Below are 144,179 nucleotides of genomic sequence, written 5' to 3' on the forward strand. Positions count from 1 at the left end.
ACGCGGAACGGGGGTAGGGCAACCGCTAAGGCGCTTTGAGGACCGTGGTGCTCACTGTCGCGCATCACCAGGGGTTCGGGGCTCTCCCCACCTCGGCCTGGCCACCAGAGACACTTCAGGCTCCGGGTGCGCCGCCTTTCCCTCCCCAGCGACACTGGGCTTCCCAGGACATGGCCTCTGGTGCGAGTCCGAGTTGGAGTTCCGGCACGCACCCCGTAACGCCCTGCGTCGACCCTCCCGGGGAGGCTGCCGCTGCCCTGCTCTGACCGGTGGGCCTGTCCCTCATTCCTATCAAACCAAGCCGAATCCCCCAGCCCTGAAGTCTGGCTCCAGACTTGTCTCTTCAAATCCTTAACTTCATCCCATGCTCCAGTCAAACTAAACTTTATATTCCCCAAACACGTAGGAGACTTCTTACCTCCTTGTTTTTGCTGGTGCTGGCTCATCTCTGCCCATTCAAGTCCTACTCATCCCTCAGGGCCTTTGGGTCCTTGTAACCTCCTTTCTTGACCTTGGGGGCAGTGGTCAGTACACACCTGGCACTGGGGAGACAGGGTCTCAGTCACGGCCCCACCCCTGTGTGAGTAGAGGACTTGCATGAAGACACAGCCTGAGTCACCTGCGTGACTCCCCAGAGTAACTCCTAATTAAAGGAAGCTAAATTTAAGTAGGACCTTTCAATAAATGGGCACTGGAGTGAACTGATTTGCTGATTTGCAATACCAAGGGCTTCAAATGTCCAGTAGGGCAAGGGTCCTCTCTACTCCCTCCCCCTGTGTCAGGCTTTCAAACAGTGGTGGAGGGTTAGAAAGAGTGGCCCACCCTGACTCAAAGGGACTTTTGGTACTAGGCGGAGATCCAACCTTTTATGTCCAATGCCCTGTCCCATGTTGCCTACGTCCCCCTTGAAATGACCAAATGAACCCAGTAGGAAGAATTCCATATCACCTCTAGAATCTGGAGAAAAGCGTCTCCATCTTAACCAAAAGTTCAAGGCCAGGAGTGGAGATAGCTGAGCACAGTGGAGCCACTCACTGCCTGTTGAGGGGGACCACCAAGTTTCACTCCCATTTCCTTGTATGGAGATGAGGGTGGTCTTGGGGTGGGGGTGGGGCAGAGGACAAAATCCCAACTTAGCGGCGTCTTTGGAGTCTGTGTGGGATGGGACGTTGTGGACTGTAGAGCCGGCCTTAGCAGCAGGCACGTGGAAGGGCAAGTGTGCCGAGTGGGGTCAGGGCAGTGCCAAAGTTGCCCCCTTCCAAGGGCTGGAGGGGGAGCCACTGCCCAGCTGGTTCCAGTGGGTACTTAGGCAACAGAGACAGAGCAATGGCAACAAAGGTCAGACACAAGAAATGCTTGACCCAAGCTAGGACTTCTTTTCTGTCTTATGTCCTATTTAAGAACTCCTTACCTATTCCAAGATCATGAAATGTTTCTGTTTTCTTCTAGAAGTTTTAAAGTTTTAGCTCTTAAATTTAGTTTTAGCTCTTACCTTCATTCTAATTAGGGTGTGTAGTATGAAGTCAGGATTATAACTCTCTCCTTATCTGGCATATGAATCCCCACTTGATCCAGCATCATTTCTTAGAAAGATCTTTCTTTCCCAATTGGCCATATATATGTGGGCCCTCTATTCTGTTCCAGTGATCTATACACGTAGTTTTACATTAACACCACACTGTCTAGTTTGCTGCAGCCTTATAATAAATTTTGAAATCAAGTAGTGTAAATCCTCTCTTTCTTTTTCTTTTCAAAGTTGTTTTGTTCATTTTAAGTTTTTTGCATTTCCATACAGATGTTAGAATCAGCTCATCAATTACTGTAAAACAAACAAAAAACTTGCTGGGATTTTGATTGGGATTGCCATGAATACACAGATAAACTGACCCCTTAAGAAAATTGAGTTGCTGGTCCATCACCATGGTGTAACTTTCTGTTTATTTATATCCTCTTTAAGCTCTCTCAGTATGTTTTGTGGGGTGTTGCTCTGTATTTAGTTTTCTCTTCTTGTAATGTCTTTTTCAGATTTGGGGATCAACACTGGCCTTATTAAACACTGGAAAGGGTTCTCTCTACTATTTTTTGGAAGAGTTTGTATAGAATTAGTATATTTCTTTCTTAAGTATTTGCTACACATCATCGGTGAAGCCATCTAGGCATGGAGGTGTTTTTCTTTTGGGGGGGAGGAAAGGTTTTAAATCACAAATTCAGCTTTGTTAATACATATAAAATCATCCAAATTGCCCTTTTCTTCTTGAGTGAGCTTTGGTGACTCGTACCTTTTAAGAATTTGTGTATTTTATTCACCTAAGTAGTGGAATTTATATGCCTAAAGTTGCCAATATTGTTATCCTTTGACTGAATGATGTCTGATAGTGACCCTTTATCATTTCTGATATTTGTAATTGGTGTCTTCTAAAGGCTTATCAATGCAGTTGAAATTCATTATTTGTGGATTCTGTATTTATGAATTCACCTACTTGCTAAGATTTTTTTGTAACCCTCAAATCAATACCTGCAACACTTTCAGATGTTGGAAAACACGCACAGACACTGAAAAGAAATTGAGGTGCCCAACACACAAGTTCCCAGCTAAGGTCGAGAGGAGTCGCCATGAGATGGCTCTCACACTGTAAACAAATGCCCTTTTCGTCGTCTATTTAATGCCAGATCTGGGGCATTTTTGTCGTTTTTGTTGGTGGTTTTGCTGTTTAAAATGGTCCCCACGAGCAGTGCTGAAGCGTTGTTTAAATGCAAGAAGGCTGTGGTGTGCCTTATGGGGAATATGTATGCGTTAGATAAAGTTTGTTTGGGCCTGAGTTAGAGTGCCGTGGGCCATGAGTCCCATGTTCATGAATCAACAATATAGATTAAATTAGGTGTCTTTAAAGAGAGACACACATAAAACCAGGCTATTACTGATCTGCTGACAAAATGTTGTGGCCAGAGGCTGGCGCAACCTAACCCTGTATTCTCCCTAGCAGCAGTGGCTCAGTGTTCTCTAATTCAGTGTCCCCCACAACTTTATAGAACATAACTCCTGCAAATAATGAGAAGCAATTGTACTATTGATCTCAACAATCCAGCTTCTTGTTTCATTGATTTTCTCTATTGTTTTTCCATTTACTATTTCATTGATTTTTATGTTTATTACTTTTTTTTCCTGCTTACACTGGGTTTAATTTGCTCTTCTTTTTCCAGTTTTTAAAGGTAGAAGCTCAGGTCATTCACTGTAAGCCTTTCTTCCTTTCTAGCATAAGCATTTAGTGCTATTAATTTCCCTCAAAGACTGTTTTTAGCTGCTTGTCACTAAATTTGATATGTTGTGTTTTCATTTTTATTCAGCTCAAAATAATTTCTAATTTCCCTTGTGATGTATTCTCTCTTGACTTATAGTTTATTTTAAGTGTTATTTGCTTTCCAAATATCTGGGAAAGTTCCAGATATCTTTCTGTTATTGATTCTCACTTTAGTTCTGTGTGGACAGAGAATATACTTTGTATGACTTCAATCCTTTCATACGTTTACTGAGAATTGTTTTATGGCCCCGAATGTGACTTTATCTTAGTAAACATTCTATGTATATATCTCCTGATATTATAACCAGTTCTGCTTTGTGTACTTTGAACCTTTTTATTTGAAGCATAAACATTGGTAATTCTTATATCATTTTGATAAATTAGCTTACTATTCTGAAAGGACTCTATCTCTGGTAACAATGCTTCCTGTGAAATCTACTGTGTCTGATATTAATATAGTCATTATAGTTTGTTTTTTTGTTTGTTTTGTTTTGTTTTTTAGCTTTCTTTTCATTAGTATTAGTAGGTTTATCTAATTTCAACCCTTTAACTTTTTTCCAGCAGCTTGGGAGACTACTGTTCCCATAGAAGAATGCCATTTGCCTTTATGTTTCTTTATGTAGTTTTAGTGTCATAACTTGATTTTGATGTATTTTGAAGGTTATATGTATTGAGTGGTATAGAAATATAGAAAACAAAAATGTGTACAAATATGCAGAAATGTATACTTTTTTGCTTTACTGCAACATTGTTCACACTAAGCCCCTTGCAACTGAATGCTCTGTAAATATAAAAATGCAGACTTCGTGTGAATGATGTGTGGCCTTGGATAAGTTCCTTGACTCATTTTTCTCCTCTGTAAAATGGGGATAGTAATAGTACCTCCCTTATACAATGGTTGTGAAGATAAATGAGCTAACACATGGGAAGTACGTAGAACAGTTCTTTTAAAAAAATAATTATTGGTGCGCCTGGGTGGCTCAGTCGGCTAAGCGTCCGACTTCGGCTCAGGTCATGATCTCGCAGTCCGTGAGTTCGAGCCCCGCGTCGGGCTCAGTGCTGACAGCTCAGAGCCTGGAGCCTGCTTCTGATTCTGTGTCTCCTCTCTCTGCCCCTCCCCCATTCATGCTCTGTCTCTCTCTGTCTCAAAAGTAAATAAACGTTAAAAAATAAAAAATAAATAAATAATTATTAATTTTGGTCTAGTGCAAGCAGGAAGGAGCACAGAGGATCTGAGGTGGGCTCTGTGCTGGCAGGCTGACAGCAGTGACCCTGATGTGGGACTCGAACTCAAGAACTGTGGGATCGTAACCTGAGCTGAAGTTGGATGCTCAACCAACTGAGCCACCGGGGTGCCCTCTCAGAACAGTTCTTGACATGGAGTAAGTGCTATGCAAGTGTTTACGACCACTCCACGCTTTAACTTCTAACTGATCTGTTTCATTACATTACAAATGAGCAGCTGTAGTTGACAAGATGTAGTTGGGTCCTTCCTTTTATCCAGTCTGGCAATATCTTGTCTTTTAATTTGCGATAAGACCATATAAACTTGATAACTTTATTTTCAAATTTCTAGGGAACCAATACCAATACCCCAGTATTAGTCTTTAAAGCAAACCATGATAAATTCCTGAGAGTCGAACCATTTAGTCACATTTTCTGGGCACAACGTAATGAAACTAAAACTTAGTAACAGAAGGTTGACTGACAAATTCTGAACCATTTATAAATTTTTTAAAATCCCTCCACTGAAAGGCAAAATCAAAGCGGATGTTCAGAGACGAATGACAATTAGAATACGAACTGGAATGTTTAAGCGCGTGGAGCATGGGCCTGAAGCCATGTGTACCTCACCCGAGTTCTGGCTCTGCTGCTGCCCGCTCTCTGTGACTCTCATCCAGGTGTTGATACGAAGATAGCAATACCTATCTTGGAGGATTTTTTTCTGACTAAATAGATGACACTTAGCACTCTTTAAATGTCACTGATGTGTGTGTGTGTGTGTGTGTGTGTGAGAGACATTTCCCAGTCATAGTTTAGATATGTGAAAAGGGAACTCTGTTTCTCTGTCTGGATCCAGCCCCAATTCTACTGATGGTAGAAAACTTAAACTTGAGCACTGAGGGAAACTCAGTCACTTCTTACTTTAGTCTCTTGGGGATTAATACTCAAGCAATCCACACTCTTTCCTGGCTCTCTCCACATCTCTGGGTCAACTTCTCCAGACTCGGATTCCTGGGCAGGAACATCTGTTTGGCGGAGCTGGGACCACATGCTTTGGGAAGGAGAACAAAGGATGAATGTCTACCCTCCTGCAGCTTCAATAGTTAGTTAGGTGCAAGATCTTTTACACGCCAATAGAGATTTCTCCACACGCCGAGCGGCCCAAACCCAGCAAATGTGGATAAGATCTCCCTTTTCAGAAAGAGGAATTTTGTTTCTGTCCTAAATACTGTTTCCCCAGAATGTGCTGCGTCCCATGACTCAGTCCTTCTCAGTCGAAGCTCTTATATTGTTATAAACTCTTCCCCAAACTATAGTTTAAGATTCACACTATGCGTTAAGCCCTTCAGGTTTTGGCTCCATTCTGCAGAGGTTTTTAGAACAAATAATTCACTGTAATAGCTCAATGAGTAGAAAGCCAGGGCAGCTAGAAATTTAATACCTTGGCAGAAAATCTCATTTTATCCTCTTACGCTGTCCTTATTATCGTTGTTAGAAAATATATGGGATGCAGCCAAAGCTGTACTTAGAGAAAAATACACAGTATAATAAATATGAGCACCAACTTTAAGTTAGACCAGGGTTCAAAATATCCCTGCTCTGCTGCTTACCATCCATGTGACCTTGCAGAAATTCTTTAACTATCAAGGCTTAGTTGCATAATGGTGTCAATAATATTACAGTTTATCCCTGAACAACATGGTGGTTAGGGGCACTGACTACCCCCATGCAGCCAAAAATCTGCGTATAACTTTTTACTCTCCAAAAACTTAACTACTGTTGACCAGAAGTCTTACCAATAGCTTAAAACAGTCGATTAACACACAGTTTGTATGTTGTGTATTATATACTGTATTCTTACAATAAAGCAAGCTAGAGAAAATAAAATGTTATTGAGAAAATCGTAAAGAAAAACATTTACAGTACTGTACCCTATTTATTGAAAAAAAAATCCATGTAAAAGCGAACCCACTCAGTTCAAACCTGTGTTGTTCAAGGTAAACTGTATTTGCTTCATAAAGAGGTTGTGAGAATTGCATGAGATAATTCCTTTAAAGTACTTAATACTATGCCTGTGTGATAGGAATTCTTGGATAAACTTGAGAAAGTGGTCCAAGAGACTTTTTGGTCATTCTTGGCCACTTGTCACATGACCATTCTTCCAGTGGAAACTTTCAGTAGAAGAGTGTGATACACAAGGCTCAAGCTGTTTTGGTTCCATGAGGTAATAGATGTAAGATACAGAGGCGCTTGGGTGGTTCAGTTGGTTCAACGTCCGACTTTGGCTCAGGTCATGATCTCACGGTTCGTGAGTTTGAGTCCCACACCAGGCTCTCTGCTGTTGGCACAGAGACCGCTTTGGATTCTCTGTACCCCTCCCTCTCTGCCCCTCCCCCATTGGTTCTCTCTCTCTCTCTCAAAGTAAGTAAGCTTCAAAAATAGAGGTAAGATACAACTGAGTGTGGAGTGTTTTCTTAGATTTTACATTTTGCTGATTTGCAGTGTAGTATTCCTGACAACACATAGGCCAAGTTTATCTCTCAGTGCTCCAAATGAGAACAATAAGCTGTAGTTAGATGATGTCACCATCAATCTTGGATAAGCAACTGGAAGGTAGGAAGGTAGAAGGGAAGGAAGTCGTTGCCACATCAGATCCATAGAGCTAAACTGCAGATGAGCCTCTGATTGTCCTCCCTTCCTAAGAGAGGGAGCTCTTCTGAAAACCGGTAAGGAGAGAAGCTTCACCATCAAAGGGCTGAGGAAAATGTATAGTGACTTACTTAATCCTTTGATTTGAAAATAAAGGGACTATAATGAAAATCCCTTATTGTTGACATTTGTATTGTTACAGACCTGGTGCTTGTGTCCCTCTAAAATTCAAGTGTTGAGGGGCGCCTGGGTGGCTCAGTCGGTTAAGCGTCCGACTTCGGCTCAGGTCACGATCTCGCGGTCCGTGAGTTCGAGTCCCGCGTCGGGCTCTGTGCTGACTGCTCAGAGCCTGGAGCCTGTTTCAGATGCTGTGTCTCCCTCTCTCTCTGACCCTCCCCCGTTCATGCTCTGTCTCTCTCTGTCTCAAAAATAAAGAAACGTTAAAAAAAAATTCAAAAAAATAAAATTCATGTGTTGAAACCTAATCCCCAATGTGATGGTATTTGGAGGTGGGCCTTTGAGTGGTGATTAAATCATGGGGGTGGAGTCCTCACAAATGGGACCAGTGCCTTTATTTATTTATTTATTTATTTATTATAAATAAGAAAAAGAGAATTGAAAATACATCCTAGAGCTGGGAAACATATCAACTGGATAAAACTTTATGAAATCAAATAAAAAAAAGTCTAAAAAAGGAGAGAAAACTCAAATGTACTACATTAGTAATAAAAAAAGGGGATATAATCTTTTTTCAGAAGTGGTCAGAAAAATAATATTGTCAACCCTCCACTAGTAGTTTTTCTGAATTGGGCAATTTTCTAGGAAAATACAAATTACTAAGATATATTTAAAAAAGAAAAAAATCTGGGGCACCTGGGTGGCTCAGTTCATAAAGCATTCTACGTCAGCTCAGGTCATGATCTCACAGTTCGTGAGATCAAGCCCTGCCTCAGGCTCTGTGCTGACAGCACAAGGCCGGCTTCAGATCCTCTGTCCCCCTCTCTCTCTGCCCCTCCCCTGTTCATGCTCTGTCAAAAATGAATAAGCATTTACATAAAAAGAGAGAGAGAGAGAGAAATCTAAATGAGCCAATAGAGCTATTTTTAAAAAGGGAAAATACCACTCCTTACCCAAACAGAGATGGACCCAAAATGGGTTTGCAGCCAAGTTCCATCAAACCTTTGAGAGAGAGATGATTGCAAGGTAGAAAACCTCCCCTGTTCATTCTAATGATTAGAATGATCTTGATTCCAAAACCTACAAAGTATAGCAAAAAAAAAAAAATCACAAAAACATAGTGCAACATCATTTATGACTGTAAGTGCCAGATTCAGCAAATTGAATCTAGTAGTGTATTATGTGAATAGTACATTATGACCAAATAAAATTTATTTCAAGGGTATAGGGATGATTTCATATTAAGAAGTATATTCACAAGTTATACTCACAAGTCAAGGAAAAAATGTAAGCAGATGCCAAATATATCTTTGATATGATTCAATATTCATTACTGAGTTAAAAAAAAAAAACTCTTATTTTTTCCTTAGCAGAATAAAGGGAAGCCCCCTGAAACAAACAGTAAAACATGTCATACCTGGGGGAGCTTCGGTGGCTGAGCTGGCTAAGCTTCCGACTTCGGCTCAGGTCATGATCTTGCAGTTCATGGGTTTGAGCCCCGCATCGGGCTCTGTGCTGACAGCTCAGAGCCTGGAGCCTGCTTTGAATTCTGTCTCCCTCTCTTTCTGCCCCTCCCCCACTCACTGTCTGTCTCTGTCTCTCTCAAAAACAAATACACGTTAAAAAAATGCCATACTTGAACATGTCACGCTTACCAGGAAAACAATGTGACATTCCCATTAAAATCAAGAACATAGCAAGGTTTCCAGCAATCACCACTGTTATTCAACTTTGTTCTGGGGGTTCTAGCCAATACCAGGGCAAGAAAAAGATGTAAGAGGTATAGATATTGGGAAAGGAAGAGAGAAGAGGGCTTCCCCTTGGAAAAACCTAAGAAAATCCATTAAATTAATCTAACATTTAAAAAATGATAGCCACGTCCAAAAAAATGTTTTTAAAGAACCGATGCACACAGCACCAGTAGCCAGTGAGACTTTATCATAGGGGCACGTTGAGAATAGCAGCGACAAAAGTACTGCATTTTAAAGCCCCCGGTATAGACGTACTTCACTAGACAGATGACCACAAGCATCTTGCTTTGAGGATGATATCCTTTCCTCCCGAGAACAGCCTGGGCTGTTTTAGCAAGAAAATGAATACTCTCACTCTTATGAGGGGTGATTACTCTCAGTGGCTGCTAAGTGGCTGGTGGGGAAGGTAAGCCGGTTCCAGAGCTCAGAGCTCAGGCCAGGGCTCACCCAACACTTCAGAGCCAGCAAACGATCCCAAGCGCTCCTGCCTGAAGGCAGCGTTTGTGTGACTAAAGAAGGTGCAGGGGGCCTGGAGGCTTTCTAGATCAGGGAGGGTGGGGAGTCTTGGAACTGGGGAGAGATGCTGGAAAATGATGCTGTGAAGGGCTGAGAGAGGAACAAGGAGGGGAGCGGCGTCAGGAAGGAAGGCATGTGCAGGGAGACACCTCCAGAGGGCTGAGCCGAGAGGCCTTCCCCATCTTGGGTGATGTGCTGGAGTGAGGGGCAGATACTGTCACATCTCCTCATCCTCTTACTTGGCGTTGTCCTGGCCTCCTGGGCTGGCACTTTTTTTTTTTTCCCTCCACTTCCTTCCCTAAATTGACTTGGCTCTGCTCTCGGTCGGGGAGGCTGAACTTACAGTTATGGCGACAGGCTTCCTTATCTTCAGGTTTCTGACTGGGTTCAGCAATGGTAGGAAATGGACGGACGGGCGCAGGAAATGGCGGTCCATGCAGCGCTCTCCTTGTGTTCTGGTAACCACCCCGCTGCTTTGGGCTTCGGGGCCCTAGGGGCCCCATATTCTAGCTCACGCCTGTACTCTCCCTCTGGTTTCTTACACTCTGCTCACACCTTTGTGAATAGTCCCCTTATCAAGCCTTCGTTAAATTATCCTAATGGGGGGTGGGGGGCACCTGTTTTCCTGCTGGGCCGGGATCAGCATGAAATCTTACCTGCTGGCTCAGGAAAGCAACTACTCACATCTCCAGCAGAGCTCAGTGCCAGATTGGTAGGGGGAAGACAGGTGAGGTGGTACTCAGGTAGAGGGTAGCATGTCACCTGATTACCTGGTGGGGTTCTGGCCAAGATGGGGCTTCCATCTGGCAGGAACGTGCCAACCAGCAGAGATAGTAGAAACGCCCCAAGTATGAAACCATGGTCTTGAACTTCTCCTCACAGCCTTGTGGGGTAACCACCTCTGCCCCCATGTGGACAGAAGAAGGATCCTGCCGTAATTAGATACAGAGAGATCTTGGTACAGAGAAAACTCTAGAAGGAATCTGCACTCGCTGGTAAAAGCAGGGAGAGGAAGGTGCATTGTGGGTAACTTTGTTTATATTTCCAGGTACCTTGGGGGAATGCATGTTATTTTTTATAATGAGAAAACAATACTGCGAACTTCACTTTGGAAAAATGAAAGTGTTTGGAGCTGGGGGCAGGGGTGTCATCATGCTTCCCCACGTGAAGGCTTCCTGCCTTACCCTTGCCCCCCACCAGCCTGACTTCCTGAGAACCTAACTAGACCTTAGACTTCGCAAGTGGTGTCTATGTGCACCATTTTGCTGTGGGCCAGTGAGAGAACAAGGTGAAAAGCACTGTATAAACTATCATTCAAAGTGCTGGACAGGGGTGCCCGGGTGGCTCAGTCTGTTGAGTGTCCAACTCTTGATTTCAGCTCAGGTCATGATCTCACGGTCGGGCAGATGGAGCCCCGTGCTCTATGCTGACAGTGGGGAGCCTGCTTGGGATTCTCTCTCTCCCTCTCTCTCTGCCCCTCCCCTCAAACTAAATAAATAAACGTTAAAAAAGAAAGTGCTGGAGAGCTGTATCAGTCACTCTTATGATTCCCGTTGCTCCTTGGACTCGTCTATCAGACACCAGCTAGTGTGCTCGCCTTGTCGGTCTGACCTGACACTGAACTTAGCTCACTCTGCCCATCCCCTGGTGTCCACCCTCATGGCGTTCTCCCACATGGCTGGCTCCATCTCTGAGCAGCACAAATCCTGCCCTGTTGCCTGTGTCAGGGAAGGCCCAGACCTGGCCTCGGGCCTTGGCTTTGCCCTGACTTGCTGTGTGACCCTGGGCTAGTACTTCTGCTCTCTGGGCCTATTTCCCTGTATGTACAAAGTGGAAATCTACCCCCCAGCTTCAAGATTGCTGGACTGGGGAAAGGAATTTCCCTAGGAATGATGCCTCTGCTGTCCCTTCCCCTCAGCTGGCAGAGCTCACAACTCAGGCCTCTTCCACAGCCGGGAGAGAGGGGGAGGAGAGTATCCTGGAGCAGGGCCTCCGGTCCCTTTGGGAAATGGAGTGCCCCCTGTGGGGTGTGTGGGTTTGACTCCCACCAGTCCAGGGCTGAGGGAAAATCATCAATTCACATGAAGGAAAATAAAATGTCTTCTATGGATTTTGTGTCAAGGCCATCAGCATTGCTGGCAGGCTTCACTTTCCCCCCGTGGTGGAACTGAAACAGGACGAGGCCGAACCCTGAGAATGGGGGCCCAGGGGAAGCCTGGCACCCGGCCTGGCTGAGTTAATGTTTCCTCAGTAGAGTCTAGGATGTTCACAGGACAGAGGAAGAGGAAGCACAGCCTGATAGCGAGATCAGTGGATGATCTCAAAGGTCTCTTGCGACACTGAAGCTTGATGGGCTCCACAGTCATCCGGGTCCACCAGCACAGCCAGGGGGGCAAGGGCAGAGGCTCTGGATGCCATTCTGGCCTGGCATTCGAGGCCGGCAGGACTGATCTGCCTGACACTGCCCCTTCCTGACTTGTCAGCTCCACCGTTCTGTCCCGGGGACCAACCCAGACTCTTCTGCCTCTGTACCTTCGCTCAAACTGTACCTCCTACCTAGAATGCATCTCCTGAAGTCACCTGGCAAAGCCCTCCTGTTTCTCTCAGGCCCAGCTCAAATCAAACCCTCTATAAGAAGCCTTCTGTCTTCTTCTTTCTCTCCTCCTTCTAACTCTTCCCGAGTCACTTTATACAGTTAGATTACCTACTCCTGTCTCTCCAGGCAAACCATTACTAATGGCAATGCCACTCAGGAGCGCTTAGTTGACAAACTTTCTTACTAGAAACAAATGTCCCAAGGCTTGTACTGTAGCTGTCCTAATGACTGTGACTGATGCCAATAGTGGCCCCATGCCAAGCTCACCAGCTCACTGAGAAGGGAGCCTAGGCTGGAGGAGGCCTAAGAGGCCTTTGCATTAGATGTGGGATTGGCGTTTTAAAATAACCAGGGAAGAGGCCTGAGAAATGAAATGAGGCTGTTTAAATAACTGGAGGTAAGTACTGAAGATATGGAGTCAGAGAACGTTGATGATGGGGTTCTACTACCTAGTTGCAAACAGGGGTCCACCTAGCACAGCTGGGGCCAGTTACTGGGAAAATAAAACTATTTCCATGTTTACACTCTAACAAGTTGAGACTGCCAAAAAACTGGCTTTACCTGGAGGCAAATGCTGTTGGTGGCCTTTGCCTTCTTACTTGCCTTCCTGCACTTTGACTCCCCTTGGGCAGCGGAATGTTCAGTCCCTGACTGTCTAGCTATAAAAATGCTGTTCCCCTTGGCCAGTTGTCTATGGCAGGAATACGACCTGATCCTGGCCAAGGAGATACAAGGGACAACTGCCGAGGGATTTCTGAGAAATATTTTTCTTAGTCATAAGAGGCACTGGCAGCAAAAGGAAAAGACACTTGTGACTTTTTTTAAGTTTATTTATTTTGAGAGAGAGAGAGATGCGGGAGGGGCAGAGAGAGAGAGAGAGAGAGAGAGAATCTCAAGCAGGCTCTGCACTGTCAGCACACAGCCTGATGCAGGGCTCAGACTCATGAACCATGAGATCATGACCTGAGCTGAAAGCAAGAGTCAGACGCTTAACCGACTGAGCCACCCAGGCGTCTTGAGAAGGCACTTGTGACTCTTGTCTTTCTTCTTGCTCAGAACGCTGTGCTTGAAGCTTAGCTTGGAGCTGAGACAAGCACCAGGAGACCATGACGGGGCTCTCTTCACCATGACGATCTCTTCACCATGGACCTAAAACAAGGATGTGGTGCCATGAGTGACATATTTATCTGCTGTCCATGCTCTGTAGAAAAATGGTAACTTTGGAGAGATCAACCATTTAGAGTCATCCAGTGACTGGCCTTACGCCCGGCTCGTCTGTCCTGGAGCCGTTGGAAGCTCCCTGATAGAGCTGGTTCGGAAGTGAGGCATCCAGGAAGCAAGCAGGATCTTCCCCTGGTTGGCCTGCTTCTATTTGCTTCTGTTGGATTTAAATTTTCTGCACTCGTCACAGGGTCTCCTCTTTGTTCCCATTTTTGCTCTTGGTATAACAACTGTTTTATTGTTAGTCGCTTTGGATAACTCCCTCTTCCAATAGGTCAGCCTCCAAAGCACTCCCCTGTTACTGGGCTCTGCTGGTTGACGGTACAAAACCGGTGGGCGTGTGCCTGGCCGGAGCGCCAGGCCCTGCCGAGTGCTCACGGGTTGAACAGGTGTCGGGGTTAACGGCCTGCTAGAGAGATGCACACTCCCCAGAGGACACATCCAGCAAGAAGGCTTCTTCTAGGAAAAGAGTCATTTCCTGAGAGAAATCCATTCCATCAGGTTTAGGTGGGGCCGAACTCCCCTACCTTCCCTCCTCTGCCACAGCAGTGGGCATGTGACCCAGGCTGGGCCTATGACTCTCTCGGGGTCCATTCCTGCTCAATCACTTTCTGTAGACTGGGCGGGGAGCGATTTCATTTGCTTTTCTAGCATCTCGGTTTCATTACCTATGGCCATAGGAGCTTCTGAATCTTTCTCTGGAAGCTACTTTTCATGTGGGTATCTCACCTTTTAAATTGTCCTCCTCCTGCAGAACTGCTTCCTCCTGAACTTCCAGGTCCTCCCTGCTGATATTATTGGGGCACAAGAACTTCGTCTCTCTCCCCCCACAGCCCAGCTGTCTCCTACAGAATCTCGATTCAAGGCCTCTACCAGCCCGACACACTTGACCTCAGGCAGAACGCTGGAGAGCCAACAGCAGGGCTGCAGCCCGCACTGGTGTTGGAAAGTCACCGACGATCAGTCTGCATGGCCATCTGGGAGTGTCCGGCATAGCAGCTTTTGGGGCAGAAGCGTTATCTCCCCAGAATGACCTGACGTGAGCTCGTTTTGCCCCTGTCTTTGGGGTTCTCATGACTGTGTCCTCAGAGCAGGACCAACCTTTCTCTCCCTTAATACTCCCCTTCCCCCAAACCCAAGCACCTCTCTCATTTCTCTAGTTCCTTCCCTGACCACAAAACATCTACTGATTTTTTAATAAAAATTTTTAGTCAGTCCTGGCTAGCCTGATGAGAAATGACCTGTGTGGTGGACTGTATTGTCATCCAAATGCTTCTGGTTCCTGCTCCAGCTCCTTCCCTGCAGCCCCTCCCCACCCAACACACACACACACACACACACACACACACACCCCAGAAGATTATACCATCCCTACCTTTTGAAGTTAGGAGTGGCCACGTGACTTGCTTGGGCCAGTAAGGTATAAGCAGAAATGACAGTGTCATTTCTAAGCAGAGACCTAAGGGATAGTTGTGGTTCTCTCTACCTCTTCACACACCGCCCCCCCCCACTCTCTTTTGTTGTTGTTGTTGTTGTTGTTGTTGTTTTATTTTTTGACTTAAACAACAGATATTTATTTTCTCAAAGATCTGAAGGCTGGAAGTCCAAGATCAAGATGTCAGCAAGGCTGGTTTCTTCTGAGGCCTCTCGTTAACTTGCAGATGGCTGCCATCTTGCTTTGTCCTCACATGGTCTCTCCTCTGTGCAGGCACATATCTTGGGCACCATGTTCCTGGTGCCACCAAGCCAGGCTCAGGGCATGCCCTTCACCTGATTTTGTATATACAGCTGACCGAAGATGACAATTTCAACTAAATCTCTGGAGTTAACTATGTCCACTGTCAGCAGGACCTGGCTCATCCGCTCCATTTCCAGAATTATGACTTGATCTGGGCTGAAGATCGAGTCAGCCAGCCATGCCTCCAGGTAAAACACCAATGGGTCTTCCAGTTCCTGCAGAAGAGACCACCACAGCCAGGTGTAAATCCATGGTGGCAGAAGTGGTGACCTCAGCAGCCGGTTCAGGGACTGGGCGGGTGTCCATCGTCCCCCTGGCCTCAGCAGCACCTCTGCCGTTGACTATGCTAGGACCAGCAGCCCATGGGCAAGGTCTGAGTAGCTCCCACAGAACTCCAGCCTCTTTCCTCCCCCTTTGTGAGAACGCTGGAAGGGTCCCGGAGCAAAGACGGTGTAGAGCAAAGTGCAGCTGACCCGTGGTGAACACGTGATGGAAGTAAGGGGGTGAGCCTCTGTTGTCAGCCATGGAGGTTTGGGGGCCTTAGCGTCAGTGATTGATGGAAGCTCTCTGGCTCTAATCAAGAATAGGCCCTCTGTCTCCACAGCTCAGAGTTCTCTCTGCCTCACAATGAACCCTAGAGCAGCAACATCGGGCCGAGGCAGTGGGAGGAGGATGGCCTACTCTGTTCCTGGGTCTTGGAGGGCCTAAAGCTGGGGTCTTTGTTTTTGTTTTTTAACGTTTATTTGTTTATTTTGAAAGGGGGGGAGGGGCAGAGAGAGAGAGAGAGAGAAGGAGGGAGAGATAGGATCCCAAGCAGTCTTCATGCTGTCAGCACAGAGACCGACTTGGGGCTCGATCTCACCAACTGTGAGATCATGAGTCAAAATCAAGAGTCAAACGCTTAACCGACTGCACCACCCAGGAGCTCCTAAAGCTGGGGTTTTTGTACTTGACTTCCTGCCACAGTATGCCCTCTGGTCCTGCCTGGGTCTGATCTGACCAGCTCTGTTCCAGCTGCCTCGTTTTCCCAGGGCCCTTGGCTTGGAGTAATAAAACTCCTATAACATCTTCTTTCAGAGCAAAGGGCATAGCTCACCCAGGAGTGATCGGTGGTTTCACTTTAAATGTTCACACTGCTTGGAAGTACACATAATCATATAAAATTATTTTTATTAAAATAGAAAAGCTTTCCAGTATATTGCATTGAAGACATTTATATAGAAAAAGCAATTGCAACAAACACGCTACATCAGCACTGAGATATTCTGAAAGCTTTAAGTGCCCACTTTTAAACAATATTTTGGTATAATGAGCATAGCCCTATATATTTCAAAGGGTACATATAACACTGAAAAAAATACTTCATGTAAAATCTAAGTTTAGGTGCATACAAACAAGAAGTATTACACTGAATAGCTTATTTCAAACTGTGAAACACATTCAAAGTATTCAATTTCTCAGACAACATGCAGACATTTTAATACTTAGATTGACATTTTTAAATATTTAAACCACAATTCTTTATAATTCTATATCAAAAAAAGAAAGTCAGACAGAACACTTATCCACACTGTGCATATCACAAAAAGCAATGTGTCTTCATGAACGGAAAGTACTGGGTTAACACACATGATTGTCACTTTACAAATATGGCTATTCACCTTCTTCATAATAAAATAAAAATATCACGTATTATTTACACGAAATACTAATTATTTCACTTTTTGGCAAGTATATAAGTAGCAGCAATCGGTTTAAAGATTGATGTTTAAAAACTCTAAGTTTAACTCGGATGAATACTGAAGAATATACATCTGGTTAATATAAAAATGCATAATGCAATATGCTTTGATGTGATATAACTTCTCCCTTTCACAAAAGTCACACGCACGTTAGTAACCACTGAGCCTATTGCTTACAACGTGTCACGTGAATGCCATTTCCATAGCTTGCTCTGCTTAACATAATAGATGGGTTCCTGAAGTAAATTTCTGTAAATTAAATTTGCCTGATGATGTATATGATAATTCCAAAGATGCTTTCTCTTTGTTTCATACTCTAATAGTCTCTTCACTGCGACCCCTAGCTTCTAGACAGAGCAGATAATTATCTGTAAACAAGCACACATACCCTAGGGGCACCTTAATACTTAAAGGACCTCTGAAATGAAGTTTCCAGACACGAAGCTTATAGTAAAGTGAGTTACCTTTCTAAAAAGTGATCACGTCACTTATCAGTGATATCAAATTTGTTCGAGAGTGGGGGGGACCCATCTAAGGAGCAAACTGTAAGGCAGGAATCCACCAAAAGAAGACATCCTCTTCTCATTAGTATTTGGAAGGACATATTTTAACATTTGTAAGAACAAAACAAAAACCCTAATATTGGCAGATTAAAAAAAATACCGTGTGGTGAATAGAGGTGACAAGTGCTTTTACTTGGCCACTATTCAACTAGAAACCAGCAGTACTGCATGTCCCTCACAATGTAGAAAAACTCTATGGAGGAACATTTTGCACTTTTCACGGGCAGTCAGTTACGTGTCCAGACCATGTGCAAGGCAGGGCCCAGGCTGAGGAGGAGGAGGAAGGGGGGACAGGGGGCTCTGGCCTCGATGCCAGCTGATGGCACACTGTTTGAGACCTGTACCTGGGAAATGATGAGAGCAGAGAGAGGGACGTGGGATGCCAGAGTGGGGCTGTCGGAGTTGATGAGGGATTCGATCTTCTCTGCTTCTTTATTGCAGGCCTCAATCTGGGAGAGGATAATCAGATTTTTAAAAATCTAAAACCACAGAACCTAGGAAAAGGTCAAGTCAGACAAAATCCAAATATATCCCAACATAGAGAATATGCTTTCTCTGTCTTTCTTTTCTTGGCCAAAGTCACATTTTAATATAGTCTTACTTTATTACACAAATAGTAACAGCGTCAATGGAAATTAGCAGAAATGATCCACAATGCCACTGCCCTTACTTTTCCCACAATCCTATTCACCACTTATCCACATTTAGATACCATCTTTACGTGGTTAAACACCCTCATAGGGAAGGGACGTTCAATGCTTCCTTACCCAGCCCGGAGGAAAGCAATCAGGCTTTACTAAACTTCCTGACTGTGGCAGTTTACAAACTGCTTGTATTCACCCCCTTCACTTGAGCTCCCACTGTTCTGATGCCAACACTTGGCCCCAGTGGGTGAGGCTCACCTCTAGAGTCTGAGGAAGAAAAATGGGGTCCATTAGACTAGTCCTGGTGGGCTCCTCCTCCCCAGTAGGAGCACAGCCTTGAGGAGACAGGTGTCTACTCTGGCTGTGTCACTGCGTGACCCGTGTCAGCCCCTTCCCTCCCTGGGCCTCGGCTGCCTGCTCTGTGTGTAAGCAGACGCCTTCCACGTCTGCACACTCTGGGCCACGGCCTCCCGGCCTCTCCGCTCTCCCACTCCTTCACGTTCAGCTGTCGAATGTGTGCTCGGCCTCAGCCACCGGGAAAACGCTCACCGGTACGGTTCTGTCCTTCAGAGGCTGCCTTGCTTTTCTCCTTCCTGCCCTGCCTAACTTTCCAAATGCCTCCATTCCCTACCCCACAAAGTCCTCCAAATGTGAAAGTGACAAGGAGGCTGCACAAAGCATGCAGAACACACCTGCAAAGCTTTCGGATAATGATCAACAGGAATGATCAGGATCACAATTTCTGATTCGATGCTGAAGTATCCAAATACGTCACACTGTGGGACAGACACGTGCATGCGGATTTTCTGAAGTATTTCCAGAACCGTTATTGGCTTTTTGTTTGTTACCTGCAAAGAGAAAAAATTTCTATTACCTGAATAAAAGAGGAATTCCTTACTGCTGCCTAGGTTACCTTGCTACCTTGCCTACTGAACCCCTAAGTGTGGGGCCTCAATTCAGTAGGGGCCCTGCTGGCTCAATTCTAAATCTCCAGGGTCCATTCCAAAGGGCTTCTGTCTGACTGCTGAGCTTTGTAGCTAAGATAAACACTCTCACCAGAAGCCCCCCCCCCGCCCCCTTTTAAGTGTTCTGAATTAGGGGCCACAGGAAAATGATTAAAGTCTTCCTGTAAAAACACAAGTGTTTGAATCCAAGTGGGGATGAACTTCCAGGGAGTGGCAGGTGGGAGCCTTGTGTCCACAAAAGTGGATCATCAGCAATGGTGCAGGAAAGGGAAAAGGGCAAAACCACCACGGGAAGGTGGCACACTCCGGAAGCACCCTCAGGAGGAATGGGGACTGAGCGGGCAGGTGGCCTTCAAACCACCAGGCCTCTGCCAGTCTCTGGCTGCTTGGTTCTGCCTCCAGCCCTAACTCTGCATACGGCGCAAGCAGGGGAAGGCTTTTCTAAGCAAGGCTCAGGCCAACTGTGACGTGTAGAGCAAGGTCACCAAACAGCCAGGGTGCAGAGGAAAGGAGCACGGGATCGGGTGCCAGACAGCCTAGTTCTACTGGTGATGAGCTGCACAGCCCTGGGCAAGTTGCTTTTCCGTGAATCGCTTTCTTTTTCTATAAATGGGACGACACATTCTCCTCTATGGCATTACTGAGAGGCTTATCAATACGGTTTCAACAGTATCTGGCACAGAAAGCAATTTACCTTAGCAATAGTATCCAGTTTTTCTTTGTCAAATAAAACTCTTAACATTCCAGCACATAATGGGCAACAAGCACCTGTATAACAAAAACCATTTTACGTGTGTTCAGAATTAGAAAATGAGAAATTCAAAGTAGTTGGTGAAATTACCCACCCTCCATTGTGCTAGGAGAGTTGCAGCTGTCCTTCCTGGTGACCGTAAGTTTAGATATGTTCCCTGACCAACCCGGTCTTACTATCTATACGTTTACCCGAATCCTTCCTCCACCCTGCTTTCATCCTTTACCGCTTCTCAGGGTGAGGCAGTTATGGTACAAGACAGCAGAGAGAGCTGGCCCTTCAAGAGATGTGGGGCCTGGACCCTGTTCTGCCTCAAAACTCAGTGTGATCCTGGGAAAGGGCTCTCCTGGGCCTTTGATTTCCTGTCTACAAAACAAGGGAGCAGGTGTTTTAGGGATTCCATGAGTTTTTGATTCAAATTTAATTTTAAAAATTATTTGAAGCAGTTAAAAATTATAACAAGATATCAGAACATGGTTTCCAAGAGGAAAGAGGCTTTGTTTTGCTCACGGCTATGTCCCAGTGCCTAGTCTCTGGCACACAGTGGAAGCTCAAGAAATATTTGATGAATCCAAGGATGGAGGAATGAACTTGTTAGACTCCAGGTTAACCTGTTCCATGCAGACATGGGATAAAGTCTTTCCTGCTACCTCTGGTTAAGTGGAAAGTATGACACTGGAACGTAAGTAGTTTAAGAAAACTGTTACCACTTGTAATGGTCTGTATGAAACAGACTTTCTCGATTATATGCAACTAAAACAATTAAATTAAGATGCCAAGGCCAATCTAAGACCACAATCTTATATTTCTCCCAATTTCAAATGTTTGTGTTCATTGAAACTACTTCAATTATTCATTCATTCATTATTTATTCTATATTCATTAACTACTAATTCTTTATTTAACTTTATGAGTAAATTTATGCATTTGAATACATAATCGTAATTTTAGTAATTAAATATTGCCTTTTCTATTTATATATTGGTGTTTGGTAGGATTTTGCCTGAAAAAGTTTGCCATATTGCTTTATTTATTTATTTATAAAAGTTTATTTATTAAAAAAATTTTTAATGCTTATCTATTTTTAAGAGAGAAAGAGAGACAGAGTGTGAGCGGGAGAGGGACAGAAAGAGAGGGAGACACAGAATCTGTAGCAGGCTCCAGGCTCTGAGCTGTCAGTACAGAGCCCAACATGGGGCTTGAACTCACAGACCATGAGATCATGACCTGAGCCAAAATTGGAGGCTTAAGTGAATGAGCCACCCAGATGCCCCAAGTTTATTTACTTTTTATTTAAGTAATCTCTGAGATCAAGAGTCACATGTTCCGACTGAGCCAGCCAGGCACTCCTACCATGTTGTTTTCAATCCAATGGACAAGACGATATCTAAGGTAATCTACAGCTTTTTATTAAGGTGGACTCAGAATGATGCATCTATTCAGCATCAGGTAGAGCCAAGACTTTTTGAAAAATTTAAATAAACGAGTCAACTCTCTTCTGAGTGACTCACTCTCTACAGGTGCTAAGCAAGCCTTCCCAATCCCACCCCTGCCCCACCCCAAGCACTGCCAGCCTACCGGGTGGGATGATGGGTTTGCACTCAGTTGCAGAGAGTGAAGGACACTTCACAGCAGCACACTCAGCGACAGAACTGTACTCTGAGAGGACCCCGACGGCCTGGCAGGGCCCATAGTAATCAACAGCCACACGGTCCGAGTAGGCAGCACACACGCTACTATAGGTCTCGCCATTGTGCCCGCAGACGGGCTCTGTGGCTCTGCAGAAGGGCTGATGACAAACAAAGCGCATTTAGCCTAGAAACCTGTATGGTGCATTTTTTCTAACCAAGAGCACAGAATAGGAAGGGGAAGAGACACAGGTATAAATTCCTGGACCCTCAATAGGGTTGTCCCAAGGTCAACTGAAATTATTACTTTTCTCAGCCTCTCTGGGACTTGGGTGCTCATTCCATGTGACCTGATATAAGATGCTGCCCCCCCTCCATTCCAGACTTCTGTGATTCCAGAAGTGCCTGTTTGAAGAAAACAAGATCAATCTTCATGCACATTCAGAAGCCTTATCATTTCCTGCCGGGTATGGGATAAGTAGAGGGAAGAGTGGAGAGATCAGTGGGGCAGAGACCCAGGATCCATCAGGTAGGTTAGGAATAAGTAAGATAAAACCTGTAGCCAGGAAGAGGGAACAAGTAGGAAAAGACTGGGAATTCAGAATAGAAGGCATCAGTGCACTTGGAACACAAGCTCTGAGGGAAAACGGGCCTAGGGGGACAAGGCAAAGGCATTTTCCTGCCAGCGAAGACCAGGAAATGAGAAGCAAGAGAAGCAACCCTGTCGTCAGGTGCTAGCCAGCTGTGGGTGGGGGATGTGGTGCGTGTGGGAAGCTTCAGTGGAGTTGTCCTTGGGGGCGTTTTTTTTTACATGAACCCTGCAAGGCTGAAAGATAAACTGATGTAAAAAGACATTAAGTTCTTCAAGAAATTTTCACTCACTCTTCAGTAGCGCGAGTGGGACTCTGGCGGAAAGAGTGGGAAAGGACTCTATTCTTGGAGGTCTTAACTCACAAACTTCCCGGCCGTCCTCTAATGAGGGCCCGCGCAACTGTGGGAAGTGACAGTGGTGCTACCGCTCGCCAAGGGTGTGTAACGTCACATTCTTTTCCTAATGGCGGTGGCAGGAAGCCGCTCTATCCTTGCCTGGGCACTAGATGCACAAAGGTCGGTACACTAGCAAGGGAGACTCCAGAGTTAGCAGAAACAACCCAACTTGGGATGGTTCGTCTTAATTCTCTGGATTTGACAGGATTCACAGAAGACCCCCAAGTGATCTTACTGCTGCTTCATCTGTAAAAGATCATAAACCAGTTTTAAGCTCAGTGTACTTGGGTTTGTCAGCCAAACAACTGTACCTGGCACGGGCCTTTGTATAAGAGGCTTTGCCCCCTCTGGTACAAGGCGCAGAGACTGCTGTGCTCCATGTGGTGTGTGTCACAAACAGGATCGCGAACCTGGTCACAGGTAAGCTGTCTCGGCAAACACTCGTGTTGGCTACATCCAAATTTATCAAACGTTGTCAGGCAGACCTGTGGTTTGGGTATGCATCTGAAAAACACAAGTGCAGCACCGTGGGCCAAGGCTGGTAGGGGAGATGGTGAGGCCAGTATGGCATTGACAAGGCACAAGAGGGTGGGGAGAAAGCAAGAGAGGAATCAGAAACAGCCCCTGCCCCCAAGAGCGTATGTAGAGCGGGAGGGTCAAGCAGGCATATGAAGTAAGCTAGTAAATGACACACAAAATGGTCGTGGGAATGAGTCATTCTGATTCAGGAGCCAAGAGAAAGCACGGGGAGGAGGAGGTGTCCTGGCCGCCACGTGGAGGATAAGGAGGGTCACACAGGCATGCCAGGCCAAGGGGGCCATACAAGCAAAGGTGTGGTGCTAGAGACTACAGTGCTGGGGGACAGGGGAGGTGACTCTGAGGGCAAGAGTCAAGGTCGCAGGGGTTGAAGTGTCACGATAGGAGGCCATCAGGTGGGTTGGCATCCGATGCTAGAGGCCTTTTAGTCAATAATAAATGAAGCATTTTCTGGGGTTTAATCTTCAACTCACTAATACACAGGAGTCTGTCTTAAGAGAAGGCTTCACAGTGTGTATTGAAAAAATCAGACTTCTGTGCTTACAGGCTGAGGACCTGCCGCTCGCTGGTTGCAGATCACAGACAGATTGCTACCCCACGAAGCTGGGTTTTCCTGGTAACATCAGGACCCTGCTTCATTCTCAATTCCTGAACTTCTTCAGAGGGGTTGGGGATGGTGGCTCTTCTTTAGACTTTTCTGCTATTTCGTTTCTACACAGGTCATTTATAACTTTCTATAAGAAGGCCTATTAAAATGTTCACCTTTCACTGGGCATTTGAAATAACAGGATATACAAATGTTAGTCTGCAAAATAAAAGAGTATAGCAGCTAGCATCATTTTATTTCCAAGGAAATTGCCTCTGCTCTTTTCGACGAGAAGCCTACTGCTCTGAAATGACCACCACCATCATCACTACTAACGCCTGTGGTCACCTTTTCCGATGGGATTTAACGTTGGAACGCACAGCGTGATAAGGCTCTTTGGAAATTTAAGACATTTGAAAATAAATAATGGAAAAGCATATTTAGAACTTCATTATCTATTAACACGGAAGGGATGAGAACCAAGACTATCAGGAGACATTTGGTAGTTTTGGAAGGAAGGATTTTGAGTACTGAAGAATAGGATCAGCAGAAAAGCTGAAAATCCAGGGGCTAAATTACACATGACCAGGGCAGGTACTTTGTCTTGCTTAGTGTTGTGCCCTAGTGTTTAGAAAGATGCCTGGTACATCAGTAGACATTTGATGAATGAATACAACTTTGTATTCTTTAACAATTATTTTTTGAATAGATAATTCAAGCCCATGGTGAAACTGAAAAGATACAAAATTGTACACAGTGAAAAAATTAGTCTGCCTCCTACTCTTATATCCCAGCCACCTGAACCCTTCCCCAGAGACAAATGATATTATCAATCTCTTGCTTATTAATTGCAGAGATCCTTTAGGTAAGTAGAAGCATTTATATATGCTGATTCAAGAGTATTTGCATTTAAAATTTTGATAGGCTTGGTCAAATTGCCCTCCACAGAGGATGTACCAACCCTCCCTTCAACCCCCTTCTTGTATGGGAGTGCCTGTTTCCTTATATTATGTTATCAAACTTTTTATCTTTGCCAATCTGATAGATGGAAAATGGTGCATAATTGTACCTTTAATTTACATTTCCCTTAATATGAGAAAGGTTAAGCATCATGGTAGATTGATTGGATGCTCATCAAATTCATTTAATTTTCTTCTTGGGCACACATCTAGATCATATTTCCCAGTCTCCCTGGCAGTAATTGTGGCCAAGTGATTGAGTTCTAGACAGTGGAACGTGTCTGGAAGTAGACGTGAATGTTCCTTCTAAACCTGGTCTAGAAAAGCTTCTCAAGAGCAACCTTCACCATCTTCCTTCTCTTAATTGCTGGCCAGATAGAGAAGATATGGAGGAGGACTATGAGTCTGCAGGAGCTGGGCATCACTAGATGGAAGGAACTTAAATTTCTGAATCACCATGTGGAAAGCCACCTGCTGAACATCCAAATGGATTGTATTTGAATTTCTACTATGTTAAAGTACTGATATTTTTGGGTTTGCATACACTAGCTAGAATTACTCCAATAAAAGCCTCTTTTCAAGTGTTTAATAACTATTTGTATTTTTCTGTTTATATCCTTGGTCCATTTTTCTATTAGGTTTTTGATTTTTGCCCATTTTTATATTAGGTTGTTGTTCTTTTACATGATGATTTGTAGGAACTCTTTTTTTTTATATGAAATTTATTGTCAAATTGGTTTCCATACAACACCCAGTGCTCATCCCAAAAGGTGCCCTCCTTAATACCCATCACCCACCCTCCCCTCCCTCCCACCCCCCATCAACACTCAGTTTGTTCTCAGTTTTTAACAGTCTCTTATGCTTTGGCTCTCTCCCACTCTAACCTCTTTTTTTTTTTCCTTCCCCTCCCCCATGGGTTTCTGTTAAGTTTCTCAGGATCCACATAAGAGTGAAACCATATGGTATCTGTCTTTCTCTGTATGGCTTATTTCACTTAGCATCACACTCTCCAGTTCCATCCACGTTGCTACAAAAGGCCATATTTCATTCTTTCCCATTGCCACGTAGTATTCCATTGTGTATATAAACCACAATTTCTTTATCCATTCATCAGTTGATGGACATTTAGGCTCTTTCCACAATTTGGCTATTGTTGAGAGTGCTGCTATAAACATTGGGGTACAAGTGCCCCTATGCATCAGTACTCCTGTATCCCTTGGGTAAATTCCTAGCAGTGCTATTGCTGGGTCATAGGGTAGGTCTATTTTTAATTTTCTGAGGAACCTCCACACTGCTTTCCAGAGCGGCTGCACCAATTTGCATTCCCACCAACAGTGCAAGAGGGTTCCCGTTTCTCCACATCCTCTCCAGCATCTATAGTCTCCTGATTTGTTCATTTTGGCCACTCTGACTGGCGTGAGGTGATATCTGAGTGTGGTTTTGATTTGTATTTCCCTGATAAGGAGCGACGTTGACCATCTTTTCTTGTGCCTGTTGGCCATCAGGATGTCTTCTTTAGAGAAGTGTCTATTCATGTTTTCTGCCCATTTCTTCACTGGGTTATTTGTTTTTCGGGTGTGGAGTTTGGTGAGCTCTTTATAGATTTTGGATACTAGCCCTTTGTCCGATAGGTCATTTGCAAATATCTTTTCCCATTCCGTTGGTTGCCTTTTAGTTTTGTTGGTTGTTTCCTTTGCTGTGCAGAAGCTTTTTATCTTCATAAGGTCCCAGTAATTCATTTTTGCTTTTAATTCCCTTGCCTTTGGGGATGTGTCGAGTAAGAGATTGCTATGGCTGAGGTCAGAGAGGTCTTTTCCTGCTTTCTCCTCTAGGGTTTTGATGGCTTCCTGCCTCACATTCAGGTCCTTTATCCATTTTGAATTTATTTTTGTGAATGGTGTGAGAAAGTGGTCTAGTTTCAACCTTCTGCATGTTGCTGTCCAGTTCTCCCAGCACCATTTGTTAAAGAGACTGTCTTTTTTCCATTGGATATTCTTTCCTGCTTTGTCAAAGATTAGTTGGCCATACGTTTGTGGGTCTAGTTCTGGGGTTTCTATTCTATTCCATTGGTCTATGTGTCTGTTTTTGTGCCAATACCATGCTGTCTTGATGATTACAGCTTTGTAGTAGAGGCTAAAGTCCGGGATTGTGATGCCTCCTGCTTTGGTCTTCTTCTTCAAAATTACTTTGGCTATTCGGGGCCTTTTCTGGTTCCATATGAATTTTAGGATTGCTTGTTCTAGCTTCGAGAAGAATGCTGGTGCAATTTTGATTGGGATTGCATTGAATGTGTAGATAGCTTTGGGTAGTATTGACATTTTGACAATATTTATTCTTCCAATCCATGAGCAGGGAATGTCTTTCCATTTCTTTATATCTTCTTCAACTACCTTCATAAGATTTCTATAGTTTTCAGCATAGAGATCTTTTACATCTTTGGTTAGATTTATTCCTAGGTATTTTATGCTTCTTGGTGCAATTGTGAATGGGATCAGTTTCTTTATTTGTCTTTCTGTTGCTTCATTGTTAGTGTATAAGAATGCAATTGATTTCTGTACATTGATTTTGTATCCTGCAACTTTGCTGAATTCATGTATCAGTTCCAGCAGACTTTTGGTGGAGTCTATCGGATTTTCCATGTATAATATCATGTCATCTGCAAAAAGCGAAAGCTTGACTTCATCTTTGCCAATTTGGATGCCTTTGATTTCCTTTTGTTGTCTGATTGCTGATGCTAGAACTTCCAACACTATGTTAAACAACAGCGGTGAGAGTGGGCATCCCTGTCGTGTTCCTGATCTCAGAGGAAAAGCTCTCAGTTTTTCCCCATTGAGGATGATGTTAGCTGTGGGCTTTTCATAAATGGCTTTTATGATGTGTAAGTATGTTCCTTCTATCCCGACTTTCTCAAGGGTTTTTATTAAGAAAGGGTGCTGGATTTTGTCAAAGGCCTTTTCTGCATCGATTGACAGGATCATATGGTTCTTCTCTTTTTTTTTATTAATGTGATGTATCACGTTGATTGATTTGCAAATGTTGAACCAGCCCTGCATCCCAGGAATGAATCCCACTAGATCATGGTGAATAATTCTTTTATATGCTGTTGAATTCGATTTGCTAGTATCTTATTGAGAATTTTTGCATCCATATTCATCAGGATATTGGCCTGTAGTTCTCTTTTTTACTGGGTCTCTGTCTGGTTTAGGAATCAAGTAATACTGGCTTCATAGAATGAGTCTGGAAGTTTTCCTTCCTTTCTATTTCTTGGAATAGCTTGAGAAGGATAGGTATTATCTCTGCTTTAAACGTCTGGTAGAACTCCCCTGGGAAGCCATCTGGTCCTGGACTCTTATTTGTTGGGAGATTTTTGATAACCGATTCAATTTCTTCGCTGGTTATGGGTCTGTTCAAGCTTTCTCTTTCCTCCTGATTGAGTTTTGGAAGAGTGTGGGTGTTTAGGAATTTGTCCATTTCTTCCAGGTTGTCCAATTTGTTGGCATATAATTTTTCATAGTATTCCCTGATAATTGTTTGTATCTCTGAGGGACTGGTTGTAATAATTCCATTTTCATTCATGATTTTATCTATTTGGGTCATCTCCCTTTTCTTTTTGAGAAGCCTGGCTAGAGGTTTGTCAATTTTGTTTATTTTTTCAAAAAACCAACTCTTGGTTTCGTTGATCTGCTCTACAGTTTTTTTAGATTCTATATTGTTTATTTCTGCTCTGATCTTTATTATTTCTCTTCTTCTGCTGGGTTTAGGATGCCTTTGCTGTTCTGCTTCTAGTTCCTTTAGGTGTGCTGTTAGATTTTGTATTTGGGATTTTTCTTGTTTCTTGAGATAGGCCTGGATTGCGATGTATTTTCCTCTCAGGACTGCCTTCGCTGTATCCCAAAGCGTCTGGATTGTTGTATTTTCATTTTCGTTTGTTTCCGTATATTTTTAAATTTCTTCTCTAATTGCCTGGTTGACCCACTCATTCTTTAGTAGGGTGTTCTTTAACCTCCATGCTTTTGGAGGTTTTCCAGACTTTTTCCTGTGGTTGATTTCAAGCTTCATAGATAGCATTGTGGTCTGAAAGTATGCATGGTATAATTTCAATTCTTGTATACTTATGAAGGGCTGTTTTGTGACCCAGTATATGATCTATCTTGGAGAATGTTCCATGTGCACTCGAGAAGAAAGTATATTCTGTTGCTTTGGGATGCAGAGTTCTAAATATATCTGTCAAGTCCATCTGATCCAATGTATCATTCAGGGCCCTTGTTTCTTTATTGACCGTGTGTCTAGATGATCTATCCATTTCTGTAAGTGGAGTGTTAAAGTCTCCTGCAATTACCACATTCTTATCAATAAGGTTGCTTATGTTTATGAGTAATTGTTTTATATATTTGGGGGCTCCGGTATTCGGCGCATAGACATTTATGTTAGCTCTTCCTGATGGATAGACTCTGTAATTATTATATAATGCCCTTCTTCATCTCTTGTTACAGCCTTTAATTTAAAGTCTAGTTTGTCTGATATAAGTATGGCTACTCCAGCTTACTTTTGGCTTCCAGTAGCATGATAAATAGTTCTCCATCCCCTCACTCTCAATCTAAAGGTGTCCTCAGACCTAAAATGAGTCTCTTGTAGACAGCAAATAGATGGGTCTTGTTTTTTTATCCATTCTGATACCCTATGTCTTTTGGTTGGCGCATTTAATCCATTTACATTCAGTGTTATTATAGAAAGATACGGGTTTAGAGTCATTGTGATGTCTGTATGTTTTATGCTTGTAGTGATGTCTCTGGTACTTTGTCTCACAGGATCCCCCTTAGGATCTCTTGTAGGGCTGGTTTAGTGGTGATGAATTCCTTCAGTTTTTGTTTGGGAAGACCTCTATCTCTCCTTCTATTCTAAATGACAGACTTGCTGGATAAAGGATTCTCGGCTGCATATTTTTTCTGTTTAGCACACTGAAGATCTCGTGCCAATGCTTTCTGGACTGCCAAGTTTCAAAAGAGAGATCAGTCACGAGTCTTATAGGTCTCCCTTTATATGTGAGGGCACGTTTATCCCTTGCTGCTTTCAGAATTTTCTCTTTATCCTTGTATTTTGCCAGTTTCACTATGATATGTCATGCAGAAGATCGATTCAAGTTACGTCTGAAGGGAGTTCTCTGTGCCTCTTGGATTTCAATGCCTTTTTCCTTCCCCAGTTCAGGGAAGTTCTCAGCTATTATTTCTTCAAGTACCCCTTCAGCACCTTTCCCTCTCTCTTCCTCCTCTGGGATACCAATTATGCGTATATTATTTCTTTTTAGTGTATCACTTAGTTCTCTAATTTTCCCCTCATACTCCTGGATTTTTTTATCTCTCTTTTTCTCAGCTTCTTCTTTTTCCATAACTTTATCTTCTAGTTCACCTATTCTCTCCTCTGCCTCTTCAATCCGAGCCGTCGTCGTTTCCATTTTGTTTTGCATTTCGTTTAAAGCGTTTTTCAGCTCCTCCTGACTGTTCCTTAGTCCCTTGATCTCTGTAGCAAGAGATTCTCTGCTGTCCTCTATACTGGTTTCAAGCCCAGCGATTAATTTTATGACTATTATTCTAAATTCACTTTCTGTTATATTATTTAAATCCTTTTTGATCAGTTCATTAGCTGTCGTTATTTCCTGGAGATTCTTCTGAGGGGATTTCTTCCGTTTGGTCATTTTGGATAGTCCCTGGAGTGGTGAGGACCTGCAGGGCACTTCCCCTGTGCTGTGGTGTATAACTGGAGTTGGTGGGCGGGGCCACAGTCAGACCTGATGTCTGCCCCCAGCCCACCACTGGGGCCACAGTCAGACTCGTGTGTGCCTTCTTTTCCCCTCTCCTAGGGGTGGGATTCACTGTGGGGTGGTGTGGCCTGACTGGGCTACTTGCACACTGCCAGGCTTGTGGTGCTGGGGATCTGGCATATTAGCTGGGGTGGGTAGGCAAGGTGCACGGGGGCAGGAGGGGCAGGCTTAGCTCGCTTCTCCTTAGGTGATCCACTTCAGGAGGGGCCCCCTGGCAGCGGGAGGGAGTCAGATCTGCTGCCGGAGGTTTGGCTCCGCAGAAGCACAGAGTTGGGTGCGCGGAGCGAGCAAGTTCCCTGGCAGGAACTGGTTCCCTTTGGGATTTTGGCTGGGGGATGGGCGAGGGAGATGGTGCTGGCGAGCGCCTTTGTTCCCCACCAGACTGAGCTCTGTCGTCCGGGGGCTCAGCAGCTCTCCCTCCCTTTGTCCTCCAGCCTTCCCGCTTTCCGAGCAGAGCTGTTAACTTATGACCTCCCAGACGCTAAGTCGCGCTTGCTATCGGAACACAGTCCATCCGGCTCCTCCACTTTTGCCAGCCAGACTCGGGGGCTCTGCGTGGCCGGCAGGCTGCCCCTCCGCCCCGGCTCCTTCCCGCCAGTCCGTGGAGCACGCACCGCCTCGCTGCCCTTCCTACCCTCTTCCATGGGCCTCTCGTCTGGGCTTGGCTCCGGAAACTCCGTTCTGCTAATCCTCTGGCGGTTTTCTGGGTTATTTAGGCAGATGTAGGTGGAATCTAAGTGATCAGCAGGACGTGCGGTGAGCCCAGCGTCCTCCTATGCCGCCATCTTCCCAGTAATCTCGGAACTCTTTATATTATAAGGAAATCAGCCCTTTCTCTGTGATATTCTGTGGGTTCGGCTTATCACATTGGGATCACCAATTGTGGGTTTGGCTTTTGGCTTTGTCCAGCAAAGCTGAGGATGGCAGAAACGATTATTCAAGACTCCACCAGTCAAGAGAGGTGAGAGGGAGGCTAAGGGAAGTCTCCCCAGCTGCTCTCAAGTTCCTGTATTAGGCATACATTATAGGGAAAACATTGCACAATGTGTCAGTGGCTACGTGCCGGTAAGAAAGTATAGAAAGCATGCAAAAAAGCAAAACAAGGCATTCCCAAAACTACAAAAGAGCAGATGGAAAAAAAAAAAAAGCAGAGTGGAAAACAAGATAAGATATTCAATAGATAACATGGTCTAAGGAATTCATGAGAATAGGCAGGGCCCAATCCCTATATACACATTAACTGGATACTGGTCCACTGTTTTCAGCAGGGCCAGAAAGCATGTAATGTGTTCCCTATAATCTCCTTAACCAGGACAGAGCTATTTGATTTCCCACAATATTCCTTCCAATTTGTAATTTGTTACTATGCAGAAAATTTTCATTTTCATGTAGCTGCATTTTTCAATCTATTCTTTTTACATTGTTTTTGTATTATACCCAGCAAGACCTTTCCATTTTGAGATTTTGTTTCATTATAAAAGCAAAACAGCCCTATTCAAAGGGGTTAACAAATAGAGGAAAATGAACAAACACCAAAACAACCCTCAAGTCACCTCCCAATACAACTATCTTATCCTATCAGCTTATTTCTTATTCCTTACGCCCAGTACCCTGTCTTATTTCCATAGGAACTTTTTGGGCTTAGTTTTCATGGTATAAACTTTGCCAGATGGGTGACCAATTCTCTTTGCCTTTTAACATATGTGAGAATTTTCCCCTCCTTCTATACTGCATCACGGTTTTTAGGATGGAGAAGAAATTGCTTATTCGCCATAAAATCCTTCACAAGGAAAATGTGTGTTCTGTTCTGGGCTCCGAGGCAGCCAGTGAAAACTCCTTTTCTAGAGGCTTAAAGAGTCAGCAGGACCCTTGCCCTATGGCCACCACATACAGAAATCCATCATTAAGGCTAGGTCAACTATACTCTGAGCTCATGAGGAACCTGCAGAGAAAGGAGCCCCTACAAAAATAACTTCACACAATACTGAACTTGCATTTCCAGAGATTTCTCATGTCCAATCCCTAAAATGGAGGTAGATAAGTGGGAGGAAATTTCCATTACTATCAGGCACAAACAGCTAATAATAAAAATACATTCATTTCTCTCGTCTTGTCTGCTACCATTCCGTGCCTCGCACTTTCCATTTTAGTCTTACAGAACTGCTATAGCTCCCAGGAGATACCACGCTATTTCCTCATTTCTAGCAGCCAAGATCTTTGCTCCTGTTGTTCTCTCTGCCTTCACCAACACCACCTTTCTTTCACTGTCAACCCTGCTGGCAATCTCCCCATCTTATGTATGTATGTATGTATGTATGTATGTATGTATATATGTATGTATGTATGTATGTATGTATATATGTATGTATGTATTTTTAAATTTACATTCAAGTTAGTTAGCATAGAGTGCAATAATGATTTCAGGAGTAGAATCCAGTGATTCATCCCCTACATATAACATCCAGTGCTCATCCCAAGTGTCTTTCTTAATACCCCTTGCCCATTTAGTACATCTCCCCACCCATAACCCCTTCAGCAACCCTCAGTTTGTTCTCCATATTTAAGAGTCTCTTAGGTTTTGTCCCCTCCCTGTTTTCATACTATTTTTGATTCTCTTCCCTTACATTCATCTGTTTTGTATCTTAAATTCCACATATGAATGAAGTCATATGATATTTGTCTTTCTCTGATTGATTAATTTTGCTTAGCATAATACCCTCCAGTTTCATCCATTGTTGCAAATGGCAAGATTTCATTCTTTTTGATGGCTGAGTTAATACTCCGTTGTATGTACATACCACATCTTTTTTTAAATTTTTTTTTTAAATTTATTTTTGAGAGAGAGACAGAGACAGAGTACAAGTGGGGGAGGGGCAGAGAGCGAGGGAGACACAGAATCTGAGGCAGGCTCCAGGCTCCGAGCAGTTAGCACAGAGCCCGACGTGGGGCTCGAACTCGCAAACCATGAAATCATTACCTGAGCTGAAGTTGGACGCTCAACCGAGTCACCCAGGTGCCCCACATACCACATATTTTTTATCCATTCATCTGTCGAGGAACGTTTGGGCTCTTTCCATACTTTGGCTATTGCTGATAGAGCTGCTATAAACACTGGGGTACACATGCCCCTTTAAAACAGCATACCTGTATCCTTTGGATAAATACCTAGTAGTGCAACTGCTGGATCGTAGGGTCGTTCTATTTGTAACTTCTTGAGGAACCTCCATACTGTTTTCCAGAGTGGCTGCACCAGTTTGCATTCCCACCCACAGTACAAAAGGGTTCCTCTTTCTCTGCATCCTCACCAACATGTGTTGCCTGAGTTGTTAATTTTAGCCATTCTGACTGGTGTGAGGTGGTACCTCATTGTGGTTTTGATTTGTATCTCCCTGATAATGAGTGATGTTGAGCATTTTTTCATGTGTCTGTTAGTCATCTGGAAGTCTTCTTTGGAAAAGTGTCTATTCATGTCTTTTGCCCATTTTGTCACTGGATTATTTGTTTTTTGGCTGTTGAGTTTGGTAAGTTCTTTATAGATTTTGGATATTTACCCCTTTATCTGATATGTCATTTGCAAATATCTTCTCCCATTCCATCAGTTGCCTCTTAGTTTTGCTGATTGTTTCCTTTGCCTTGCAGAAGCTTTTTATCTTGATGAGGCTCCAATAGCTCATTTTTGCTTTTGTTTCCCTTGCCTCTGGAGACATGTTGAGTAAGAAGTTGCTGCAGCTGAGGTCAAAGAGGTTTTTGCCTGCTTTCTCCTTGAGGATTTTGATGGATTCGTGTCTTACATTTAGGTCTTTCATCCATTTTGAGTTTATTTTTGTGTATGGTGTAAGAAAGTGGTCCAGGTTCATTCTTCTGCATGTCGCTGTCCAGTTTTCCCAACACCATTTGCTGAAGAGACTGTCTTTATTCCATTGGATATTCTTTCCTGCTTTGTCAAAGATTAGATGGCCATATGTTTGTGGGTCAATTTCTCAGTTCTCTATTCTGTTCCATTGATCTGAGTGTCTGTTTTTGTGCCAGTATCATACTGTTTTGATGATTACAGCTTTGTAATACATATTGAAGTCTGGAATTGTGATGCCTCCAGCTTTGGTTTTCTTTTTCAGGATTGCTTAAGCTATTCGGGGTATTTTCTGGTTCCATACAAATTTTAGGATTGTTTGTTCTAGCTCTGTGAAGATTGCTGGTTTTATTTTGATAGGGATTGCATTGAATATGTAGATTGCTTTGTGTAGTATTGACATTTTAACAATATTTGTTCTAATCCATGAGCATAGAATATTTTTCCATTTTTTTGTGTGTCTTCTTTAATTTCTTTCATAAGCTTTCTATAGTTTTCAGTGTCTAGATTTTTCACCCCTTTGGTTAGTTTTATTCCTAGGCTTTTTTTGGTTTTTGGCGCAATTGTAAATGGGATCGATTCTTTGATTTCTCTCTGCTGCTTCATTATTGGTGAATAGAAATGCAACTGATTTCTGTGCATTGGTTTTATATCCGACAACTTTGTTGAATTCAACTTTGTTGAATTCATGGATCAGTTCTCGCAGTTTTTTGGTGGAATCATTTGGGTTTTCCATATAGAGTATCATGTCATCTGTGCCGATTTGGATGTGTTTTATTTCTTTGCATTGTCTGATTGCTGAGGCTAAGACTTCCAATACTATGTTGAATAACAGTGGTAGAGTGGACATCCCTGTCATGTTTCTAACCTTAGGGGGAAAGGTCTCAGTTTTTCCCCATTGAGGATGATATTAGTTGTGGGTCTTTCATAGATGGTTTTTATGATCTTGAGGTATGATCCTTCTATCCCTACTTTCTTGAGGGTTTTTATTAAGAAAAGATGCTGTATTTTGTCAAATGCTTTCTCTGCATCTATTGAGAGGATCATGTGGTTCTTGTCCTTCCTTTTATTGATGTGATGTATCACATTGATTGTTTTTGCACTGACTGCCCTGCATCCCAGGTATAAATCCCACTTGGTCATGGTGAATAATTTCTTTAATGTATTGTTGGATCCAGTTGGCTAGTATCTTGAGAATTTTTGCATCCATGTTCATCATGGAAATTGGTCTATAGTTATCCTTTTTAGTGGGATATTTGTCTGGTTTTGGAATCAAGGTAATGCTGGCCTCATAGAATGAGTTTGGATGTTTTCCTTCCTTTTTTTTTTTTTTTTTTTTTTTTTTTTTTTTGGAACAGCTTAAAAAGAATAGGTGTTGTTAACTCTTCTTTAAATGTTTGGTAGAATTCCCCTGGAAAGACTTTCAGCCCTGGACTCTTGTTTTTGGGGAGGTTTTTAAAATTATTAATTCAATTTCTTTATTGGTTATGGGTCTGTTCAAATTTTCTATTTCTTCCTGTTTAAGTTTTCGTAGTTTATATGTTTCTAGAAATTTGTCCGTTTCTTCCAGATTGCCCAATTTATTGGCATATAATTGCTCATAATATTCTCTCATTATTGTTTGTATTTCTGCAGTGTTGGTTGTGATCTCTCCTCTTTCATTCTTGATTTTATTTATTTGGGTCCTTTCCTTTTTCTTTTTGATCAAACTGGCTAGGGATTTATCAATTTTGTTAATTTTTTTAAAGAAACAACTCCCGGTTTCATTGATCTGTTCTACTGTTTTTTTATTTTGACGGCATTGATTTCTGCTCTAATCTTTATTCCTCTGCTGGTTTTGGGATTTATTTGCTGTTCTTTTCCCAGCTCTTTAAGGTGCAAGGTTAGGTTGTGTATCTGAGACCTTTCTTGCTTCTTTAGGAAGGCCTGGGTTGCTATATACTTCCCTCTTATGATCATCTTTGTTGCATCCCAGAGGTTTTGGGCTGTGGTGTTATCATTTTCACTGGCTTCCATGTACTTCTTAACTTCCTCTTCAACTTCTTGGTTAACCCATTCATTCTTTAGTAGGATGTTCTTTAATTTCCAAGTGTTCATTGTCTTTCCAAATTTTTTCTTGGGGTTGATTTAGAGTTTCATAGCGTTGTGGTCTGAAAATATGCACAGTATGATCTCGATCTTTTTATACTTGTTGAGGGCTGATTTGCATCCTAGTATGTGATCTACTCGGGAGAATGTTCTATGTGCACTCTAGAAGAATATGTATTCTGCTGCTCTAGGATGAAATGTTCTGAATATATCTGTTAAGTCCATCTGGTCCAGTGTGTCATTCAAAGCCATTGTTTCCTTGTTGACTTTCTGTTTAGATGATCTGTCCATTGCTATAAGTGGGGTGTTGAAGTCCCCTACTATTATGGCATTAGTATCAATGAGTTTCTTTATATTTGTGATTAATTGACTTATATATTTGGGTGCCTCTACATTTGGAACATAAATGTTTATAATTGTTAGATCTTCTTGGTGGATAGACCCCTTAATTATGATATAATGCCCCTTTTCATCTCTTGTTACAGTCTATTTTAAAATCTAGATTGTCTGATATAAGTATGGCTACTCTGGCTTTCTTTTGGTATCCATTAACATGGTATATGGTTCTCCATCCCCTTACTTTCAATCTGAAGGTATCTTTAGGTCTAAAATAGGTCTCTTGTAAACAGCAAATAGATGGATCTTGTTTTCTTATCCATTCTGTTACCCTATATCTTTAAAAAAATTTTTTTTAACATTTATTTATTTTTGAGACAGAGAGAGACAGCATGAATGGGGGAGGGGCAGAGAGAGAGGGAGACACAGAATCGGAAGTAGGCTCCAGGCTCTGAGCCATCAGCCCAGAGCCCGATGCGGTCTCGAACTCACGGACTGCGAGATTGCGACCTGAGCTGAAGTCGGACGCTCAACCGACTGAGCCACCCAGGCGCCCCTTTATATCTTTTAATTGGGGCATTTAGTCCATTGACATTTAGAGTGAGTACTGAAAGATATGAATTTATTGCCATTGTGCTGCCTGTAGAGTTGGAATTTCTGGTGGTGTTCTCTGGTCCTTTCTAGTCTTTGTTGCTTTTGGGTTTTTTTTGTTTTGTTTCATCTTTCTCCTCTCAGAGAGTCCCCCTTTAAAATTTCTTGCAGGGCTGGTTTAGTGGTCATGAACCCCTTTAATTTTTGTTTGTCTGGGAAACTCTTTATCTCCACTTCTATTTTGAATGACAGCCTTCCTGAATAAAGACTTTTTGGCTGCATATTTTTTCCAGTTCAGCATGTTGAATATATCCTACCACTCAGACACAGCTTGGGAGAGAAATAGATTGTGGACCTGTGGCAGCCATGGTCACAGAGAAAGGTAAGAAACAAACTAGCACACAGGGGAGTGCTTGGGGAAGACAAATCCCTGCAGCAATTGGCTTGGAAAATGAGAGGGCTCAAATTTTATGAGTTCTTGCAACCAGTGGGGCTTAAAGCCTGGAGTTTTAAAGATTAGTGTGGTTGGTTCTGGGAGAGCTCAGAGGACATTGGGGCTGTTCTGGAAGAAAAGGAGGGCAAAAAGCCTATGGACAGACAGCATGGAAACAGCAAACCGAAGAGCACCTGGAGCACACAGTAGGGAGGTTATTCACTCATCTCAGAGTATGTCCCAGAGAGACAACATTTCATGGAGGAATCTCCATGAAAAAAAGGAATTCACAGGTGCCATTTTCTCCTCCACCCCTCAACATAAGCACAGGACCACCTTTGGGAACCAATGCAGCACCAACACCTGCAACTTAACTTGCTTACACCAAGCCCCGCCCCATCATGCTCTGGTGGAATCATTCTTCCCAGTCACACTTGCCTGAGTCCCAGTGTGGTGAGCCCCCTCCTGCAGAAGACTGGCCCAAACCCCTGCTCACGATGCATCTTCCCATGTGGGAATTTTGCAGAGACTTGGTTCCAGTAGCAGTGGCAACATGTCTCATTTCACAAACAGACCAGAGCACAGCTAGTTAAAATGCCCCACTTTCAGACCAGGACCAAACAGTGCCCACAACAGGCAAAGAGCCTCTGCATACAACTGGCCTGAAGGATAAAGTAGCCAGGATAAAACAGCAGAGCACATGCAGCACACATTGGAGACACTCCCAGAAGCAGGTCCTGGAGAACAGGGGACATTATACTGCAGGGCACTACAGGACCTCTTCATAAAGCCACCATCCTTAAGAACAGGAGACATAGCTGACTTTCCTAACACCCAGAAACAGGCATAGAGACTTAGACAACATGAGAAGACAGATGAGTTTATCCCAAATGAAAGAACAGGACACGGGCATGGCCAGAGATTGAAGTACAACAGATAGAATTAACATGCTGATGGAGAATTTAAAGCAATGATCATGTGGATACTCATTAGAATTGAGAAAAGAGTGGAAGACATCAGCGAGACCCTTAACACAGAGATAAGGAATAACATAGTAGAGATAAAGGGCTCAATAAATGAAACAAAAAACATGCCTAGTGGAATGAACAGCAGGTTGGAAGAAGCAGAGGAATGAATTAATGATCTAGAAGACAGAGTAATGGAAAGTAATCAAGCTAAACAAAAGAGAGTAAAAAGAATTATGCAAAATGAAAATAGACCTAGGGAATTCAGTGATTCCATCAAATGTAATAGTATTTGTATTATAGGAATCCCAAAGAAGAAGAGAGAAAAAGTGGGTAGAGAATTTATTTGAAGAAACAATAGCTGAAAATTTCTCTAATCTGGGGAAGGAAATAGATATCCAGATCCAGGAGGCACAGAGAACCCCCAACAAAATCAACAGAAAGATCCACACCAAGATATATTATAATTAAAATGGCAAGATATGGTGATAAATAAAAAAATACTGGAGCACCTGGGTGGCTCAGCTGGTTGAGCATACGACTCTTGGTTGGCTCAGGTCATGATCCCAAGGTTGTGGGATTGAGCCCTATGTCGGGTTCTGTGCTGACAGTGCAGAGCCTGCTTGGGATTCTCTTTCTCCCTCTCTCTCTGCGTCTCTCTCTCTCTCTCTCAAAATAAATAAGTTTTAAAAAAGCCACAAGACAAAAGAAGACAGTTACATACAAAGGAAACTCCATAAAGCTATCAGATATTTTTCAGCAGAAACTTTCCCAGCCAGAAAGGATATATTCAAAGTGCTTAATGAGAAAGACCTGCAGCCTAGAACACTCTACCCAGCAAGGCTATCATTCAGAATAGAAGGAGAGATAAAGAGCTTCCCAGACAAACAAAACTAAAGAAATTCATGACAACTAAACCAGCCCTGAAATAATTATTTAAGGGTAGTGTTCGAGTGAAAAGGAAAGACCAAAATGGCTTATAAAGATAGGAAACACAAGAGCAATAAAAATGAGTATTTCTGTAAAAACTCAGTCAAGGAACTCATAAAATAAAATGATATAAAATATGATACCATACACCTAAAATGTGGGGAGGAGAGGAATAAAGAATTTGTTCAAATTTAAACAAACATCAACTTAATATAGACTGCTATATGCAGAAGGGGTTATATACAAACCTAATGGTAACCACAAATCAAAACCACTAATAAATATGCACAGAATAAAAAGAAAAAAATTAAAATACATCACTGAAGAAAATCAGCAAACCATGAAAGAGAGAAAAACAAGAAAGGATCAGAGAAAATTTCCAGAAAGCACCACTACACAGGCAATAAAATGGCAATAATTACATATCTATCAATAATTACTTTGACTGTAAATGGACTAAATGGCCCAATCAAAAGACACAGGGTGACAGAATGGATAAGAAAACAAGACTTATCTATATGCTGCCTACAAGAGACTCATTTTAGACCTAACAACACCTGCAGATTGAAAGTGGGGGGATGGAGAAACATTTATCATCCAAATTCATGTCAAAAGAAAGCTAGAGTAGCAATACTTGTATCAGCAAAATAGACTTTAAAACAAAGACTGTAACAAGAGACAAAGAAGAACACTATATAATAACAAAGGGGACAATCCAACAAGAAGTTATAACAATTGTAAATATTTATACACCCGACTTGGAAGCACCCAGATACAAGCACCCAGATACATAAAATGGTTAATATAAATGTACAAGTAATAATGGATAATGATACAATAATAGTAGGGGACTTTAACACCCCACTTACATTAATGGACAGGTCATCTAAACAGAAAATCAACAAGGAAACAACGGCTCTGAATGACACACTGGAGCAGGTGAATTTAACAGATATATTGAGAACATTCCGTCCTAAATAAAACAGCAGAATATACAATCTTTTCAAGTGCAGATGGAACATTCTCCAGAATAGATCACATATTAAGGCACAAAAGAAGCCTCAAAAAATTTAAAAAGATCAAAGTCATACCATGCCTCTTTTCTGAGCCCAACACTATGAAACTAGATGTCAACCATAAGAAAAAATCTGGAAAGACCACAAATACATGGAGGTTAAATAACATACTACTAAACAGTAAATGGGTCAACCAGGAAATAAAAGAAATAAAGTACATGGAAACAAATGAAAACGAAAACACAACAGTTCACAACCTTTGGGATACAGCAGAAGTGGTTTTAGGAGGAAAGTTTATAGCAATACAGGCCTATCTCAAGAAGCAACAAAAATCTCAAATAAACAACCTAACCTTATACCTAAAAGAGCTAGAAAAAGAACATACAAAATCTAAAACCAGCAGAAGGAAGGAAATAATAAGGATTAGAACACAAATAAATGATATGTAAACAAAACAAAACAAAACCAATAAAGCATATTAATGACACTAGGAGCTGGTTCTTTGAAAAAAATCAATAAAATTGATAAAACTCCAGCCAGACTTATCAAGAAAAGAAAAGGGAAAGGATCCAAATAAATAAAATCACAAATGAAAGAGGAGAAATAACAACAAACACCACAGAAATACAATTGTAAGAGAATTTTAGAAAACTATATGCCAACAAATTAGACAACCTAGAAAGACATACCTACCAAAACAAAAATAGGAAGAAACAGAAAATTTGAACAGACTGATCATCAGCAAAGAAACTGAATCAACAATCAAAAAACTTCCAACAAACAAAAGTTCAGGACCAGGTGAATTCTACTAAACATTTAAAAAGGAATTAAGGGTGCCTGGGTGGCTCAGTCGGTTAAGCGTCCGACTTCGGCTCAGGTCACAATCTCACAGTTCGTGAGTTTGAGCCCCATGTCGGGCTCTGGGCTGACAGCTCGGAGCCTGGAGCCTGCTTCACATTCTGTGTCTCCCTCTCTCTCTGCCCCTTCCCTGCTCATGCTGTGTCTCTGTCTCAAAAATAAATAAACATTAAAAAAAAAAAATTTTTTTTAAATAAATAAATAAATAAAATAAAAATAAAAAGGAGTTAATATCTCTTCTTCTCAAACTATTCAAAAAAATTGAAAAGGAAGGAAAACTAAATTCATTCTTTGAGGCCAGCATTACCCTGATATCAAAACCATATAAAGACACCACAAAAAGAGAACTGCAGGCCAATATGTGTGATCAACACAGATGCAAAAATCCTCAATAAAATGTTAGCAAATTGAATCCAATAATACATTTAAAAAAACAATCATATACCATGATTAAGTGGGATTTATTCCTGGGCTGCAATACTTGCAAATCAATCAATGTGACATAGCACATCAGTAAGAGAAAGGGTAAGAACCATGTGATCATTCCAACAGATGCAGAAAAAAAAAAAATTGACAACGTGCAACATTCATTCATGTTAAAAACCCTCAACAAGGTAGGTTTAGAGGGAACATAACTCAAAATAATAAAGATCGTATATGCAAAACTGACAGCTAACATCCTCCTCAATGGGGATCAACTGAGAGCCTTTTCCCTAAGGTCAGGAACAAGACAAGGATGTTTACTCTCACTACTTTTATTCAACATAATACTAGAAGTCCTAGCCACAGCAATCACACAACAAAAAGAAATAAAAGGCATTCAAATCAGTAAGTAAGAAGTTAAGACTTTCACTATTTGCAGAAGACATGACACTATATATAGAAGACCCAAAGGACTCCACCAACAAACTGCTAGAACTGATAAATGAATTCAGTAAAGTCACAAGACATAAAATCAATCTACAGATATCTGTTGCAATTCTATACACCAATAATGAAGCAGCACCAAGAGCAATTAAGGAAACAATTCCATTTACAATTGCACCAAAAATAATAAGATACCTATGAATAAACCTATCCAAAGGGGTGAAAGACCTGTACTCTAAAAACCATAAAACACTGATGCATGAAATTAAAGATGACACAAAGAAATGGAAAGACATGCCATGCTTATGGATTGGAAGAACAAATATTGTTTAAATGTCTGTATCACCCAAGGCAACCTACACATTTAATGTAGTCTCTGTCAAAATACCAATAGCATTTTTCACAGAACTACAACAAATAATCTTAAAATCTGTTTCGAACCACAAAGGACCCCGAACAGCCAAAACAATCTTGAAAAAGCCAAGCCAAGCCACAGGCATTATAATTCTAGACTTCACGTTATTTTACAAAGCTGTAGTAATCAAAACCGTATAGTACTGGCACAACAATAGACACATAGATCAACTGAACAGAATAGAAAATCTAGAAATGAACCCATAATTATACGGTCAATTAATCTTTGACAATGCAGGAAAGAATATCCAGTGGGAAAAAGATAGTCTCTTCAACAAATGGTTTTGGGGAAACTAGACAGCATGCCAGAGGAAGACACTGGACCATTTCTTACACCATACACAAAACTAAATTCAAAATGGATTAGAGACTTAAATATGAAACCTGAAACCATAAAAATCCTAGAAGAGAGTACAGGCTGTAATTTCTCTGATGTTGGCCATAGCAACTTTTTTCTAGATGGGTCCCCTGAGGCAAGGGAAACAAAAACAAAAATAAACTAGAGGGACTACATCAAAATAAAAAGCTTCAGCACAGCAAAGGAAACAATCAACAAAATTAAAAGGGAATCTACATGGTGGGAGAAGGTTTTTGCAAATGACATATCTGACTAAAGGGTTAGTATCTAAAATACATAAAGAAATTATAAAAGTCAACACCCCCCAAAAAGCAAATAATCCAATTAAAAAATGAGCAAAAGACATGAACAGACATTTCTCTAAATAAGACGTACAGATGGCCAATCTATATGAAAAGATGCTCATCACTTATCATCAGGGAAATGCAAATCAAAGCTACACTGAGATATCATCTCACACCTATCAGAATGGCTAAAACCACAACACAAGAAACAACAGGTGTTGGTGAGCATGCAGAGAAAAAGGAACCCTCTTGCACTGCTGGTGGGAATGCAAACTAGTGCAGTTACTCTGGAAAACAATATGGAAGTTCTTCAAAAATAGAACTACCCTATGATCCAGCAATTGCACTCCTGGGTATTTACCCAAAAAATATAAAAACACTAATTCAAAGGGATACATGTACCTCTATGTTTATAGCAGCATTATTTATGATAGCCAAACTATGGAAGCAGTCCAATGTCCATCAAGTGATGAATGGATAAAGAGGTGGTATACATATACAATGGAATATTACTCAGCCATAAAATAGAATAAAATCTTGCCATTTGCAACAACATGGATGGAGATAGAGAGCACAATGCTAAATAAGTGAAATAAGTCAGTTGGAGAGAAACAAATACTATATGATTTCACTCAGATGTGGAATTTAAGAAACAAAACAAACAAGGAAGGGAAAAGAGAGAGAGACACACACACAAACCAAGAAACAGACTCTTAATTATAGAGAACAAACTGATGGTTATCAGAGGGGAGGTGGGTGGGTGGGGATGGGTAAAATAGGTGATGAGCACTGCGGGATTAAAATAAAAACTTACAAAAAAAAAAAAAAAGAAAAAGATAAGGAGCCATTTAGTTTACCTTTGGTTTTTGGGGCAGGGATTAGGATTACATGGATCCTTTGAGATGCACGATCCAAACTCAAACTGATGGTCTTGGAGGCCCACACAGCGAGCAATGCAGGCACTGGGGTAAGTGCGTCCATTCTGCCCACACACGGGGACAAACTGATCTGCACAGTTACAGGGCAGACCTGTGGAGAGGATACAGACTCACTGATGGGCACTTGTACATTCCCTTGCCCCTCATATTTCCTAATTAACATGGAGGTTTCAAGTTAAAACAGAATTGTGAATTGAGTCAGGAAAAAGCATCACTCCAATCCCTGACTGTTTTTACAGGTGGTGAGGCTCTGAAAAGCCATTTGTCTGCATAATGGCTTTCCTTTGTTCCATTTATTACCACCTAATTGAGGGTTTCCTGGCCTTGATCCCAGGGGTAGAAACCCATGTAAAAAAAGCTATAGGTAGGAGAAGAATGCTCCTCTCAATTTAGTATGTATAAAGTACGGCTTGCGGGATCTCTGGAATGTTAAAGGGTAATACCAAAAGAACAGGAAGGTAACTTGGGAAATTACTTAAATTTTGAGACTTAAAAATTTTTATGAGTAATCAATCAAGAATAGTACTTTCTTAACATTCCTATGCTTTATGCTGCTGGGATTATGCTCCAGTAAGTAAAAAGGCTACTGAGAAGCGATGCTTTTTTCTTGAGAGACAGCTATAGTTGTCAACAGCAACAGCACAGTCTCTGGGTATCTATTGGTAGATGCTTTTCTCCAGATCTGGAATACCTTTGATTCCAGGTAAAGAGAAACCAGGTAGCCTCCTTTACCCCATTTCATGCCATTGCAGCAGCAAGTTGATTCTTCTTTCCCTGAACTTAGTTACACGTGGAGTGGGGTGGGAGGAGGATAGATTAGGGAAAAAGGAAATCAGAAGTAAGAAGTGAACAGCAGGCTGCTGGGGAAGTAAAGGCAGGACTAACTCCACCCCACCCTCTCTCCACCTTGAGTGTCAATCTTGATGCTTTAATGTCATCATTGTTATTCTTATTATTATCCTCTATCTGCTCTGCTTTGATGAGAGCAGTTCATTCTGCTTAGAGAGACCATAAAACCATGTGGGAATGAAGAGTGAACTAAAGACTTACACAGAAGACTACTTACTTATTTATATCTAAATGTTTTTGGAAGATGAACTTTACAACTAGCAGGACCCTTTTCCCTGTAGTGCACAGTCCCTCATGTTCTGGAGTAAATTAAGTTAGTGACTGTTTAGCTAGCAGATTCTAAGGAGATTTTACTGGCCACAAAGTGTACCACATTTCTTGGGACTCAGATATTGTCCCAGCCCAACAAGACGTTCATAAAAATGCTTAAGTCTCAAAATTACAATAATTTGCAAGTTACTTTCTTGTTCTTCCTCTTCCCTAATGAGATGAGAGTGGAAGGAGCCTACATGAAGAGTTTACAATCTTTCTTTGTCTTGTTTTCGGTATTAATTACCCTTTGACAGACTTCAAACATCTAAATTCTAGATTAAAAAGAAAAACTTTTTTAATGTTTTTATTTATTTTTGAGACAGAGAGACAGAGCATGAACAGGGAAGGGGCAGAGAGAAAGGGAGACACAGAATCTGAAGCAGGCTCCAGGCTCTGAGCTGTCAGCACAGAGCCCAACATGGGGCTCCAAGCCACAGAGCGTGAGATCGTGACCTGAGCTGAAGTCAGACGCTCAACCGACTGAGCCACCCAGGCATGCCATAATTCTAGATTTTATACACTACATTGGAAGGAGGATTCTTCTTTTTCTACCTATAGCTTTATGGGGGTCTCTACCGAATGAACCAGTAAGCTAAGGCAGTTCAGGGAAGAAGGTGATGAGAAAAACATTAGAACAGAAATAAACTTAGAAAATACATGGACATTTTATAACATAATGGTAGAGGCATTACTCCTGAAATCATTGTTGCATCATGTGCCAACTAACTTGAATATAAATTAAGCAATAAACAAATTAACTAATTTTAAAAAATTAGCAGTAAAACACACACACACACACACACACACACACACACACACACACACAATGGTAGGGGGAGATGAGGTATTTTGGCAGGTAGAAAAGTCCCATTTAACCAAAACCATCCCAATCATGGACCCTGTTCATTTTGACTCATAGAATTCAAGAATATTAGAGCTGGAAGGGTCCTAAGAAAACATTTAGTTTAATGCCTTCAGTTCATAGAGGAGGAAACAGATCCAGAGAGGAAAAGTACCTTGCTCTTGGATTATGTATTTATCTTACTAGGTACATCTGTGGTTATGGCAAGACCATCAAAGCTGCCTTGAAGGGAAACGGGTACAAAGAGATGATGGCTGCTGGGGATAGGTTCTGGGTGACCATGGTTACCTGTGAAGGTGCGACGGTCATCTTCTGAACTGTGCTCACTGAGGCACAGGCGGGTAGAACACACCAAATTGCCAGCAAAACAAGAACAGATATTGCAGTCAATGTTAAAGGATGTCCCATGACCTGAGAAAAAGAGACATAAAATGTTGATCTATTTCATGCATTTATAAATAAATCATAAATTAAAAATGTAATAGTTTAAATTTTTTTTTTTAACATTTATTTTTGAGACAGAGAGAGACAGAGCATGAACCGGTGAGGGTCAGAGAGAGGGAGACACAGAATATGAAACAGGCTCCAGGCTCTGAGCTGTCAGCACAGAGCCCGAAGCGGGGCTCGAACTCACGGACTGTGAGATCATGACCTGAGCCGAAGTCAGCCGCTTAACTGACTGAGCCACCCAGGCGCCCCTAAATAAAAATTTAAAACAAATTCTTGAAAGATCACTTCTGAATATACAAACAGGGGAGTTAAATCTGTAATATTTATATTTTAATATTTAACTCCCACCATATCCCTCCAAACCCCTAATGTGCTAGTCTAACTAGACGGCTCCCTATTCTCTGAGAATGCTTTTGGCTGTCCCTTCTGCCTCAAATGGTCCTCTCCTCCTTCTGGAACTTTGCTCAACTTTCCCGAACCAGCCCTGATGCCATCTTTGAATCAAAGACTCTCCTGATGCCCTGGCAGGAGTGACTAGGTCCTTGAAGAGCACCACTTGGTTTGCTCCCTTCTGTGGATCACATTCTCCCTCATCTGATCATGTACGGTATGACCTCAGTCCCTCATGCAATTTTAGCCCCAAAAGGCACTAGTATGTTCTTCTGTAAAAAATATGCATTTAATCAGTGGAAATCTATGGAAGGAATGTTTACCCTCAGAAACATTCTGTGATACAAAGTACCTACCCTACACTTTGGCTAAGTAGAATATGGATTAAAAAATGAATACTTGGGGGTGCCTGGGTCGATTAAGTGTCCAACTCTTGATCTTGGCTCAGGTCACGATCTCATGGTTTGTGAGATCGAGTCCAAGTCAGGCTCTGCGCTGACAACATAGAGTCTGCTTGGGATTCTCATTCTCCCTTTCTTTCTGCCCCTACCCCACTCACTCTCTCTCTCTCTCTCTCTCTCAAAAAAATAAAGTTAAAAAAAAAAGAATACCTGACTTGTTCTAGGGCAGACACTTGCAGTCCCTTTTTAGCCCAAAGCACCGTTCTAATAAGATCTCATGCAGAAGAGTAAAACCAGGAGTTATATAAAAGCTGAACTACTCTGATCGATGGGGATGGGGGTGGAGATAGGGATGAGGGTAGCAGAGTGAACAGCTGTGGGGGAGTACATTCTCAAAAGTAGCATTTTTTTACCCCACAATTTTTAAGGTCATATATCAGTCGTTAGGGCTATCAGCAAAAGATGATTAAAGTAGCAGTGAGAAAGCAAGACCCTCAGACTTTTAGAGAGGGCATCAAAGGGTGTTTTTTTTTTTTTTTCTTCCAAGACTTTATTTATTTATTTGGAGCAAGCGTTAGGGAGGGGCAGATGAGGAGGGAGACAGAGGAGAGAGAGAATCTTAAGCAGTCTCCATGCCCAGTGTGGAGCCCAACGCGGGCTGGATCTCATGACTGTGAGGTCAGGACCTGAGCCGAAATCGAGAGTTGGACACTTAAGGGGCGCCTGGGTGCCTCAGGCGGTTAAGCATCCAACTTCGGCTCGGGTTATGATCTCATCGTTCCCAAGTTCTAGCCCTGCATTGGGCTCTGTGCTGACAGCTCAGAGCCTGGAACCTGTTTCGGATTCTGTGTTTCCCTCTCTGTCTCTGCCCCTCCCCTACTTGTGCTCTGTCTCTCTCTCTCTCTCAAAAATAAATAAACATAAAAAAAAAAGAGTTGGACACTTATGGCTGAGCTACCCAGGTGCCCCCAAGATCTTACTTAAATTCAAGTTAGTTAACATACAGTGTAGTGTTTGTTTCAGGAGTAGAATTTAGTGACTCATCACTTACATATAACACCCAGTGTTTGCCACAACAAGTGCCCTCCTTAATGCCCATCACCCATTTAGCCCACCTCCCACCCATCTCCCTCCAGCAACCCTCAGTTTGTTCTCTATTGTTAAGAGTCTCTTATGGTTTGTCTCTCTCTGTTTTTATTTTATTTTTCCTTCCCCTATGTTCATCTCTTTGGTTTCTAAAATTCCACATATGAATGACCTCATGGTATTTCTTTCTCTGATTGGCTTATTTCACAGCATAATATGCTCTAGTTCCATCCCCATCATTGCAAATGGAAAGACTCCAATCTTTTTGATGGCTGAGTAATATTCCATTGTATGTATATAAAAGGGTGGCACTTCATAACGTGCTCTCTCCCAATGCTTAGTCAACAGTGTAGTTTCCATCCTCCAGTTCGCTTTCCATAACGTCAAACTCTGACTTTTACTTCCGCTAAAGACACACACTTGAGGAGAAGGAGCACACCTGTGTCCTTGCCTGTGGAGTACACGGGCTCTAGAGTCAGATAGGCCTGGGACTGAATTCTGTTTTGTCACTGACTAGCTGGGTGATCTCTCTGAGCATCAGCTTCTTCATAAGAGTACTGAAATCAAAGAGCAATTGGGAGGCTCACATGAGATAACACAGGCCAAGACTTAGGATAGTGCTTGGCACACAACTAAAAGCTCAGTAAGTACTAATTAATTATTATTAGTCATTAGTCTCTTCGTGAGGAGGCTCCTAAGAGGGTTCCTTAGAAGTCCTAGTGTCCTATAGAGTACAGTTTGAAAAATACTGCCCTGGAGATCTGATGTGTAGACCTTACTCTTTGGTGGGAATCTATCCAATCCAATGTCCATCCTACAAAATTAAGATAAATAATCTCATATTAAAAACAAAAGGCAAATAAATACAGTCCAAGACTCACTTTTTCTTTTTCCTCCAACAATACATGACTTCTGGAGATCTATACAGTGCATCTCCATACAGTTTTCCAAGAGTCCACTTTGTCCACATGAGCAAATTTTGTAACAACCAACTTCCCCTGCAGATGATGGCACCTGGATTAGTGTCCCTTGACGGACGATGAAATCAGAGGCTTCTCCCAATTTGCAACCTATACAAACAAAAATTAGCTGAGAGAGATGGCATTGTTCAATGTCATTGTTTTATGATATTACATATACTTTATACAAGTCTTATAGGTACTGTGTGGCTATTAAAGATTATGTAATAGAAATTCCACTAAGTTAAAGAATTGGTTTGGTTTACTGACCAAAACATATCCTCTCAAATGAAAAATTCCATGTTCCATGAGAAGGTGCTGATTAAGGACCTATACTCCAAAGGTAGCTATAGTTTAGTACAAAAATGCCATAAGATACGTACTTTTTTATTGCTTTGGGCTTATCGAAGATATTTAAAAATCACAGATACTTTAAGAATGGACTATGGAAATGTACAATATTTTTAGAATATTCTTCTTGGTCAGGAAAACTTTTAGCGATGGAATACCAGCATACCTTAAAGTCAATGAAAAGTTGAATACTTGATTGGGCTTAAGGAAACCCATACATTTCCAATTTTAACAAGATTTATCATGACTGTATTACTGATATATTCTGGTATTACACAAATATTATAGATGATCCTTTGAGACATCAGGCTTATTTAATTCAATATTCCTTTTAACTTCACAGAAATTTTTAAATGGTGATTTTAACATGATAAACATTTTCAATTGGGAAATAGATAAAAGGCAGCAAAATATTGCCACGACTGTACTCTAAAGGGATGCCCAAAGAGATAAAGACTATCAAAATTATTCTATAGGATAAACATTTTTTATTCAAGAGGCCTCCGGCATTTCAAAAAAAAAATCAGTCTTAAAATCATATGCATCTTGGGGCACCTGGGTGGCTCAGTTGGTTAAGTGTCCCACTCTTGATCTCGGCTCAGGTCATGATCTCACGGGTTTGTAAGATTGAACCCTACATTAGGCTCTGTGCTGACAGTGCAGAGCCTGCTTGGGGTTCTCTCTCACCCTCTCTCTGCCTCTCCCCCCTTCAAAATAAATAAATAAACTTAAAAAAATCATATGCATCTCAATAAAACATCAAGCTTTACAGAGATAACTGTACATCCCAATGAGTATGCCATTTCTCCTTATAACTAAAGCAAAGCAAAGACAAAATGACAACGCGCAGTACATTTTCTCAAATGTTACAACATGGCAGAGAATTTATAAAAACTGGCTCAAGGTTTTTTATTCTTTTGTTTCCAAGAACCCTATAACTCATTATGAGAGTCAGTTCACAATCTAAATGATAATTGAAAATTACATTTGTATTTGTCTTCTCCTGCCTATGTAACTAACGTGTTTATTGGGAAAACCTCAAATGTTATAGAAAAACATAATTTTGAAAATAAAGTCAATTGCAACCTCACTCCAAAGATAATGCCTATACAGAAACACCAGCAGCACAAATCCATACCCACCCTACACTCACACCCATCTACCTCTTACCTTGAACACAAGAGTATGGAAGGCAGGGATCTCCAGATGGACACCCCTTCCGGTTTACCTCACATAGCTCATTAGCAGGGCAAGGATTTGGGTTACAGGGATGAGTGACCTCTTCTATAATGTTACCCAAAGTACTAGGCCCTGAAAAACCAAACACAGATCAGTTTAACCAACCCCAAAAGGTAACAGAGGTCTGTAAATTATCTGAATTAACTATGACTTTAATAAATGGAGAGCTCATGAGCATAAAGTGAGGCCTGATTCTAATAAACTATTAAAACACACAGATTCTCTGATAATTTGTGAATTTAGCATAAACATACATACATTCATTCACTTGTTTATTTATTGGGTACCTACAATATGCTGGACAAGATTCTAAACACTTGTGCACATGTGTTTTCGTGCGTATAAATAAAAAAGGCACCTACTGATAGGTAATAAGTTGTATAAAGGGATGGAAAATGACTGGTATACTTTGGGTAAGGTGTTCAAACAGGTGCTTATGCCTAAGAGGAATAACTTGGCACATTTTACCATAAACTATAATAACTCACCATGGTAAGATAGATGCTGTACCATGATTATATTTGTTAACTTGTGAAATAATGACTAAGGAAGAGTCTCATGTAATATTTAAAGAGAGTACTAAAACTTAAAAAAAAAAAACCCATTTCTTTAACCTTTTTCCTTCTGCACATATATTTCACTGCTCTAATAAGGTCTAGGCTTGTGGAGGTATTAGTTTTGCTTACTTGATTTTAGGCCAGACTCAGACTGTTAGCTAATGAAGGTATCAGGGTTCTTGGAATTCATCACATCCAGCCCAATCCTTTTATAAACAGCAAAGCTGAGGCTGAAAGAAGTGATCTGTTCGAAGTCACAGAGGTCTAGATTCTGGCCAAGGCTCTCTTTTTCGCTATACTGGTCATGAAGGCTGAGGGACATAGTTTATTGGCTTTAGGAAAGTGTGGCTGATATCATTAGCTGCAAATCTAACAGATTTGGATACTCTTTTCTTCCTGCTCACTAATAATAGAATTCCAGTTTTGCTTAGCATGACAATGGGCCCACAGCTAAAAAGATCATCTTTCTCAGTTTCCCTTACAGCGAGGGTGGTTTTCCCTTACACTAGGATATGGTGGCTAGAGTTCCAGGAGTCATGTTGTGACGATAAAGTACCTGAAGTAACCTTGATGATGGAAACCAAGCACTAACGAAGGCACGGAAAGCAAAAGAGCCTGGACTCTGGATGGTGGAGCCACTATAACAGCCTTGGACTACTTATTTCTGGGTTTTCTTTTACTTCTACCTGTTTTTCTGTTATTTGCGGTAGAACTTAGTCCTATCTGACACAGGAAAACAAAAAAATTAGGAGCTGGATCCAAGTCTGCCTTTCCAGCCAGCTCGGGACACGAATGCCCCCTGGCGGCAGCACAGACACTTTCCTTACCCTGACTATCGCATTTGGTGTGTTTATGGGTTCTACTCATCATCCCTCTGGTTTCCATGACACATGGTCACCTCCTGCCAAGAAGCTCAGCACCATGACCCCTCAATGAGATACCAACTTATTCTTCTAGCTCTTGGCTTGGCTCTTGGCAGGAGTATTTCGGCATAGACAAAGTTCCACCTTTATGTACTAACCCAGACCATCGTTTCTTACTCCCTATTTGGTGGGTCAGTCTCAGCCAATGCCTGGCTCTGGTCCACTAATATTCTGATGACAAAAAGCTGAAGACTCCCTGGGGAAATTTCACTTCCTGGACAAATCTGGCGAGGAGACAGCAATGATATGGAGCTGGCCCCATATCTAAGAATGCTGGCCCCAAATTCACTACTTAGAATTCCTGATTGATAATAGTTTATTACTTCCTCAGATTGATAAGATAATCACTTGTGCCTATATATTTTAAGATGACAATTCTTTTCAGGACAAAAAGGCCAAGCAAATAAGATAAGAGTCTGCCATTGAGATAGTATCATTAAACCACATATTCTCAACAGACAGATGTTCATCCAAATCAAACATGAAGGGCAGAGATGGAAGGGAGAAGTATTTGAAATCTAAAAAAACAAAGAACTTACTGAGGTATGTATCCAAAGGTATACAATTCTCTAGGTCATCTGTAGGTGACAGAAGCTCACAAATACTTTCAGCTGTGTGGTCCTCGGGGAATTTGTTCTGGTCCCCACATTTCTTGAGAATCTCCACACAATCTGATCTTAAAAAGAAAAATATACACAAATTTGGGGTTCAAGAACCTCCTCATATTGTCTAATCAATATCAATCCTGTTTCTGAAGCTTTCCAGAAGGTGAGTTTTCATAACAATGTTTCACAATTGGTTAGATCAAAGTAACGGCAAAAGAAAACAGGAGTCATAGAAGACCTGAGGTTGCATAAGTAGTAAGTAATGTATTATAGTATCAAAGCATCCGTAGCTTTCTCTTATCTGAGATCAAAGGCCTTGCTCAAATTTTACACTCATACAGTTACTAGTATTGATGTGACTTGTCCCTTCTTTGAAAGGAAATTAAACTAGGCTTTTTGCAAAATCATCCATCCTTTCTTTTAGGACCTTAGGCTTGCTTGCTTTTTCCTCCCGCCCTTCCTCCTTCTCTCCCTTTCTCTTTTTAAATATATTTTTAGTTATCAACATTAAGGTGTTTGGCCTGTAACAACTGGAAGTACACTACTTTAAAATTTTCTCAATCCTCCAAAGGGATTTGATTCCTTTTCTATAAATTTTCCATACTAAGAGTCTATAAATTTCCCACTGGTTGCCTCTAGCTTGTTGCCTAAATTACCCCTCACTTTCCCCCTTACTCAGGTGATCCCCAAGTCATGCCAGAGAATTGATCTGGATTCTGTTTAAGGTTGAAATAATCTTCAATCAGTCATCAAGTTCCAAGGAGCACCAAGATGCACACCAACATCTTAGGGGGTGGACATTAACTTGGTCTTTAGGAAAGTGTTTTGGAAAAATAGATGATTGAAGATCAGCTGGCATAGATTACTATGTGGCCAATACTTTTGGTTTCACTCAGTATAGCAGCTTTCCTCTTTACTTCATCCTAGATCTCCTAAGCAAACCACTCACAAAATGTTTACTAGAAACAGGCCTCGATGACTGCATTCACTAATTCCTTCACTCATCAAACATTTATGGAGCACCTATTGTGTGTCAGGATTATGTTAATCACTGAAGAGGAGAAAAAGAGGAAAGAGGAGACAAGAAAAAGGAGGCACAAAGAAGAATAAACTCAAGGAGAGCAAAGTCTAACTAAATATAAGACAAGTATAGGGGCGGCTGGGTAGCTCAGTTGGTTAAGCGTCTGACTTTGGCTCAGGTCATGATCTTGCGGTAGGTGAGTTCAAACCCTATGTCCAGCTCTTTGCTGACAGCTCAGAGCCTTGGAGCTTGCTTCAGATTCTGTGTCTCCCTCTCTCTCTGCACCTCCCCCACTCTCATTCTATCTCTCTCTCTTAAAAAATAAACATTAAAAAAAAGACAAGTATACAAACTAAAATATAAAAATAGAATTGTGTATTGAAGGTATTCACTAAACTTTCTGGAACTAAATTGCATAAGAAAAGTTCAGATAAAAGTCTATAAAAATTTGTAGTAAGGATAAATTACTATTAGCTGGTGAAATATGGGAAGGTTCCACGGGAATGATGGGCATTTGAGAGGAGCTAAGAAACACAGGCAGTGGGCAAGTGGAGATGGAAGAGTAATTCAAGCAGAGGAGGAAAAAGTAGGAAAGCACTTGACATGTGGGGTGATGGGCAAACGAAGTGGCAGGAGGGAAAACTCTAAAGATAGGCTGTGGTTCAGATCATGGTCTGAACCAGGACTGGAGGGTCATTATTATGAGAAACTTACTTGCAGATAATACTTCCCCGGGATTTCCTATGACAAGGTTTAATCTGCAGTGAACAAGCTACTGCTTTCCACATTTCTGGCTGGCACTTCTTAATGTCAAGAACAGGTATGTTGATAAACGGCATCTTTATGCTTCCTTTCTCCCACAGCTTCATGTCATTCATGGCTCCTTGATCTGACTGAGCATTACAACTCCTAAAAAGTTCTGTTGGCCTGAAAAGCAAAAAGGCCAGAATTGAGAGGCAATTATTTTCTAGAGAGAAGATATGGGTAAAATCCTGACATACTAATGCATCAGGAAAACCTGATTTTTTTAAAGAACGTACCTATGATGTATCAAAGGATATCAGCTTTGCATGTATGGAGATTCAACGTAGACACATTAAGATTTTGACTGCATCTTTCCTTTTTAACAAAAGTTAAAAACTTAAACACTCTGTATGGGACTATCATCTCTAGACTGTATCATTTCTTTCATATTACAAAATAATGAGTCCAGGTTTTAAAAACTGAGGTATAATTTATAAAAAGACAAAAAAAAAAAAAGCATTTCCATCATGTCAGAAAGCTCCCTTGTGTCCCTGTCTAGTCAATGCCCTCCCCACTGACTATACCCCAGAGGCCACCTCCATTCATACTTATCTAGAACTTTATATATAAATGAAACATATTGTATATGCTCTTTTGGGTCTGGTGTCTTTGGCTGAACAATTTTTTTAGATTTACCTTTGTTATGTATATCATAAGTTGTTGTTTCCTTTTACTGTTGAGTAGCATTCCGTTAATAAATGTACCACAATTTGTTTATCCTAGTAGTTCTCAAACTTTTGATCTCAGGACCCATTTACACTCTTAAAATTACTGCATTCTCAAAAAGCTTTTGTTTATGTGGGTTACAATCACCAATATCTATGACATTATAAATCAAAACAGATCTTTTGATTCGTAGTTCTTAATTCATTTAAAAGGATAAGCCCATTACATGTAAGAAATAATGTTTTTGTGAAACAAAACTATATTTTTCAAAGCAAAACTAAATTTAGTGAGAAGAATAGGACTATTTCACAGCTTTGAAAATCTCTTTAATATATGGCTTAATAGAAGACTGCTGGATTTTCATATCTTTTCTTGACCTCAATCTGTTGTTATATCACATGTCTTTTTTTTTTTTAAGTTTACTTATTTATTTTTGGGAGGGAGAGAGAGAATATGGGAGGGACAGAGAGAAGGAGAGAGAGAATCCCAAGCAGGCTCCATGCCGTCAGTGCAGAGCCTGATGTGGGGCTTGAACTCATGAACTGTGAGATCACGTCCTGTGCCGAAATTAAGAGTTGGTCACTTAACCGACTGAGCCATCCAGGCGCCCCAATTACATCATGTGTTTTACAGCACTGGGGAAACTCCACTGTTCACTCTTGTGAGAACAAGAGTGAAAAAAGCAGATCACAGCTTAGTGTTATTATAAAAATAGTTTTGATCCCATGGGGCTTGGGGACCATGGACCACACTTTGAGAAATCCTCGTTTATTAATTCACCTGTTTATAGACAAAAAGTTTTATTTCCAGTTTTCATGTCTCTTCATGCCTAACGAAGAGCATTTGGGGTCATAACTTTCCAAGAAACTGCCAAACTATTTTCCAAAGTGGTCACACCATTTTAGACTTTAAGCCACAACGTATGAGAGTTCCAGCCGCTTTACATGCTTGTCAGTCTTTTTAGTTGTAGATGCAGTTTTAAAAATTGCATTTTGCTGATGACCAGTCACGTCAAACACCTTTTCAGGCACTTCCTGGCCATTCAGGTATCTTCTTCTGTGAAGGGTCTTTCCAGCTACTTGCCCTTTTTAGAAAAAGTTGTCTTTTCACTATTGAGTTATAAGAGTTCTTAATATATTCTGGATATAAGTCCTGCTTCAAATATATGTATTACAAATACTTTCTTCCAGTTTGTGGTTGGCCTTTTCATTTTCTTTTTGTAAAATTTTTTTTTAAGTTTATTTATTTATTTTGAGAGAGAGCAAGAGAGAGCATGCAAGTGGGGAAGGGGCAGAGAGACAAAGAGAGAGGATCCCAAGCAGGGTCTGCACCACCAGCACAGAGCCCGATGCAGGGCTTGACCTCACAAACCACAATATCATGACATGAGCCAAAGTCAGATGCTTAACCAACTGAGCAACTGTGGCGCCCCTGCCTTTTCATCTTCTTATTGGTGTCTTTTGATGAGCAAAATTTTAAAAATTTAAATATTTATTTTATTTAGCTAAAATATTTTATTGGGATATAAGTTACAAAGAATATAATGCACAGATCTTGAGAGTTCAGTAAGTTTTGAAAATTGTATTCACCCCTGTAATCAAAGCCCCAAACAAGATATAGAATATTTCTATCACCTCATAGAGTTCCCTTATGCCCACCTCCAGCCAATTTCCTCTTCCAAAGGCAATAACTTTCTGATCTTTATCCTCATAGATTATTTTTACCTATTCTTGGATTTCATATATATGGAATTATAAAGTCTTTATTTTGTGTTGGGCTTTTTTTATTCAACATAAGACTCATCCATATTTTGGGGTTTATCAGTAGTCTGGCCTTTTCCCTTGCTGTGTACTATTCCATTGTTCGGATACACCATGTGTTTTCATTCCCTTCCTGATGTACATTTTATTTATTTTTCCCCAAATTCTGGGTTCTTATGAATAAGGTTGCTATATAAGTCTTTTTTGGAATTAGATTTTCATGTCTTTTGGGTAAATGCTTTAGAATGGGATTGCTGGGTCATGGACTTGACACTGCAAGGAAACTCTTCAAAGGTCTTAAACCATCTTATACTCCAAGCAGGGAAGTATGAGAGCTCCACCTGCTTCATATATTGTCACTCAAAAAAACCCCTTTTTTTAAATGTTTATTTATTTTTGAGAGAGAGCGAGAGAACGAGAGAGCGGGGTAGGGGCAAAGAGAAAGGGAGACACAATCCAAAGCAGGCTCCAGGCTCCAAGCTGACAGGGCAGAGCCCGACCCAGGGCTCAAACTCACAAACTGTGAGATCATGACCTGAGCTCAAGTCAGACACTTAACTGCCACCCAGGTGCCCCAACTGTTAATCTTTTAATTTTAGCTATTCTAGTGGGTATGAGGAGGCATCTCACTAAGGTTTTAATTTGCATTTTGCATAAATAGTGACAAAGAACTTTTTCATATACTTAAATGGCTATTTTGATGTCTTTTTTGGTGAAAGACCCTTGACATTTTTTTGCCCATTTTTCAAATTGGGTTATTTGATTTTTTATTATGAGGTTGTAGGAGTTATTTATATATTTTGGTTACAAGTCCTTTGTCAAATGTGTGTGAGTGTGTACATGTGATACACTGAATATCTTCTCTCAGATTGTGGCTTGCCTTTTCAAATTTTAAATGGTGTGTTTTGGTGAACAAGTGTTTACAGTTGAACCTTAACTCATTAATTTTTTTCTTTTATAATTGGTATATTTTGTCTCCTGTCTATAAAATCTTTGCCTGCAGCCAGATTGTTAAAATAATCTCCTATGTTTTCTTTTAGAAACTTTGTATTTTCAGCTTTTATGTTGTATTCTATGACCCCACCTTAAATTAATTTTTGTGTACAGTGTGAGATAGAGGTTGAGGTTCTTTTTTTTTCATAAACATATTCAACTGTTCCAGCATTGTTTGTTGAAGAGATGTTTCTCTTTGCATTGAATTGCCTTGTTGCCTTTGTTGAAAATCAATTTACTGTGTGTGAGTCTATTCTTGATTCTCTGTTTTGTCCTACTGATCTATTTGCCCAAACTTATGCCAATTTACATTGCTTTAATTTTTGTTGCTTTATAATAAGTCTTAAAGTCAGGTACTATAAGTTCTCCAAATCTGTTATTTTTTTGAAACTTCTTTTAGCTATTCTAGGTCCTTCGTATTTTCATTTGAATTTCAGAATTAGCCCGGAAATTTCTATTTTAAAAAGCCTCTTGGGGGGCACCTGGGTGGCTCAGTCGGTTAAGCATCTGACATCGCCTCAGGTCATGATCTTTCGGTTCACAAGTATGAGCCCCATGTCAGGCTCTGTGCTAACAGCTCAGAGCCTGGAGCCTGCCTCAGATTCTGTGTCTCTCTCTCTCTTTCTGCTTCTCCCCTGCTAGCACTCTGTCTCTCTCTCAAACATAAATAAACGTTAAAAAAAATACTTAAAAAATTAAAAAAAAAAAAGCCTGTTGGAATTTTGATTGGGATTGCACTGAATCTAGAGGTCAGTTTCAGGAGAATTAACAATATTGAGGATTCTAATCCACGAACATGGTAGCTCTCTCCATTTATTTACTGTCTTTAATTTCTTTCTGCAAAGTTTTCTGGTTTTCAATGTATAGTTCCTACATATTTTTTTGTCAAATTTATCCTAAGTATTTCATGTTTTTTGACGCAATTGTATAAATTTGTATTTTTAAAATAAATTTCATTTTCCAGTTGTTTGTTGTTAACATACAGGAATACAATTGGCTTTTTCTTTCTTAAATGTTTATTTTTGAGAGAGAGTGAGTAGGGGAGGGGCAAGGAGACAGGGGGACAGAGGATCTGCAGCAGGCTCCAGGCTCCGCGCTGTCAGCACAGAGCCTGACACAGGGCTGGAACCCACAAACTGCGAGATCATGACCTGAGGTGAAGTCGGACATTCAACCGACTGAGCCACCAAGCGCCCCTATAATTGGCTTTTGTATGTTAACCTTGTATCCTGTGACTTTGTTAAATTCAAGGATTTAAGGAGAGTTTGTTTGGAGATTTTGGGGCATTTCCTTTTGTGGTTCCCACCTTTCTGGGGTTTTCTACTCCCAGCAGTCCCAAGCTCTGATCTCCAACTCCTCTGCCCAAGACTGCTGCTTTTTGCATGAACTCTTTATGCCAGGCAAGGAGACAGAGAGTGCCCATGAAGGGAAAACTGGATATGTGGCTCTCATGCAGTGTGGTTTCTACCCCTCCTGCTTTTGGTCCTTCTCTAATGACTTCGAAACAATAGTTTTTTAATATTTTGTACAGAGCTCACAATTGGTACTTGTAGAAGTATTAGTCTGATACAAACTATTCCACCATCCCCACAAGCTAGAACTATGTGTCTAAGTTTAAATTTAAACATTTCATAGATTTCAAATTTCCTCAATCTCTAAGCCAAGTCCTTATTGGCTAACACTCTATTACCGGCTGTAAAGATATCTCAATTTTCTTATTCAAAATAATATTCTGAATACTTTTAAAAGAATGGGATTTGTGTTAGTTTGAACCTTCTTCTGGCCCAAATGATTGACTTTTTCCTCTTTGCCCTCCTCATCTCCAGGCTGCAGCTCACAGAACCAGCCCCCTCTTGTTTAGAAACTCTCTCTGGCTTCTCTGATATGGTGTTCTCTAGGCTTTTGGATGCCTTTTTGTTTTCTTCACTGCTTGTTCAGCCATTCAGTTTTGGGCCCTTGTTTTTCTGACCATACTTGATACCCAAGAAAATATAAGTAGGTAAGAAAACATTTTTGCATGAAATAGGGAATTCACTGAGTGAGACCAACCACCCTGGAGGTCCTTCAAAGTAAACTGTTCACAAGAGGGCATTTGGATGGCCAAATTGTTCACAGTGATTTATTCTGCAATAAATTGCTTCTACTGGTTTTGTAGTAGAAGGGAGTGGGTAAGATTGGTAGACTGAAGGCAGAGAAGATTCTTTGAACTCTAGATGCTTTAAGTATCTCTAGTCTAGTCTAGTCTTGAAGTTCTTCCTTTCTTACAGGTGATGTATCAGATGGGTTATATAGCATTTATAAAGTTTTTTTTTTCAACATTTATTTATTTTTGGGACAGAGAGAGACAGAGCATGAACGGGGGAGGGGCAGAGAGAGAGGGAGACACAGAATCGGAAACAGGCTCCAGGCTCTGAGCCATCAGCCCAGAGCCTGACGCGGGGCTCGAACTCACGGACCGCGAGATCGTGACCTGGCTGAAGTCGGACGCTTAACCGACTGCGCCACCCAGGCGCCCCGGGTTATATAGCATTTAAAGATGAAATAAAGAAATGCTACTTCCTTTTAACTTAGCATCCGAGTAAAAATGAGAGTAAAGTGGTCTTTTCAATTACTTAAAAACAAGATAATTAATGATAAAATACTTCTATTCCATGTATAGTAATTTGCTCCTACCTGTTGTTAAAATTAGTACAGTAAGTAAGATTTCTACAGCCCAACTGGCAAGGTTCCCGGACATCTGCTAAACAGGTCAACATGGACACTTCCACTGGATTGTATTCACAAAAGCGATCAAACTCTTGCCAACTCTGTGTATTGCCCCAGCTCATGCTATAAAGTTTAGTGCACAGGTCCCTAAAACAAAGGCACAAATATGGAAACACAGGTGAGCCAAGTGAATACATAGTTTAGAATATGAACAAGAAAAATGTACAAAAACCAAAAGACTAAAATTTATCCCCTAGAATTTAGAGCCATAAGCAGAACTTTTCCATGAAAATGTTAGCCTTCTTTTATTACCCATCTCTTTCCTTTATGCCATGGTTGCTACACAGCTCAGTGCTAAAGGTAATGTTTAATTATATTTGTACATCTTTATTCTTGGCACAATTATCTCTTCCATTTCTGATCCCTCTTTTACCTTTCACGTAAGATAAGGCATACAGTTTTTCCTCCACAAAGATAGATTCCCCTACATTTATATTTATTTACTTCCTATAAATAAACTAAAACTGTGTAGTAAAACTGTGACAAGGTCCTCAGACCTAAGAAGCTTTACAGACTTAGGGTTCACTAGTTTCTCCCTGAAAAATTATCCCAAAGTCATTTATCTTCCTTAAGATATACCCAGATAGTCTACATGTAAAGGCTTATGAATTCCAAAGCTTCTATATACTATAGTAGTTAATACATGACAATCTTATTTGTAGTACTTGATGATTACAAAGCAACTTGACTACATGCATATAACTAAAATAATATCAGTACCATTTCTCAAGTGCCTTCAAATTAGTTTAATTTTTAAAATTTATAAATGTAATAAAAATGTAAAAAAACATAACATAAAATTTAATACTACCAAAATACAAAGTCATAAGTAAAAATTCTCCACTCCTACCACATTTTATTTGACTCTCATTATTAAACCTTTGAGGAGGATGTCTTTACTTTTATAAGTTTGTTCATTCATTCTACTGATTTTTACTGAGTGCCTATTTTGTGTTAGACCCTGTTCAAGGCACTGGATATTCAGTGGTAAATAAGAGAGACGGGTCCCTGCTCTCAATGGAGCTTATACATCATAGAGATAAAGAAGGTGGGATCAAGTTATATTAGGTACTTTGAGCTGGGAACCAGTCCTTTCTCTAGCCCTTAACTTTCTCTATGACCTTGGACAGACTGTTCAATAACATCGCAGAATTAGTTTTCTATATATAAGCAAGAATTACACAAACTGACACCATAAGATGTCATAAACTGACATCATAAGGTGATACAATCATAATGTTTCATGAAGAGGAAATAAGATGGAAATAAACCACAAAACCTTACATCAAGGTAAGGCAGGGCAAAGCGTTTTTCAGTGAAGTTCTTCTAGGATAACACAGAGATTCCAATCTCCAATGGCTTTAGGGCATAAACTCTTTTAAAGACATTCAAAGAATTACTCAGCATCCCTCTCATAAATATATTTATTAATGCAATCCAATTTCCTTAATTACAGGACCAAATTAACTTCTCTTTAAGATCTTCTGTTAATTTTCTTTGGATATTTTCCAGTTTTTTTAAATATCTTTGGTAAAGTTTGATGAGCTACTCTAGGCACAATTTTTGCTAAAGGTCCATTCCATTTAGAAACCACAGAAAAGACTGTTTCATTCCTGGTAGATGATATTAATTTCAGGATGTTCTAGTAATATATACTTCTTTTTCACCTAAAATCTCCCTAATAAAGCAAACTTCTATTTCACCGGTGTTCTACCACGACCTTAGTAATCTCCATTTATTGTTGTCTCTAGATTGTTTCTTCCATCTTATATTTGTGTTAATTTTTTATCCCTAAGTGTATCATCCAAATGAATGCTAATACACTGCTATCTACCTTTGTGTATGAGTGCCAATCCAGATCATTCACCAATATATGCAAAAGGTTGGTTAATGTTCAAAGTTTCATAATTTAACAAAGAGAAATATGCCTTAGACGTCAGATCAAAACATCTTCTAAACTGTAAGCTTACTTAATGATAGCCTTGAGGGTAGAATCCAAATTGCACCATCTTTAAATATTTATTATCCTGCCAATGCTAATCCTCTATACCCCCAAACACAGTTCTTTTAGCACTTGATGTTCAAAAACGATGTTTTCTATAAACAACACTCAATAAATATTTGCTAGATGAAAGAGTTTGTATCTTCTCAATTCCTGAGTTTATATCTTCTCAACTCCTGATGAAAGAGTTTATATCTTCTCAACTCCTGCGAGAATATAACATACATTTGCTAGCACTTAAAATCACGAATTAAAATGCTATTTTCTACTGGTTTTAATAAAGGAAAATGAGATACTGACCTACATGTTGAAGTGTTTGCTTTAGAACAACAATGCAATTTAGCCCCATCAAGGCCCGTAGAGGGAGGAGGATGTAGAGTGACTCCAGGGTGAACAGATTGTGAGCTTTCAAGAAAACACTGCCAAAGAGGATCCTGAGGCAAAGGCTGAGTTTTACAACCCTCGATGAGGCCATCAACAATCTCCATTTCTGTTTTCTTAGACATCAGAATTCTCTTGCAGGCATTTTGGCAAGCATGGTCTTCAGCTCTGTCACAGCAATATAAACCTACGTTTTCAGGATACATGTGGCTTAATTAGCTGATTTTATGTCACACACTGCTCAGAACAGAAGAACAAGGTGGTGTACTGGAAACAATACCACTCAATCACATGTCAATATCTGCAGTACACAGGGCCTACCAAATTTTCTCTCCATTACTTTGCAGATACAAATAGGTAACTATTTCCAGAATTCACCACTGTCCCAGTCATGGGACCTTTGGCATCAATTCTACATAAATGAAAGGTCACTCGTCTTCCACCTGAGAAGCCCTTACATGTAAAGTATCTTAAGTTCTTGGAAAAGGTACTATACATTAAACTGGAATTATTTCATCCTAGAAACAACTGCCTAAAAGGGATTACGTTCTTGGCAGAGTGAGAGAGGAATAATTTCAATAGCAAAAACCACAAACACCATATTTCATGACATTCTGGGATATAAAGCTCTTATATATCTATACAAGTTAATCAATCTAAGTTGTAATTTAAATAATACAATAGCAAACTGTGACAAAATGTCAGTTTCCTTCTGCTTTTAATTTTCTACAAAGAATCAGAAAATAAAAGCACTTCCAATCAGATTACAGATTTCAGAAGGGGTTCTTTGAAGTAGTTTTCTCAGGTGTCTTTGACTTTTTAAGAAACGTATTCAGGACAGCTTTCTTTTCCAGATTTCCTATGTATCAGTATAGACATTTGAGATGGTTGTTCTTCTACCCTTAAAACATCTTGCTGGTTTTTGTTTTTGTTTGTTTATTTATACTTTGAGCTGCTACCACCTTAGCTCCAGCAGCACCTCTGTATAGCCTAAATGTCAATTTCTATAACTCTGCCTTTAAAATGAATGAAGATCATTTGTGGCAAATGCTTCATCCTCTGATATTCACCATGCAGCCACACCACAGTACGTCATAAGCTTTAGAGCTCTCCTTTAGATGCTGGACTTACAGGGCACATAGCACTGCTTCTGAGTTTACAAAAACAAGTCTTTCAGTATCCCAGTATAAATCAAAACACTGGCATCCAGCTTATAAATCTTGTCTTTTGTCAGTTTGGTTAATTAGTCAATTGTTTAAAGTTTGTTCATCTCTAAACAAAGAACATGGATTATAGGATGTACAAAGCTGAGACTTTGAAGACCCGTAAGGTGCAGGTTCATTAGGAGGCCCTGATTTTCAAAAGTATCAGGATTTCTTCTCATTTTTATGATGCTTTTATTATAAAAGTAATAACTGCTCACCATAAAAATTCAAGCATCACAAAAACACATAATGTAGAATAGGTATATAACTAACCATATTATACAGTTAGTTCTACAACTTGCTTTTTTTTATTATGTCTTGGACTTTCTATATAAACATACTTTTTTCTTTATTTGGATTACATAGTATTTTTATTATACAGATATATAATTTATTTCATCAATTTTAATCAATACCCTATTGATGGGTATTTGAGTTATTTCTAATTTTTCTCCATTACCATCAGTGTTGTAGCAAACATCTTTCATGTGCGTAGATATATTTTTGCAAATTTATGAGTTTTCTTGAAGGAGAAATTCTAAGAAATGGGATTCCTAGATTAAAAGGTATGGTCATTTGAAATTCTCAATTTCCTATCAAAATATCCATACCAATGAATTCTCCCATCCTCAGAAACAAAGAGTGCTTGCTTCCTCATACCGTTGACAGCTCTATCTTTCTTGGTACCTTTCAGCTGTGACCATAATATCCAATCTGCCAAATCTAAACACCAAAGGAAGTCTGGTGTTTCCCAAATGACCGAGACTACAGATATCTACAAGAATTTACTTCCTTTTTACAAATTATTTTACCAAAGATTGAAACAAGAGAAATATATCAATTTTACTTACTATCTGTTGGGTTCCTCATTGGATAAGATTGGGTGTAATTGTTCACACAGTGTATTAACTGTGGACTAATAGAGGCACAATAGTTTTCCACTGCTTTGATCTGAGATGGGCCAGGAGAAGAGTCTGTTCGAAAGATGGCTTGACAGTATTCTCGGCAGTTTGTGTGATGGCCTGCATAACTGCAACAAACTGAGCCCACTGAGGGGGAAAAAAGGAGAGGTTTTTGGAATGGAAACAGCTATTTGGTAACAATAAAGCATCATAATATTGATAGAACAATTTGCAACTTTTTGAATTGGAGAATAAAACCATGCCACAGAAGACAATTCCTTTAAATCAGCACTACTTTCAGAATAGTATACTCCAAATAAGACATTTCGGAATAGGACATTCAGGTGCTCACTGGTACAAGGAAGTCTTATTTGTCAACTTAGAATCTATATAGTCCAGTGAGTCTCGGCAGGAGCAGCACACCCCTGTGGGAGACTATGGAGACACATGGAAGTATTTTTGGCTTTCATGATGACTTGGGGAGCTACTGCTAATATTTAGTGCATGGGGACCAGGGCTGTTTACTCTGCAATGTACAGGGCATTCTCACAGCGCCAAAACTGTCTCCAAAAATGCTAATACTGCCCATGCTGAGAACCGCGGGCACAATTTCTTTTCATGTTAGACTTGTGGAGATTTATAAACAAAGCAAGGCAAACAAAGCCAAAATAAAACAAGACCCCTCCGGGGGGGGGGGGTTATAAAATAGGACGAGTAAAAACTAAGAGATATCAGGCTCATTTCATAAATTTGACAGTTATATAACTGTATATCTTGAAAGAAATCTCAAAAGTTCTGTTCCATTTGAACATCTCCAAGGACATGCCTAAGTTGAAACAGTCTTTACCTCACAACTGATGTGAGCTGCTTTAATACTGAAAAGTAAACCCCACATTTGAAATACATTTATGGATTTATGTATTTTTAGAAATCAAGGAGGAACCATCTCAGGTATCTGGGGAGAGCTGGATGCGTGGCTAGGGGTACAGATGTGGGATTTAAACTGGAGAAGAAAAAAAGACCCTCACAGGAGAGGTTAGGGGGTCTGTGGAGGGCTTAAGGGAACCAAGATGGAGATATGGCAGGAAAACAGGTAAGAGAAAGGAAGGTAGGAAATCTCTGATAATTATTAGAGGTCGTGGAGGAACGAGAATCAGGTTTCTGGTGAATTCCACAGACCAGGGAATGAGCAGGGAATCCAAGCAACTTCCAGAAATAATGACAATGATAAAACTATACGCAAATTAAACTAGGACTGAACTGATGGCAGGATAGGCCTTGGTTTCCTGCACCAGGAAACAGTTTCATAATTACTGTGCCACCTGTTTTTAACTTGTAATTACTACTTACTGTGCTCACTGCTGAACTGTTCGATTTCAACACAAAGAATAATTAATGGCTACATTTATCACTGTTAACCTTAGTGAGGATAAACTGAGGGATGGGGGAATACTGAGGACAGAAGAGATAAGTGAGAATAAGCCAAGGATGCCCATCTTCTGATTCCTCCATGAGGCTGGCTTCCTCACTAGTGTGGGAGGACAAAGATTATGTGCGACACTATCTGGGAAACTGTGAATTAAGCCCTAGTTTGCGAGGGTTAGAAGACAAAGTGCAGCCAGCTAACGTTTCTTATTATACTTTGATAAACCAAACTGCCAAACTAATCCAAACAACTCTTCTGTTCCTCAGCTGTGTTTTCCCAGCTGTAACTGCTCTCACTACTCCCTTTACCTGTGATGCCCTTCTTCCCATCTGCACTGTTCATATCTTGTCCATCCTTCAAGGCCCAGCTCAGCTACCAACTCCATGAAGCCACCTCTAAAACCCTGGCAGGGGGTGCCTGGGTGGCTCAGTCGGTTGGGCGGCTGATTTCGGCTCGGGTCATGATCTCATGGCTCGGCTCGTTTGAGCCCCGCGTCGGGCTCTGTGCTGACAGCTCAGAGCCTGGAGCCTGCTTCGGATTGTGTCCCCCCCTCTCTCTACCCTACCCCCGCTGGCACTCTGTCTCAAAGGTAAATAAACATAAAAAAAAATTTTTTTAAAACCCCGGCAGGATGTGATCCCTCCTTCCTCTAAACTCATGCAGCAATTTTATCAGTGCCACTATCCCATATCCTCCATGTTCTAGAGTTTTTTTGTGCACAGATTGTGTCCTCACGTGCATGTATGTCTGCACAGAGCAAGCAGTCAGTAAACATCTGCTGAGTGAACTGAGAGGAAGCCTTCAGCAAGTGGTACATTGTATGACCTGGGAATGCTTAATTTCTGTAAGTAATCCTATTTATTCAAGGAGAGCATGATATTCCCATCTAACAGCAGTATCTGCTTTGTAAATCTGCACTTAAGACATGGCAATTGTCATAATTCATGAATGGCCTGGATACCCTAGAGGAAAGAGCCTATGAGAACCCTGATGGGCTTTTAGGCAGCTTACTAACAGCCCACATCATAATGCCAGGTCTTGGCAATATTTATAACAGCTAAATCGTATTCTGTAAACTGTGTTTTGCTCCTTGGACTGCTCATATAACCATTGACAAAATACTTACTTTCATTTCTGCTAATGCAACTGAAAAGAGCATTCTGCAAATTAAAGAAAAACAAACAAATTAACCACCATGCAGAATTTCTAATTTTATTCCACTTTATGGTTACATGGAAATCAGAATATCAAACTATTTAATTCTTCTCCAAATCCAAAGCTGAGGATGAAGAAACTGAGATGGCATCCTGGTGAAAAAAGAAACCACCATCTAACACATACTGGGTGTCAAGATCCTCATCCTGAGCCATAAGCTGATCATGTTATAGCAAACCATGTTTATGTAAAGCTGTACCTGTGTATGTGGGGGTAACCTACAATGTATTAATCTCAATTATCTCTTGCAGTATATAAAAGGGCTCCCAGAAGATAATATAATAAAAGGTATTTAGGGAAACAGAGATTTCATGTAACTGCTGCATTTTAGAGTTGAAACGTGCTTAGAGAGCATCCCTAATTGTTCTCAAACATGGCCATGCACTAGAATCACCTGGGCTTCCTAGGCCTTACTCTACACTTACAGAATCAGAATCTGGGAATGAACCACAGAAATCTACATATTAAGGCTTCCAAGATTATTCTTATGTAATTATTGAATCACTATATTGTACTCCTGAAACTAATATTAACACTGTTTGTTAATTTTACTAGAATTAAAATAAAAAATAAAAAGATGATTCTTACATAGTCACCCTGGGATGTTGGGGTATCTCTCTACCATTTTAAAGATGAACAAACCGTTTCCTCATCAGAGGGGAAACTGCCCCAGGTTACAGAGCAAGTCAAAAGCAGATAATGAGAATAGAATTAGTATTTCTAGAGTTCTTAGATCACTGTTCAGAAAATATCACACTATGTTAAAGTCACCATAAGGAAAATAAGAGGTAAAACAAGACGAAAACAAAAAACTCCTTGTTCAAAGCCATTTGGATATTTAGAGCCTACGGGCTATGATTAATATCTCTTACAAGTAAAAGAATGAATTCCTAAAAGAAATAATATAGGCATAAATAAAAGGTAGATGGAAATCAAGTGCTCTTACAGTTGAATAGAGATGACTTTGGCTTTTAGTTGTAGCTAAATCATAAGCCGGCTATGTGATCTGGACTTTTAAAAGGACCAGCTTTACTGACATTTAAAATCTACCTTCAAGGATCCATCTATGTAGTTGTGTGAAGCTGTACTACATTCATTTTCTCCACTAAATAATATTCTACTGTAGAAATAAACCATACTCTATCCATTTAAAACAAAAACAAAACAAAAACCCAGGCCTCACAGATAAGGGCTAATGAATTGGATCAGTATGACTTCTTTCTGCTAGGGCTCTCATCAAGCAATATGAGGGGTGAAGATAAACATTCTTGGTGTTCTTTAATACTCATTTCTAGATCTCTCTTCATCTATTTTTCTTTGTTTGACTTTTCAACTACCTGTTACAGATAGCCATCTATTTTGGTCGTGGTTTTAGGAACACTTTCCATAAAATGATCTAAATCAATATTAAAAAGCAATCTGCTACTGACTTTCCAGCCCCCTTTGATTCTCATTGTCTTTCTTTTTCTAATAAACTGGTTGTTCTTTTGGGCTTGGCTGTTTTGACCTTGTACTTGAAGGAGTACGTTTATTATCTTGGTGGCCATCCTGAGTCGCATGGCCTGATCTCCAGTTTTGATATTCTTCCAATTACTCATACAAGTCTCCAGAGCAGTGGTTCTCAACTAAGGGTGATTTGCTTCCCAGGGGACATTTGGCAATATCTGGAGACATTTTTCGTTGTCATAACTGGAGGAGCAGCGTGTGCTATTGGGATCTAATGGGTAGAGGAGTCCAGAGATGCTGTAAACATCCTACAGTGCGCATGGCAGCTCCCTGACAACAATAACAAACAACAGCCCAAAATATCAATAGTGCCAAGGTTCGGACACCCTGTTCTAAAGACTTCCAAATTTGTTCAAGCTGGAATTTTGGAAATTTGACCTTCCAAATAAAAGAAATATCACTCTGAGTTGACGTGTAGATCACTTCACTTTAGAGAGATACTAAAGGAAGGACACAAAACCTGAAAAATGTCAGCGATCACCTAATTCAACCCCTTATTTGACCAAAGCCAGTGATGGAGGCCTAAAAAGGAGAACTCTAGCTTTTACCCACAAATGGGTTGGCAGACTATGGCACACAGGCCAAATCTTGCCTGCTGCCTACTTTTGTAAATGAAGTTTTATTGGAACAGTCACACCCATTTGTTTACATACTGTATATGGCTACTTGATACTACAATGGTAGAGTTGAACAGACAGAGGCCATACAAACTGCAAGCCTGAAATATTTGAGATCTGACCCTTTACAGAAAAAGTTTGCCAACCCCTGATGTAGGAGGGCACAACTGTCTCCCTCCATGGCACAACCAGACTTCAGAAATGTTCCCTAAGCACCTCTCATTTCTCTTAATGTTCATTGATAGACCTTTCAAGGATAGATTTACCTTAATTTACCAAACTAAAAACATTCATATTTCAACATGGCAGTACCTTTGGTATTGATACCATTTTTACATCTCTATTTTTATCTTTATTAATTTTAAGGTTTTAAAGAATGGTCCTTCATTTAAATATACCAGTTTTTGAAGAATTCATCAATTCTCTGTTGCTTACTTCATACTCATGATTTCAAACTCTGATCATATCCCTCTCTTTAATAAAGGATTCCTAACCTTAGGATACCTTAGCTAACTATATCTATTATATGAACTATAAGCAACTCTACCTTTTCACTGCTTAAACTATTGCTGATTAGTTTGACAGGTCTTAAGACACACATAATGAGTTACACCATTAACTTATAATTTCTTCATCTCTTAAGACATTTCTTAACTCCTGGAAATGTCTGGTCGCCATCTGGTGGCAAAGGAGGTAACTGAGGCTTTATACTAAAGTATGGAGCCTCTTCTGACCTTTTGCCACCAATACTATACCCACTGTGCCTCCACAGATCAGCTCCCCCGCTCTGTTCATCTTACTCTAGAATAGATAAAAATTACAGTGTTACCAAGATGAAGATCTACCACACCTCAGAGACCCAAGAACACAGGCGGATCCCAAGAGATCTGCAAATCCAAAAGCCTTCACTATCCAGCTGGAGACAGATGTACACAGCAAACAAAGGGCAGAGCCAGGGCTACAACCCAGACTGCTCTCTCATGACACTATACCGTAAGAAGACTGGATTCTTTTTTTGAGTGAGGCCAATGCAAGGTTGCATTTATGTCCACAGAATAATATCTTTTCAACAGTCTCCTTTTTTAGAATCAACACATTAAACTGCGGGGAAAACAATCATTTCTTGAGGGTAATATTATTTCCCTTAAAGATACTTGATCATGAAATCTTTCCTCGGGTAGCTACTTCCAGTTCTCTGCCCTACTCTTGCTGGTTTTGAGAGAACTGCAGCAAGCCCTTCCACCCAGCGTTGGGTTGCCCAGAGGGCAAACCCGGCAGAAAAACTAAAATACAAAGTAAAATCAAGTAAAGGGAACCATATGTGATCCTTCAAGCCACACTGACGCTCCTTTAGGTGAAGAGCCATCGGGGTGCATCTGGGAGGTAGACTTTCCTGGTCAAATCACTTGTTCAGAAGTTGGGTCCGTGGATCTATTTTCTGTCCCGGCCACACACACTTTTCCATTTCTGGGACTCCTTTCTAACATTTCTCCATTTGCCCACTCATCTCAATCCTTTCCCTGGCCACCACCCTTCTGCTTCTGGTTCTCCCAGCTCCCTCCCCATCCTCACCAATGATGAGGATGATGAAAACAAAACAAACACTGACCACATGAATCTTGTAAAAAAAAAAGAAAGAAAGAAAGTTTGACTTTAGAAGTTTTAGTTACTTCTGCACAAAGACCCAAAAGAGAACATTTTATAAACTGTTATTTAAGAGTCTCTGGGAGGGAGGGGAAAGTGGGTGATGGGCATTGAGGGGGGCACCTGTTGGGATGAGCACTGGGTGTTGTATGGAAACCAATTTGACAGTAAATTTCATATATAAAATAAAGAAAGAAAGAAAAAAAGAAAGAAATATTAAAAAAACACATAACCTGTTATTTAATGTTCCCTATTCCCAAGGCTACTAGTTAAAAGTAAAGGAGCTGCTTTATTCCTAAGGCCTCAAAAATAAAATGTTTCTTTTTCATAAATGGACTGAAATTTCTCCCACTTTGAAGTTTTGCATTTCGTACGAGGAATCTAGCTCATCAATGCTAAGTTGGAGATATTAAATAAGTGACCTTTATTTTATTTTAAGTAAGCTCTACGCCCAATGTGGGACTTGAACTCACAACCCAAGACCAAGGGTTGCATGCTCTACACACTGAGCTAGGCAGGCACCCCTCCATAATTGCCCTTTAAAAACAAACAAGTTTTTAAACCTCTACAAGATGTTTTTTCCTTGTTGTGGACACTATGGCTTTTTAGTTAAAAAGTTTAAGCGACTAGATTATGTAAAGGATTTAATAGCAATGATATGGATATCGCTAAACAAGTGATTCTTCAATTTCTTCAGCCTCCCAAATAGTAAATATCATTTTAAGAGTTGGATAAAAACAAACACCCACAACTAAAATAAGATTAACAGGTCTAGACCGCTCAAAGAAATTTGCTCATTATCACCAGAGCATCCAACCAACTGGAAGCAAATTCAAGGGCAAGTAATATCTGCAGTGTAACACAAGATCTAGAACAGAACTCAGCACAGAGTGTTTGTGGTAGAGTGACTGTAATGATAGCCCCAGTTCTTCACATTTCCCCCTATCTCTCTCTCTCACATTAACTTTGGACTTAGCCATGTGGTTTTTTTGGTCAAGTGGATAGTAGCAAGCTTGAAGCAAGCAGAGGCGTGCACAGACACTTGCATCTTTCCACTCCCTCTCTTGGGCTCCTGTCATCACCACGGGAAACATGACTGAGAGGGCTAGAAGACACACATGGAGGAGAGCTGAGCTGACTTAGCTAAGAGCATCCTAAGTCAGCTAGGCTCACGCTGACCTGCAAGCTGATTGTAGGTGCATGAGTGAGCCCAGCCCAAATCAGCTAAGCTTGCTTGGCCAGGTCAGAACTGCCTACCTGGACTGTAGAGTCATAAGAAATGATAAACCGTTATTGTTTCGGCTATGGAGTTTTTGGATGGTCTGATTCACATTATTGCGATGACAGAGTATTCAGTGTTTTCTGGACTCATTCAGAGATTGCCTAACTCACTGACATTTATACAAGGTTTCCACATAAAATTGCTATTTACTCTGAGACAAAGAACCTTGTGTAACTCAGCTGTCCAGAATGGCAAAATTTCTATTAAAAAATTCTACCTATAAAAATACTAACTGTATAGCACCTATCCGCAGGCAACAAATTTCTGTTCACCCTTTAAACCTTACCTGCTCTGTGAAGACTTTCCCATTACACTGGGCATTGTCTGTTTGTTTTCTTCAGGCTCCAATGTGTCTTGTACAGACTTTTGGCAATGTACTTGTCTCACTGTATTGTAATGACCTATTTGTCTCTTCCCACGGACTAGGCTCTGAGCTTCTTGCAGACAGTGGCTAAATCCTTTCACCTTGTGCCCTGAGAACAGTGCCTGAGACACATTAAGTGTACCAGTGCAGTGAAGGTTGAGTGAATGAATGACAGACGCAAAGACAACTGAAAGGTGGATTCTGCCCCAGGAACTCAAGTGTTGAGTATTAAAAAGTGACCTGTAAACAAAGAATTATACTATAAGGTGACAAATGCTATAATCAAGCATGTAAAGTAAAGGGGAAGTAGCAGTCAATTTTATGTGTGTAGAGGTAACAAGGCTGGGTAGGGAAGGTTTTTAAAGAACCGTCTAAGCCAGAATTTAAGGCAAAGGTTGTTGCCAGTTGGACGGGAGTACTGGTGTGCTAGGACCAACTTTTGCAGGGCTTGGGGTGGAGGGAAAGTCCTGATTTGTAGTATTTACTGATGTTTGTGGTGAAAATACGCCCCATCACGGCTGATTTCGGATTAAAAACTGGCTGGCAAAATTCCTGAATATTTAACAAGCAGTTTTCCCTAGCTAGTAGGAGCTGGCTCCAGCATACCACTGGAGGGGGTAATAGGATGGATTCAGGGAGAGGGAATCCTAGGTAGCACAAACAGGTTGTCCAACTACAAGTAACAATCTGGGAAATCACAAGTAGCATACTACTGAAGTGTAAGGGAGAAGAGTCAGCAGTTAGATGGAGAAAAGCTTAGTTTACCAGGCTGAGGAACATGAACTATATCCCATAGGTGAGCCACTGAAGGGTTTTAAGTAAGGGAGTGACATGACCATATCTGGTCTTTAAAGAGATCATCTTAGGAGAAGTGGAGAGAGTAAATAAGAGGAGAAATTAGATAGGAAAGCTAGTTTGGCAGCTACTGTAGTCCAGAAAAGTGGTATAGGGGCCTGAGCTGAGGCAGTAACCGAGGATCTGGAAAGGAGACCGACTTAAGATGTATTTTGGAGGTAAATCTTCAGGGCTTGATAACCAATTATTTGTGGGAGGTGGTGAGAAAGAGGAAAGAGTAGACAATACCTCTTAGGCTTTTAGTTTATGTGTCTGGGAGCACTATACTGGAATAACCAAACAGGAAATGTAAGAAAAAAGTGGTAAGTTTTTGTTCTGGATGTGTGTGTGTGTGTGTGTGTGTGTGTGTGTGTGTGTGTGTATGGGCGCACACATGCACGTGTGTGCTATGTAGCAGTGGGGTGGGGTGGAGGGAAGGATGGAGAGTAACAATCAGTTTGGCTGATTTGAAATGCGAGTTGAACATCAAAAGTATCCATATCCAATAGTGATTCAAGAACTCAGAGAAAGAGGTTAGCAAAGAAGATTCTAGAATTGTCATCATATTGGGGCAATTAAAACTATGGAAGTAGATGAGATTGCCTAGGGAGAAAAACCTGGCCATTTAGATTAGACCAGGTCACAATATAATCAAACTCCGATTTCCCTTTGGGATGATCTCATTCATGTGACTTCTAAGAAGAAAGGACAAGAGAGGAAATATTCTAGCACAGAGACTGAATAGGAGTTATTCCCTTCTAATACAAAATATGACCAAAAAAAACCCCACATACAAATGGAACATAATGAAGGTTTTATATATCTTAAGCCAGTACTGCAGGACCTAATAGGTTTCGCTCTTTTTGGAGCTCATCAGCTGCAGGTAACGGCTCATGTTGACTCTGATACAGGGTATCAGTACAGCACTCCGTCATTTACAAGCCTCCCATTCACAGTCTTCTATTACTATATTCTGCCAATTCTTGGGGTTTCCTTAGAACTAACTAAAAGAAGCTTTACATTTAGGTCCTGAAGGCTTTGATGGGGCAAAGTACCACATTCTTTTTGCTAAATCCCCCAAAGCTGACTATCAACAGCCTAGACTGTCGTCTGCCATGCAAGATGGTCTACTCTATTCTTAAAGCACTGTAGAACAGATCCAATCACATAAGGCGTGGCAGGCCTCAAGCTGTCCAGAGAATCCTGGTGGCCCTGACATCCCTGCCTTATCTCTAAATTTTTAGGGCTATTTCTTCATCCCTTTCCTTTATGCTTCTGGTAGTAAATCTAGAATCAAGGTTAATTTGAGAGAAAAAGGAACAAAGTAAAATTAATACATAGAAATCTTTAAAGCAGGATATTTTATTGTGACATTTCCTGAGAATACACTGTACAGCCTGTGTAGGCAAACATAAATATGTACTAAACACTGGCATCCAGGGATGTGACAAACTATCATTTGTGCTACGGAGATGGAGGAAAACTATATATATTTACTTTTATAAGCACAAATATTTCTAGTGACTTTAGGAACTGAGTGGCTGTAGTACAGGAAGTTACAATGAGACTTTTTATTGTACACCATTTTTAGTTTTGAACATGTGAATATTCAAAAAATAAAAATTAACACATATCTGCACCTTTCTCTTACACACTGAGCTGTGTGTTGACAGGATGGTGCTGACAGAAATGGCTCTGAAACTCACAAGGCTGGCCATCTTTGTTTTTGTGATTCTTAGAGCCTCTTTTTAATATCTCCTCAGAGTCTTAATTTTATCTTCACATTCTCACAGAACCAGAGCCCCAGGACAGAACGTTATTTTAGTTTTGTTTAGCAACTGTTTAGTTTAAAACTTAAATGCCTTAAGGTTAAAAAAAAAAAGTGAGTCCTCACAAAAATACCTCCTACTTTCTTTCATAGTTTTTCACCTTCTTAATGAAGTAACATCAAATAATGGACAAAAAAAAAAGCTAGAAAGAAAGGAGAGAATTGAAAATGATATTTCTAAAAAGAATATAAAGAAAAGTACAAAGAAGGATCTGTGAAAGGAAGAAACAAGTAAAAATGTGAAAGTCTGATGACAAATTTGTATCACTGTATTTCAGTGGCTCATGCAGCAAATGGAAAGGTATTTATATTTATGACCATTATGTTAAAAGAATGGCAGTAAAGCCTGCCATAAAGGTATGAAATAGATTTATGAACCCAAAACTAAAGTTTGTCTCATCACTCTACAGCCCTTGCCAACTCTCTGGAAATTCATCACCCACACATCACCTTAATGTTTATCTTAATCAAGAAAGAAACTATGAACGACAAAAAAATTTTAATTACCATTTTGGTGGCTAGAAGAAAATATTTTCAGCCAACTTGCAGACAGAGACTATGTAAAAAAAATATACTAGATGTCTCACATCTCGCAGAAAGCATGAATTAGTCTGTAATTTGGTTCTAATGAGGCAGTGTGCACTAGTGCGGCTGTACCAATGGGTTACAGCCAGCATCTGTTCTGTTGGTGCCTCGGTCATTCCAGTTGTTGAATATTTTGAATGTCAGCCCTGGTTCTAGTATCACACATCTATGAATCCACGTGGCCTAATACTTCTAGGTGAGCCAAAGGCCCAGGCCTGTGAAAATGCATGGAAAACCTAGAACTAAGCATGCCCATGACACTTGAACATGTCTTTGTCAGAGTTATCAAGCCACTGGTTGATACTGGTGGCTCTAATAAAATGTGTGATTCTGAAAATAGTACTCTTAATTACTGAAAGAAGTACTCTTTCTTAGGTTTGGGTCAGAAAGAGAACTGCAGAGTTGGGAGATTAGCCAAATCTCCCATCCATTGCAGAAATCCCTTCCATGATATGTGTGTGAATCCAGTAAGCCTTTGCTTGAACATTTCCATTGACAGGAAGTTAGTTCTCTTTTTCTTGGAACATCTCATTCCAATACTCTTATTTAACACAGGTAGGGTCCTCCTAATCGATTTCTGGATCCTTCTCTTGCAGTTCCCTAAAAAAATAATTTTCAAAAAGCAGCTCTCTACTTTTTTGAACGCTTTCTCTTTTATTGAGGATTTTTTCACTCTCAAGATTCAAGGGTTACGTCATGGTTGATTTGGGCATGATCATTCTTCCTCTCTTTAGTCCTGTATTCACTACCTCTGAGATACGGGTTTTTACATTTAAAAACACCTAACACTCAATATCCCTCCATTTCTTTAAACTCCTTTCCCAACATAATAGGCTCTTGTTACTGTTACTTGTTACTTATTTAAAAACTGAATACATCATTTATTATTGTTTTTTATAATCTGTATTTTAATTTAGCCACTTTGTATTTTCATCATTCTCCCATTATCTTTTGCATCTCAAAAAAGACATTTTACAACTTCCTTTAGAGAAGGACTTCTAGAAAGGATCCAGTAATAGCAATTCTTTGTTTTGCTGTCTGAAAAGACCTTCATTTTGCCCTCTTTCTTGAAAAATATTTTTACTGGATATGGAATTCTAGGTTGATTAATTACTTTCTTTCAGAACAGTTTAGGTGTCATTCCACTGCATCTGGCTTCCTCTGTTGCTATTGAGAAATCAGCTGTTAGTCTCCTTTGAAGGCGAAGTCTTTTTTTTTTTTTTTTCTGACTGCGTTTAAGATCTTTGGCTATGAGGTATGTCTGTCATATATGCATTTTTTTCCCTTTTAATCCTGCTGGGGATTTGTTGGGCTTCATTAAATATTGCCTCTGCCCCATATTCTCTTTTCTTCTAGTATTCCAATTAGGACATTTTATCTCCCACAACCCTTAAACTCTCTTTCAGTCTGTCCTTCTATGCTGCCTGTCCATACAATTTCTTTGGGTCTACCTCCCAATTCACAAATAATTGTTTTGTTTTTTTTTTTTTACTATTTCCCTGAATATTATCTCCTCTATTCAACCCACCATAACAAATGCTACTGATGGATCCTGCCTTCAAATCTCTAGTTATTCCTGAATAGTTGGTTCTACTGTTATCATCCTAGTTTTGTGCCTTATCTACTTTTAGCTAAGTTAGAGGGGTCTGGGGGATCTAAATCTTAGCATGCACACAACTAAGGCTTTAGCTTTCTAAAATATGGCCTTGTTACTTTGGCCTATTACAGAATCTTCATCATCCCCCTCTACTTCATGATGACCTGAGCCCTAAAATATCATCTTTCCAGGATCTGGTCTGATTTTTGCCTATCCAAGCACAGATTCACAGCCCTAAATAGGCCCGTTTTCTTTCTGTCCCCTGCACAAGCCATGTACATTTTTGCTACCATGCTTTTGATCCACAGTCTTTTTACCAAAATATACCAAACGTGCTCACTCTGCTTTCTGATTTGTGTGGACAGTATATATTTTAATTTTTCACTCAGTTAGATCTAATTCTTTAGTAATAAGTAAGTAGCTTAACTAGAATTCAGAATTAGGTATAACTCCAAAGTTTATGCTCTTTCTAATATATAGCACTACCCCTCAGTATTCAATAAATGTTGTTTCGCATAAGAAACTAGATGCTATAAAATCAGACATCACAATGCTTTACATTTAACTGGTTTATCTTAGCTTGGTTGGAACAAAACAGAATTTTAAATGGCATTAAAGTTTTTTTAACTTTATGCATATAAGTAAATTTCTCAGGAAATCTGCTCAAATAAAATTACTCATTCTCTGAATCTCTCTAATCAAACTATACAACCTACTTCAGGGTAAATGCTAACTCCTAAAATTGTTAGCCTAAAGGAATAGCTCACATATCCGGAAGTTCACTCCAAGGACCACTCCAGTGTCAAGGAAAAAATATTAAAAGCCTAATTTTATAAATTATCTTACGGTGATAAACAACCAATCCCGTTAAAACAGGCTGCACTACACCAAACTTACCCAATTCACTTTATAACAAATAGTCATTATCTTTAGGCTAGATTTTAATAATCATGAGAGTGACTGTTATTTGGGGTTTATAATACAGAACCCTCCTTCTGCATTAAAGTGCTCTTGTCTCTCTTTTATTTCTAAGTAATACATAAGAAATCAAATTGTCTTGAATCATATCTTTAATAATTTATAGGGTCAGTTTTTAATGGATTTATATTACATATATATATTTCTTTTCTTATATATATTATAGTACATATATGTGTTTTACATATATATTTTACACATGTATATATATATATTTTATATATATATACTTGTGTAAAAGAACCCTCTCGGCATAGATTTTTTGAAAATAGTTGCTTAATTCTAGGCCAGTAAGGGAGGATAGACTGGAAAAGTAAACTATCCTTAGTATTTCTCTCATAGGACAGAACTTATCTCTCTTACCTTTCCTGTCCCGTCCTTCATCAACACATACTGGCAGACTTCCTAGGGCAATGCAGAAATCCAGACAAGAGAAGGAAGCACACTAAAATAATGGAGGACAGGCTACAGAAGATGGACAGTGTCAGACATCATGTGGGAGAAAAGAAGGAATTATCACAGTTAGCCACTTTGTTCAAGAGAAACTAATACTAGTTATTTTAAAGGTAGAGAGATAAGAAAAAAAAGAAAGCTCTTTTATTTCTTTGCAGCAAGGCTCCTTTTCATAAGAACAGAGGAGAGTTGCAATTAATTTGGAAATTTGTCTTCAGAGAAACAGATATAACTTAGCAAACAGTACAAAGGGACAAATGGTAAGATTTTTCCAATTTAAAAATATTAATCAAGAGATATAATTATAGGCATTGAGAAAAGAAAAAAAAGAACTATAATCTAGAAGCTGTTAAGAGACCTGTTCTATCTTTCTTCTCCAAGAGAATACAGACTATTAAAAGCAATAGGAATCCCAATGTTTATAGGTAAAATGATGAATGAGGAATACGCATGTAAGTATCCTAACTGCATGGTCTTATGCTATGTAAAACAATAATGTCACATTTAACAATGGACTTCTAGAAACTGAAGGAAGTAGTCCAATGAGGAGCTTTTTCACATCAGGGACAATCTTCTGTACATATTTGCATGACATGAAATACCTCCTCTACCTCCTCCCTAGGAACTGACCCATCTACATACCACAGTGCTTGAAACACCACCATTGGGAGACAAGAATCCTTCAGATTTAATACAGCCTTTGTAATTTACTACTTTTTTCCACCAAATGCGAGAGCTGCAAAAGTTTGAAGCTACTCACACTGGCAGTGTGATTTTATTTCTTCCAATTAGAGACAGTTAATAAAGATGGATACCTGCATGGATCAAGGCATAGGAAAGGGGGCAAAAGAGGATATGGAACTTTAGAAAAACTATTTTACACTTGGGTATAACCAGTTGCTGTTATGAATACAATATAGGTTAAAGCCTCTGTCTATGTGATTTAGACATTTCTTGAAAAATATTTTTTTAACTTTAAGATTTTATTTTTAACTCATGTATAGTTAACAGGGCATTTCCTTAAAATTAATGTTCAATTTTGACGAGTCAATTAAAGTCATGACATTTCTAAACAAGGTAAATGATAAGGCTACATTTTGTCAATAAGGCTATATTTTCTGTAAAGTAAAAGGTAATTTATGTAAGAATGAATTCATTTTGAAAATTTAAGTGATTTTTTATCAATTCTGATAATATCTGAATTGGTCTATCCAAAGTTGTTAAATTAAATGCATACCTCATATTCTTTTCTGCAAACTTTGGAAATATCATTTTTTGAAGATGCCTAAAAGATAACAAATTTCTCCATTAGTTTATTACACACACTATTCAACACAGGACAAAAAGAACACAAATTAATATATGTTACTTGGTTTGGTATTCTTTATTTCATCAAGAAAAACCTTATGCTCTAATATTTAAAAGTTCCTAAAATACAACAAACAAATTTCATGCAAGTTCTTTAAAATAAACATCAGCCCCAGAACCTACCCGATATGCTAAAGCTTTGCTCTTTTATGGCTTTAATCTCACATAATAACAGGGTCCTTTTGTTATTTCAGAAACTAGATGACTTTGAAGAAAATGTAAATCAGAGAATTTTTTTTCTTAGTTGAAATCCACTCTGTAGCAAATTTTCTTGTGAAGCTCTGCCAGGGCATTTATATTTTGCTTTTTCTTTAACCCTTCATATTCTAAATTCTCCTACTGACTTACGAGCCAATTTCCTCAGCAAAGATCCATATGCAATGGAGGGGGCAACTAAAGAGGAAAAGGCTTTGTCAGGCAATTAACAAAAGTAATTTTTATGTAATTCTCTTTATGCACCCTCCCACCCCCCATCCACTACAGTTCAAGCCTCTGCAACTCAGCTTCACCTCAATGGCTGGAGCACAGCAGCAGATCACTAGACTGTACACTGCTCAAAGAGTGTTGCTCAGGCTAAACAGCACAGTGGTCTGTATGAAAGTAAAGGTGACACCATGTCTCATGTACTCTGGTCCAGAAACCAGTCACTAGAAGAAGAAAGTAAGAGAAGGCTCTCCAGCTGTGATTTCAGGTCCATCTAAATTTCCCACTTAAATCTACTCTCACCGCTTGGGAGTATGAGGAGCTAGGAGACCAGTTCTCCCACAGCACTCTGAGGAACCACTATGAAAATATACACAGTGAGGAAGAACTCAACTTGAATTGGACCAGAGATCTATCAGATCAAAGAGAAGTCACAGTTCACCGTAGGAGTCATGCTCACCTCAGGAGCAGAGAAGGGATAAAAAAACATGCCCAGGGTAAACCCATGATGAAAGAGAGAACGGAAGATGAAAGCGAAATAAGCCAGCTGTGTCATCTGCTCTCATCCAAGCATACTCTAAATTTACACAACCATTCGGAGTCACTCAGCACTGACTAAGCATGACCACAGGAAAGTACAAAAGGCCTCGGCTCCTGTAATGTTCTTTCTTTGCAAGGCAGAGAAAAGTTAAGAAAGAATAAGAGAAGGTTGAGTGTCTTACATGCAGCAGCCACAAATGAGAAAGCAGCAAGTCTAAAAGGCAGTGGTCTATGTAAGAAATGCTAAATTTGTAGTTTTTATGGGTCACCCCTCCAAAGGTATGAGGTGGGCAAGGTCCAAGACATAGACGCAGCTAATACTCAAACTGTATCCCATGCTGCTCACGAGCCTGATTGCCATGTTACCTGCTTGCATGCCTGTCGACACTCCAAGGTAATAGCCAGTTCACAGCAGCCTAAGCCAACCCAGCCATCAGACTTCTTAAACACACCTTAAAAACAAAAAGTTCAAATGTTTCAGTCATAAGGAGTAAGAAACACAAATGGCATGCCCAATTGGTTCGTGGATACCAGTAAAAGTCAAAGCAGGTGTCTACAGGAAAACTAGCTCAGATAACAAGGCCTCAAAATTATTAAGGCCCTCCTCCCCTGCTTACTCCCAATGCTGCCAGTCTTCTCAGAGGCCCTTACAGCATAATTACCAGGTGCTCTGTTTTTTTCTCTCTTCCCTCTGCCCACCCTAAACTCTCTTTAGATCACTCTCCCTCTTGGGTAAACAGCATCTCTACAGGACACACAGGTTAAGGAAAATAAGGAGAGTGAATCAGAGGCAAAGACTGTGAATCAGAGGCAAAGATTCCAATTTAACTTAACATGCAAACAAACAAAAAGGGCGTAAGAATTATTGTACTCAAAATAGTAAGTAACTAGAATGGTGTAAAACCTATGATGCTGTTTAGAAATTGATACTTATTGAACAGAAAAATACATCTTCTGTGGGTAAGAATGGACTTTGGTGGGTACACATAATTATGGGGCAAAATGACTACTCTGTTGCAGTTTATACTCAGCAGCTGTTCTCCAACCAAATTACTGTGATATCGAAAGGTGATGCAATTATAAAAAGTGTTCTAATGAATTTTTTACATCCACTTTTGCAAGTATAAATGTCAACGAATGACTCCTAGGATAAAATTAGGAGACACAAGTAGTAATTATGAAAAGAGAAAAGACATATGCTCATAGGCATGTGGCAAATTTCACCTTATCTATTTTCAGAAATATTTTACACTGCTTCCATGTAATACATATGTCTGCAAATTCACATCTAAGTTATATTATTATTTAATATAATAATATATTAAATTGAAGGTATAAAGAATTCAATGCAATAGCTAACATAGTTCTCCAAATGAAATTAGGACTTAACACAACAAATAGAAACATTCTGCTAAAAAACAAAAGTAAACAAATGGCCTGCAGATGGACAAAGCTCTGAAAATTATAAACCACCCCAATTTTTAAAATTGGCTAGAAATACTGAGTATCGTAAGCTTCTGTATCCCTACATGTTTTAATGGTACAAAGGGCAAGAGACTTGCATCTGGCCCCATTGCTTAGTACAGTTTCCTCTAAATCTCTGGTGCTTACTTTCAGAATCACTCACATTTTCATTATTTTGAATGGAACCAACGTAGGTAGGTCATAAATTCTGTGAACTTTTATACCCTACTGCAGTATATTGCTGCTTCCATACACCTGGTAGCCTCTTAGAAACTATTAAATTGTCCAACAAGCATTTATAATATTATGTACAAAGGACTCCATTAGGTATTGTATGGGCTATGAAATAGATAAAATATATGATTTATCCAATTATGGAGATTACATATGGAGGTATACTATCTTAGATATATATTATATACAAATAATTCCAGAACATTAGGTAGAGGGATAATTGAGAGAACAAGCAAGGATATGGCCAATTCCAAGAAGGCAAATAGTCCAACTTGTTTGAAATACAAACTTCAAACAGTGTGAAAGCCTTTAGAGTTCAGAGATACATAAAATACACTTCCTTTTTTCCTTTTAAGGCACTGGCTTTAACCAGAACTGGAAGACTGTGAATGCCAGGCTAGGGAGTCTGAGCTTTATTTTGATGGAAGTGGATATCCCTGGGGAGATTTTCTTCTTTTTGAAGGAGCCGGGGAGGACAGCTATGATATGTTGAAATACCAGCTACAAGGTTGTTACAACAGTCTACTCCAAGAGCATAACAATAATGGTAGGAGTAGAAAGGACAGATGCAAGATTTTCCCAGGGGAGAGTCAATAGAGCTAAAAAGAAAAAGCAATCAAAGGTAACTTGAGGGATTCCAGTCTAGTGTCATTCACAAGACAGGCCGTTATGAGTCTGGTTTTAGGTTTGCACTTCAGTTGTCACCAGGATGCAGAGATCCAGGTAGACATGTCTAGAAGTCATGAGCTATAACTTGGATTTGAAGGTTGTCTTACCAGGGCTGATTAGTTAACAGTTCTGGGAAGGAAAGCAATTATCAGGGTAAGTGTGGACGGAAAAGGGAAGGAATGACCCAAGTCCTTATGGGGGGAGAGGGGAGGTAAGAGAGGATAAGGTCATGAGGCCAAGGTAGAGTCACAAGGAGGTAATGGTCAACAGTGCTGCAAGGCAGTCAAAGGTGATAAGTACTGAGAAAAGGCCATAAGATTTAGGTACCATGAGATCCCGGTGAACTTGCAAAGACCAGTTTCACTAGAATGGTAGAAGTAGAGACAAGAGCACAATTAATTACTGAGTGAATGAGAATAAATTATACATTTGAAAATTTGGGTGCCTACCAAAAAGCGAAGATAGGAACTCAAGGGGATACATTAGGTTACAGGACTAAGACACAGATTTTACAATCACAAAATAAGTTTTGTTGTGTTTTTTTTTTAATTTTTTTTTTCAATGTTTTTTTTAATTTATTTTTGGGACACAGAGAGACAGAGCATGAACAGGGAGGGGCAGAGAGAGAGGGAGACACAGAATCGGAAACAGGCTCCAGGCTCTGAGCCATCAGCCCAGAGCCTGACGCGGGGCTCGAACTCACGGACCGTGAGATCGTGACCTGGCTGAAGTCGGACGCTTAACCGACTGCGCCACCCAGGCGCCCCCAAAATAAGTTTTTAAAGATAAAATGCCAAATGTTATTTATCTATTGCTTACCTGGCAAAGATGAATTCATACAACTCCAAATTTCAACCTAAAATTGCAATCACCAAAAGGCTTTTATATAACCAGTTCCTAAATATGACAATTCATACAGAAATTATGTACAGCTAATTTGATTATGTTTGTCTCTATTTAATCAATGTTCTAAGACTACATGAGTATCAAGCAGCTATTCAGGCTTTTATATAACCAGTTCCTAAATATGACAATTCATACAGAAATTATGTACAGCTAATTTGATTATGTTTGTCTCTAATCAATGTTCTAAGGCTACATGAGTATCAAGCAGCTATCCAGGGGGAAAAAATAAAACTGAGATGCAAAAATATTGCTTGCTCTTTTCCCATCTTCCCATCTAAGAGCACTAATGAGGAGTCTGGGTTCTCAGGATGCTTACTGGAATCACTGTTTCTAAGCAAAAGACAAAGTGTCTGTAGAGCGAGTAAAGGCAAATGTGTCAGTCAGAATTGTTTGATCAACATTTCCCGCCTCACATAATGCAAGCTACCGTATCTAAAAAGGCTGTCTCATGTAAGCTCAGACTTCCTGAGCCTGGCCCATGAATATCCCGAACACTGAGAATGGCCCCAGCACTGGAGACATGTTAAGTTACATGATTCAGACAGGCAAGCCAATATATCTATAGTACACCAAAAAATGGGAAGATAGGAATAATGAGAAGTCACACATTTCTCCTTACCCCAAATTTAACTTTTGAAAATCAAAATAAATATAAGATTTAGTTACTATGGTTTTCATAAAATTGTCAAAATAATGAGTAAAATTCCAGATAAACTTTATAATGAAATTTAAAGACTGCAATACATGTACGTTTAATATTATTTTTATACCTACATTATAGGATAAATGATAAAAGATGAAAGATAATATCTACCGAGCAATCTGTGTGATGATCTTTTAAAAGTACCTTGCTAAATCGAACATTTTAATCTGATCACAACCTCAAACCATTTTGAAAAATTTCCTGAATCAAGGAGTTAACTCATTAGATGGCTTCACTTAGACAAAAGCTTCCATAGTTAAGTTAAACAAGACCTACCATTGTTTCAGGGCAATAATCTGGGGCTCGCTGTAACAGATGCTTTAGTCGGGATTCACTTTTTGAGGAGAATATCTATTTGACAAAACAAAACAAAACAAAACAAAAGGTTTTTGTGGCATTTTTTTTTGGTAAGAAATAAGAATGGGCAAAATTTATTGTCCTCTATACTTATCAGTTGTCTAGAATATTTTCCAACTTCCTTTTATAAATGGAAAACCTTTTGAAAGATCTAAATTAAGCTGAGCTAACATCTCTTAAAAGGTTGGTTAGTTTGGCAAATAATCAAGAAAGTCCATATATGCAAGTCTAGACCCTTTTCTAATGACCAAAAATGGAGAAAACCGGCTACCAAATCTGTTGGAGAACAAAGGAGAAAAAGAAAGAAGAAAACAGAAAAGAAAAAAAAATTTCATTCTAAACTGTTCTATAAACTGCTTTTAGTTAACTGATGACAATGTAAAAGAGATTATGTCATATCCTTGATATTAGTGACGAACAAATTTGTGAATAGCATTATGGCACAAACTTCCATAAAATGGCATTAAATAGAGACAAAGTCATGGTGGGGTGGTAGGGGCTTTTATTTTATTTTTTCATTTTTATTTAATTTATTTTTTTTAATTTACATCCAAGTTAGTTATCATATAGTGCAGCAGTGATTTCAGGAGGCACAAAGTCATTTTTAATAAAGATGCTGAGGAGCTGACAAGTTTGTTCACCAGGCTAACTGGCTCTCTTCCAAAATAGAACTTTAATTAATGTGATTACAATTTGATGTCTCAGTAAATTATAAACCATTACATGTATCAGACAGAACTTCATGGTTACCTGCAAATAGTCAAGACTGTGAAATCCATGAATGCTAAGGACAATGAAAAAGGATTTATCTCCAGTTAGTTTTAATAGCCATTTTTCTCCCAAACTATCAACTATAATTAATAAGTGACAAGAGCCAGAATATCACCATTTTGCAACCCCTAGTGAATTAATGCATTTAGGCAATTATCAAGAATGGCTGTAGTGTTAATTACAAAAAGAGACAACCAGACACAAACATTATAAGTAAGATCTGCTGAACAAACAAAACAAAACAAAAACCTAACCTGAATCTTATCAAGCCTCTGGACTTGTCTCATTAGGTAACTGCTAGCCATGTGTGACCATCTAAATTCAAACTCAAATCAGTTAAAATCAAATAAAATTTAAACTCAGTTCCTCAAACTTCTCTTTCTCTTCAATCTCTTTTTTTTTAAGTTTATTTATTTATTTTGAGAGACAGAGAGAGTAAGTGCAAACAAGTGGGGTAGGGCAGAGAGAGAGGGAGGGAGAGACAGAATCTCAAGCAGGCCCCACACTGTCAGTGAGGAGCCTGACTCAGAGCTTGAACCCACGATGAGATCATGATCTGAGCCCAAACCAAAAGTGATGCTTAACTGGCTGAGCCACCTAGGCACACCTTTCCTCAACTTCTTTAAACACATTTCAAATGTTTACCTGGCACATATAGCTGTGGCTACTATATTGGATCACACAGATACAGAATATTTTCATCACTGCAGAAAGCTCTCTGGATAGCCCTGCTTTAAATCTACCTACCACTTACTAAGACATACAGAGGAAAGAGGAACACATTAAATGATATCATGGGTTACAAACAGCATAATTCAGATTGTGAGAAACTCTACAGGATAAATGACCAGATTTATTCATTAAATAAGCAAAGTTAGGAAAGCAGTGTTTCCAAAAGCAGCAGAACTATTTTAAAAGCTCCCTTATGGTGACACTATCTAGGGACCATTTCTGCTTTTAAAAGCTACTGTTCTGGCAGTAAATTTGCAGAAAACTTAATTTGCTATATTGTTTTGACATGAAGTCTCTAGCAGTTACCTAGATGAGCTGAGTCACTGTCTTGTTTTATAATTAGAGAGTATCTTGCAAAATCTTTCTAAATTCACAATATTGTTTGAGGGAAGTTTTAATCCCAGTTAGGCAGCTCTCTAAATTTTAGGCAATGACAAAATCTACATTATTGAAAACTCTTTAAAAGGCAATTGAGGCCATTCATTCTCAAGTGCCAAGGCCAGCACTACACAACCAAGGGGATGAAAGAAAGGCAGACTTTATGACCAGGTATTGTCTCAGTGGAATTTTACTTAAAAGGTTCAACCAGAAAAATTCAAATTCACAGTAAAGTTTGAAGAGCAGTACAACACCCACATAGTCTTCATGTAGATTACTCACTGTTAACATTTTGCAACATTTGCTTTAACTCTGTCTACATACACAGATATTATTGCTATTTTGGAACATTTTATAATTCATTACAGACATGATCATTTATTCCTAAATCCCAGCATGTTATCTCCCAAGAGCAAGGACACTGTCCTATGTCACTGCAATACAATCACCAAATTTAGGATCACAGCATTGATACATTATTACTAGAGCCCATATTCAAATTTCACCAATTTAATCCAATAACGTTATTGATAGCATTTTTTTTTAAATTCCAGGATCACATATTGCATTTAGTGTCATATCTCTGTAGTTCCCTTTAATCTTGAAGTTTCTTGACACTGATAACTTTGAAGACTTCAGGCTGTTGTTTTGAGGAATATCCCTCAATCTTGGTTTGCCCTATTGTTTCCTCAATGATTCAGGTTATGCATTTTTCGCAGGAATCCTACTAAAGATGCTGTGCTCCTTTTCAGTGCATCATGTCAGCAGACACACATTAATTTGTTCCATTACTGGTGATGTGAACTGTGATCACTTGGTTAAGGTGCTGTCCAACAGATTTCTCCGAAACAATTATACTTCACATAAACAGTTACATAACCAATAGCCTTAACAATTATTACATAAGCTTACCTGTTCACATACGTCATGGCACATTTGGTTATCCTTTGAATGATTACAACACAGTGCACCTAGGAGAAAAAATAAACACCAGATGTTGCCCACTGTTAATTTAAAAAGATGATTAAATTAAATCAGATGGCTACACAAAACACTTATTCAACAGATTATTATTCATTTTAACTCAACAAACTTTTACCACATACCTATCACAAGCCAAGGCCAGTGCTGGGTTTGAGGACATGGTCCCTGCCCTAAAGAAGCTTGCAGGCTAACAGGGGAGATGGTCATACATAGTTTCTGTGTGCCAGAATTTTACTAAATTTGCTTTATGCATTACACCTCATTCAATCCTTATAATTACTCTATAGGCTAGATTCTATTATTGTGCTTATAATGTAAGACTAAGCGATAAAAAGGAAGTGAATTTTGTTTTGGACATGTTAAATATAAGGTTCCTATCGGACACCCAGATGGAAATTCCAGTAAAATCAGAAAATTCAAGCCTGGATTGCAGGTAAAGTCAAGCCTAAAGATCCAATTTGGAAGTCATCAGTATAAAGGAGGTACAGTACATGGAAACGAGTGACATTGTCTAGGGAGAGTTCTAGTGAGAAGTGACCACAGCACCAAATTCAAAAAACACAAAATCTGAGATACGGGAAGGAACAAGGAAAGAGACAGAGATGCAACAGTCAGAGGGGTAGGTCAGCCTCGAGAGAGTAGCATTAAGAAGAGGGAGTAGTGTCATGCACCCAAACATACAAGTTAGATTGAAGAATCAAAAAAGGAAATGGCCACTTAGTAATCCTCAAAAGGTATTCTGTGGAGAAGAAGTGAATGATACTAAGGAGTAAACCAGAGGTGTGGAAGTATAAACAACAAATATAGGCTCTCAAGAAGTCTGGCAGAAATGGGAGGGAAAAAGAGAGTAGCAGTTACAGGAGGAAGCAGGATCAAGTTAAGAAAACCCTCCCTCCCCCTTTTTAGTTGGCCTTGGTCCCTGATTCCTTGGAGAAAGACTCTAAATCCTGGGAATTTCTAGAGTAATAGCTGTATCTTTGTTATGCTAGTGAGGTGGACTCCCCCCTCAGATAGCTTCAGGATGGGGACTGGCCTAGCCAGAAACACTAGCCTTATGTTTAGAAGGCTGGGGCTTTGAGCCACAGGACATCAGCCCAACCTCCAGCAGGAGAGGGAAATGGACATCAAGTTCAACCATATGGCCAATAATCCAATCAACCATATCTATCTATATGATGGAATTCTAATGAATACTAGATATCAAAGCTCAGGGGACCTTTTCTAGTTGGTGAAGATGCTAGTGTGCCAAGAGGGTGATTCTATGAGGAGAAGGCACAGAAGCTCTGCATTTCCTCCCAGACCTCATCCTGTGTATGTCTCTTCATTTGACTGGTCTTCCTGATTTGTATCCTTGATAATAAAACTGTGATCATAACTATCACGCTTCCCTGAGCTCTATGCATCATTCTAGTGAATTACTGATTCTGGGGTGGTTGTGGGAAGCCCGGATTTATAGCCAGTTGTTCAGAAGTGTGGGTGGCCTGGGGACTCCTAAGGGCGGCTCGTATCTGGGCTAAGTGTTGTGTTGTTCGGCATCATGCCCTTTAACCTGTAGAGTCTGTTCTAACTCTGGGTGGTTAGTGTCAGAACTGAACTGTCATACACACAGTTGTGGATGAAATAGGAGATTCGAGAAATGAGGTGATTGCCGGAAAGGGATGTGGGTTAAAGAAAAGGCACTGAGTTTGGGGCTAGGGATACAACAGTGAATAAATGTTATGTTCTCTGACTTTATCCAGTCTGATGGTAGAACAAAGTCTAGACAAGAGGGTAGGATATAAGGTCACTCACTAATAAATTAAGAGGAAAGCTGACAGCCTCCATTTTTTTTTTTAGTGAAACACAGATTAGGTTTGAAAACAAAAAGGGTTGAGATGGGGTTGGGGGCTTGAGGTGAAATTGTAGAAGTGTGGAACAGTCACTTCAGAGAATAGAGAAAGGCAACTATAAATAGGTCCCTCAAACTTGTATTCTACTCATGACTTTTAATATCTATCCCTCAGGAGAAAAATTTCATGTTCAAATAAACTGGGAAATAAGGACTAAAAAAAGTTACAGAGAATTACTTACTGCAGGACCAAAGCCTTTAATATGTTTATATATTATTAATCTCCCAAAAAGGGATCCAAGTAGACAGACTTCTCAGAGCACAGAACATTTTTTTCATGCCACTTACTAAATTTCAGAATACCAATTTGAGAAACATGAAATTAGAGGAAAGGAGAAATGTTGCCAAGCAGAATTACAAGCCTAAGGAAATGCATAAATTGGCTATAAAGATAATCAGCAGGGACATGTTATTATTCTAGAGTGGACCTGACTGGAAAAAAGATACAGCTAGCTGGATTGATCAGGGGCTGTCAAAAGAGACAAGAAGATGAAAATATTTCAGACAGCTGGATCTGATACAATAGTTTAAAACAGAAATTTGCAACATATCTCTTCAAATGCAATCTATACAATTTCATTACACAAAGCAGATGAAAGAAGAGCTTTTTTAGTGAAGGTAGGATTTGTATGCGGGGGAAGGAAAGAATAAATAGATGAATAAGATAAGTCCTCTTTAGATCTTACAAGGAAAGCCTTCTACATTCAAAACTGGAAATTGTTCTCTATAAAACAGTGTCAGAGTATATGATACTACTGGCATATTACTATAGTTTTGTTCCATAGAAGACGATTGTGGGGCTGGCTTTCCAATATTATTTCTATGAAAAAAAAAAGTGGCTTCAAGTTCTAAACGCTTGACTTACAAATTCTGAAGAATATAAAAACGTCACTAAATCAGAAGAAGAAAAAGTCCCTTGTTTGTAAAGCTATAGTTACTTTCTTAGAAACTTTAATTCGAGGGGAAAGGGGGGCAATCACTCGTGAGGCTTTCTCAAAACACCCTTTCTTCCCTGCCATGCCATGCTAAGCTTCCCCCCACCCCCATCTTCTAAGATTTAGTTATGTCCCCAGCCTCATTACTCATTAGAATGGGGAGGGCAGGTAGGAAAAAGAAAAACAAAACACAAAAAAGGCTCTCCTGTGTGATAATGATGTACTCTTTTGAAGTCCTGTAGAAATTGCCACTTTCTACTAGCCTCTAACACAAAGGTCATTTGAGGGCAAAAAATCCAGCTGATCGTGAGCAAAGATAACTCAGGATAACATATGGTCCCAATAAGCACAAGCTTAGCAAAAAGTAAACAATCAGGCAGACAAGAGTCTGATTTGGGCCTGGGGATTTTTGAAAAACAGTTTCTTGGAGCAAAGGTCTATTTCAGAACAGAAACAAAATGTGTTATAATTAAAAGTCCAATAACAATGGAAAGTTTTATTAAAAACATAAATATAAAAGCCTATTTTTTTCCTATTTAATAGTTAAGGTCAAATTTACAATGTAGTGACCCCCAAAGTTAAATTTTTAAAATAATTCTTTTTTTTCACTAAGAAACTCCAAGCTTTAGAAAATAAAAAGAACAATGATCTATAGTCCCACTGTCTTGCCAGAACCTATGTTGACATTTTGACATATTTCTTTCTACTCTTTTCAAAAGCCTTCTGATAATTCTGACAATATGGGATTACAGAGGGCAGCCCAAAGTCTTCTGGTAATAACTCCCTTCCCCCTCCCAATGGAGCATTCCTCTGTAATAGTGCATTTCCTCCCTTGAGAGGGCTGCCACCCTCCATGAACAGGCTCAGGGGACCTAAACTCCATCACATTTTCCGTACCCTCTTCTTAACCTTAGCCATTATTACATTGGCGCACATTTTCCTTCCTTTGAAACTTGTTAGAATCTTTAACACTGCATATTTTTCAAGAAATAAATGTCTTCAAATAGACATCAATTCATATGCCTTCATTAAGAATGGGGAGAAGGGATTCAAATGCAATTAACGTGGTAATTAAAGGTCTTTGTCTTTTTTAGAGCTATTAAAATGGGTTAATTGGGTCATTTAACAATTAGAATCCAAAAAAACTCTCCAAAGCCTTATGTTTTTATATGGCAATGGATTCTAAAAATACTTTGTATTTATAATTTGTTTTTAAACTAATTTCTTATTCTTCAAGAAAAGTAGTTTAAAACCTGCTTATTTGCATGAAATGGAATGGAACAGATAAAGGTAAATTAGTTCAAAATAAAATTTGATATTCACATTATGAAAATACAAAGCTCAGGTGTTATCCTCATTAACGACACATAAGGACAAGTATCATATTTTGCACTCTTATTCCAAGAGTCTGTAATTATAAAATTAATAAAACAAAAACCCAAACAGATTGCTAAAAGACATATATATTGGCTTTAAGGAGGTACAATCTAGAAACATGCAAGCAGAATTACCTAATAATTAGAAACATCAAGGTTTGGCTAATAGTTTGGGTCACATGTGTACTAAAGATAGGCAAGTAAGCAGGAAGCACATGCTCCAGCCACAAGGGAAAAATGCAACTTCTAAGACCAACCAGCACTTAAAACAACAAATACACACCCTAATCTAAAACTAAAATATTCATAGAATTATAGGATTTTTGAAGTTAAAAGGAATTTTGCCACAAAAACCTCCTAAAAGCTATAATTCAATTTAGTTAATTAAAAGCTATTCTTGTTTTCTTTTCTAAAGAAAATAAAGATTCCTCCTAATTAATGTCTTCCTAAAGAATTACTAAAACAGAATATATATATATATATATATATATATATATATATATATATATATCCCGCACTGTTGAGAAAAAAACTAAATCTGAGCTGATACTAGAAAAGGTCATTCTAAATAAAAAAGACATGTTAACAAAAAACTGATCTTGGGGCGCCTGGGTGGCTGAGTTGTTTGAGCAACCAACTCTTGATTTAGGCTCAGGTCATGATCTCATGGTTGGGTTGGTGGGACAGAGCCCCACCTTGGGCTCAGTGCTGACAGCCTGAAGCCTGCTTGGGATTCTCTCTCTGCCCCTCCCCTGCTCGCACTCACTCGCCTGCAAGTGCACTCTTTCACTCTCTCTCTCAAAATAAATAAATAAACATTTAAAGCAATAAATAAATAAAACATTTAAAAGCTGATCTTACTTTCTTTTTTAACATTTTTTTAAAAAATTTGAGACAGAGAGAGTGCATATGTGCGTAAGCTGGGGCATGGGGCAGAGGGAGAGAGAGAATCTCAAGTAGGCTCCAAGCTCAGGCCAGAGCCTGATGTAAGGCTCATTCTTACAACCCTGGAATCTTGACCTGAGCAGAAATCGAGTTGGACACTCCACCGACTGAGCCACCCAGGTGCCTCTGATCTTACTTTTAATCATATTTTTATTTTCAAAACAGCCTGGAAATTGACACTTTTAAAGCATTTAAATGACAACTACATCTTCAACTTATAAGTACATTCTTGCAATCATTATACTTACTCCTTTAAAGGTATGTGTATGTTTGGGTTTAAATACAAAATATATTATCACCTAAGGAAGAGCCAAACAGTAAAGTGATTACCCATATACGCACTATCTGCATTCAACATTGCTAACATTTTGTCATACTGCTTTATTTATCTAGAAAGATATACGTATTTTTTTCTGAATTATTGGCAAGTTACAGATATCCTTCTCCATTGCCTGCCAAACAGCCAATTATATCCATTTAAATTTTTAAAATAATTCTTTTTTTTTCACTAAGAAACTCCAAGCTTTGGAAAGTAAAAAGAACAATGATCTATAGTCCCACTGTCTTGCCAGAACCTATGTTGACATTTTGACATATTTCTTTCTAGTCTTTTCAAAAACCTTCTGATAATTCTGACAATATGGGATTACAGAGGGCAGCCCAAAGTCTTCTGGTAATAACTCCCTTCCCCCTCCCAATTACCAATATGACTGCCACATAGACCTTTCATAATGTCACTCTTCTAATAAAGGGCCCACAATGGCCTCTTGCGATTCCAATTCTAAACTTTGCAAATCTTCCTTTAACCTTACCTTCCCTGACCTTCTATTATTTTTCAACAAGGAAAGCCTATAGTTACCTTGAACACTGCCTTCTGACTGAAATGCTTAGTGCCCTTTCCCTGCTGACCTAAATCCCAAAATCCCAAATACTTTCAACTTTTAAATCCTACCTCAACTCTTAGTACCAATAACTCCAAGCTCTGTTTGATTTTTTGGCCCTGATATTCTAGTCAGAACTGGCAACCTTAACATTTCAATCTTCTCTAACCATATCATGTGTGTACTTATGGTATCCCCAGTTTGACTGTAAACTTCTTGTATCCATTTAGCATAATGTTCAGCTCAAAAAATGTTATTCACTGGTTAATAAGTAACAATTTCCTAGTTATACAAAGACTTTTACCAGCAAAAGGTACAAAAAGTTTTATTTCTCCCACCATAACACTTTAGTACCACATTTCATATGGTGACTAACCCATAATTTAGCAATATCATAAGAGGTTTTGGCCTAGAACAAAAGATAAATTGGACAATCACATACGCAGGCACAGAAGTATGCAGCCAGCTGGGGATGGGCCCTGAAGCCATAGGTCAAGAAGAGTTGGGGCAGGGGAAGCTGAAATTTTATGGTAGTACAGAAACGATGAGTAAAAAGAAGAAGCTGGTTGGTGGAGAGTGAGTGGGAAATGCAAGAGATGCACCGAGAAGCTATGAAAGGTAGAGAGAGACTGTCCCTAACAGCAGTCTTAGCTCCTGGCAGCTTTCCAGTTCCCATAGCAGCCCTCAGGGCTGCTCTGCTGAATTTCCTACCTTTGGATTTCCCTGTGTCTCCCTGTTAGATGCTACACAACTAGCCCCCAATCCTGAGCTACCTTGGTTTCTGTTCCCTTAGGGGGTCAAAAAACCCTTAACCTAGACATTCATCATTACGAAACAACTAAAGCAAATGACTCTCCTTAAGGTCCTCCTCACGGATGCTAATAGCCAGTATTCTTGGATAACTCCTTTGCTCATTCTATGCTGCAGGCCTCCCATCTATAAAACAAAGAACCTAAAAGTATAAAGTCTGGCTCCCAGTGGTATATTCCATAATGAGAAAGTTTCTCTTAATACTATACTTTTCTTGATGTCTTCATGTTATCTGTGTGCTTTACAGCACCTATCACATTATGTGCTATATATTTGACTAAATCACATTTTTCCTCAGAAATACTCTCCAGATTTAGAATATAAACTGATACATACTACTATAATCACATAATGTTAGCAATGCAGATATACATACATTGGTGATATTTAATGTCTGAATTTCCTACTAAACGATAAACCCCATGAAAGCAGAGATTATGTCTGTTTTTGCATATCACTTCGTATCTGGTGCCTATCACAGTGTCTGGCACTATTAACAGCTTAACAAATATTTGCTTAATGGATTACTGACAGGTATGAAATTTAGCTTAATGAGCAATAGACCTAGGGCAGTTATTCCTAATATCTATCTTAAACATATACAAAAACAGAACTTTTGATGCTCTTGGCTCACCTGCCAACTCTCCTCTAATCTGCTCCTACCCATCTTCCCAACTTCAGTAAATGGCATCATGTTTTACAAAATTGCTCAAGGTAAAAAATCTACAAATAATCTTTAATTTTTCCTTCCCTCACTTCCCACATCCAATCCATCAGCAATATATCTTGAACTTCTCCTCTTCTATCCCCACCATCACTTCACTCTAAGTCACCATTATCTCCTGCTTCAACTACTACAGAGGTCTTCTAGTCAACCTGCTTTTACTCTTACCCTACCATAATCACATTTTTTTTCATTCAGCAGCTAGAGTGATCTAAAATATAAATCAAAGCTTATATCTCTTACATAATAGTCTACCAGTTTCTTTCTGCACAATAAAATAATGCACAATAATCCTTATGTGGCTTTTTGCAAGGCTCAGCATCATTAGCTCTAGCCTACTCTCCTGCGCCCTATGCTGCAACCAAACAGTTCCTTCTTGCCTTAGAGCCTCTGCACTTTCTGGTCTCTATCTCTGTCTTTCTTAAGACCTTTAGTCTTCAGATTTTGCTGCTGAACTTTACCTTTTCAAAGAGGCCTCTCTTCTCATCACTATGTAAAGAACTCCCCCCTCTACTCACACAATTCTGTTATCAGCTGGTTTCCTTCATAGCATACTTAACACTATCAAAAATCATTTTATTTATCTGTTGATTGTCTATCTCTCCTCTGGTAGAATGGAAACTCCTTGAGAGCAGCAAACCTGTATCTAGAACAGCACCTGACATGTAGCAAACACTCAATAAGTATTTTTCAAATGGACAAACTCGTGCAGTATGCTTTGTTCTTTTAAAAACTACATTTCGGGGCGCCTGGGTGGCGCAGTCGGTTAAGCGTCCAACTTCAGCCAGGTCATGATCTCGCGGTCCGTGAGTTCGAGCCCCGCGTCAGGCTCTGGGCTGATGGCTCAGAGCCTGGAGCCTGTTTCCGATTCTGTGTCTCCCTCTCTCTCTGCCCCTCCCCCGTTCATGCTCTGTCTCTCTCTGTCCCAAAAATAAATAAACGTTAAAAAAAAATTTTTTTAAAAAACAAAAAAACAAAAAAAACCCCACTACATTTCAAGTATATAATAACCACCTCCTTGACATTGTCCCACTTTTTGTCTAGAAGAGGCACACTTTTGGTGAAAAGTATGATTATTGAAACTGCTTAAATCTAGGGATATGACACAGGAACTTTTTTCAGCACACCAGAATAAACTGTTATATCTGGTCTATCACCAATCCTAGCTCTTTCCACAATGTGGGCCAAGATATGTCTTTGTGAAGAGAATCTGTTTTTTATTACTTTCCTCTAGATAGTGTTTGCTTTTTTCTAACTTAAAATTCATTACATTCTTTTTCAGGATTCTAGGCTATTACATAATTCCTTAAATGTCAACTTACTGAAATTTAGCCCTTAATGTTACATCTTTCCTTCTTTCATACCATTACAAAACATCTTAAATAGAAACAGAGCTACTATTAGGTGCCATGACACACAGAGCCTGAGATCTGAGCATAGGGTCCTATCCCATCCTTCAAAGAGAACATTAGAAATGGGCAGGGGTAGGGGGGCAGCGTGTGGGGCTGAGATTGGAAAGTACACTGGGATAGGAAGAGTGGCACTACTCCAATGTAGAGGTGTGGCCAAACTTCACAAGACAAAATAATCACTGACTAAGTAATATCATTCCTTCACCTCCACCCCCAGGAATGCAATAAATATCTCTAAGAACAAATAATACTTGTAAAGCCTTATACCAGAGGATACACAAGTACCCAGTCTTGGAGAGGAAAAAGAAGACTGATCAGGAATAAAAGCCAGGCAGGCCTTCAGTGAAATACAATTTAATATTTTGTTCTCAATTTTTATTTAGGATTGAAATCCATAGTGGAAGCTTTTGTCCATTGCATTATTCAATATCTTTTATGTAAGGACCAGGCAATACATGCTTCCTAGAATTTAGTACAAGGGACAAATCTCACTTTTAGCTCAAAGTTGAATTTTTTTTTTTTTTTTTTTTTTTTTTATCAAACAATGCAAACTCTATGCTGTCATGGACTTTTAGAGCTGGAAGGGTCTTTAGAAATTATCTAGCCCGGCGTTTTCTAAAGCATCCTTTAGGTGTCATGAACAAAAAAAGAGCTCTATAAGCAAACGAATCTCTTTTTTTCTATAATTGTTGAGATACAAATCAGGTTACATTAATTAAACAAGAAGGCCATTAGACTGAGGTGGTTTTAATGCCTCAGTAGCCTATTTATACAGGCCAAAACCTAAGTTTATAATACCTCAAGATTAAGAAATCGAAACCTAAGGTCAACCAATTACAAACAGCCACCTGGGCTTTCTGGATAAGGCAACTTCTTAACCTATAGCCAATCAAATAATTTCCTTGCTTTGCTTCCACATCTTCTCTATGAAAATCTTTCCTCCAGCTCCTGTCACTTACCATTCAGTGCTATTGGATTCAAATCAATTTTTGCTCAAATAAACTCTTAAAAATTTTAATATGCCTTAGCTTATACATTAACAATCATGACCACTAAATTCACCTTTTGACTTTTACTTATTTTTTAAAGATATCCTTTTAAGTAATCTCTACACCCAACCTGGGTCTTGAACTTACAACTGGAGATGGAGAGTCACATGCTCTACTAGCTGAGCCAGCCAGGCTCTCCCTAAACTCACCCTTTTAAAGCATACAATTCAGGGCGCCTGAGCGGCTCAATCGGTTAAGTCTCTTGGTTTCCACTCAGGTCATAATCTCATGGTTCATGGGTTCGAGCCCCACAACAGGTTCCATGGCTGGCAGCTCGGAGCCTGCTTTGGATTCTCTCTCTCCCTCTCTCTCTCTGCCACTCTTGGCTTACTCTATCTCTGTCTTTCTCAAAATAAATAAACAAACTAGGGGCGCCTGGGTGGCTCAGTCGGTTGAGCGTCTGACTTCAGCTCAGGTCATGATCTTGTGGTCTGTGAGTTCGAGCCCCGGGTCGGGCTGTGTGCTGACAGCTCAGAGCCTAGAGCCTGCTTCAGATGCTGTGTCTCCCTCTCTCCCTGCCCTTCCTTCCCCCACTCATGCTCTGTCTCTCTATCTCTGTCAAAAATAAATAAACATCTAAAAAATTTAAATAAATAAGCAAACTTAAAAAGGTAAAATGTACAATTCAGTTGTTTTTAGTATATTCATGGAGTTGTGCAACCATCACTACTACTTAATTTCAGAACATTTTCATTTTTGTTAAAAGAAACTTCATACCTATTAGCAGTCTTTTTCCCATTCCCCCAGCAAACAAGTTTCTTTACTATAGCATCTTTGGACCCTTTATCGTGACTCTAACATGTTTTGTGAATTTATAAGAGAAGGGTACAATGTGCAGTGTTTCCCAAACATATGTAATAGGTAACATTTCAGTGCTTACTATATGCTATTCTAAATTCAATTAATTCTCACAATAAAATCCAAAAGGTACCGTATATAGTATCTGTGGATATTAACACACAGAAAGATTAAGGCTAAGTAACTTGTTCAGATATTCTTAATTACTCCACTCTAATATTTCCCACAGAATCAACTGGTTGTGGGATGAGAATGGACAACTAGTATTCTATGGGCCATAACTTTGAAATGCTTTAGATCAACTTAATGAGAAAAAATGGGGCCCAGAAAGGTAAGCTGACTTAGCCAAGAATACACAGCATATTCCTATTTTCTCTCTTCCTCTCCTTTGATTTCTAACTGACAGCTAAATTTGGAACCCCATTACAATTAACTATCTAATCCCAAGTTCCTGACACAATTCTCGCCCACCTTTAAATACTTTATTTTCTTAAAACAAAAACAAAAAAGAAACTTTTAACATTGTAAACTGCCTTAAAACCTTGTTGGGATTGATTTTGCTCTTTCTACGTGTCTCTGCCTGTAGGCAATGCACATCCCCACCACTCTGCATGTATAAATCCCAGCCATCTTTCAATGTGTGCGCAGTTGGAGGATCCCTCAATTTTCCTCCTACCCTCGATGGATGTCATCTCTCTCCCTCTGTGCACCCACAGCCTTCCATCTCCTCTGGACACTCTGGCCTTGAATTCCAGCGGCTTGTGTCCGGCGGTACCCCACCTCCTGGCCAGAGAGCTCACAGAGGGCAGGAGTTGGCATCAACTCCTAAAGCCCGGCACGTGGGAGATACTCTACCAGCACTGAACAACTTCTTATCCATTCTTGGTTTAATTCCTCAAGTGCAAGAACACAGCTCTCCTTAAGCCTGCTAGCCGCCCCCCACCCCCCACCCCGAAAGCAGAGTTTACTGATTTTTAATCTGTCTCCCGCCAGAGCACAGCGCTGCCTTGGACACACAGTGCACCCACCGCGGGTGGCAGCAGAAGTGGATTTAGCAGGCTCGGGCCGATTCTCTTCAGAGACTTGAACCTGGCAGGCTGTGGGCCCCATCAACGCTCGCCGCCCGAGGTCTGCCTTACTGAACCGAGGGTCAAGTTACAACTGGCCAGGGCGGCGGTAAGGCGCCTGCACCTCGGAAATCCCATCCAACCCTCGCCACCGTTCCGGGCGAAGGCATTTCACCCTCTTCTGACAGAGACCTGAGCCCGGTGTGGGGTTGAGGGCCGTGACGGGGGCCCCTGCCCTGTGGGTGACAGAGCAAGGCCTCGAACCCGGGTCACTGTTCCCAGGGCAGCAGATGACCGCGGCGGACAGAGCGGGAGTGAGGAGGGCTCCTCGCTCGTCCCGTCTCGACGCCCCCTCCCGCCCGCTGGGACCTCCGGACCCTGGGTCACCGCACTAGGTCCAGGTCTGGGGGTCGCGCGCACCCCCGCCCCCTGCTCCGCGCCATCTTGGAGAGCTGAGGCGGCCGCCCCGGACCGCCCCGAACCGTTGCTCCAGCAGTTACTCACCCGCACTGCCCGGGGCCAGGCCCCCTGCCACCTCCGCGACCTCCGCCACGGCCAGGAGAAGCAGCAGCGCGCCTCGCCGGGAGGCCGGGACGACCGCCATGTCCGGGCCAGGGGGTCCGGAGCCACGGGATGCTCGGACCCAGCCGGGCCGCCGCGGCTGCTCGCGGAGGCCCCGCCCCGGCGCCCTGGACCTTTAGTGATTGGCTGCGGCGCGCTCAGGCCCCGCCCCTCGGCCTCTGGGAGGTTCCAAAACCTGCTGGGGGCGGGAACATTCCCGAGACCCCGGCTCTTTGTTAGGACACAGCTGTGTGACGGCTTGTGTAGCGGAGTCCCGCAGCCAGCGTTCCCCAATCAGACGATGTCAGAGCTGGAAGGGCTCTTACAACGCCTCTAACACCACGCGAACTTAGCGGCTGGGGGTCACTGAGGCTCAGAAAGGAGACGGACCTTTCCAAGACTTGCAAGTCCAAGCCTGAACCAAAGGGACCTCTCCCTTTCACTTCTCTTTACCCTGAATGAGCTTCTTAATATCCTTTCTGCCTCACATCCAAAGAAGGCACCCGGGTCAACCCGACCTCCCTTAAAATCTGAGGGGCACTGACCAAGACATGGTCCCCTAACAGGGGACCGAGGGACAGATTCGCCACCAAAGCTCATGTAGCACATGTAGCCCCTATATGTCTTTGATGTACAGTTTAAGTACCAATTCCTATTAGGAAAAGGTGAGGGTTGGAATGCTTGTGTATCTAGATACGGAGAGCCTTGAATCTCAGGTTGAGTTTAGATTTCGTTTAAGATATAATTTGGAGGTGGGTCCCCACTCCACCCCTTACCCCCACAGCTGTTTTGGGGAATGTTTGAGAGGGTCCACTGGTTTTAAAAGTGCCTCTCTTTCTCTTTCTTTCCCTCACCTTTTCCCCTGTCTCTGTTACTGAAATAATACCTTCTCTTCTCCCTTCCCCCCCCCCTTTTTTTTAAACAAAAGCATAACCACAGGTATGAATGTAAAATTCCTTAATATTATCAAATATCCAGTAAGTATTTAGATTCCCCTGTTGTCTTATCATTTCCTTTTACAGTTTTTCAAGTTCCAAACAAAATCTATATATTGAAATTAATTTATACGTGTTTTAAGTCCCTTTATATCTACTCTCTCTAAGTTTACAAAGGGAAAATATAAAGAAATCATGATGATCTTTCTAAGACATTTGTTCTGATGACAACTCCCTGGCTTCAAACCCTGAGAGGCCCTGTCTTTCTTACAGGATAGAATGATGTACAGTTATTTAACATGGTGTCAGAGGGTCTTAGCAATTGGACCCAATCACCTTTTCCAGCTTCATCTCCACACCTTCCCTGCACTTCTGCCACCATCCTTTCAGAACCTCTTACCTTTAGTTCAAGACCTTTGAGGTGCTTTCACGGCTCTGTCACAACACCTACCTCCTCTGCACACAATTCCCCAGTTCCTGTGGTAACCCTCTCAGCTGAGGGAACTAAGACGGTTGCTCTAGGCCCAGCTGTGCCCTGGAAGGACCTGAGCAGGTAGTGGGCTCTGTATAAGGTGAGCAACACATCTTGCTTGGCTTGGGACTGTCCTGATTTTAAAACTGAAAGTCTCATATCCCAGGAACCTCCTTAGTCCCAGGCAAAACGGGACAATCGATCTCCGTAGTTCTGTGCACCTCAGAAAATGTAATAGAAAGACCTGTAAGGAGGTTTCCATATGGGAAAATGGAGTCATTTAGGTAATAGATACCACTCCCAAGATAATGCAACAGGTAGACTGTCATAAGCCATGCAGATGGGTCATTAGACCCCTGGGTCCCTGTATTAGAGTCCTAGGCTGCCATAACAGAGTACTATGAACTGGGTGGCTTAAGCAACAGAAATTTATTGTCTCAGAGTTCTTGAGGCTAGAAGTCTGAGATCAAAGTGCTGGCAGAGTTGGTTCCTTTTGGGAGCTGTGAGGGAGAATCTGACTCATGCTTCTCTCCTAGCTTCTGCTGTGTTACTGGCAGTCTTTGGCACTCCTGGGCTAACAGACGCATCACCTTCATCTCTGCCTTCATCTTCACATGGAATTTTCCTTGTGTGTGTGTCCAAATTTATCCTTTTTATAAGGAAAGCAGTCATATTGATTTAGGGGCCCACCCCACTCCAGTATGACCTCATCTTAACTAATAACATCTGCAATAATCCCTATTTCTAAATAAGATCACATTTTGAGGTACTAGGGGTTAGGACTTCAACATACAAATTTGAGGGGAGGCAGGGACACACAGTTCAACCCATAGCACTTCCTAAAGGAAAGACCATCTACTCGTCCTATCAGAAATCATTGACTCTGAAGGAGAGGCTGAAGAAGGGGGAAAAGGATAAAGGACTGGTCAGTTGCCGTTCAAAGATCCTAAGTCTCCCAAGAATAGGAGTGGTTGGGCGCACCTCTGTTGACTCACAGAGGTGATACCTGGAGTCTATGCACAAAAAGAAGGCTTGAATACTTGGAGATCTCTTAGCTATAGAATCAGAAATGACTTTATTTCCAGGTAGTTCCTATGAGATATGGCAGCAAAGCTGAGGTCCTCCCACACCAAAAGATAGCTGACTGGCCACTATATCCTATACAGAGCACAAGCGTGGGAGGGGCAGAGAGAGAGGGAGACACAGAATCATAAGCAGGTTCCAGGCTCTGAGCTGTCAGCACAGAGCTGGATGCGGGGCTTGAACTCACGAACCACGAGATCATGACCTAAGCCGAAGTCAAACACTTAAATGACTGGGCTGCCCAGACGCCCTTATTACAGTCTATCTTCAAATAATAATTATCACTTCACGTAAAATGTATGAACATGACAGCAATATGAGTCCATTTTCCCCTTATCTTTTGTGCTAAAGTTGTCATACATTTTGCTTCCACACGCTGTTATTATTTTGCCTTTTTAAAAAGTTTTATTTATTTATTTATTTTGAGAGAGAGAGAGAGAGAGAACAATCAGGGAAGCGGCAGAGAGAAGGAGAGAGAGAGAATTCCAAACAGGCTCTACACTGTCAGCATGAAGCCCAATGCAGGGCTTGAACCCACGAACCAAACCTCGAGATCAGGACCTGAGCCGAAATCAAGAGTCAGACGCTCAACCGACTGAGCCATCCAGACACCCCTGTTTTGCTTTAAATAGCCGGTTATATAAACATGAGATTTTAAAATAAGAAACAATGTCTTTTATATTTACTTACATATTAAGCATTTCTGATGCTCTTCTTTCAAATTTTAGATCCAAATTTTTCTCTGGTATCTGGAGGAAAGAAACTTTTTAATTAAGAACACAACAGGTTTAAAAAAACAGACAAAAAACAAAGAACAGGGCAGGTTCTGTTGGTTTTAATTAGCTAGGATCCCATACTTTGTTTTTAGGAATTTATGCCCAGTAAATTTCTGAAGTTACTCCTTAATGAAAATAATTTTTCTGGGTTTGTTTAACCTAAATACATTTTACAATCATGAACTGATCTATCTTGGTAAGGAAGAGGTCTGTTTTGAATTCTTTAAGACTCGATGATATCTGGCTTTATACGTATACAGTGCACCAATTTTAAAAATATTAACATATTTTTATTTCTAGTAATGCCTTCTCTAGAACTAAAACATGTGGGTAAGGCAGTCACCTCATCAGAGATGATTATTAGAGTAGAAAAGTAGACAGGACAATTCCTAACTTTTTGGTTTTAAAAATAGACCTTTGAAATTCCAGGCAGAGACAGTGGTCATTGGAGTAAAAGCTTTTGAGATGTTAGAACCTGGCCCCAAAGGCTGAGGGCATAAAATATTTATATGAACACAGACTTAGAAGAATATTCTGATAGACACAGTCCCGACTCCCCCCACCCCTGTCAGCCCCCAACAACTCACTCTGAGGGGGTGGGGAGGGATGCACTGGGGTGGGACCTAAAGCCCCAGAAAGGCTTGAGAATATGGGATAAGAGAGGATCCGAGCCTCACTCCTCACTTCCCATGGAGCTCAGGGAAATGGCACACTTCACTGAATTCCCCTGCACGCTGCATGATGGGAATGTGGACGGGAAACGGAGGCAAGTACGTCTTGTTCCCTGCTCTCCAGTTAGAGTGCCACAGAAGAGTGGCTGAATGTTTTCTGTGCCCTCCGAGAGGAGCAAGCAGGAGTGGAGAGCACACCGAGAGCCTGAAGAGGCCTCAAGATCAGAGCTGAAAGGCTGTGGCTGTTGTTTTGAGTGATCTATATAATTGGATGCCAGATGGGAGTGCAGGTGTCAGCAGAAACTGATGATGACAACTGAGGACCAGATGTCCTGCCTTCTTTCCCAGTCCCAGCTGGTGGGTTCGGCTCTATATATGCTTCTGAAAACTAGGAAGGGTGTTGAGAAGCCTTGCCTGAGCCGAGATCCCACCGAATTGACTAAGATTAAGTTTTAGTCACTTAGCAGAAAGGGGACTTGGAGAGACAGCTACCTGTCCATCAGCCCTTTTAGAAGTTGTTGCTTACAAGCAACTTTCCAGTCAGAGAAAACGTTTTCTGTTGTCATGTTCACTACTAATTTAGTAACTGGGCATATGGCTTTAGAGATCAAAGGAGATGCCTGTGCCTTAAAGGAGAATCTGTGTATCTGACATCTCCATTGGTCCCTATCTTGAGATGTCACAGGAGGAAGAGAAGCCCTACCCCAGGGCATCCAACACCAACACTATAAAATTCAGCATTGTGACCCTCAATCTGTGGCTCATAAAATACATGCCAGGCTCCGATACATCCTCTAAAGATAGGAGACTGTGAGCATGAAATTGTCCCCATTCCCCACTTTCCTTGTCTGTTTATTTCAGTAATTTCCAAACTTAGAAATATTATTTTTATTTTCTAGCCTATTTCAGTAATTTCCAAAGTTAAGAAATATTATTTTTATTTGTCAGCACTGGAATCTTTTTTCCAACAAAATCTTAGAGTCCTGCTATGTAAAATAGAAAAAAAAAAGTGCTGTTTTATTGTTACATTTCTTTTATCAGTTTAAATTTGTAACAATTGCTTCGTTCAAAGATAATGTATGAAAATTCAAAGATAATGAGATTATGATGAACACAAAAAACCTGAAATCTGGAATTATGGACGATAAGTGCCTTCGTACCAGTTTCAGCCTCCAATTTATGTTTTGTTTTGGTTGTTTGCTGTGGAGAAAATTCTCATTCATGCAGATGAGTAGTTTGCAAAGGATCATGGTTTTTGAAATAGCTCGCCTTGCAATCTCAAAGTACTCTGTATTTACATTAGGTTGGTTCCTTGAAAATTTTTTTGTTTCACTATTGATTCGTGAAAATTTATGTGCACACTTAAATCTGCACATGGCTGTTTAGAGCCACTTTATTCATAGTCGTCAAAAATGTGGAAGCAACCAAGATGCCCTTCAGTAGAAGAATGGATAAATAAACTGTGGTCCATCCAGACTGTGGAATACTATTCAGCACTACAAAGAAATGAGCTATCAAGCTATGAAAAGACATGGAGGAAATTTAAAAGCATATTATTAAGTGAAATAAGCCAATCTGAAAAAGTTATATACTGCATGGTTCCAACTATATAATATTCTGGAAAAGGCAAAATTATGGAGATGGTAAAAAGATTCAGGTGCCTGGGTGGCTCAGTCTGTTAAGCCTTCGACTTTGGCTATGGTCATGACCTCACATGATCTCGCCCCACATTGGGCTCTCTGCTGTCACCACAGAGCTTGTTTCGGAACCACTGTCTCCCTTTCTCTCTGCCCCTCCCCCACTCTCTCTTTCTATCAAAGATAAACATTAAAAAACAAAAGATTAGGGATTTCTGGGGATTAGAGGGGAGGGAGAGATGAAGAGGCAGAGTACAGAGGATTTTCAGGGCAGTGAAGCTATTTTGTACAAAACTATAGGGCTGAACACATGCCATTATATATTTGTCCAACCCCACAGACTGTACAACACCAAGAATGAATCCTAATGTAAATTATAACTCTGGGTGATGATTGTCCATGTAGGTTCATCGGTTGTAACAAAGATAATCGCTCTGGTGGGAGAGGTTGCTAATGGGGGGGGCGATGGGGGATATGGGAACTCTGTACTTTCTGTTCAGTTTTGCTGTGAACCTGAAACTGCTCTAAAAGACAAAGTTTATTAATTTTAAAAATGCTAGTTTGACATTAAAATTCAGAAAAAAATAGTGGTTCACCAATAAGGTTGGATATCTGTTCAATTCCTTATCAGAAATGGGGTCAGACATGGGGGAAGGGAAGGGTAAAAAATAGTTTCAAACAGAGAGGGAGGCAAACCCTAAGGGACTCTTAAATACAGAGAACAAACTGAGGGTTGATGGGGCGGGGGTTACGGGAAAGAAGGGAAAATGGGTGATGGGCATTGAGGAGGGCACTTGTTGGGATGAGCCCTGGGTGTTGTATGTAAGCGATGAATCATGGGAATCTATTCCTTCAAGCCAAGAGTGCAGTGTATACACTGTATGTTAGTTAACTTGACAATAAATTATATTAAAAATGAAAAGAAATGTGGTCAGAAAAACAGCACCTCAAATTTATGGTTCATCCCCAAACTATTTATGATGTGATGTTATTACTGTGTAACAAGTTGCGTGTTCATTTGTTATCGTGCGTTCAGCTAGGACACCATGATGAGAACACGCAAGGAGCAGATGATTCTGAGCCTTGCCCGGCACTTAATTGAGAACAGTTCTTATGTGTACTCTCTGGTACAATTATATATACACGGGCGGATGTGCATCAACCCAGATTAAAGAAAAGATCAGTGCAGAACTACACTTTTTCTAATCAAGGACACATTTAAAGAAGATACAATAAACACACAGAGAAGACAGGAAAAGACATATTCTGTCTATACAAAAGGAAGTCAACTCATGGCACCCATGCTAACATGATAGGGGGGCCCAGTGTGTAAAAAAAAATCAAAACATCTCAAGTTTGCATGTGTCCACTGTCTTACTACCTATTAAAAGTTATTTGGAATATATATATTTTAAAGAAATACTCGTAGAGTCTGACAAACTTCCATTTGGTTGTAGTTTGATACTTGCTTGATCAGTCTATATTATTCAGGAGTTTTGCACGATGTATGTTTGAACTTGTCTATTTTCATTCTGATATCTTCTCTCTTCCAAAATAATGAATCACAGTCCTTTCCACAGCTGGAATAAATATGCTATTCTGTTCTTTTTTAGATTTTTGTAATCACAATGGTATTTGATGTTTAATTCGAATGCATCAGAATCCAACAAATGGTGTGATGTGTGGATCGGAGGCAAACCTTCATCCAGTTGAATGTTGTTGCTGCCCACTACTAAAGAGTGGTTTTTTTTTTCTTCACGCTGTGAATTTTGATCTGAAATATATGTATTTAATTCTTTTTTTTAATTTTATTTTTTAAAATTTACGTCGAAATTAGTGTATAGTGCAACAATGATTTCAGGAGTAGATTCCTTAATGCCCCTTACCCATCTAGCCCATCCCTCCTCCCCAAACCCCTCCAGTAACCCTCAGTTTGTTCTCCATATTTAAGAGTCTCTTCTGTTTTGTCCCCCTCCCTGTTTTTATATTATTTTTATTTCCCTTCCCTTATGTTCATCTATTTTGTCTCTTAAAGTTCTCATATGAGTGAAGTCATATGATTTTTGTCTGTCTCTGACGAATTTTGCTTAGCATAATACCCTCCAGTTCCATCCACATAGTTGCCAATGGCAAGACGTCATTCTTTTTGATTGCCGAGTAATACTCACCGTGTATATATATACCACTTCTTCTTTATCCATTCATCCATCGATGGACATTTGGGCTCTTTCCATACTTCGGCTATTGTCGATAGTGCTGCTATAAACATGGGGGTGCATTTGTCCCTTTGAAACAGCACACCTGTATCCCTTGGATAAATGCCTAGTAGTGCAACTGCTGGGTCGTAGGGTAGTTCTATTTTTAGTTTTTTGAGGAACCTCCATCCTGTTTTCCAGAGTGGCTGCACCAGCTTGCATTCCCAGTATTTAGTTCTTATAGTTGGAACTTTCTGGTGTCTCAGACACCACTGGTTTTATAAACCTTTAAAAAGCAATGGTATTGGGGTGCCTGGGAAGCTCAACCGGTTAGGTGTCCAACTCTTGATACCAGCTCAGGTCATGATCCCAGGGTAGTGGGATGGAGCCCCGTGTGGGGCTCCATGCTGAGCGTGAAGCCTGCTTGAGATTCTCTCTCTCCCTCTCTTGCTACTCCCCCCACTCAATCTCGCATGTGCGCACTGGTACACATGCACACACACTCTCTCAAAATAAATAAATAATAAATAAATAAATAGATAAACTTTAAAAAAGCACAATGGTATATAGTTCAGTAATTGTTACTTTGTAAGAAGTTCAAATCTGGTAGGAAGAATCTAACATTGTTTCCTTCAAAACATCTTTGTATTGTTCAATTGTTCTTCGCTAACAATTTATGTAGCTCAGTGGAGTCTTTGAGGGACTTAAAAACACTAAATAACTACATTTCTGAGCCCAGCTTTCCGATTGGCCTTACCCACATGTAGAGAAATGGAAATATTTGGAGGTAGAGCCCAGGGTATACATATTAAAGAGAGTCTCCTGTTGATACAATTTGAGAGCTTCCACCCTCAAAATTAAGGTCATTTTTAATGTATTTCTTCTCTCTTGCTTCTCCCTAGAGTTATTCCTGGTCAATCACCTTGCCTTCCTCTGTGCTCCCAAAACACTCATAATTTTTTTTTCTTAACTCTGTCATGTTTGGAATTATGTTTGTTTCCAATCATTTGATATTTGTTACTATTGCAAATAGCACATTATTCTTGTTTTTTTTTTCCCTTTTGTATATTGACGGTATGTAGGAATACAATTGATTTTTGAGAAGCTATTTCTATCTCCTTACCTTTTCTGAACTCATATTACTGCTAATAGCTTTCTGGTTAATTTTTAGAAATATAATAACTGTGTCTTCTGCAAAAGTTGGTATCTATTTCTTCCTCTGCTGTATTTATGCCTCTTGTTCTGCCCTTGACCACGTTGTATATCTGTTTGCACTTGACTGCACTTTGGAGCTATTTGAAATGGGGAATGGCTAGTTTCTGGTGTCACGTGTAAGAAGCTTGGCCGTCAACACTCTGTTGACAAGTAAAAAGCTGAACAAACTGATATATCACCAATTCTCAGATCCATAAGAGAAGTGAGGTCACAGGGCAACTGCTGCCCTTGGCACTGGAGAGACCAGAGTCGGTGGCTGAGGCCAAAGGACTTGGTGCATGTCAGGAGACCTCTAAAAGGGAGCTGCTTCCCGGCCTCTTCCTTCACTCCCTTGGTCCCGGTCCCAAGTCTTCGAGGGCCGCTACTCAAAGTGTGGCCCGCAGAGCAGCAGCATAGGCACCCAGGAACGTTTCAGAGATGTAGAGTCTCGGGTCCCACCTCAGACTCACTGAATCCAAATCTGCATCTTCACAACAGCCCTAGGTGACTCTTGAGCACATTAAGATTCCAGAAGCACTGATCCCCGAGGCTTGCAGGAATGTCCACCAGATGGCAGGTTTGCAGCAGGCACAGGTAGCCAGGGCCACACATCAGCCACCCAAGCCTCCTTCAAACAGTGCCCGAAGTGGCCTTGGGAATTGGGAGCCATAGCCCATGAACTGTGGAGGGGGGAACCCAGAGGGGACCCCTAATCCATGAGTGACAGGTTGTGAGCCCTCTGGGCTCTCCCTAGGTGTTTTCTCATGCATTGTTTAGTGAGAGGGATGGGAGGATACGCTCGCATTTAACAGGCAAAGAAACTGAGGCCCAGAGAGGGAAAGAAACTCACCAGTGGCGAATGGAAGCAGAATTGGAAGGCAGGTCTCAGGCTCCCTGGCCTGGGCTCACAGCACCTCTGGAGGGGCCTGGCAGGATGGCTCAGCCCCAGGGTGTGCTGACCTGAGCAGCCTCCATGCCCACCTCTCCATGCTTCCTACCCGGTTGCTCTTTCAACTGCTCTCTCATTTTCTTTGGGAGTGCTAGCAGCAGCTGTTGTAATGATTCAATGTGGGATACTAATGGACTTTCCACAATACTCAGGTTCCTGGAGTTAAGCCCCAGGGGAACAAAGCATCAGCCTTAATTGGGAGCAAACAGAACCAGCCCTGGGCCTCAGAGGGTCCCTTGGGAATCTTAATGGTTCCTGAGTCTACAGCCAGTACCAGCTGTGAGCCACTGACTCTTCGGTGAACTTTCATCTCCATCTGTTTAGTTTTGCTCTTTTAGTTATACGAACAAATACTCACTTGCGTAGGCTCCAGTAAATTTTTTCCCATTTTCCCCCCTAAGAATGTATTTGAGTTGCTTAGGGAAATCACCTAGAATTCATGAGCAGAAGTTTTTTTTGAGTTGGGGCTGACTGAGCCAGAACATTGTGTTCCCAGACTATAAGGAAAATGTTTTAAATGGGGTGGGGGAACAAAGGGTTATAATAATGCTCAATTCCATCCCTCTTATTAACTGTTAGTAAGACTTGCTCTAACCACATTGTTAATGCAGTGAGTCAGATGAAGTAGAGATCACGAAACCAAGGAAAATGCAGAGGCGGACAGCATGGAGAATGAGAGATCAACAGAGACACCAACACAGGACCCCGGACTCTCCCTGCGTCCCCTTGCCCATCCTCTCCTGGGGTGCAACCACTTTCCTCTACTTGCTGGCATCTCTGTTCACCTCTGGTGGTGAGGAGGGTAGGACTGTGGTCCATTCAATGAGAGTAGGATCCTCATTTTACAGATTTCCAAGGAGAGAGGTTCCACGGTATCCCCTCTCACTGTCCCCAACCCCAAAGAGACGTTCAGTAGAGACTGCTGTTCTCTTTCCTCTCTCCTGTGAGAAAGCCCACCAGAAGTCCTAATCTCTGCAGGCAGTGTTGGTATTTTATAGGCAATACTGCATGAAAGGAACCTCTGCCACCACCCAGAACCTGGGAAAGAGCAGACTCTTTCAAGTGCAATTGCAAATAGCACAGACGTACCTTTGGGAGTGTCCATGACAAAGGACCTGAGATCTGATCACAGGGGCTTATGTTCAGGGAAATCTAAGTACACACGTGGAAATACTGATAATCACCATCTCCTGTATGTGTCGTGCGCCACATATAATAAACACAGGGGACTGGGGGTTGAGGAAGCAGCACAGGGCAAGTATGCCCTAGGGGCCATGATACTGGAAGGTGACTTTCACAAAGTGGCATTTCACCATCCCTAGTCTCATGCTTCTAGCCTGGGGTTAAAATCACTACCTTGGAAGGTCAGCTTTGGAAGGACCTCAAGGCCATTCAGTCCCAAATTAATGCACGGCTGGGGAGAGAGACTGCAAGGCCCAGAGAAAAGAGCTGGGAGGGGCTGCTTCTCCAACAGCCAGACCACTGTCCCTCCCACTGTCATGTTTTGTCATTAGTTCATCTGGGCTTTGTTTGTTTACTTGTTTGCTTGCCTATTTGTTGTTTTGTTTGCTTGTTGGTCTTTCAATATATGCCTGGCATCATCCCACAAAGGACTGAGATAGCCCCAAACTACACCCAAGGCCAAACAGGTGAGAAAATGGGGCAAAGGAAAACTAAAAGAAAAATTATAAGATTACAAAGCCAAGGAGGAGTAAGATTCACCTCAAAGGGCAGACCATCAGGAGGACTTCTCAGGTGCAGAGTTGAGACATGACACAAACATATCAGGGACAGATGTGAATCTAGGACAAAAACTCAGATGTACAGGAATATTCTTGTATTCATTTTCTTTAATCAGATTTAGTCTGACATTGAGCCTCCACTTGGCCAGGCTGGGAATATTCTGCTTCAACATTCAATAAGAGGCATTCTACCCTCCTAGGGGTTTCCCAGAATAAGCCTCACGTAGGGCCCAGAAAATGGTGGACATTTGTCAGCTGCTCTTCCAGGGGCCATTGCCCCTCTACCACTTTCTTAACAACTCCAGATTTTCCTTTGTGTAGCAGCCATAGACTTAGGTTAGACTGACCCCACCTTCTGTTTCAGAGCAGGGGCTGCTGGTCTAAGTTAATCTGCATAATTTTATCTCACCTGCCACTGTGATTGGTTTGCAGTTTGCATCCATTGGTTGGGTCAGAGCAAACTTCAGGACACTCGTTCTCGGGTTGTAGGCACCAGTGGTTTCTATCCCATAAATGAATGTGGAAAATGCAGGTCCAGGACTACAGCAGCCATCTTGTGACCATGAGAAGAGTCAGCCTGAGAATAAAGCTGACACATGGAAAAGTGAAGAGTCAAGAGAATCTCAGAGCAAAGGAGCTAGAGCCTGATTAACTTTGCCTGAGGTTGGCCCTACTTTTGGATAAATCCACATTAGTCTTAAACCAGGGTGAGTAGAATTCTGTCTTCTGTGCAGTTGAAGATCTCCCACCTAAAATGACCTCCAACCGCCATGCTGTTAGGGCTGCAACCCAAAGAGTCCAAACCTGTAGCTCCACAGCCCGTCATACCTGTGCCATAACCAATGTAGAGCAACTCTTACTAATGGCTGATGATAGCCATGCAACTGAGGATTATTATAACCCTTTGCTTTCCCCAAAACATTTTTTGGACCTCCTTATTGTCTGGGCACCCCCATGGTGTTTGATGCTGTGAGTCATATAGTGACTCCCAGTCACATGGCTGTGACTCCCAGCCATGCAGGACTGTACCAGTGTGTGATTAGACCTGGGGTATGGGTAGCGGAGTGCAGACATCTCTCTGTGCTTCCTCAGAGTGTTGCATACTGAAGGTAAGAGCCCTTTTTTACTGGGGCCAAGACTTATGGTGAATTCTTGCCAATGGTGCTATCAGCCAATGGTACAAAGTTTATTTTTCATGTTATTCTTACTGAACACAGGCCTCTAGGATAATATCAAAACATGTACAGTGATGAACAATTCTACATAGGGCCTCACAGCATATTCCAAGAGCCCAGTTCTACTAAAACCAGATTCTGTGTCTATCTCTTAATTTTGCACACACCAATGAGGCTTCACAGATATGCACCAGCTTCTGGTGGCAGAGAATCTAAGATTTCACTAGCATAAAACAGCTCTGGTATGTCACTGTGGTTGTGCACAAAGCCAAAAACTGGCCAACATTTCTAGAACTGTGAAGGTGCTTTCCTTCCATGTTCATAGATAGAAGTTTCCATTAGTCAATGGAACAATGGGTGGGTGGGTGAGTAGATAGAGGACCAGTTTACTTTTTAGCCTTAGTCACATGGTCTACAACATGGACCTTACAAAACTCCCTTCTCTACTTTGGGTTACCATTTTCCCATGAACACAATGAGGAGTTTGGAGGTCTTGCATTCTGGCAGTCTGGAATTCTTTGATAGTCACTCAATCAGGTATTATTGATGTACCAGGTTCTTCATGGCAGCCTTCACATCCTTGTTCCTTAGGCTGTAGATGATGGGGTTGAGCATGGGGGTCACCACCCCATAGAAAAGGGAGGTGAGCTTATCTGAAAGGTCCTGCTTATCTTCCCCCAGGGGGTCCTTGGATTTGGGCTTCCCATACATGAAGAGGATGGTTCCATAGAAGACAACCACAACTGTGAGGTGGGCAGAGCAGGTGGAGAAGGCTTTTTTCTTCCCCTCAGCTGAGGGGATCCTCAGGATGGTAGCAATGATGAATACATAGGAGACAAAAATGAACAGAACTGGGACCCCCAGGAAAATCACATTAGCCACAACCATGCTGATCACATTCATAGAAATGTCAGCACAGGCCAACTTCAGGACAGCCAGGATCTCACAGGTGAAGTGATTGATGACATTGTCCCCACAGAAGGGCAGCCTCATAGCCTGGGATGTCTGAACTACAGAGTTGGTGATACCAGCTGCCCAGGAGCCAGCAGCCATGGGTATGTATATAGCCTTGTTCATGACCATAGAGTATCTCAGGGGGTTACAGATGGCCACATAGCGATCAAATGCCATCATGCCCAGAAGCACACACTCTGTAGTTCCCATGGCAAAGGAGAGAAACATCTGCCCAAAACAGGCTGAGAAAGAGATGGTTTTCCTGGGGGTCAGGAAGCTGTCGAGAATGAGGGGGACAGAGGAGGTTGTGTAGCAGATGTCCAGGAAGGAGAGGTTCCCCAGGAAGAAGTACATGGGCGTGTGCAGGTGGGAGTCAAGGATGGTCACCAGGATGAGGACCCCATTGCCCAGCAGGATCACCAGGTACATCAGTAGAATGAGCACAAAGAATGTTTTCTCCAGCCTTGGATGGGCTGAGAGTCCCAGGAGAATGAACCCCACCACAGGGGAGGTCTGATTGAACCTGTCCATCGTACATCTCCTCTGTCACCTGCAGGAACTCTCTGAAGTCAATTTCAGCTCTCTCTGACTCCAAAAGCGTCTGGGCAGCAGGGCAAAAATCCCAACCCTGCTGATCAACTGGAAAATAGCTCTGACAATTTGGTCATCTTCATAGAATTCTAGGAAAAACGTAGTAGAGAAGAGTATTTAACTTCTGCTTCTAGTAAGAATGAAGAGATAATTTGGACTAACTCTCCTGCATATGACAATTAAAAAAAAAAAAGCTAGGGGCACCTGGTGACTCAGTCAGTTAAGCATCCAACTCTTGATTTTGGCTCAGGTTGTGATCTCAAATTTAATTCATGGGATCAAGCCCTTCATCGGGCTCTGCACTGACAGTGCCGAGCCTGCTTGGGATTCTCCCTCTGCCCCTCTCCAGCTCACACACACATGCTCTCTCTCAAAATAAGTAAATAAACTTAAAAAAAAAAACCTAGACAACTATATAAAACACTGTGTTAAGCATGAGCGAGGTTGTAAAACAACAAAGAGCCACAGGGTCATGATTCTGGGAAAGAACAGGGATTCAGAGAAGTCCAGCATTTGAGGCTATGTTTCAGCCGAGGCATGTGTGTGCAACGTCTGGAGGTGGCTACTGAGAGGCTAAGAAGCACTACTTCCAGCCTCCTGAAGGAGGGGACCAGGTTTTGAAGTCCACGGCTCACCGTGAAGGGCCTCTACCGAAACCTCCTCCCGTTGGTAGGGGATCCCAAAGGGCAGGACCACAGGAGTAAAAGAATCAGAGGGAAGCATTTGTTTACAGGTGCTCTAGCTCAGCTTCAAATCTTCCCAAAAAATTGGATCTTCCCTGAAATTGGATTGAGGTGGTCCCAGATTTTTGGTGCTTCCAAATATCAGAAGCAAATATAAATGCAGGCTGAAGGGAAGTAACGTCACCCCAGTCTTCTGAATCACTCCCACAAAGAATTTTGCAAATACAACATCTGGCACACATTAAAAAAAAGAAGAAGAAGAAGAAGAAGAAGGCACGCAGGAGACAAGACAACATAAATTAAAACCAACAGGAAAAAAACCAGGAAATCGAGCATCCCTCTTCCTGGGGCAAATGAGAGCCACCAGCTCCTCTGCCCTGCTGTCACCTTTTGAGAGGATTAGCTCAGACCACAGTGCCACAGTCTTAACATCTTGTCGATCCTTTTGTACATTTGGGGCAGCAAATGGGCCCCTTGCACGCAGTGGCCACACTGACGGAGAGTTCAGACTGCATATCCCTTCTTTTCTTCATTCTCCAGCTGCCTGCACCAGAGGCACTGGCTTCTCCCCGAGACTGTTCACAAAGCCCCACATCCCACTCTGTCAGCTCTTCTTTCTGGAAAGCTTGACTCTCTCCTCAGACTTCTGAGAGCTCCCCAAGCTGGGATTTATTCTGAACCAATTAAAAAAAAAACCCACTTGTAGGCAACACTGAGGGTGTTGGGCATTCAGTTTTATGTGCTCCATATCTAAAATATTCATGAACTTCCCAGGCACCCATCTTGCCAAATTCTCTCAGCAATCGAGGCCCTTCCTTGATTATGCAGGGGCACATCTACCTGGGGAGGGCAGAGACACTCCTCCAGTGGTTCTTAACATTGTAGCTGTGACCGAATTAAGTGCCATCAAAATTCAGTTCAGGCTGACACATTTACTGAGCACCTGCTTTGGGGGCAGGCATAATCCTAGGTGGTGGGAACACAGCAATGAAAGGCAGAGCCCATGACCTCAAAGAAAGAGCTCAACATCTAGCGGGGGAAGTAGATATGCAAATAGTCATGCAAACAAGTAATTACAGCAGCAGCAACCACAATAATCACGCCAACGCTACTGACGATGGGCTTTAGGATCTATTTAGCAATGTGCTCCCTTTCCAGTGCAGATAGCCCTACCACCTTCTTCCTGGCCCTCCAGCCTGTGCTTGATGGCCTGAGTGATGTGGGACTCTGTGCTTCCTGATGAGGATCGTACCCTTTGAAGTTTCTCCTTGGATACTGAGCTGAAATCTGCTCCTTTGCAACCTTAATCCCTCTTCCATGTGCCAGCCCTCCAAATATCTACAAATCCCTCGGCTTTAGCATGAAGATAAACAACAATCTCCCTTTTTCTGCCAGCATCTTAAAAACACTGATATATCTCTTTGAAGCAAAGGTACCATCCAGGAATTGACTACAAGGACACTCAGTACTGAGAATGGCTCCCAGCGTGGGGATGGCTCGGATGCCCAGGACACACTACTACTTGTGACATATGTGCTGGGGCAGTAAATCAGTCCCAGCCTGAGTTGACCAGTCCTCTCCCAAGAACCTGGATTGTGTGAAGAAAATATTCCCTTCATGCCATCATCACCAGATCCAGAAACATGGCTCGTGATTATTACTGTCCTTTGAATCATTAACTACAGAAGAAGAAGAGTCCTCCCCCACCCTGGTTTTAATCAAGAAGGGACACCTGAATGTGGACACAAGACTATGAGCTGTGAGGTCCTGGGCAAGCCCTATTCCCTCCGCACAAAGTGGGGTGAGAACAGATGATCTCTCTTACAAAATTTTGCAACTTGTGGGGTCTATTTGACTCCATGGGAATAACACCATACCAACGAAGGGGCTTCTCTCCCTCTTGAGCCTCTATTCCATTACAACCAAGTCTGAGGGCAGAAATGAAGTTTGCTAATGAAAATTTTGGTGTGATCAAAACCTGCACTTACCTGGATCAGAAACATGGTGAACACAAATGATCCCTTTGTTTCCTAAGGGTTGGGAAAAGGCTACATGTCAGAAATAGCAACACTGGGTCTGAAGTGCCAGGGTGAGTTCAGAACGTGTGACAAGGCAGGTGAAATGCCCAGTCAGTCCCTTCCCCTCCACCTGCCTCCTGCGCTCAGGGCACAATTTCCAAAGGACTGGCCATCGCCTTTAGAAGATAATTTAAATTACAGTCTGTTCTTTGGGACCATTTTAGTCCCTGAAGTCATTTAAAGTTTGGAAAGTGAGTTGTACTCAGTCTAGAAACTTTGTATTCTTCTGGGATAACATCCCCAAGATCCAATTATGCTGAAGGCACGGAAGGAAGTTTGCTGCCTGCTTCCTTTTTCCCTCCCACCCCTCCTCCATTCTTTCCTGTCTCCCTTCTTTCCCCTGAACATCATAATTCCATTAATAGGGTCCAACCGCCTGCTGGGCAGTGATTCCAGGACTCATTCAGATCCCCAAGTCTCTTCTGCTGTGCGGTGGCCAAGCACCATCACCCTAAGTCTGTGCTTTGGCAGTGGTTTTTAGGAGCCTGACTAGAAGACTTATACTTTCCCTCTAAATTTTCAACTCATAGGATTAAGCAACCTGCTGTGTTCTTCCTCAGTCCTCACCGAGCATCCATTTAAATCACTGTCCTTTCAGCTTTCTTTCATTTGTGCATGTGCTCTAAAACCTCTTGAAAGTCACTGACAGAATGTGGCCAACAACAGGGATGGGTCCAGAGAATGGGTACATTCCTTTACTCAGCCAACAATCGTTGAGTGTGCCCTGCCTGGAAGCAGAAATGTACAGAGTAACCGCGGTCTCTGCCTTCTGGATTGCGCCCTCTAGTGGCAAGAGAGGAACATGAAAAGAAAATGACCAAACGAGGTAGGTGGCGCGGGAGAGGGAGAATACCCAGCTCCTGGTGAGAGTCCAGAGGGAGGCAGGGGCCAGACTTCCTGGAGCAGATGATCCAAAGCCCATCGTGTGCTGGAACTGACTCGCCAAATGTGTGCATCTCCTCCCAACTCCCATTCAGTGACTTTGTTGGTTGCCTGAAATTGGCTATCGTGGGAGTGTTTACAACACAGAAATCAGCAAATGCTCCAGACCAGGGCTTTTTGACCCGGAGATCTGGTTGTTAAACATTTACCAGCATACCACTGGAATGAGTGAGTGACAGTTGACCTGACAAAGGGGAGTGGGAATCGTCCCAGGCAGAAGAAGCTGCATAAACAAAGACACAGAAACGAGAAGCTGCATAAACAAAGACACAGAAACAGAGTGGGGAGCGACCAGCCATGCAGTATTGTAGGTGCATACGAGGCAGGTACTGCTGATGGGGAGGAAGGCAGGACTGGACTCTGGTTTGTCTTTGGGGGCATGCTGAGGAAAGTCCTAACTTTCTCCCGTAGGGACTACTGAGGCACTTAGGGATCTTTTTTTAAAGTAGATTTCATGCCCAGTGTGGAGCCCAACACGGGGCTTGAACTCACAACCCTGAGATCAAGATCAGAGCAGAGATCAAGAGTCCACCGCTTTACCGACTGAGCTACCCAGGCGTCCCGAGGCACTTAGGGATTTTAAGTAAAGGTCTGGCATGGTCAGATTTGCATTTGAGGTTGATCCTTCTGAGCACAATGTGGAGGGATACAGGGCGCAGGAGGACAGAATGAAAAAGAGGGAAACACTGAAGGCAAGTGAAGATAAGGACATTAACTAGGAAGGGATTGAGGGGCGGTGAACATGGAGATTCAAGGAATGTTTGGTAGATGCAAAATACAATACTAGAGTTTGGTTGCATAGAGCAGGCAGGAAAGAGGGCAGAGTCAATATCTATCGCTCAGATAATGGGTGGATGATGGCAGCACCACTGAAGATCACTGGCCAAGTTGCTGGTTTTAGGGCAGAAGATGAATTCATTTGGGGGTATAGTGTGTTTGGGAGAGATGAGGGAGATGTGTGTGCAGGACACTCGTGGACTAAATACCTAGAGTGGCTGGCATTGCTCTGCCGCGTCTGGATCCAATTCCAGCCGTACTACCGTAAGAGACTGCTGCAGTCTCTGCAACATGAGTTCATGGTATCTCCAGGACCTCCCTGACCTCTGGGCCGTGAGGGTCCCACTCACTCTAGTGCGCAGACGCTCTGAGAAAGTGGATCCTGAGGACAGAAAGACCCCAGAGAAAGTGACCCAGAGGAGGGCAGCAGGGGTGTGAACAGTCAAGGGTCAAGGGTCAGGAGTTAAGGGCCAAGGAGACCGAAAACGCAGCTGACTCCAGGGCAGAGGAATTGCAGCAGCTGCTCTGACCATTCATAAAAAATACCTCCCTCCGGTTCGATTGCTTAAAAGTAATAACCAGAATTCCAATCCTAGGAAAAGTCTAGATAGACGGGTGCTTCTCAGACATTAGTATGCAGGAGAATCCAGAGGACCTGTTAAAACAGAAATCAGAGTGACGCCTGGGTGACTCAGTTGGTTAAGTCTCTGCCCCTCCCCTCTGACCTGCTCACGCTCTCTCTCTCTCTCAAAAATAAATGTTAAAAAGGGGGCGCCTGGGTGACTCGGTCATTTAAGTTTCCAACTTCTGTCTTCTGACTCAGGTTATGATCTTGTGGTCCATGAGTTCAAGCCCCACGTTGGGCTCTGCAACCGACAGCTCAGAGCCTGGAGCCTAGTTGGAATTCTGTGTCTCCTTGTTTCTCTGCCCCACCCCTACTTGCACTCAGTCTCTCTCTCTCTCTCTCTCTCTCTCTCTCTCTCTCAAAACTAAATAAACATTTTAAAAAAATTAAAAAAAAGAGATTAGAAGGGGCACCTGGGTGGCTCAGTCAGTTGGGCATCTGACTTTTGCTCAGGTCATGGTCTCACTGTTTGTGAGTTCGAGCCCCACTTCAGGCTCTGTGCTGACAGCCTGGAGCCTGCTTCCAATTCTGTGCCCCGCCCCCCGCCACACCCCACATCCCCCCTGCCGCTCCCCCACTCTCTCTCTCTCTCTCTCTCTCTCTCAAAAATAAATGAATATTAAAAAATTAAAAAAAGAGAGATTAGGAAAACACATACACATACACAAACAGAGGCACACATGTGGACCCACCACCAGAGATTGATTCTGTAGGTCCAAGGAGGTGCCCAGGAATCTGCATTATTAACAAGTTCCCAGGTGATGCCAGTGCTGCCTGTAGTCACACTTGAGTAGCACTGGGCTAGATTTCTTACTAACTCAGTGTGTGATTGAGATTTGAAGTGGTTCTGAAAATGTTTCTCTTCATTTCTCCTCACTGCCTAGGGAAGCCCCAGACAGACCAGCCAGGGGATATCTGAGTTTTAGTTGGCCAAGACAAAGCTTTGTGTGTCAGAAATATCCTTACTCCATGCGTTTGTGTGTGTGTGTAAACGTGAGCTTGCCAAAAATGAGTGGAGCTGACCAAAGGGGTAGACTGAACCCCAGTAGCCCCAGCATTTCCTAGAGAGGCATCTGTTAATTGTGGCTTCCTGAGGACAAATGTGGACACGACATCCCATGGAATTCACTAGATCTGTGACCAGATCCCCAGCCAAAACTTTTCAACCTTGCCCAAAACACTTTGAGATTGTCAGGAATCATTCTAGCACATTCCCTGTGAAGGCAGAAAAGAACCACCACCGTTTTGAGATAAAACTGGGATTGGAGTCGAGTGGTATAAGGTCGGAGAAACAGAACTTCTCTGAAGATGGTAAAGGGAGGAGGCGGAGGGAGAACCTGTCTCCATGAGAGGACCAAAGCTTTGCCTCTTCATGGAGAGGAGAGCACTCCATGCAGCGAGCACTAAGTGGAGACACAAGTGTGTAATTTCTGAAGTCTGAATGCTGGATTATCCAAACAGCATTTGCCTGATTCTCTGCTTCCTTCCAGGAAGCCTCACTTACTGGTTATACCTATGTTCTCCTTCCTCTTACGTTGTTTCCATGCTCTGTACCGTGAAGCACCATGGCCCCAGGACTCACCTGACTAGACTAGGCAGACACCTGTCTTAGGGGCAGTTAACGTGTGAACTCCGTGATGGCCTATGCTGCCTGATGACTAACCAAACCCCTTAGATCTGTCTCTCAGGAGCTTAAACTCAAACACCAGGACATAGCAGCTGGTATAAGGAAGGAAAGAGAGGAAGGAGAAACCACAGTAACACAGAGAAGGCTGTGGGAAGCCAGGCTTGTGGTAGCTCAAGTCGAGCCAGAGGGAAGAGAGTAGGGGGTATTTAGTCCCAGCTGGAGTCCATGAGGCACATCGGAGTCCCCAGTGTGGCAGAGCCCTGGAGTTGGGGGACACAGAGCTCTGCCACAGAGGGGCCAGCAGGAGCCACTCAGGTTGACATTCCAACACCTGTCCGACCACGAGGCCTGCCTGCACCGCTGTTCCCCCACAAACTCTGAAACATCCCCTCACCCTGAGGAAGCCAAGAGTGAAGGAGGAAAGGCTCCTAGCACTTAGAGAGCAGAGGGCAAATGTCAGACATCACGAATACAAGGTGCTCTGGCCCAGAGATGGAGGGTTCCTCTACCTGCTCACATCCAAGTATCCCTCATACCTACCTCAAGAGATCCTGGGGAACCTTAGGTAAGACGAGATTTAGAAATATTATAAATTAACGGTAACTCATTAATATCGAGATCTCACCATTATCTCAAATATAACAAATCCAACAGGCCATAAACTCCTCAGTCACAGACACGGTTTCTTAGTCATATCCTTATTTCTAGTAACCAATGAGCTGGGCACTAAAGATATACCAAAACCGTAGCGTGAAACGTCAGAAACAACCCTGCAGCCACCCTACCCCTACCAGCCCGGACAGCCTCTCCTCCGTAATCATCCAGTATTTTAGCCACTGTTGGTTCTTCCCTCTCCTGCACCTCTCACCCCAGATCTGTCTCTAAATCCCACCATTTCTTCCTTCTGAATGTCTCCTTCTGTCCCTCTCTCCCCCATCCCTGTTATCTTCATCCTGGGCTAGTTCTGCGCGCTCCTTCTGTGCACAGCCTCCTGGAAAACTCTGTGGCCCTGTCAGCCATACCTTGCTCTCTAGATATTCTTGCGGTGCCTGCCATTCTCTGAAGGCAAAGGCCCACTTCTGGTCATCATGTCCCCCGCTCCTGCTCTCTGGTACTTGGCATTTTGGCACTTGACATGGTCATGGCGATTGTTCAGAGTGGTGGGCAGGTTAGTGAGAACGAGTGAGAGAGAGAGAGAGAGAGAGAACGCTGGGTCATGGAATGGAGGTGGGGAGATGGCTGACGGGCAGGGAATCTATCTGGCCCAAAGTTCCCAGGAATATTTGAACCACTGAGGCCCAGTTCTTTTTCCTTCTAGGCTCTCTGGGGACAATGTCAGAACCATCTTGAACCGATTATCGTGATCAAAACCCAGGGGAACTCTGATTACCTGGCCAGAGGATGTTCTAAGCTGAGACTTCCTCGTAGTGAGAGGGCAGCATTGGGTAGACTTCACAACATTGCCTAATTGGGTCTATGGGATTGAAGTCTAAATTCTGAGCCTCTCACCAAACTTTAAATTGCTTCTGGGATAGGGCCTGGCCCCAAAGCAACCCAGAATTAATTCCTGAGAGAGTCATCATGGGGCCCCCTGGAGAAAGTGTGGAGCCCAGAGAAGAGGATGTTGGGTCTAGTAGCTGCATGGCTCACCAACTCACCCTGGGGTGCAGCCTTGCCTGGGCTGAGGTTCCTGGCCGAGCCTCATCCTCGACAGTTAACCTTTGTCTCGTTGTCTTACTAAGCCCCAAGGTCTGGCAAAGGCACCGTGAGTAGCTGCAGCTTCTATGGGCTTTGACCTGTGGCTGTACTTTGGACCCCTCTATACCTAGGGTCATTTAGAGACACCAGGAAGTCAGACAATAGTTAAAGAGTATGTGCCCATGTTACAAATGTGCATCTACCTGTTGCTGGAGCAGCTCTGAGAGATAAGGCCTGTATGGCCTCCTTGGTTATGGCTTGGTAGCATCCAGATGGACAGATGACAACAGAAACAGTCATTTCGCCTTGCTCCTATAAACTGGCAGCCTCCCCGCTCCAGTGGCTTCTCTTCCTGTGAGCGACAGGCCCAGCCTAGATGTCACCCCACGCTGGGTAAGTTCCAGGCGATGTTTATGGCCAGCTCCTCACCAGTTGGGAGGGAAGAAAAGAGGCTGAAAAGAGAGTGCAGGGTGAGGCAGGGAGGGAAAAACTGGGCTGGGGGACAAGACAATTATTTCTAAAGCTCTGAAGGCTGCTGCTATGACAAGGGAGCAGGTCTGTTTTGCATGAGCCCAGAGGAGTCTTTGGGCCCGTGGAGGAAGGAAGAAGTTAGAAAAAAAGCAATCAACAATATATTGATATATATTGACAATAATATGGGAGGATGCGAGCCCCCATGTTGTTCAAATGTTCTGCAGAGGCAGAGAAATTACTTCCTGAGGAGAGGATCACTGTAACAGGTGGGTTAGGGAAGGGGACTGGATTGGTTTAATATCTGAAGGTTCTGCCAAGTTTCAAATTCTGCACTTCCTGGTACTAAAAGAGCTTTTCTCTAAAAATGATTCTCTCTCTCTTCATTCCACATATCCCGAGATAACTTCTTTTGGGCACTGTATCATTACGAATTAGAAGAAAGTACCCTTTCTTTGGGGCCATGTGCAAGTCACAAACCTCTCTCCAGACCTCAGTTTCCCCACCTTAAAAAAAAATTTTTAATATCTGTTTATTTTTGAGAGAGAGCCAGAGTGTGAGAGGAGGAGGGGCAGAGAGAGAGACACACATCCGAAGCAGGCTCCAGGCTTTGAACTGTCAGCACAGAGCCTGAGGCAAGGCTTGAACTCACAAACTGTGAGTCGGGCACTTAACTGACTGAGCCCCTCAGGCACCCCTCCCCACCTTTAGAGGTCAGTGATTCCCAAGACTGGTGTGGATCAGAAATATATGAGAAACATTTATTTAAAAACTATGCAAACAAAAAATTGATCTCCAAGATCATCTGCAAATGTAGGACTCAGCAATCTGTATTTTTAACCAGCAGTCAGGTCACTCCATGCTGTTTTAGGCACTCTGCTACAGGGCCTGATCACATCTGGTGTTCCTAATCTCTTTGGCAGAAAAATTGTGATGATCTACAGTGTGGCACTGAATATTCTGGCAAGCTGAGTAGATTTACATGTGATGATGTCTCCAAAGCATCTCAATGGCACTGGATGGCACATGACTCAAGACCCCACTCAACCTAGGCTGGGGGTGTGTATTATGAATGGGCTCTGTCAGCTATGATTATATTCCTTGGGCCCAAGATCCAGAGCCACGGAGGTGCAGACAGGTGAGCTGTGGTTACGGGAGATTTTGGTGAGTGCTCCATGTTACAGGTTCCAGAAATTCAATTGGGTCAGATTATTCAGAGAAGAGGGCCAGGATCAGATAAATTGATTCATACCAACTAAACTCAGAAGATACTGAAGTGTAAACCACATACTGTATAAGAAATAAAACGGTTACAAATATAAGTAACTTTATGTTTGCAAGCCAGCACATTCTCTTCCTATAAAACTGTTTGTATTGGGAGTCCAATTATATTAGAAATTTACTGGGCAAAGAAGAACTGGAGCCAGAGGAATGGGCAACATGACTTCAGTGGCCTCTGTCGCTGAGCTGGGATAGCTTGTGGTCCCAATTGTATGAGAGAGACAGAATTAGAGGCTCCTGTTTCCTGGAAAGTGTGGAAGACACACAGCATATGCAGACACACAATTTTTGCTTTAGGTATATTAATATCAAAATGTCTTTTTTATTTCATTAAATTTCATTAGATTTCCAAGTTCTGCTCTAGATGCTTTTGACTGCTACACAGCCTTACTTGAGATTACTTGGTTTTGTGTTGAATCCCATATATAGATTAAGTTTGTTTATAATTTTAGGGACATGATGCTATGATCCCCATGTACTGACTCAAGCAAGCCATCAAAAAACCAACAAGAATTTCTGCCTTCAGTATTTTTAGGGATAAAGGAGAGAGTTTGAAATGGAAGCATCCAACCAATCTGCTGTGACAGAATTTGTTTTGCTTGGCCTCTCTGCCCATCCAAAACTAGAGAAAACGTTCTTTGTGCTCATCCTGTCTATGTATCTGGTGATCCTGCTGGGCAATGGGGTCCTCATCCTGGTGACCATCCTTGACTCCCGCCTGCACACGCCCATGTACTTCTTCCTGGGGAACCTCTCCTTCCTGGACATCTGCTACACAACCTCTTCAGTTCCTCTAGTCCTGGACGGCTTCCTCACTCCCAGGAAAACCATCTCCTTCTCAGGCTGTGCCATGCAGATGTTCCTCTCCTTTGCCATGGGAGCCACAGAGTGTGTGCTTCTGGGCATGATGGCATTTGATCGCTATGTGGCCATTTGTAACCCCCTGAGGTACCCTGTGGTCATGAGCAAGGCTGTCTATGTGCCCATGGCTATCAGCTCCTGGGTGGCTGGTGGAGCCAACTCCTTGGTGCAGATCTCTCTTGCAGTACAATTACCCTTCTGTGGGGACAATGTCATCAACCACTTCACCTGTGAGATCCTGGCTGTCCTGAAGTTGGCCTGTGCTGACATCTCCATCAATGTGATCAGTATGGGGGTGGCCAATGTGATCTTCCTGGGGGTCCCAGTTCTGTTCATCTCTGGCTCTTATGTCTTCATCATTGCTACCATCCTGAGGATCCCTTCAGCTGAGGGGAGGAAAAAGGCTTTCTCCACCTGCTCTGCCCACCTCACTGTGGTGGTCATCTTCTATGGGACCATTCTTTTCATGTACGCAAAGCCCAAATCCAAGGACCCCCTGGGGGCAGATAAGCAGGACCTTTCAGACAAGCTCATCTCCCTCTTCTATGGACTTTTAACTCCTATGCTCAACCCCATCATCTATAGTCTGAGGAACAAGGATGTTAAGAACGCGGTGAGGTACCTGGTGGCTCAGAAACGCTTCACCCAGTGATGCTGGGATATGTCATGACCCACACACTCTGATTCACTTGAGAAATTCAATGCAAAGTGATGCTAGGTGAAGGGCAAATTGAATTCAGAGCCATGCTGCTCATAGTGTGGCCCATGGAGCAGCAGTGTTAGCAGCACCTGGGAGCTTATTAGACACGCGGAAGGGACCCATTCCAGACTTAACTGAATTGGAATCTGCATGTTAACAAGATCCCTCAGGAGATTCATGTGCGTGTTAAGCCTTGAGAAGTACTGGTTAAGAGTGTATAGTGGGTGGTGTGGCGAGTGTACTGCCTAGACCCCGCCTCTCTCTCCCTTAGGGGCTTTGGCTCCTGTTACCCCAGCCACTGGGAGTACTGGTGGCAAACAACATTCAGTTAGTTGCTGCACTGGCTTGCCCTTGGCCCATGAGAGTTACGTGGCAGTTCAAGTTCTTCCTCTGCACTGTCCTGCTTCCTTCACTTCCACCCCACAGGTATTGATCTTAGGAGCACTCTCCAGTCAACATCCTGCATGAAAATCTCCCCACCAGAGTCAACTTCCTGGGAAAGCTTACCCACAACAGAAAACAATTATCAAATCTCAGTACTGGTGCATGAGTTGTGTGTGATGGGCCTGTGTTCCCAGGTGTCTCCTGCACCCTGGCTCCCGAGGAAAGTAACTTGGCAAATTCCATTTGTTCAAGGAAAAGAATTATTCCCCGAAAATGATTTGCTAAGTTAAATTCCTTACTTTTTATTCTATAAACAGATCTTAATTTGTACTTACTGTACAAATGTCTTTACTCCTTTTTTTTTAAATTGTTTTATGTTTATTTATTTCGAGACAGAGAGAGACAGAGCATGAGTGGGGGAGGGGCAGAGAGAGAGAGAGAGAGGGAGACACAGACTCCAAAGCAGGCTCCAGGCTCTGAGCTGTTAGCACAGAGCCCGACGTGGGGCTTGAACTCCCAAACCGTGAGATCATAACCTGAGCCAAAGTTAGTCACTCAACTGACTGAGCCACCCAGGTGCCCCCAAATGTCTTTACTCCTAAGCAGAGTCAGCAGAGCTGTTTTACCCTTCAGGCATGAGGGTGCAGTAGTCAGGCCTTATGGGGTGTTTTCTAAGTACAAAGACGTTTGAGGGCTGGAAAACCTGTTGGCTCTTAACTACAAGACAAACAAACAGAAATCCTTTAAAAACTTAATTGTTTATTTGTGTGCCCAAAAAAGGGAATATTATGTTAACCTCAGTAATGGATAAATGAATGTACTGTATTCATGAATCTTATTTTAAAACAATGTGTATGTAGTTAGTTACCTTAGCTTTACAAACACTCCAGAGTTTTTATGCTAACTGTTGAGAAACCATAGAATTGTAAATTGAGTCACTTGTATGCCAAGTAATTCTAATAACGGAAGTAGAAAAATAACTTCAAATTTACCACAAAATTACACATAAAATGGGATACAGGTGCATTTTGACATGATGTGGGTCGAGACCTCCAAAAGTAAGAGTGCCAAGGTTGGGAGCAGTCTTAAGGTGGACCCTCTAGTTCCCAATGTATTTGTCTGCAGTGCCTAAAAATGTAATTGGCATGCAGGTACTAAAGAAGATACGCAGATGTCTCTCCCCACCTACCTTTTAACTTTCTCTTGTCCCCCTGCACTCCTTGGACTCAGAGATGTGCCCTGTGGCTGGTAGACTTCTATAGAGGGTCTCAAGTGAGAGCTCAGAGGGCTGAAACCTTTCCTTAAGAGAAAGTCCCAACATGCTAGTCTCTAGCCAGAAGCCTGCAGTGGTCTGTGGGTCATAGAGGTCCCCAACCAGGGGGCTCCAGGACTTCTTTTCTTCAGTCTTTATGAAAATGACAAAAGCATTGGTGGAGCCGAACCCACACTCTATAATGAGATCTTTGTGCATTTCCCCTATGATAACGTGGACTGTGATGACTACATGATGCCCGCGTGGGTGACAAAAGTATAAAACAAACTGATACCAACTTCCATCTTCTTCTCAAGGAAAAATTAGTTCCCAGGGTCTTTTATTAGCAAATCACCCTCCTTCTCTTTTAAGACCAGTCTTTGTCAGTTGCTTTTGATAGAGATTAGGCTATAATCCAAGGCTCCTTACCTCCTCCCTGCCTTCCCTCTTATCCACTTATATGGGAAAATTCCTGTTCTCAGGCCCTGCCGAGCAGGCATGGCCACGTTCCATACTGCCTGATTCTCACCTCCTGGACTCCAGTTGAGGTGACCTGAAGGGTTCTCTTGTTTCTTGTCACCAAATATTTCCAACTAAACAGAAGCTCTTAGCAAAATGCTAGTTAGCTGCCTGGCCTGTGACTCCAGAGCTGCTTCTAAGGGTAGACTCTGCTGTTTTCTCACCAACCCTAGAGCTCTCTTCTGCCCTCATGTCCTCTGCTTCAATCCACAATCCTTATTCCCTGCTATACTATAGTATGGCAGGGGGGCAGGAAGAATTGCTTCCTAGTTAGGACCTAAGCTTCTCTGATCTCCTTCTTCTGACTTTTGCCTGTTCTGGCCTCCCATACAGCTTAGGGGCACTTGGCAATCATCTCTCAAACTGTAGCTGTCACTGGAAGTTTCTGGAGATCAGAGGTGCCATCCTTATCATTTCTAGCGCCTGGTGCTGGCTTGTGGTACATGTTTCCTGTCTTTGAGGGCAAGGGCTAGAGCTGATCAGCCCAGGAAGAGTGCTGGGTGACCGCAGCGAAGGTCAGCTACTGGAGCATGTGGATGCCCAGTGTGTCTGAGAGGGTCTAGGCAAGCTTTCATCTCTTGTTTGGACACTTAGTCCTGCAAAGACAAGTGCAGAGCCCCCTCTAACAGATACCATTGTGGTAAAAGCATAGTCAGACCTTAGTTATCTCCTCTACTTCCAGGAAGGTCAGCAAGGACAGGATGGGAATTTCTAATCTAAGGAACATTTCTTTGTAGTGAGAGTTAAGATTTACATAGTGTTGTCTACAATGTATATAATTGAGTTCATGGGACACAGGCTCTAAACTCCTGTGAGGCCTCCACCAAACTTTAAATTGCTTCTGGGATTAAAACTGCCCCCAAACAACCAGAACTCTAAATTCCTCCGTGGTTCTTTGACGGAACCTATAGAGAGAGGGCAAAGGGCAGAGAGCAGAGTGTGTCTGCCCTGATCACGCAGGTTGGGCATGACTGCAGGGCCACTGGGAAGCAGCAACTTGAGGTGTCCTTCCTGCTATTATCTCACCAGACATGGAGAAGGCCAGCAAAGGGAGCAGCTAGAGCCCCTTTGGCTATGGCCAACCCTGAATTTTCTTTACCTTCTGTGAAATTTGAAGGGACTGCTTAGCTCCAAGATAGCTAAACAGAATTTGCTGCACATTTCCAGGCACAGCCTCAACAGATAGAGCTAGACAGGGGATGGTCAAGGTGGACAGTTGAAGCTATCACCTCCAAAGCCAGGAGCCTTCCAGCATCCTCCCTGCCATGAAACCTCCTGTCTAGGTAAGCTCCTGACCCCACCATGGCCTCATCCTCATACTGGATGTATACTGAGCTCTCTCTGTAGCCAAAACTTCTCCAAGTAGGTGGGAGAAGAGAAAAGATAGTTGTGAGTAGGGACCAGCTCACAGCTCCCATGTCTCTGAAGAGCTTTTATAGGGGAAGGGAGCAGGCATGTCCTGGGAGTTTAGGCCAGTGGGGGGCAGTAGGAGGTAAGGTATGGGGACAACATTAGAAGAAGGAAGTTCTGTTCAATGTAAGGGAAAACTTTCCAACAATCAAGGCTGTTTCACAAAGGAATGGGAGCCATGCACTCACGTAGCTCAAGGTGTTCAAAGCAGAAATGGGAAAGTTGCATTTCATAGACATTCATACAATCGAGGGGAAAGAGACAAACCAGTTAATTTTTGACATTTCTGCCAAGCTTCAGATTCTGCAGCCAATAGTACTAATATCTCTAAAAACAGATCTCTCTTTTCCAAGTATTTTCAGTGCCCATAGTTAATGTCCTCTGATAATTGCATGAGGACAGCTTCAGACTAGCAGCAACAGGGTAATAGTCAGAGATGCAACATGTGAAGCCCAGGGACAGCCCCCTACCCAAGCTCTGTTACAAGGCAGATATCTTAGAGAAAGGTGTGACATCTCTATTTTTCATGAGTGTCCTAGGGAAAGCGAGGATGATCAGGATTTCATAGTGGGTCCTTGGCTCCTCAGTAGACCTGCTCTGGCACAAATGAGGGAGCACTTGTGAGCTTCTGTTTCTTCATGTTTAACATGAGAAGCCAAGGTTTGAGGTTTTCTCTAATATATTGGATTAACTGGTCTACATGACTGGAGCACATCCTATGTGCAATGCCTCTTTGGGGTGACCCCTCTGCAAGGCTGGGTAGGACTGTCTGCTCTTCTATGGGAGAGAAAACATTATTGTGGTATTGCAGTGGTTTAATGGTCAACTCAGATATAAAAGGGTCTGAGTGAGGAGTTGTGACTTACAAAACAGCTCCAAAAGCATAGAGCTTGCTTATAGAGTCACAAATGCTCACACTGGGAGGCATGAAGGACATTTGTCCTTGGATTCTACCCCTGCTCCCTAGCACTGGGGGCTGGAACAGACTAAGGGAAACTGCAATGCTGTGGACAAAGGCCATGGTTAGAGAGGGGGAATGTAGAAGTGCTTTTGGTAGGGTCTCCATGAACTATTAGCCAGAGAGTCCCTATTGACAGTGCAATGAAGGAAGATCAACCAAACTCATGAGAAATGAAGTATAAACTAGGCATCAAGTAACAAATATAAATGCTACGCAGATTCTAATGTTCCTGGACTCTGCTCATCACATCCTCTCCGTAGTCCTCAAATTATTGTCAGAAAATTATTGTATAAGCACAGGATTAGAGTAAGTGAAGTGATGTCAGTGGTTATCACCACTGAGTATGACAGCCGGAAGCCCCTAAGGACACTGCAGGGACAATTACAGGCAGGGAGGGCTGGCCAGAAGAGCCAATCAGTGGTCTGGACCCATGCCTTACAGTACAAGTTCAGGGTTCCTCTTTTATGGTTCCCATGTAGACCCTTCCTTCAAGTATGTCAACACTATTGATCTGTCTAAAATTCTATCATATATCATGATTTTATTAAGTTTCCAGGGTCTGCTCTTCCTGCTTTTGATTTGACATATCCTGACTTTTAAGGTAACTTCAGTGGACAATGATTTTTGTAACTTCAATGTTACTATTATAAGTTGGCATGCCAAAGGATAAATTTAATTATAAGTTGTCATTTAAATCCCCAAATATTGATCCCTATAAACATGTGCTTGCTGTCCTCAGTTTTCCTGAGGGTAGAAGAGAGAATTTAAAATGGAAGTGGGCAACCAATCTGTTGTAGCGGGATTTGTCTTGCTGGGGCTGTCAGATCAGCCAAAGCTTGAGAAAATGTTTTTTGCGTTCATCCTGTTGATGTACCTGGTGATCCTGCTGGGCAATGGGGTCCTCATCCTGGTGACCATCCTTGACTCCCGCCTGCACACGCCCATGTACTTCTTCCTGGGGAACCTCTCCTTCCTGGACATCTGCTACACAACCTCTTCCATCCCTCTCGTCTTAGATGGCTTCCTCACTCCCAAGAAAACCATCTCCTTCTCAGGCTGTGCCATGCAGATGTTCCTCTCCTTTGCCATGGGAGCCACAGAGTGTGTGCTTCTGGGCATGATGGCATTTGATCGCTATGTGGCCATTTGTAACCCCCTGAGGTACCCTGTGGTCATGAGCAAGGCTGTCTATGTGCCCATGGCTATCAGCTCCTGGGTGGCTGGTGGAGCCAACTCCTTGGTGCAGATCTCTCTTGCAGTACAATTACCCTTCTGTGGGGACAATGTCATCAACCACTTCACCTGTGAGATCCTGGCTGTCCTGAAGTTGGCCTGTGCTGACATCTCCATCAATGTGATCAGTATGGGGGTGGCCAATGTGATCTTCCTGGGGGTCCCAGTTCTGTTCATCTCTGGCTCTTATGTCTTCATCATTGCTACCATCCTGAGGATCCCTTCAGCTGAGGGGAGGAAAAAGGCTTTCTCCACCTGCTCTGCCCACCTCACTGTGGTGGTCATCTTCTATGGGACCATTCTTTTCATGTACGCAAAGCCCAAATCCAAGGACCCCCTGGGGGCAGATAAGCAGGACCTTTCAGACAAGCTTATATCCCTCTTCTATGGAGTGCTGACTCCCATGCTCAACCCCATCATCTACAGTCTCAGAAACAAGCATGTGAAGGTCGCTGTGAAGACTCTGGTGAGTCAGAAATGCTTTGCCTAGTGACAGTAGGGGCCAGCAGCATACCTTGTGGCTCTGTGCACACAGATCTCTTAGGAAATGACTGCTTCATAAGCATAGATTTGTTCGATGGTCCTACACACCAGTCTCATCACAAAACTGCCCAAACAATGCACATCAGGATGGGACTTTCCTGAGTGATTGACAATGAACATCAAATCTTTGGAATGAAGAGGGGAGAGGACTGTGCTACATCACCTAGAAACAAGGATAAGTGACTCTTATATTTTATTTTTGTTATGAAAAAAATAAATAAAAATGGAAAACTTTGTAAGAAAAACATACTTTCCTTGTTCATGTGCTGACCAGCTGCAATTTGTGCCCATTATGTTGTTTTCTGCTCTACTATGCAAGGGGGGGAGGGGTATGGCAGTGAGGAAAAGTCACTTCTTAATTGGTGTCCAAACTGAAAACCAACCTGCCATTTTGCAAAATTACCAACACCAAGATATCCCAAATGATACCATTTAACCCTGCAGGGGGCCCAGAGTGCTTCCTGTTTAATTATTTCCTGCTTAATATCCTAGAGCTTATTTTGGCTCCATCTTCTTTTATTGTACATAAAGCACATCTATTCCTACCCAAATTTGTGAAGGAGGATTTTGTGTCAACACTAATCAAACTCCAGATACTGCAGGCCAAGAATAAAATTTCTAGCACTCTTCAGTTCATTATTACTGCAATGCAAAGTTTATATTCTGAGTCCCTTTATTTTCCTGGAATTAATGTTTGCAACCATCCAGACTCTAATGGTCAAACTCAATTTCCTCTGTCTCTCCAGGATTTGGACTGGACACTGGTACCAATGCTACAAATCCACTGGTAATTACTCTTGTGGTTTAAGAGTATGGACTTTGGAGCCTGACTGTTGTGGAGGTGCCCCTGCCTGTGTAACTTCAGATACATTTTTAAAAAGCTACTTAATCTTATAGACTCTTAGTTTTTTAATTTGTAAAATGGACATAATGAAGCCAACCCCATGGAATTGTTGTGGGGATTAAATATATTTCACTTAGGAGGGGGTGGGGAGAGGGAGAATGGGTGATGGGCATTGAGGAGGGCACTTGTTGGGATGAGCACTGAGTGTTGTATGTAAGCCAATTTGACAATAAATTATATTAATAAAAAATAAATATATTTCATTTTAATTTAATATATATACATATGTGATACACAAGGGCTAACAAAGAATATCCTCTCAATAAATGAACATTTTTATTATTAATGAAATATGTTAAATAACTCCTCTGAGGAAGGCTTATGACACGAAGACAGTTCAATCCCACAGTTAACTGAATCATTTCTGATATTATAGTGCCTTTTTGTTTGGCTTTCTAGCTTAGGAGTCAAGAATCTCATTTCTCTGGGCATTTCCTCTGTCACCTTTCTTCCTTATCCACACAGGTAAGTTATGCATGTCTGAGCTGTGCAACACTGACCCTACCTCAACCAACCAGATTCTTTCTGCCAGATTTTGGGGATTGTTGTTAATACCCAAGAAATGAGTCACTGCATCCATAACATACAAACTTGGGAGTTTTGGGGTAATTGTGTTCACCCACATGTACTGGGGTGGTAAAGAGAAAACAAGTCTGCAAAGAGAAAAGAAAGAACAGCCAAAGAACCGATGATTGAGGGCTTCCTCATATGTTCCCAGTTCTCAGTTTCCAATTTTTCCTAGGCCTAGCCTGTATTCCTGCCCTTTTGTTTCTAAAGGACACTCCTCTATATTAGACTGTATTTTTGAATAATCTAGATTAAGTCACTTTCTTTGAAAGAGGGCAATAAAAGTCATATCTAATATGATTACTAATGTATAAAGTAGATATTCTCTATCATGTGCCTTGTGCAAATGGAGTGCTAGGCTATAATGCACAGAAGTATTAAAGAATTCAGTTTTGAGACAACTGTTGTGAATTCAATATGCAGTGCTTCTTGTAATCAGTGCTCCCTTTCTGCTACAGTGGCTTTGCTCTCTGTGGATCCCATCACCTGTAAATGTGGAACATGTCCAGAGGTTGATGTAATATAAAATGTTTAGGTTTAAATCCCTGACCAGCCACATAGAGCTGAGAGACCAAGAGTGTATTCTCTGCTCTTGAAGAATCTCAGGTATATTCTTCCACACAATGAAGGGGGAGTACTAAATCTCAAGTGATCTCCACCTGTGAATTTCCTGGGATCTGTGTTTCCATCCACTGGTGGGAAAGTCCCACTCTTACAGCAGTTTTTATTTCAGTATTTGAAGCTGAGTCTGGTTTCTCTCATCTCCTTAGCTGCTCATGTACTAGGAGCGTCTTCAGAGCCTCCATCTTCTCCACTAGGCTCAACAACCAAACAGAATGACTCAGGGAACTGATGTAGCCATGATTGCAGGAGGTTATTTGCTAAACAACAGGGACTCACTCACAAAGGCTGATGTAGCTACTTCAGCAGCTAATTGTTCAAACTCTCAGCAACAGAGACCAACCCTCATTCGAAGAGACTATTCAGCCACTTGGCAGTAAGCTGATTACATTAGGCCATTTCCATTCTGAAAGTGCAGTGATTCATCTTGATTAAAATCAACACCTCTTCTGAGTATGGGTTACCTTTTCACTCTGAAGGGCATTAGCTAACATCACCATCTGACAACTCACAGAGGGTTTGACTTATCCTGTGTAATATTTCATTGGTCCAAGGCTCATTTAGCAAAGTTGGTGTCATTGTGAGATAGTGATTATGAGATCCACTGATCTTTCCATATACTGCACCATCCAGAAATAACTTGTCTGAGGGAATGACATAATGGCCTTTTGAAAGCACTGCTAAGGCACCAGCCTGGTGATAATATTCTTCAAGAATGGGGTATACGGATACTAAATTAATGGCTGTTTTATGGTTCTGTGCCCCCAAAAGGCAAAATACATGGTCTAGGAATCATGGGTGGTAGCAAGAGTATCCCTGATGACAGGGATAAGAGTAACCTCAGTTAGCTACTGGGGGAATTTTTACTTTCAGTCACTGTAACATTAGGCTTTGTAGGTATAAGTGTCCTAGTTCCCAGAGAAGTGTTGCTTCCACCAGAGGACACAGAAAGAGTCTCATTAAACATTTGTAGCACTTAATAGAGGTGTAACTTCCCTACCATAAGATTCACCCATTGTAAGTCATATTCAATGATTTTTGATAAATCTATACATTGTGCAATTATCACTACAAACCAATTTTAGAACATTTACATCATTCCAAAAAGTTCTCTCATGCCCATTTGTAGTCAATCAATCCCCAACTCCAGTCCCAGTAACTACTAATCTACTCATTTCTAGAAAGATTGGCCTTTTCTAGAAATTTCAGATAAGTGGAGCAATACAATATATAGTCTTTTGTGTCTGGCATCTTTCATTTAGCATGTTTTTGAGGCTCATCTAGTTATAACATGCATTAGTAGTCTCCTTTGTATCACAGACTAGAATTACATGGATCTGACATCTTGTGTTTATCTATTCATTCATTGATGGACATTTGGATTTTTCCAGTTTGGGGCTATCATGAATAATGCTACTATGAACATTCACATACACAACTTGGTGTGGAATTGGTGGGTTGAATGGTACAAATAAGTTTAACTCTAAGAAACTGCTAGCTTGTTTTCCAAAGTGGCTGTATCATTTTAAATTCCCACAGTGTACAACATTGCCAGTTTCTCTACATCCTCACCAACACTTGGTGTTATTAGTATTTTCAATGTAGCTCTTATAGTAGATGTGTAGTAGTAGCTCACTGTAGTTTTAATTTGCATTTCCCTGGTGGCTACTAATGTTGCACATCTTTTCATGTGCTTATTAGCCATTCACGTACCTCTTTAGTGAAGATATTTTAAATTGGGCTGTTTATCTTCTCATTATTGAGCCACACATAAGAGTTTTTTATGTAACCTGAATATAAGTACTTTATCATATATACAAATTACAAATATTTCAGTCTTTTTTTGTCTTTTCATTTTTATGGTGTCATTTGAAAAACAAAAGTTTTTAATTCTGTAGTACAATAATCAATTTTTAAAAATAAATTTTGATGTCTTATTTAAGAACTCTTTACTTAATCCAAAGTTACAAAGATTTTATTCCATGTTTCCTTCTGGAAGTTGTATAGCTTTTTTTTTTTTTAAGAGAAAGAGAGAGTGCACGAGTGGGAGAGAGGGACAGATGGAAGGAGAGGGAATCCTAAGCCAGCTCCACACTCAGCGTGGAGCCTGATGCAAGGCTCAATCTCACAACCCTGGGATCATGACCTGAGATGAAACCAAAGTCGGATGCTCAATCGACTGAGCCAACCAGGCACCCCACAGGTTGTATACTTTTAAGTTTTACATTCAGGTCTGTGATCCATTTTGAGTTAACTTTTTGTATGGTGTGAAGAAAGGGTTTCATTTATTTTTTACATGTGAATATCTAATTGTTGCAGACCATTTATTGAAAAGACTATCTTTCCCCCCATTAGATTGCCTTGGCACCTTTGTTGAAAGTCAATTGACCATAAACATAAGGATTAATATCTGGACTTTCTATTCTGTTATATCTACTAAACTTAAAGCTATGGCTATCCCCCAGTCATGTTGGGCTTCTTATGCCAAGAGACCAGAAGGCAAGGCAAAGAGTCACTCCTAGTTACATATAACTGATCCTAGTAATCAGGAGGAGATAGGGCTGCTTTTACCCAATGAGGGCTGCTATAGACTAAATATCTGTGTCCCACTAAAATTCATACTTTGAATCCATAATCTATTAACTAGGAAACTCAACCTCTGACTACTATGTATCCAACAGTAGGACCATATATCACAGAGATTCTGAATCAGGTTGTCTGGCTTTCAAGAGAGCTATCATTTCAGTCCAGAAGGTATTCCAGTGCAAACACAACATAGCTGTGGAGTTAGAAGAAAGAATTTAACAGAAAATTAATTAATTAATTAATTAATTAAATGTGGCATTGCATGGAGCAAAGGCATTGTGCATTTTCCATTTAGAGGAGGCTAGGTAAGTATCAGGTTTTAGAATAATACAGAAAGCCAAGCAGCTGATAGTACAACAAAAGACTTGTTGTGTGGTTGTGGCCAATCGGGGAGTAGTACTCACCACAGGACCAAACAAAACTACCCAAGTTAACCAAAGATGATCATGGTGTGATCGATTCCAAGAAGTGATGGACATCATCAAATAAGGAGTCTGATGGGTCTAATATGTGCTCTGTGTTACCCCAGAATGTCAGTTAATTACTGATGACAGTGCTTCCCAAATTTTGATGTTAATATGAATCATCTGGGGATTTTGTTAAAATGCAGATTATAGTTCAGTAAATCCAGAGTGCGACTAGAGATTTTGTAGTTCTAACAAGATCTCAAGTGATGTCACTACTGGTCTTAGACTACACCTTGAGTAGCAAGTACCTAGAATATTCTGGCGGAAGTAGTCTGGCACTGCAGTTGATTTATTAATTTGTTTTTCTGACTGATTTATCTATTCTTGTTTGAGTAATAATTTTGAGATGACTAAAATATTCAGATATATACAGTAATCCCTAAAGTAACCACTAGAAAAGAGATAAAGCCAAAAATTCAATAGATGAATTAAAATGGAATTAGTTCTAAGAACTATTCAATTAACCCAAGAGATTTCAGGAAAGGAATAAAAGAGGAACAAAAAATAGATGAGATAAATGGAAAACAATAATAAAATAGTAAATCTAAACCCAACTAATCAATGATTACATTAAATAGAAATAGATTAAACATACTAATTAAAATACAGAGACTATCAGACTGGGTAAAAAAGAAAGACAACTTAATTCTGTCTAAAAGAAGCATTTTTTTTAATTTTTTTTCAACATTTATTTATTTTTTGGGGGGCAGAGAGAGACAGAGCATGAACGGGGGAGGGGCAGAGAGAGAGGGAGACACAGAATCGGAAACAGGCTCCAGGCTCCGAGCCATCAGCCCAGAGCCTGACGCGGGGCTCGAACTCACGGACCGCGAGATCGTGACCTGGCTGAAGTCGGACGTTTAACCGACTGCACCACCCAGGCACCCCATAAAAGAAGCATTTTAAATATACAGACACATCTAGGTTGAAAAGAAAATTATGCAAAAATATATCAAACAGTTAGCTGGAGGGTATATAAGTATCAGATAAGGTAGACTTGAATAAAGCATATTACCATAAAAAGAGACATTTCATCATGACAAGGTATAAATCAGGAAAACATAAAAATCATAAACGTATTTCACCTAGTAAAAAACCTCAAAATAATATAAAACAAAATATGGACATAATTAAAGGGATAAATAGGTCCATAGTCAGAATGGGAGATTTTCATATCTGTTTCTCAGTAATTGATAGAACTAGACACAAAAATAAAAAATTAATTCACTATGGAATATAGACCTAAACATAAAAGCTAAAACTATAAACCTTTTTATATAAAACATTGAAAAATATCTTTGTGACTGGGGGTAAGCAAAATTTTCTTTGATAAGATATGGAAAAGAGTAACCAAAAAAGAAAAATTATAGAATACATCAAAATTTGAAACATGTGCTCAGCAGAAGACACTATTAAGAAAATGAATATGGAAGCCACACACACTGAGAGAATATTCACAATACACACATCTGACAAAGACTCGTATCTAAAATATATAAGGGGAGCGCCTGGGTGGCCTAGTAGGTTAAACATCTGACTTCGGCTCAGGTCATGATCTCACAGTCTGTGAGTTTGAGCCCCGCATTGGGTTCTGTGCTGACAGCTCAGAGCCTGGAGTCTGCTTCGGATTCTGTGTCTTCATCTCTCTCTGTCCCTCCCCTGCTCACATTCTGTCTCTCTCTCTCTCTCAAAAATAAATAAACATTAAAAAATAATTAAAAAATAACATACATAAGGACTCCTACAAACCATTATTTTTAAACACAACAACAAAGTATATAATGAGCAAAATACTTGAACAGATAATTGACAAAGCTATATGAAGGACCAATGGGCAAGTGATCAAGTGCTTGATATCATTAGTTATCAGGAAAATGCAAAGAAAAATCACAATGAGACCACTACACATCAATCAGTTTGGCTAAAATTTTTAATTTTTTAATGTACATTTATTAACAAGCTGTGCTGTGCTGTGCTGACAGCTCAGAGACTGACACAGGGCTCAAACCCATGAACCACAAGATTATGACCTGAGCCGAAGCCAGACACTTAACTGAGAGGTTGGCTAAAATTTTAAAGATTGACAACACCGAACACTGATGAGAATGTGATGCAGTGAGAACTCTTGTACATTACTGATAGGAGTGTAAAATGGTGTACTTTGGCAAAAGATCTGTTTCTTATAAAACTAAGTGTATATACCTATGCTATGACCCAGCAATCCCATTCTCATGTATTTAGTCAAGAGAAGTTGAAATACATGTCTACAAAAAGACTTGTATGAGAATGTTAATAATGACTTCATTCATAACAGCCAAAACTGGAAAACAGCCCAGATGTTCATCAGCAAGGACAAGGGGTAAACAAACTGGGATATCCATATAATGGAGTACTACTCAGCAAAAAAAAAAAAAAAAAAAAAGGACAAACCACTAAATCATTTAACAACATGGATAAACCTTAAAAACATTCTGAATAAAGACTTAGGCAAAGAATAGTTACTGCATGATTCTATTAATATGATGTTTCTAAAAAGGTGAAAAGTATTAAAACAATGGAAATTGCTCTGGACATGGTGGTATTGGGGACTGACTGGGAAGGGGCATAAGAAAACACATTACAGTGGTGGAAATATTCTCTAATTTGATTGGATTTGGGCTACATAGTGTGCACATCTGTCAAAACTCACTGGATCATACACTCAAGGTGTATATATCTCACTGTAAGTAAAATTTACTCCCCAAAAGTGAACAGCTTTCTATCAGTCTGCGTAAATGTATGGATTTGTTATCACAACTGCTATTGGCAAGGCACAAATTTGTGTAAAGAATTTCCTAGAAGCTTCAACACAACAGGAAGGTGTATTCTATTGGTGGCTTGTTATTGCATTTATTACTGTTACTTTGCTCTAAATCATAGTGAAAAGCCCCTGTCACAAGGTCATTTGAGGGCCCGAGATTCCTTGCGCCATGTGATCTGATGATAGGGACTGGTTTGCAGGATGGCTTTGAGTCATGGCTTCACCACATATTTATTTAGTTACTGTTTAGTTACTGTATGCTACTTGTAAAATCACTGTGGAAGGAATGCTGTGCTTACTTCAGGCTCATGTATTCAGTGCTACTGAACATGTCTACAATGATTTATTGTCTTCTTACTTCTGCAAGGATGATACACAAGAGGAAGCAACCATGTCTTGTTCAACCCCCAAGTGCTAAGTGAGAAGGAGGGTGATAGGCAAATCAGAGGAAAATCCTTCTGATCACTAATGTCCTCTGGCAATGAGACAATGAGATAGCCTTTTGGGAAAACAGAAGGTTCCCTTTCACTGGGATGTGTCACCTCTTCTAGATGTGTCACCTCTTCCTTTCCCTCGCTTCTTCCTCACAGCTCACTCCATGAATCCATTTATTTATTTACTGTTATTTATTTATTGTTGCAAAACAAATTACTACAAAACTTACTAGTTTAGAGGAACACACATGTATTGTTTCATAGTTTTTGTAAGTCAAGAATCTGAGCACTGATTAGCTGGGTCTTTCGTTTCAGGGTCTTTCACAAAACTATAATGAAGATGTTGACAATGGCTGGGATCTCTTCTGGTGGTTTCATTGGGGAAGAGGGAAGAGTTTTATTTACAAGCTCACCTACGTGATTGTTGGCCATGTAACTTGAAGGTAGTTGGTCTGAGGATCTCAGTTCTACACTGTCTGCCACACAGTTCCTTGCCTCAGTTCCTGCCCTCAGTTCCTTGCCACACAGGCCTCTCCAATCTGACATTTGGCTTCATTAAACCCAGAAAGACAGTGTAGTCTTTTGGTGGTTAGAATCAAGTCACTAAGAGAAGGGAATTACACAATGCCATGAATATCAGTAGGCAAGAAAAATGAGGGCCATCTTAAAGGCTGCAGCCAGACTCTACCCACATAGAAGACCTAGAATGTTTTCCCTGAACTTTGTTCTTTTTCTTTTTTTTTAAGTTTATGTATTTATTTTGAGAGTGAAAGAGTGAGAGAGAGAGAGAGAGAGAGAGAAGTTGGGGGAGGGGCAGAGAGAGAGGGAGAGAGAATCCCAAGCAGGCTCTGGGCTGTCAGCACAGAGCCCTACACAGGGCTAAACTCATGAACTGTGAGATTGTGACTTGAGCCAAAATCAAGAATTGGATGCTTAACTAACTGAACCACCCAGGCACAACTTCCCTGGACTGTGTTCCATATCTCTTGTTCCATGATGCTTTCCAAACAAATGACTTTTTGAAGCTACGGAAGAAATACTCAAGCCCAAGACCTGTGCCAAGCTCTGTCCCCAAGATGGTTTTCCCTTTCCCACCACCCCTTTCCTATCTCTTCATATGTAAATTCTCCCTCATTGTTCAAGGCCTGGCCAGAAATCTCCTCTTTCTTGAAGTCTCCTTAGGGTTCTAGGTGGAAGTTCCCCCCAAGTGTCCAAAGCCATGCCCTTGAGCACTTGATACAGAAGCATTACGCCTGCAGCTGCTGGTTCCTTAATGCCACAAACATAGGCTGTTTATAAATAATTCATACCTCT

The 144,179-nt window shown here is 41.2% G+C and overlaps 4 protein-coding genes across 7 annotated transcripts; 2 read left to right on the forward strand and 2 right to left on the reverse strand.

Moving 5' to 3' along the window:
* Positions 1–16,324: 16,324 nt before the first annotated feature.
* RECK (reversion inducing cysteine rich protein with kazal motifs) lies at positions 16,325–102,201 on the reverse strand. 4 transcript variants are annotated; one of them, XM_027039432.2, is made up of 21 exons: positions 102,011–102,201; positions 89,550–89,608; positions 86,676–86,750; positions 85,610–85,646; positions 82,790–82,875; positions 81,330–81,377; positions 68,316–68,349; positions 65,713–65,910; positions 63,576–63,843; positions 61,181–61,360; positions 54,999–55,211; positions 53,198–53,334; positions 51,110–51,250; positions 49,511–49,699; positions 46,591–46,713; positions 44,199–44,370; positions 22,763–22,955; positions 21,415–21,625; positions 19,780–19,853; positions 18,813–18,968; positions 16,325–17,925 (listed from the first exon to the last, which is right to left on the reverse strand). In XM_027039432.2, the coding sequence occupies exons 1-21, from the start codon at positions 102,108–102,110 to the stop codon at positions 17,704–17,706; spliced, it is 2,916 nt and encodes a 971-aa protein (XP_026895233.1). In that variant the 5' UTR covers positions 102,111–102,201; the 3' UTR covers positions 16,325–17,703. The 4 variants fall into 4 exon arrangements, with proteins under 4 accessions (XP_026895233.1, XP_053060904.1, XP_026895234.1 ...); XM_053204929.1 differs by lacking the exon at positions 54,999–55,211; XM_027039433.2 differs by lacking the exons at positions 82,790–82,875; positions 85,610–85,646; positions 86,676–86,750; positions 89,550–89,608; positions 102,011–102,201 and adding an exon at positions 80,003–80,104 and having other exon boundaries at positions 81,330–81,363.
* Positions 102,202–113,833: 11,632 nt separating this feature from the next.
* Positions 113,834–116,556, reverse strand: LOC106981252 (olfactory receptor 13C7-like). Its single transcript, XM_053204938.1, has one exon. It carries the CDS (start codon positions 116,379–116,381, stop codon positions 115,437–115,439), a length of 945 nt encoding a protein of 314 aa, XP_053060913.1. The 5' UTR covers positions 116,382–116,556; the 3' UTR covers positions 113,834–115,436.
* Positions 116,557–127,045: 10,489 nt separating this feature from the next.
* Positions 127,046–128,780, forward strand: LOC106981249 (olfactory receptor 13C7-like). Its single transcript, XM_015079387.3, has one exon. It carries the CDS (start codon positions 127,180–127,182, stop codon positions 128,134–128,136), a length of 957 nt encoding a protein of 318 aa, XP_014934873.3. The 5' UTR covers positions 127,046–127,179; the 3' UTR covers positions 128,137–128,780.
* Positions 128,781–133,389: 4,609 nt separating this feature from the next.
* Positions 133,390–134,769, forward strand: LOC128312006 (olfactory receptor 13C7-like). Its single transcript, XM_053204257.1, has one exon. It carries the CDS (start codon positions 133,480–133,482, stop codon positions 134,431–134,433), a length of 954 nt encoding a protein of 317 aa, XP_053060232.1. The 5' UTR covers positions 133,390–133,479; the 3' UTR covers positions 134,434–134,769.
* The last annotated feature ends 9,410 nt before the right edge of the window (positions 134,770–144,179 follow it).

The sequence above is a fragment of the Acinonyx jubatus genome, chromosome D4 (assembly GCF_027475565.1).
Source record: "Acinonyx jubatus isolate Ajub_Pintada_27869175 chromosome D4, VMU_Ajub_asm_v1.0, whole genome shotgun sequence".
Classification (NCBI taxonomy): domain Eukaryota; kingdom Metazoa; phylum Chordata; class Mammalia; order Carnivora; family Felidae; genus Acinonyx; species Acinonyx jubatus.

What these genes read in the sequence shown, in the direction of transcription:
- RECK (XM_027039432.2), bottom strand. Translation starts at nt 102,110, where the DNA reads ATGGCGGTCGTCCCGGCCTCCCGGCGAGGCGCGCTGCTGCTTCTCCTG. An exon ending in CGGGGAAGTATTATCTGCAA is followed by an intron (nt 53,335 to 54,998) that starts GTAAGTTTCTCA and finishes TTTCTTTTTAAG; the next exon opens with ATCAGATTGTGTGGAGATTC. An exon ending in CCCTGCCCCAAAAACCAAAG is followed by an intron (nt 22,956 to 44,198) that starts GTAAACTAAATG and finishes TGTGTTTTTCAG; the next exon opens with ATGCATACCCAAACCACAGG.
- LOC106981252 (XM_053204938.1), bottom strand. Translation starts at nt 116,381, where the DNA reads ATGGACAGGTTCAATCAGACCTCCCCTGTGGTGGGGTTCATTCTCCTG.
- LOC106981249 (XM_015079387.3), top strand. Translation starts at nt 127,180, where the DNA reads ATGGAAGCATCCAACCAATCTGCTGTGACAGAATTTGTTTTGCTTGGC.
- LOC128312006 (XM_053204257.1), top strand. Translation starts at nt 133,480, where the DNA reads ATGGAAGTGGGCAACCAATCTGTTGTAGCGGGATTTGTCTTGCTGGGG.